This window comes from Pelobates fuscus, chromosome 2, assembly GCF_036172605.1.
Source record: "Pelobates fuscus isolate aPelFus1 chromosome 2, aPelFus1.pri, whole genome shotgun sequence".
NCBI lineage: Eukaryota > Metazoa > Chordata > Amphibia > Anura > Pelobatidae > Pelobates > Pelobates fuscus.
The window spans coordinates 77,607,479-77,738,953 of NC_086318.1; the positions used below are offsets into that span (position 1 = coordinate 77,607,479).

Sequence of the window (131,475 nt, forward strand, 5' to 3'; positions counted from 1 at the left end):
CAGCTATGTTATAGCACACTTTTCGTGTTCTATGAACACGGAAGTGTCCTCTAGTGGCTGAGGACCTAAGGGAGATGGGTGCTGAGGTGGAGCGGGACATGGGGCTGAGGTGGGTGCTGAGGTGGAGGGGGGCATTGGAGATGAAGTGGGTGCTGGGGTAGATGGGGCAGAGGTGAGTGAAGGTGGAGGGGGATGGGTGCTGAGGTAGAGGGGGGCATGGGAGATGAGGTGAGTGAAGCAGGAGATGGGTGCTGAAGTGGGTGGAGGGGGGCATGGGGCTAAGGGAGGTGGGTGCTGAGTTGGAGTGGGGCATAGGGCTGAAGTGGGTGCTGAGGTGGAGGGGGCATGAGAGATGAAGTGGGTGCTGAGGTGGGTGGAGGGGGGCATGGGAGATGAAGTGGGCACTGATGTGAGTTAAGGGGGAGATGGGTGCTGAGGTGGGTGCTGAGGTGGAGGCAGCATGGGAGATGAGGTGGGTACTGAGGTGGGTGGAGGGGGCATGGGGGCTGAGGTGGAGGGGGCATGGGAGATGAAGTGGCTGCTGAGGTGGGTGGAGGGGGCATGGGAGATGAAGTGGGTGCTAAGGTGGGTGGAGGGGGCATGGGGCTGAGGTGGAGTGGCATGAGATATGAAGTGGGTGCTGAGGTGGGTGGAGGGGGCATGGAAGATGAAGTGGGTGCTGAGGTGGGTGGAGGGGGCATGGAAGATGAAGTGGGTGCTGAGGTGGGTGGAGGGGGCATGGGAGATGAAGTGGGTGCTAAGGTGGGTGGAGGGGGTGTGGCGAAACCGACCTCGCCACGTGTCCTTGGAGGGGGCTGATTGCCCGCCTCTTGCCTTTGGACTATGGACCAGACTTTATGGGAATGTGATACCCCAGATAGCCATACCATGGAGCCTATTCATATAATGAAAGACTATGGGAAAGACTTTAGCTCCATGGCAATTGTACTGTGTGAGTAGGATCTGCGCGCTATTCGGTAGTTTTGTGCGTGCAGATCCCAGCTATCTGGGGATAGGTGAAATGTCTGTGTGTTATGTGTAAATGTGACTTTATGTATTTTAAAGTGTTTTATGTTGTTTTGCAACCATGTGGTTAATGGAGTCTGCCTTTAGTCCTGGGTAATTGGATTACTTCTCCAATTAACTCCAGGGCAGAAGGGAGGAAACCAGGGTGCATTGTGGGGATGTTTTTCTGCCAGCCAGAAAGGAACAAAAGATACTTTTAGTAACTTTTGAACCTCTGGTCGGATTCATGCCATTTTTTAATATGTTGTTCCCCTGAATGGATTGATTGTGGATATGTATTTTTATGTGAATATGATGTATGGTTTTAAAGTTATGAAAGTTGTGTAAAAGTATATTTTACACTGTATGCATAATGGGATTATGTGTCACACTAAGGGGAGGGGATGTGTGGGAGGTAACATCTATGTCATTGGTTCTTTTATGCCTCCCCCTGGGTGTGGCCTGTATGTGTGAGTTGGAAATAAAAGCCAGGCTGGATGAGCCAGTCCAGAGTTCCTGTTTTACCCTCAAAGTGATGTGTCGTCTCATTATTGGGGGAAGGATTTATTGCATGCTGTTCCAGTTGACTGCTAGGAGTACAAGCCTATTCGTATGGTTCCTATTCAATGGTCTACAGCATTCATATGCTTGGGAGAATTTAAAGGTTTCTCGGATTCGGTGATTGTGGTGTCTGCCAGAGTGCTTGGAGTCCTCAGGAAGCACTAGGAGCATCCATTAACGGAGGTACTCAGTCGGGGTGCCAGGCGATCCGTTACATTGGTGGCAAGCGGTGGGATGGCGTCCTAGTGTGAGGTAAAGCAGCTCAGAGACACTGTTTGGATTTACAAATTGAGGGCAACGCTAGCAGTCGTGCAGCGTCCCTGGGAGCAGACAAGTATGGAAGGTTCTGGCTCTGGAGATGATTGGCTGGCCGAAGTGAGGCAGCGAGTGGCCGAGTATGGGGATGATATACCCATGGAGACACGCCGGGTGATCTGGAACCAGGTCATGGCCGAGCAAAACACAAGGCTGGACCGAGAATTCCGGTTGGCAAAAGAGAGGAAGTATGCTCAGCAGCAGGAGCGTTACAGCAGCCGAGTAGAGGCTGCATCCGAGGAGGTTAGCCGTCTTTCCCTGAGGCGGCGGGAGGAACCCGAAGTGGGGGTCCTCATAGACTGGTCCTGTGAGGAACCACAACAGGCAGGTAGAGATGGGACCAAGGTCTCTCCACCGGGCCCACCAGGATGCTGGGCAGCCGGCCCAGATCCCCAGCAGCAGCCAGAGTTGCCAGGTGGGGAAGCAGGTGGCCCTTACTCACAAATGTTGAGGGGCCTCACGGATTGGTCCTGGGAAGACCCACAGATGGCAGGTGGAGATGGGACTGCGGTCTCTCTACCGGCCCTACAGGGATGCTGGGCAGTCGGCCCAGATCCCCAGCGGCAGTGTGCGTTACAGGGAGCTGAAGGTTCCGTTCTTGCTCCCCAGCGGCAGTCTACGGTGCAGGGAGAGGAGCCTGTTATACCCTCTCCCCAGCGGCTGAAGGTGTGTAAGGGAGAGGAGTTTGTTATTCCCTCTCCCCAGTGGCAGCGCAGCTCACCAAGGGGAGACAGTAAGCCCCTCACCAGCGCAGATGGGACCGTGGTCTCTGCGCCCTGCCTACAGGGAGTACAGAGGGTCAGCCCTGCTCCCCAGCGGCTGAAAGTGTGTAAGGGAGAGGAGTTTGTTACCCCCTCTCCCCAGCGGCAGCTTAGCATACCAGGGGGAGACTAAGCCCCACACCTGTGCAGATGGGACCGTGGTCTCTGCACTTCCAGCACAGGGGGTAGGGACGGTCGGTCCTGCCCCCCCACAACAGGGCTGTTTAGCCAAAGGGGAGACAGTCTGTCTCCAGCAGCAGAGCTGTGTAACTAAAGGGGAGACAGTCGGTCTCCAGCAGCAGAGTTGTGTAACTCAAGGGGAGACAGTCGGTCTCCAGCAGCAGAGCGGTGTAACTCAAGGGGAGACAGTCGGTCTCCAGCAGCAGAGCGGTGTATTTAAAGGGGAGACAGTCTGTCTCCAGCAGCAGAGCTGTGTAACTAAAGGGGAGACAGTCGGTCTCCAGCAGCAGAGCTGTGTAACTCAAGGGGAGACAGTCGGTCTCCAGCAGCAGAGCGGTGTAACTCAAGGGGAGACAGTCGGTCTCCAGCAGCAGAGCGGTGTATTTAAAGGGGAGACAGTCGGTCTCCAGCAACCAGGCTCCAACCAGACTACTCCCGTGGTAGTGCTGGCAACAGGACAGAGTACCGCTGGTCTCTGCCCCCTCAGCAACCTACCAAGGCAGCCTACCAGTCCCCCACACAGCCGTGGTGAGGCACCTGAACCTGGACAAGATTCTCCCTCACCCAGGTGTAGTAACTGTTTATTGTGGGTGGGCTGCTCTGCTGTTTCTGTCTTGTGGGTGGGCTGCTGGACTAACAAGGGCACTGACCGGCAGGAGGTCAAGTACCCTGTTAGTCTTGGGGGTAAAGGGGAGAAGTGTGGCGAAACCGACCTCGCCACGTGTCCTTGGAGGGGGCTGATTGCCCGCCTCTTGCCTTTGGACTATGGACCAGACTTTATGGGAATGTGATACCCCAGATAGCCATACCATGGAGCCTATTCATATAATGAAAGACTATGGGAAAGACTTTAGCTCCATGGCAATTGTACTGTGTGAGTAGGATCTGCGCGCTATTCGGTAGTTTTGTGCGTGCAGATCCCAGCTATCTGGGGATAGGTGAAATGTCTGTGTGTTATGTGTAAATGTGACTTTATGTATTTTAAAGTGTTTTATGTTGTTTTGCAACCATGTGGTTAATGGAGTCTGCCTTTAGTCCTGGGTAATTGGATTACTTCTCCAATTAACTCCAGGGCAGAAGGGAGGAAACCAGGGTGCATTGTGGGGATGTTTTTCTGCCAGCCAGAAAGGAACAAAAGATACTTTTAGTAACTTTTGAACCTCTGGTCGGATTCATGCCATTTTTTAATATGTTGTTCCCCTGAATGGATTGATTGTGGATATGTATTTTTATGTGAATGTGATGTATGGTTTTAAAGTTATGAAAGTTGTGTAAAAGTATATTTTACACTGTATGCATAATGGGATTATGTGTCACACTAAGGGGAGGGGATGTGTGGGAGGTAACATCTATGTCATTGGTTCTTTTATGCCTCCCCCTGGGTGTGGCCTGTATGTGTGAGTTGGAAATAAAAGCCAGGCTGGATGAGCCAGTCCAGAGTTCCTGTTTTACCCTCAAAGTGATGTGTCGTCTCATTATTGGGGGAAGGATTTATTGCATGCTGTTCCAGTTGACTGCTAGGAGTACAAGCCTATTCGTATGGTTCCTATTCAATGGTCTACAGCATTCATATGCTTGGGAGAATTTAAAGGTTTCTCGGATTCGGTGATTGTGGTGTCTGCCAGAGTGCTTGGAGTCCTCAGGAAGCACTAGGAGCATCCATTAACGGAGGTACTCAGTCGGGGTGCCAGGCGATCCGTTACAGGGGGCATCGGGGTTAGGGTGGTGGGGGCATGGGAGATGAATTGGGTTCTGAGGTGGGTGGAGGGGGCATGGGGCTGAGGTGGAGGGGGCATGGGAGATGAAGTGGGTGCTGAGGTGGGTGGAGGGGGCATGGAAGATGAAGTGGGTGCTGAGGTGGGTGGAGGGGCATGGGAGATGAAGTGGGTGGAGGGGGCATGGGAGATGAAGTGGGTGCTGAGGTGGGTGGAGGGGGCATGGGGCTGCGGGAGATGGGTGCTGAGGTGGAGGGGGAGATGGTTGATTTACATACCTGCTGACTCTGCCAGGCTGCTCACTCAGTATATTCTGCAGGAGGAGAGGAGAGGAGGAGGCAGGACGTGATGTCACTTCCCCTCTCCTGGGCTCCGCCTCCTCCCCACACACGGAGCTCCGAGCAGAGAGGATGGAGGAGACCTGGCAAGAGCAGGATTGCTGCCAGGTCTCAGTAGGTGAGGGGGAACACATATCATGTTAAATTGTGCCTCTCTAGCTGGGGAGATCTCTGAACTCCCCAGCCAGAGAGAGTATGACTGTTAAGGCAGCCCCTGACTGCCTCGGGCCCTCGGTCCATGACCGATCTGCCCAAGTGGTCAGTCCGCCCCTGTACCATATTTATATACGTAAAGTCAATACTGTGGGGATATTTATGGGATAATAATAGTAAACAGTTGAGAATTGCCCACTATTTCAATTCTCAGATCCCAAAGATCGTTATCGTGTAAGTGAAATGTATTCCATATAAATAAAATCACAATTTGTTATAGAAATAGATACAATTTATTGTGACAATTTAAATAATAATAATATGTAACATTCATGATAATAATCAATGAATATTCAGTATAACATGAGTATGCAATACAAATGGCAATACATTCCAATGGCTAACACAGTATAGAATCTACAACATTAGCTGTCAAGAGAAGATTTATGACGGTACTTCACAGAGAAACGAAAGTGAAACTTACACACACAGAGCTTGCAGCTTAAGGCCATAAAACTTTAGCTGACAGTTAGAATAACCCTTTCAATGCTGGTTAGACCTCCTAGGTAATTAAGACCTATTCTCATGTGATCTTAAATAAAATAACATTTATACCAGCTCATTAGTCATTTCCTGGAACCATCCAATAAGAGTAATCTACCATGTTCTATTAGCAGAATTTTAACTTGCCTAAATAGATATTTTATCTTATTATAGGGCAAATCAATACACCTGGATAAATATCACGATATGTTAACATGTGATATGTCACATTAATATATATAATTATTACTTTCCATCTGCAGAATGGAATGCCTAATTATATATTCTTTAGTAACTAAGATTTCTAAATATCGAAATCTGATCGTGATTTATCCAGTCATATATCATGCTATTAGAAAATTTTAATTAATTTAAATTAATTAAATTAAACCAGTATAATTACCAGTTGAGTAGACATTCTCATCTGAAGAGTAGGTAATCTCAGGAACTGAATGGATGTGTGATGGTGTGTAAGAAATTCTGAGTGCCCTGGAGTGGATATCTGTCATGGATTTCTCTGCATTGCCCCCGACTGCTCACCTCTTTGCTTCTTTGCTTCCTTTGCATACCTCTCTCTTCCCTTTGTCTTAACTTTTTAAAGGGAAAATTCACTAGGTGATAGACCAATAGAAAAACTGGAGGTGTGGTTACCTTCCAGATAGCAATTTAAGTATTTGGTCTATAGAGAGCAGTCTCGTCCCACTAAACATTCCTATCCAGGAAAGAGTTAACTTTTCCTGGTGGATATTTTGACGTCATTTAGCTTATCTTTATGGTTATTTATAATTTAAGTTTACTGTCAGTTCAAAGAGTTTCTTTGGGCTTTCTTCAGACTATGTGTCTGGCAAATTCTGCTATAATTTCTGATATGACAGTTTTAACTAAATATGACCTCTAAATTACAATGGGATCTTATACAATATCGAAAGTAAAATTAAATGATTTAATCTTCTCTGTCATAAATGTCTGGGTTTTAGAATTAATTATATTCCATTAGCATTTAGACAGTCTGTCCATCCCCCGTTCTCATTTCTTATCAACAGGTTTGTATATACTAAGCATTCCTTTAGCTCTGGCAAAGTGGTTAGTTTTATAGAAGGGATAGAAATATTGTGTCTTTTGTTAGCTTGAAAATAACAAAATGGAGTCTGCTCTGTTCAGAGTGACTCTGACAATATACATTTTAATTTCTATCATAGCACAAAATGTCTGCCGATATAAATACCCTGACAATACATTCTCTTGCTTCTGTCCATAAAATAGTCAGCAGTGTTTGTAGGGTTGGTTGAGGTGCCCTCAAGACCACATATCTTCTGCCAGGAGTTATTCGATTACAACTAATAAATGGCCAAGAGGTTCACCAAACACCCTAGTCTAAAACAACACCAGGTCAGTGCTCATCTGCTTTAGCTTAAAGGGACACTATAGGAACACAGACTATGTCATCTCAATGAAGTGGTTTGGGTGCCATGACCCTGTAAAACATCGCTGTTCATTGCAGAGTTAACATGCTTCTAGTGGCTGTCAAACTGAATTTTGTCTTTTTCAATCAGATGACCTCATAGAGACCATTTGATTGCTGCAGAGTAGTGTTTTGCCACTCATGCGCATTAGCTTCCCAATGCTTCATCTGGGTGGACCAAGGTGAGGGAGAAAATAATTAAATCATCTTTTTCACTTCACATGGGTGGGCTGGCCTGTACCCTAAACATTGAGCGGTTACATAGCGTTAGGAATATGTATTCTTAACGCTATAGTGTTCCTTTAAGCAGGGCCGCCATCAGGGGGTGACAACCATGACGGTGCTCTGGCAGTCCTGGGCCCCACTTTCCCTCTCTGCACACATAGATAGCGAATATCGCTACCTATGTGTGCAGCCGCGGGCCCCCGGCTCCCTGTTACTGCAGAGGGGGCCCAGGCAGCACACTGCTTCTCCTCCTCTTCTCCTCTATGCTAATAACTCTCACGAGACCCGGTTAGAGGAGAGAAGAGAAGAAGCAGTGTGCTGCCTGGGCCCCCTCTGCAGTAACAGGGAGCCGGGGGGGCCCCCACCGGACCACCAGGGATGGAATCTCCCCCCTCCCTGGACAAAGGTAAGAAGCAGGGAGGGGGGAGAAACAATTTAATTACATTTATTTTTTTTTAATTTTTTTTTAAATGTATGTGAAAATGCCCCTTCCTCCCCCTCCCCCTCCCCCCAGATTGCACATTTACACACACACACACACTACATACACTGACACAACACACACACTGCATATACTGACACAACACACACACACTACATACACTAACACAACACACACACACTACATACACTGACACAACACACACACTGCATACACTAACACAACACACTGCATACACTAACACAACACACACTCTGCATACACTAAAACAACACACACTGCATACACTAACACAACACACACCGCATACACTAACACAACACACACTCTGCATACACTGACACAACACACACACACTGCATACACTAACACAACACACACTGCATACACTAACACAACACACTGCATACACTGACACAACACACACATACTGCATACACTAACACAACACACACACACTGCATACACTAACACAACACACACTCTGCATACACTGACACAACACACACACACACACACACTGCATACACTAACACAACACACACTGCATACACTAACACAACACACACTGCATCCACTAACACAATACACACTCTGCATACACTGACACAGCACACACTGCATACACTAACACACACACTCCATACACTAATACAACACACACACTGCATACACTAACACAACACACACACTGCATACACTAACACAACACATATACTGCATACACTGAAACAACACACACACTACATACACTGACACAACACACACACACTGCATATACTGACACAACACACACACACACTACATACACTAACACAACACACACACACTACATACACTGACACAACACACACACTGCATACACTAACACAACACACACTGCATACACTAACACAAAACACACTCTGCATACACTACCACAACACACACTGCATACACTGACACAACACACACTGCATACACTGACACAACACACACTCTGCATACACTGACACAACACACACACTGCATACACTAACACAACACACACTGCATACACTAACACAACACACACACTGCATACACTAACACAACACACACTCTGCATACACTAACACAACACACACTGCATACACTAACACAACACACACACTGCATACACTAACACAACACACACTCTGCATACACTAACACAACACACACTGCATACACTAACACAACACACACACTGCATACACTAACACAACACACACTCTGCATACACTAACACAACACACACACTGCATACACTAACACAACACACACACTGCATACACTAACACAACACACACTCTGCATACACTAACACAACACACACTGCATACACTAACACAGCACACACTCTGCATACACTGACACAACACACACACTGATACACTAACACAACACACACACACTGCATACACTAACACAACACACACTCTGCATACACTGACACAACACACACACACTGCATACACTAACACAACACACACTGCATACACTAACACAGCACACACTGCATACACTAACACAATACACACTCTGCATACACTAACACAACACACACTGCATACACTAACACAACACACACTCTGCATACACTGACACAACACACACTGCATACACTAACACACACTGCATACACTAATACAACACACACACTGCATACACTAACACACACACTGCATACACTAACACAAACACTGCATACACTAACACAACACACATACTGAATACACTAACACAACACACACACTGCATACACTAAAACAACACACACTGCATACACTAACACACACACTGCATACACTAATACACTAATACAATACACACACTGCATTCACTAATACAACATGCACTCTGCATACACTACACACTAACACACTATCTGCATTCACTACACATTAACACACTGCATTCACTACACTAACACACACTCTGCATCCGCTACACACTAACACACTCTCTGCATCCACTATACTGACACACACTATGCATTCGCTACACATTAACACACTCTACATTCACTACACTAACACACACTCTGCATCCGCTACACACTAACACACTCTCTGTATTAACTACACATTAACACACTGCATTCACTACACAAACACACTCTGCATCCGCTACACACTAACACACTATCTGCATTTACTACACATTAACACACACTCTGCATTCACTACACATTTACACACACTCCGCATTCACTGCACTAACACACACACTACATTCATTACACTGACACACTCTGCATTCACTACACACTAACACACACTCTGCATTCATTACACACTAACACACACTCTGCATTCACTAAACTATGCACACATTCTGGATTCACTATACTGTACACACAGCATCCACTACACAAACATCCTGTATTCACAGTACACACACTACATCCAACACAAATTGAAACACTCTGCATTAATTATACACAGACACTGCGTCTAATACACACACTACATCCACTACAGACACTGCATCCACTAAACACATTTCATCTAGTACATACAAACACTACATCTACTACACAAACACACACTACATCACTGTACACACACTACATCCACTACTCAAACACACTCTGCGTTCACTATACGCACTGCATCCGCTACACAAACACACACTCTGCATTCACTGCACAAACAGTATCTAATACACACAAACACTACATCCATTACACACATTCTAATTCACTTCCACTATACACACCACATTCAGTCCTGCATCATTGTCAGTGGACTAGGTAGGGCGTGGGCAGGCCCGGGAGGGAGGGGGTGGGGGAGGTGGGGGGCCAGACCTTGTGCTTTGTCAGGGGCCCCAACAATTCTGATGGCAGCCCTGCCTTTAAGTAACCTTTAGATAATAAAAAATGTTATTATAATAAAAAAGTTGTAGGGTGTTTTTTTTCCTACATTAGGCCTTAATTTAATATTGTTGGATAAACTTTTAAAATATATATTTTTAAATATTAAAATATAAAAAATAATATAGGAAAATTATTAAAATATATCAAAAACTAACAAAATATGAAATCACTTTAAAAGCTTATCCAAAAATATTAAATAGAAGACATGTAATAAGCCCAGGTAATCCCCCCAATGTATGATGACATTCCCCAACGATCCCCAAAGATCGGGAAGTCAACCATATCTCCAGAGCTTGGTTATATTAAACCTCGTCATGCCCCACAGAGGATGGGGTAAAGGGCCACTTCAACAGCACTTTATTGGACTTTCACTTTATTACAAATAAGTAATTATCAACTGTCTCCCTCCTATTTCTTTGGGGGTTTTGTAATCCCTGCCAGTTATTAAAAATTTACGACCCACTGCATACTGATGAGGGACAAGGGCATGTCTATTTATTTTTACGATGTTTTAGCTGGCAAATGATGCATCCATCAGGACATTCGTAGTAGCATTAATTACTTTGATATCTCAAGAGTGATGAAAAAAACCCTAAAATCTGCCCATACATTTGGAGGCATAACTTTACAAATATAATAGTTATGATAAAAGTAGATAAACTCCTAAACTTCACTGAGCAATTTTTTTTTTCTTCTATTCAAATGACCTGCATGTAACTGGATTGAATATGCAAATATGAGGACAAAAGCTGAATTTGCATGCAAATTGTAAAAGTAAATACCTAAAAGTGGTATGAATTTATTTCAAACATTGTACACAAATTTAGCAATCTGGTTGCAACGTAAGACAGGCACAGCTAACTATGTTTTATAATAGATGGACATCTGGATCAATGCTTGAGGTGATGGAATTCTAACCTGCAAGGCATCATTTCTGATAGGCTACCACTAAAATGGCTAATTGGACCCCCTAAGGAGTGCTTTCAATGCCAATTCATTAACTTAGTATAGGAAGTAAAATGAGGTATAATGTTGTTTTAAAGAATACACTTACAAGTGTAAGGTAAATTTGCATATAAATAAATTATTTTAATTCCTGCATTCATGGAACCAGTTCATTCATCCATTAGATTTTACTATTATCTCCACTTCTCAATAAATCTACATGCAGTGGCACTTTTCCTCCCTGCAGACTAGGAAACCTTTCCCTCAAGCCTGCCTACATGGTAATCTACATAGGTTCCTCCATTTTGTTTCTATATTTCTCTTCACCCACCTTGCATTTTCTCTATTATTCTTCTCTGTCCCATAAAAAGCACATACGTACTTGTCTTAGTTTGCAACTGACAATGCTTATTCTTCATGTCTTCTCTGTTGGTTTTCTCTTGTTAATCCATATATAAATGGTTCTCACATGCTGAGACAAATAAAGTAACATTTGGCATGCTTCGTGACATAAATAAGTATTTTTGAACTTTTCTAAAAGTTCTCTTTTTGTAAAACAAGTCTAATGCAGATTTTAAGGACATATTTAAATTCAGAATCTTTCTGATAAGCTCACATACTGTGTTGGAATTCAATGTAATATCAGTACAGTTAAAGGATATCATCAGACGAAACAGAAATTTTTCTTTAAAATATAGCAACAAGATGGAGTTTTAATCAGCTTTCACTTGCGACATATGACGGGAACAGGTTTCTTTTAATGCACGACTATGGCATATCACTGCGCATGTTCTAACAATTGTAAGGAGAACCCTGCTGTTTAGTGCATGGGCCTATTTTCCTTTGCACTCTCCACGGTCACTAACATGCAAGCAACATGTTACTAAGGAATCAGGGTCTTTACCAATAATGCAAATACCCCAAAGGAACGTACAGGTGATGGTTTTCAAAGTTTCTATTATGTTCTCTATCTCTTCTTATTTCCAAGGTGCCAGTCCAATATTACCTGGTATTTGTTATTTGTAAGACCACAAATCCACTAAAACAGAATTGTAGTACATTAACAAATGGACTGTAAAACCAATACTTGTCTATTAAACCCTTTCCCCCACATTCCATTCTTCCAAATAGAATTACCAGCGCATTCATAATAGAAAAAGAATTACCAGCGCATTCATAATAGAAAAAGCAGTGGCAGGGGAAGCGGACACTTTAATAACTCTATTATTAAAGGGACACTATAGTCCTCAAAACAACTTTAGCTTAATGAAGCAGTTTTGGTGTATAGAACATGCCCCTGCAGCCTCACTGCTCAATTATCTGCCATTTAGGAGTTAAATCACTCTGTTTATTAACCCTAGTCACACCTCCCTGCATGTGACTTGCACAGCCTTCCTAAACACTTCCTGTAAAGAGTCATCTAAAGTTTATCCTTTCTTTATTGCAAGTTCTGTTTAATTTAGATTTTCTTATCCCCTGCTAATAGCTTGCTAGACCCTGCAAGAGACTCCTGTATGTGAATAAAGTTCAATTTACAGAGCAGGAGATAAAATTGTTTAAGGTAAATTACATCTGATTGAAACTGAAAACAGTTTTTTTCATACAGTGTCAATCATAGCCCGGGGTGGTGTGACAATGACTGCATAGACAGAAACAAAGTGATTTAACTCCTAAATGGCAGTGAATTGAGCAGTAAAACCTGAGAGGCATGATCTATATCAGTGATACAACTCGTACAGTTGTCCAAACTAATTAACACATTTTGTTTTAAAAGAAGAACACAACAGAGAGTTAAATTATACAAATTTTAAATAATGTTATAAATAGATTAAATGAAACTTATATTTATTAGTATCTCCAACAAATGCAATATATACACACAAACTGCTGAACATATTCACACACCGACTGCTTAATACATACACACACAGACTGCTAAATACACATACACAGTCCGCTGAATACACAGTACGCTGAATACTCACACTGCTGAATACTCACACTGCAGAATACACACACACACAGACTGCTGAATACATACACTGCTGAATACACATAAAGACAGACTGCTGAGTCTACACACACGCAGACTGCTGAATACACACACACGCAGACTGCTGAATACACACACGCAGACTGCTGAATACACACACACACAGACTGCTGAAAACACACACACGCAGACTGAATACACACACGCAGACTGCTGAATACATACAGAGTCTGCTGAATACATACACACACAATCCGCTGAATACAAACACACACACTGCTGAATACACACACACACACACTGCTGAGTACACACAGACTGATGAATACATACACACACACACAGTCTGCTGAATACACATACACACTGCTGAATACACACACTGCTGAGTACACACAGACTGCTGAATACATTCACACACACAGACTGCTGAATACATACAGACTGCTGAATACAAACACACATACTGCATTGAGAGGTGCAGTGTGTGTGTTTCTGTGTAAGGGTGTGGAGTGCTGTGTGTGAGGGGTGCTGTGTGTGTGTGTGTGTGTGTGTGTGAGGGTGCTGTGTGTGTGTGAGGGTGCTGTGTGTGTGTGAGGGATGCTGTGTGTGTGTGTGGTAGGGTTGCTGTGTGTGGGGTAGGGGTGCAGTGTGTGGGGGGTAGGGGCGCAGTGTGTGGGCAGTAGGGGTGCAGTGTGTGGGGAGTAGGGGTGCAGTGTGTGGGGAGTAGGGGTGCAGTGTGGGTGGGTAGGGGGTGCTGTGTGTGGTGAGGGTGGGAGTAAAGAGACATAAAAAAGGTATATTAAATCCAGCCCTGCTGGCCCGGTGGTGGTAAGTATGGCTCTGTGAAGCAGCTCTCCTGTCCTCCCGCACGATGCTGTGTGGAGCGTTGCCATGGTAACGCGCGGCAACGCTCCACACAGATTGCTCGCGGGAGGACAGGAGTGCTGCTTCCTCGATCCCTTCTCCTGACTTCCGACACGGAAGCAGAGTAGGCGCCTGCAGTTTTGGGCAGGCAGGTGCCTACTCTACATTGCTGCAGACAGCCAGCGTCCCCCTCCCACCCGGCGACCTATTGCTGCACGCCCACAGAGAGGGCACGGTGTGCCACAGGATCGCTATCACTGATCTATACACTAAAACTGCTTCATTAAGCTAAAGTTGTTTAGGTGACTATAGTGTTCCTTTAAGTAATCAAAATTTTATGTTTATTGACTAAAATCTAAAACTGCATATTGTGTCCTACATTATTCATCACAAGTGATCAATAAAAAGGTATAACTGCTTTTTTTATGATAATCCCTTTTACTATACAACATAGGGTTATTCACAAAACTTTGCAGCCAGTTGGAAATTTGTATACAATAGTGGGGCTGGATGTATTTCTTCCCTGCTCAAATTAGATTATGCACCAAATTCGGTTCAATTGACATTTTGGCTATTGTTCCTAAATTTGCATTTTCAATTCAGTTACGGGTAGGTCTTTTGAAATACAAAACCAAAGCTCTCTAGTGCATTGGGAATCCATAGATCCCTCTGGCAATATAGTTGTTTACTACCTTGTCAGTAAATAGCTGTTGTAAACGGTCACTTTTAGATTATCACATATACAAATTACCTCCAGGTTTACAACCCCATTGCTAAATGTTACTAATAACGGCTGCCGCTACAGACACTAACCACTCACATATTAGTGGCTTACTGGTAAAGCACAGAAAACACAGGGTGACGTGAGCAATGCGACTTCACCTTTTGTGACCAGTTACAACAGTCAAGTAGCAGCTGGTCGATAAAACTTAACAAGAGGGTTGGAACAAAACGTTTTGTTTCAGTAGGATATATAGGAATTTAGCTGTCACTATACGCCAGGGCAGAGGCTTGTGTTATATATTTTGGGGGCTTAGCGGCAGCTGGTTATAGGTAGCGAGAAGGTTGGAAACCAGTCTGAAAACAGTCGCTAAATAGCCGTAAGCGGCTCCTATAAAAAATAATAGGAGTTATAAGCCTCCTCATGGAGACTGGTTTTCCATAGAAGCTGCCAGTAACTCCCTGCATTACAATTACCATTTTACAGTCAGTAACTAGCCACTACACTCTAATATTAGCGACACTCATTTTAATAAGTAGCTGCTGGCCGGTAAAAGGTAGTGACAAGGTTCTAAAGAACCCTACAGCCATGGGATGGAGTTCCAATAGACTCCCACTGCACTAGCGCTTATTACACTGGTCATTGTGCAGTTCAATTATAGAAAAAAAAATGACAATGCTGTAGTTTTTTTTTTTTTTTACTACACAACTCTGTGTGTATCCCTGTGGTGCTTACCCACCAAATGAAGCAGACCTCATTTTGATGGACTGATGCACCACTGAGATCGGTCTGTCCCATTAACAGGCAGTTCCAGCCTTAGTTAAGCTAAGATTGCTTAAAGGAACGTTTTTCTGTGTATGTCGAATATGTGTAATGCTGTATATATATATATATAAAGAGCTTTTCTGGGAAGCTCCCACCCTACCTGAGCAGAATGCTCTCCCCAGCTGTACCCACCTCCTATAACCGCCGATCCAGTACCAGCACTTTACTTAGTCTACCTCAATACAAAAAGAAAGCAGCCCGATCCTCCTTTTCCTACAGAGCACCGCAATTATGGAACGACCTCCCGCACACTTTCAAATCTTCCCCAAGCCTAAAATCCTTTAAGAGATCCCTCTCTACATATCTCAAAACAGAATGCACGTGTCATGGTTGATTATATATTTCCTACCTGTTCTATGTTACATTTTGTATATATTGTGTATTAATATTGGTTTTATATTTGATTGTACCCTAATGTAACAATGCAATGATTTGTGGACCCAGGACATACTTGAAAACGAGAGAAATCTCAATGTATCCTTCCTGGCAAAATATTTTATAAATAAATATAGAGATCTAAATCGTTCACATTTTGGTATGTGGCTATTAAACCCCAACCACTACATTCACTTCTATCCATAACACGGTGACATAAAATGGTGGCTCTATCCTATAGAACACAATCAAGTATGGGGTTAAAACAGTCAAGTTTTCACATTTTATGATTTTCCTAATAAAATTGTTTAGTATTTCCATAATATTGCAATGTCTAATATTATAGAAATTTTTAGAATCTTGTATTTTATTGATATATTTCATCTTGTATAAAAAACTAAAAGCAAATGTGACACCATAATATAGATAAGGAAGATAAGCAAAGAATGAGAATGTAAAGGCATAGTTTACCTCGGTCGCTACAAACAAATACTGGCCCAGTCTGTACTTTGAACGCTCTGCCTGAGGAGCTGTGCAGTACTATTGTCAGAGGGATATTATATGTTTTGTTTTGTTTTTAATTATTTTTTTATTTATTATTTATTTATTTTATTTTATATTCTTTATTTTTGTTGTGCAATATGGGTTAGAAACATGCCTGTTATGCCACGACAGCAGTCACAGGTTCATCAACGCAAACATTGTCATGACAGGATTGAGCTGCACATTTTTATAGGTAGATAGGACAAATAGGTGAGTACATGCGATCGTTGTTAAAAGTATGCAATTTGTTATAAGTTAGGCTTCTTAATATGCGATGTTGCTCTATGCTTGGCACACTTTAGTAAACATTAGATTTAAGGGAAACAAGCTTAATCTAGTTATGGGGTTCAAACATCAGAAATACAGTTTAGTTTGAAAAATCATGAGTATGACGTGAACGAGTAGATCATTATGTATAGAGAAGAAGTTAAACAAGCCGGGTATGTCTACATCTCCCGTGTGGCATGTCTTGCAGGCACGACTATATGGAGATAGGCATAGGGTGCGCAGAACAAGGTTAGAAAACACAGGTACATGTGTGTCTTAACTGCATCGTGCAGTATGGGATAGAGGCATTCACTCGGCATCAAAGGAAGATGTCACCACACTACAAGCTGTTAGTACGGCATTCTCACAAGATAGTATCCCCGTCTCGCTTTGCACACATTCGTAACAGTGGAGCTTACATTAATGCTTGTACTATTTTTAGCTATTGAATTAAGACATGTTCAACCTAGCTTAATGGCATGCACTAGCTGTGAATCATAAAGTATGTGCTAAATAAGTGAGCATTAATATGTCAAGAGCAGGAGAGATAACAGTTATACATAGACATATCAGGCAGGCGTGGGCACCCAGTGGTGGTTCTTGCAGGTATCAAACCTGGATGGTTGCAAAGGGGGCTGGGTTGCGTCCATTGTGACCAGGGAGGGAGTGAGGTAAATAGCCCGTTATCAGGCTATCAGTGCTTAACGTCCCAGTGGGCCGTTCAGCCGATGCCCCGTGGAGGGAGGCCGCCGCCGCTTGGTAGCCAGAGTCCAGTAAGCCTCTCGCCCACGGTCCCTCGGTTCAGGGTGATGAGTACCTTGTCCGCCTCTGTTCTACGCCGAGAGTCAGCGATTTGAGGACGGGGCGATGTCGCAGATGCTGAGATCCGCAAGAGAATATGTGGCTTTGTCTGTCTCTCGGGTGTTGTGGTGAGGCGTACCTTTCGCGACTGACCTGTTCGTCCCGGTCGGTTGTTGGGTGCATGCAGGGTAAGTGCCTCCTTGTGTTTTCCTCAGCGTGTATGGCATCCTTTTGGGTGGTGCCATGGAGACAGGAGGATTTTCCCTGTGAGGCGCCATCTTGGGGTCCCGTCAGGAAGGGGACTAGCTCGCTTGTGGCTGGGTTGCTGGGGATCGACCCTCCATGGTCGAGTGTTTTCTTTGGCTCTTCAGCTTTGCCCAAAAGGCCTCAAAAATGGCATTCAGCCTGGCCGAGTAGTCTGTCCCTGCTGTATCGCGCTCCCCAGTGCACGTGGCGTCCGCCATTGTGTTTTTTGGTATGGCTGGGTGCTGTTCTTGCGGGCGTGCAGTGTGCTTTTGTTTCGGCCCGATTGCTTTAGTGTGGTGGACCGGGATTACCCCTGCCGGTCCTGGGGGGGGGGGGGGAGGGGAGGGGGGTTAGGCTGGTTTTCATTATCTTAGCTCCCACGGTGCTGTGTTGGAGAGAGCGGACGTCTCTCCCCGCCGCCATTTCCCGCAGGCCGCCAATAGCTTTTTTTGAGGTTACGGTCGTTGAGGTAATTTAGGTTTAGTATCAGACTGCTTGCCAAGGTGTCCCCTTCTTGGTAGATGCGCCTTGGTGTTATTTCGGAGTTTGATTAGGGTCGTTATGTGGAGTTTGTAGCGTGTGTGGCAGGAGCACACTCTGTGTGCGACCGTTCAGATTGCTGGTCAGGCCCGCCCCTGGGATATTATATGTTGATAGAACACAGTGTGATACACATTTAGAAACTTTAATAATAAATTTGAATATGCTGGGGGGTAAATAATAATAGGTAGATGGTTCGTGTCATGTATTTTCCACAATTAATTTGTATGATTTCACCGTTCCCGAATAAAATAAATTACTATGAGAATAACCGCCGTCAATTCGTTTTTAGCCTTATTGTAAACAAATCACCCAATTTCCTCAAGCAAGATGAGTTAATGGACATATTTAGAGCTTGATACTACTTTGAGATACTGAATTAAATCCCTAGGGTGAATCATTAGGTTAGGGGCCATGAAGCTTCCAGATGTTTCTGAAGTATAGGAACACTGCTGCATACTTACCGACAGTCCTGAGTTTGTCAGAACAGTCCAGATTTGTGGCTCATGTCCTGCTATCCTGGGTTTGTTCCCTGGAGACCTGCTTCTGTGGAGACAAATAATGTCCCCTGTAAGTGTGACATGAGCATGTCATTAGACTGCAATTAGGGCAATCAGCTCATGCAAGAACGCTTCAACAGCACACTGGCAACAAGCATGTCGGAGAGCTGCTTGCTAGTGCATTTCCTGCTGTGCATCTCTACAGTGCCATCTTAAGAGCATTATAGGCCCCCAGCAAAGCGATGCACTAGGGTCCTGTCTACACAACCACTCACAGGAATAAAAAATCAAAATTATCGATAAAATTAAGCTTATATTTATTGGTACCTCCAACAAATGCAATACTTACATATAATACATACACACAGAGCCTGCTGAATACATACACACATAGACTTCTGAATACACACAGACAGACTGCTGAGTACGCACCTACAGACTGCCGAATACACAGACTGCCGAGTACACACACAGACAGGCTGCTGAATACATACACAGACTGCTGAATACATATACACAAACAGTTGAATAAACTCACACACAGTCTGCTGAGTACACACACACAGACTTCTAAATACACAGACTGCAGTGAGGGATGCAGTGTGTGTGAGGATGCAATGTGTGTGACGGTGCAGTGTGTGTGTGAAGGGGTGCAGTGTGTGAGGGAGTGCAGTGTGTGTGTGTGAGGGGGTGCAGTGTGTGTATGAGCGGGTGTAGTGTGCGTGAAGAGGTGCAGTGTGTGTGTGAGCGGGTGTAGTGTGTGTGAGGTGTGCAGTGTGTGTGTGAGCGGGTGTAGTATATGTGTGTGAGCGGGTGTAGTGTGTGTGTTAGGATTCAATGTGTGTGATATGGTGGGGTGCAATGTGTGTCTGTAAGGGGGTGCAGTGTGTGTGTGTGAGGGAGTGCAGTGTGTGTGCGAGGGGGTGCAATGTGTGTGTGAGAGTGAAGTATGTGTGTGGGGGGTGCAGTGTGTATGTGTGAGGGGGTGCAGTGTGTTTGAGGATGCAGTGTGTGTGTGTGTGAGAGGGTACAGTGTGTGTGTGAGGGGGTGTAGTGTGTTTGCATTGAGTCTATAGTGTGGTGGGGGGGGGGTTGATAAGGGAGCAAAGTGTATATATTTTTTATTATTTAAGAAAAGGGAAAAAAAGCTTTATGTCCGCCCACTCCCTTCTTCTTTCTGCAGTCCCTGGTGGTCCAATGAGGCGTGTTTACTTCAGCATACAACTCCTCTGGCTTTAGGTTGACTTCACTCTTGAGCTATGTCGGAGTGTTGCCTTGGTAACGGGCGGAAATACTCCACACAGCCTGCTCGCAGGAGGAACGATCTGCCTCCCAGGTCCTCCCTCCTCTCTTCTTCATGAATCCAGATGCCAGTGGGGCAGATCTTTGATCTCCCCACCGGCTGGGAAGGCAGATAATGGGGCCAACTTTGCGTTTGCCGACAGAAGTGATGAAATGATCTCCCCTGGCAGCCTTGGCACATGGGCAATGCCTATGCTTGTGGGGCCAATGGGCAACTGCCCAGCGTGCCCATGCATAAAAACGATCCTGCATCTATGACTGGCTATTGATGTGGTCCCCTTCAATACTTGGGGTTCAAAGAGCTTGGATTGTGAGATCTCTAGAATGTAAGCATATTTAAGCAGGGCCCTCTACACCCTCTGATCATGTGTGTCAGACTTGTCTTGTTGCAAATACTTGTCTTTTAGTCCACCCATTGTACAGCGCTGCGGAATTTGTTGGTGCTTTATAAATAATCATTATTGTAATTTCCTTAGAGTTGCGTCAGGAGTGAATTAGCCTAGACTAGTAACTAAAGTGTCAAAGGCATGTCATTGCTGATATCTTGGGTTTGAAGCAGGCAAAAAGGCCAGCCTGGGTTAAGCAACAGGTTCTTATCTGCACTTACAGTTGTTAGTGTATATTTTAACATGGTTCGGGGAGAAAACAGGGTGTTTTGCTTTGCAAAATAAATTAAACAGAAGTACATTTAATATTTATATTAATCCTAGATATTAAATGAACTTCCACTAAATAATGTTTTTTAATAAACAATTACTGTCCTAGCAGTGTTTATTGACTGCTTGTTTCTCGTAAATCTCATGTAAAGTAGATATTCCCAGAAGCTTCTGACTCTCTGATACTTATTTACTAAACAGTGAATTTCAGTGAACGGAAAACTGTATCATAAAATTTAAGCGAAAAATGTACAATCTGTGAATCTCATTTTCCTAATCAGCTTTTTTTTGTCTATATTTTGCAATTTGTTTTTCAGTTGACTATGGCATGCTGTTCATTTAATGAACCATTGTATTTTCGTAGCGCAAAAAAAAACAAAAAAAAACTGGATTTTTCGAGAGGTTAGACTGTGCATTTCTAATTGATCTTTTTACATATATGGGAACAAAGAATTCCTTATGATGTAAAATAGCTAAGGTTGCCAAATCCGCCCATTTCTTTGGAAACACCACTTTGTAAGGTTAATAGACATGTAGTATGCTGCCTTGCAGTATGCAGAATTCATATGCTGATTTATACTTACGGCTTAGCAGGATTCTTCATGTAAAAGTGATTTGTGTGTAGAAAAACATGGTGGATGTGGCAACCCTAACTGCAGAAGTTGAAAAATGGGGATACAACATGGGTGTCAAAAGGTAGATCCCAACTACAACTCCCATTATGCTTTGCGTGCCTTTGGAATGTTTTAAAATGACAATGCATCATGGAAACTGTAGATCTACAACATCTACATTTTGGGTACCCCGGTGTAGAACATAGAGGTCAAGCAAATCTACTAATACCAAGCCAGAATATTAGACACTTCAAGATATACATTGTAGTGAGAATATGGGTGTCTAGGCCCAGGCTTAGAATCTGGACCTCCCTCACGATAATGTCAGCAGTTATATGAGTGCCACTTGAGACCTAGATCAGTGATTCTTCTTCCACAATACTTCTGGATTAGTAGCACTTTAGCAGTGACTAGCGGAACTCCAAGTACGCTGTAGTGCTATGATTGCACTTGCACCCCCTTTTAAGGAGTTAACCAATTTTTAAGGGTTTCAACTTCTTACGTGGCGTTTGCTGGGCACCGCTCTCTACTCCACAATATCCGTTAGAAAGCTAGAAGCTCCTGTTAAGGAGTTTCCTTTAGCTATCCTAAGCTAAGCTCAACTAGTTCACTGTTTAAGAGCATAAGCTGATCTCACAAAGCTTATTATCTAGGCCTTGCACCCCAGGGCTTAGCTCAGACCAAACTTCCGACTGCGGGTGTGGAAAGGAAGGAAAAACATTCTGAACTGGTTTGACTGCTTTCAATGGGAGGTACCAATTAACTCTTGCCATGAGAACCCAAGCTGTACTGGTCAATGTGCTTGGAGCATTCGTTTAAGTTCAGAAGAGAAAGAGCTCCATCGTCCCATACAAACACCACCAGACAAACCTCAATGTAATACGGACATAAAATCTATCCAATCACACATTGGGAACTTTGTCAATTTCTTTAATCAGCCCCTGAATAGCTCTAGTATAGGGCTACCTCATGTCCACATTTCAAGTGACCCAGTAATGAGGTAGAAATACCAAAACGAAAATTTCAAACAGCACAGTCACTTGCAGAATTTTCACATAAATTATTTCTTTTTTTTTTTTTCCCTCCCTTGGTTTCCCTCGTTTGTTTTAAAATTCACCTTTTTGCATAAGAAAAAGTAGACTAGTCTTTCTTATGCTAAGTATGATCTTTGGCAATCTTTGGCACTGGGCGGAGTGATCCTTGGCAAGCCATAAAACTGAAAAAAAGGGAAAACTGCAGAATTCCTGGACACAGGGAAACGATAAGAAGGCAACTGGATATAGATTGGTGCAAAGAAAAAAAAAGAAACCATAATATATATAAACAAAAAATATAAAGGTAAGTGGCTGGGGGGGAGTAGAATATGTAATAATTATTAAAAGACATTCCATCATAGACATCAATTGCATTCCATGTAAAATACTTAGAAATGTTAAGGGCCAGTATATAAGTAAGTTAAAGTCCAAAATATCATATTTTGCCTCTTACCAATTGTATGTAAAACATCCATTGTCATTGCTGAACTGTATTGGTCATATTATTGTATTTGCCATAAACTGGAAGTTTTGTGAATAAGACTTCATATTTAGAATCGTTTTTACTTGTGACAAACTATCTATGTGCTGATTACTGTACAGTTCACTCCTGCCTAGGGGTGCATTTTTTTTAAATGTATTTTTTATTATTTTATTTTTTTGTGATTAAATAGATTAAAACAGGGAACGAATATTACAATAAAAAAAATAATAATAAAAACACAATTTACCATGAAGCCCCTATAGATGTGTTTCACTGAAGTTGCTTTATACACTGTAGCCCAGTTATATGAACCATTGCAACTGAAATATTAGAACTCAGCAGTGACCATGTACAGTGGAACTTTTAATCAGCTGAAATCCAATAGATTTCTGTCTCCCTGTCAATGTTTTGCTCATTCTAGTCTAGCAGATAGCTGGCTGGATTGCTCGGCGATCGACTATAGATGCCTTCCTCATTCTCAAGTTTTCAGGCTATGGTAACAAAGAGTGGGCATAGTAGTGAGCTGTGAATTGTGAGCCAGTCGTGTCCTGCATCCAGGTGAGTTGCTTTGCACGATGGTGTTCCCCAGATCACCCCCCTTGCACCTCTGCCCCCATGTTCTGTTTATTCCCAGGCTCAGTTCCAGCACAATGTTCTTATTTCCTGCAGCATGCTCCAGTGAAGGGGGAGGGTAAATCTTTGGTTTATTTATTAAAATTCCCTATAATTAGGTTTCTGGACATTATTTTACACTTTTCTCTGAACATTTGTGCAGTTTAAGTGTTTAGTCTAAATTGGGAAGTGAATTAAAATCTGGGTCTGCTTTTAGGTTTAACCACTTTGCTTAAATGAGCATGGTCAGGCAATCTAATATTTAGCAAAAAGTGTTTTTGTATTGTTTATGTGCCTGATTTTATCATGTTTCTGTGCATGGCTGTTGCAGTTTTCAAATTTGTGTTGGTTGTTAGGCAAGTTTTTATTTATTTATTTTTAACAATTTTTTTTGCAAAGTAAAACCATGCTTGTGTTCCATTATGTTGGGTATTATGATAGTCAAAAAAAAACTACAAACAACTTTCGAGAAAAAAAAAGTACCTAATGTTCTTTATTTGATGGGTATTTTTGCAAGATGCATTTGTGGGATATTCCACTTTTTGTGTTGTTTGCAAATGATTTACTGAAACTGTTGTGTACCATTTCTTAATTTTGTAGGTGAGAGAGTTTTATTATAGCCAAATTGCATGCCTGGTATATTTTAACTCTGAGGTCCAGATGCACTCCAGTTGTTGCTCTTAATATTCTAATCATTCATTCATCTGTACTTCCACCCTTGAAAAATCTTTGACTTTCAATTCTACTGAAATGTAAACTTTAGTGCCCATGCTTGCTTGTTCTCTGTATACTTTGTATGTAGGAGGAAATGTGTTGCATCATTGTAACTTGCACATAAATATAAAACCCAAACCCCCAGTTTATAGTTGGCTCTTTTGACCAGGGACCACTTATTTATTTTTATTTTATTTACTTTTTTATTTGTCAGTTTTTTTTCATGTGCTTGTACAACGCTACATGATATGTAGGCGCTATATCCATTATTATAATAGTACTGATTGTAGAGTGATAGTGAGTGCTTGGAGCATGCATTTTGAGAAGTAACATAAACTGTTAACCGAAACATGGCCACAGAGGAACAAGAAGTGTGGCAGTCAAAGGGTTAAGTTGGGGGCAGGGCACCCATTTGTTCTGTGCAGCCTGGTTCCTGGGTCAGACTGTCTCTCTTGGGACCACATGCAGCTCAGTGGGATAGTTATTCTGAAAAGACCCAAGTGTCAGCTGTATGCTAATGAGGCAGAGAGCATTGTCTGTTGCTTAATGGGAGGGAACATTCCACTGGTCTGCTGGAGCAGTCCTACTCTTAGCACTGCTGCACAGTGATAGTAATGGCTGAGGGGGGGGTGGAGTACTGAACATCTGCTAGCATGGGGAGTGTGCACAACAGCTTACCACGCTGCACAGGCCACCAGTGGACAGCTGTATGATGGCATATGCAAATCTGCACCTGAAAAGGCCTTTCTGCATCAGAAAGGCCTGCCTGCCAAATGTGAAACAATCAGCCATATGTCTGTGTATGTGTATTTATCTTTTTATTTTTTTCAATTTTTGTTTAAAAAAAAATAAAATAATTTTATATATAGGTTTGTGGTCGGGGACAAAAGCTGTAATAATGCAATAAGTTGGAGGTGGAGTGCTGCAACAGACGTTCAGGTAGACCTTTAAATAAAGACAGCCCACCAAGGTAGTGATATGAGAAAGAGGGGAGTGGTGGGTGGCATGAATCGAGCGAAGGGTAAGTGGTTTGATTGTGTATAAATAGCCAGGTAACCCCTCCCACAAATCCAGGCCACAGCGTGTGTATGTATATATGTATATATCCTATATATATATATATATATATATATATATATATATATTAAAAATATGCAAGTAGAATAGTCAGAAATTTCCAAGGTGATGGCTTCACATTTAGCCCTTTGTCCTTAAAGTGTTCTTTATACATAAGGCCCAACGTCTTGCATGCCTTTCCTATTGAGAGGAGGCACACAATGGTTTGAAGTCACAATACGCCCCGTTCTTCTGTTACAGGTGGTTAGCTGTAGGTGTGAATCTGGATAAATCTGTGCAGTTCCTGTTTGAGGAAGTTTAAGGAGCCGATGCCCCCAGTGTTTGTTAACGTTAAAAACCAGGGCTGTCAAACCTTGTGATTAGTGAATTAATAAAAACCTAAAGGCATTTATCCATTAAACCGGGATTTGTGGACCTGTTTTAAATAGTTATTGCACGTTTATGGCCGAACAAATTGAGTTGTATGTTTCTTCCAAAAATATTTACAGAATTAGAAATCTGATTGAATCATTGTTCTCATTGTCCCAATTTGTCAGTTAATGAGCAATACAAATGCTATTTTGTTTAAATAGAATACAGATTTGCATTCCACACGTGGGAAGAACCAGATTGTGGTAAATTGCATGTAACTCTATCCACAATTATAAACGAGGCATGTGAAAAGTTACCGTTTGCATTATTGACTAGTGGAAATTGCTGGGAAACCCTACGGAATCTACGTAGGCCAAAATAGTCAGATTGGGAAAAAAAATCATAAGTCGGCACTGTTTTCAGTTAGGCTAATTTTTGCATTATTATTTTGTATTTTTATTTTGCAGTAACCCTTTCTGTGTAAGAGCTGGGGCGGCTTATATTGTGTTGTTCTTTCTCCTTTTATATACATTATTTCTTAATAATATTTCACTAAATCCCCCCACCACCCCAAAAAAGAAAGAACTGCAGTATGAATATCACATGAATCTTGTTGTTTAACGTTCAAATATTTAATATATTTTACAAGTTATAGCAGACACTATAGTCACCTGAACAACTTCTGCTTAAAGGACCACTCTAGTGCCAGGAAAGCATACTCGTTTTCCTGGCACTAGAGTGCCCTGAGGGTGCCCCCACCCTCAGGGACCCCCTCCCACCCGGCTCTGGAAAGGGGAAAGGGGTTAAATCTTACCTTTTTCCAGCGCTGGGCGGAGAGATCTCCTCCTGCTCTCCTCCTCCGATCCTCCTCTTCTACTCCCCGTCGGCTGAATGCGCACGCGCGTCAAGAGCTGCGCGCGCATTCAGCCGGTCACATAGGAAAGCATTCATAATGCTTTCCTATGGACGCTGGCGTGCTCTCACTGTGAAAATCACAGTGAGAAGCACACAAGCGCCTCTAGCGGCTGTCAATGAGACAGCCACTAGAGGACATAGGGGGAAGGCTTAACCCATTCATAAACATAGCAGTTTCTCTGAAACTGCTATGTTTATGAAAAAATGGGTTAACCCTAGAAGGACCTGGCACCCAGACCACCTCATTAAGCTGAAGTGGTCTGGGTGCCTAGAGTGGTCCTTTAATGAGGTTGTTCAGGTGAGAACTATAGCTCCCTGCAGCCTTTCTCATGTAAACACTGTATTTTATGAGAAAATACAGTGTTTACATTGAACGCTAGGAACACCTCCAGTTGCAGTCACTCAGAGTGAACCGGAGGGACTTCGGAGTTGATGGAGGCATAATATGAGCACAGGGCAGCACTATGCACAGCATCCTGTGATTCAGTATCTCCTCCATCTGCATGCAGACACTGAACTTTCCTCATAGAGATTCATTGATTCAATTAATCTCTATGAGGAGATGCTGATTGGCCAGGGCTCTGTTTGCATCATGCTGGCTCTGCCCCTGATCTGCCTCTTTGTCAGTCTCAGCCAATCCTATGGGGAAACACTGTGATTGGATCAAGCTACCACATGTAAGCAGACTGCTTGTTTTTCTGAGTCTAACCGCATGCAGTTTTACAGCTTCAGGCTTGAATACAGTAGGATTTTTACTATATTTATGGAGGCATGAGGGGCCCAGGGGGGCTAGATGGTGGTGTTAACACTATGTAGGGTCAGGAATACATGTTTGTGTTCCTGACCCTATAGTGATCCTTTAACAAAATTATTGAACTTCCAGCATAATCAAACAATATGCAGAAGACCAAATATTGGTTTTGTATACCATGGGAAAAGGAGTCTATCCATGCAGTGTGATGTCTATATTGCATTTATTATGCATACATGAACTGATCGGTGGAACCCAGTTGGATCTTTCATTGAAAGCCAATTTGCACAGTAGGGCAAACATGACTCTGCTCTTGCAGCAACTTCTGTTGGACTGGAACTGTAAAAGATGTTGGCATGGAAAATGGCGGTTTTCAGGAGAAAATCTCTTTTCTCTCTCCATAGCTGACATGCCATCCGGAAGAAAGACAGGTCTGCTTTCATGGAGCTTATTCACCAAAGAATGAATTTAAAACCCAGTTTTTTGTTTTTTTTGTTTTTTGAAAACCCCAAATTTAGAGCCCAGACAGACTTGTATACAGTGAGAAAATTTGGTTTGGCCGACTTTTTGCCTTTTTTCTATTTGGCCTGGTGGAATTTCTGTACCGAAAACTTAGTTTGGAAATTAATCACGAAAATGGCCCAATCTGTGTACTGTAAAATCTATACATATTCTTATAAAATAAACATTTAGTGACTGTCTCCTTGATATAATTTTTTTGTTTTTTTTCCCCATCTATCATTTTGTTTTCAAATGTTTTTTCATTTGTTTTTTCCTCTCCATGGGTGGAACTTGTGAATGAAACCAAACATGTTCTGCAATTCTTTGACCTGTTTGGTTCATGATTTTGGTTTACTTAGTCTCAGAGTTAATGAATTCAACCATTTAGCCTAAATTCAGAAACTAATCTCCAACTACTGAGTTGGATACATTCTCCTATTTGTCTATTTACAATTTGAATCTTATTAGCATTGTTTTTGCAATTTGATTGTCAATTCACTGTTTATTGAATAAACCTTGATGGCTCTAAACTCTGTGAGAAAAGATGTACCTCCTGATTTGCCAGACCCGCTACGTATAGCATTCTGTGGATCCATCAAACTATGTGTGTGGTTTAAAAAAAAAATAATAAAAAAAAATTATTATATATATATATATATATATATATATATATATATATATATATATATATTTTTTTTTTTTTAATGCGTTTGGCTTTGGAATGCTTTAAAATAAAATATTGGGTCATTTAGCTAATTTGGCAAGTTCATATAAACTGCATAGTAGCCTGTTGGCTTGCCACGTTGTTTCATTCATGTCTTCGCTACAAATCATATAATCTCCAGCTAAACAGAGTTTTATAGGATAACCAGAGCTCCCTTTGAGAGCAATGCCAATAACTTCCTGGTCCCTTAATGCTAAACTTGCAGCTATGTGGCCCTTTACTGTGAAATTTATAAGGGAAGCATGGCTTTGGTGTCCTACTTCTTGCAACACTCAAGATAATTCAGTTTAAGTGCTTCATTAGATGTCACTGAGGCTGTGTGTACTCGGGGCATTCAGCCCATGGAAGAAAATGTCCATGGTGCTCTGTGTGTGGGCTTCCCTGAGTGGAGCTATAGCCAGTGCAGCGGTGAGCCAGCCTGATGCCCCCTTTTTCTGAGCAGACTTGCTCCAACTGCACCAAAAGTAATACAAATTGTTTCCCACGAGCCAACATCGCGTATAAGTGTGCAAACGAACGTCAGGAGAAGTGTTTAGGATTTTTGCAAGAAAGGTAAAGGGTATGTCTGGATCTAAGAGTTAGCAGGTACAATGATACGTAGTGCAGTAACACTGGATCAGAGTTATGGGATTTGTTCACTAAACAACAAATTGTGGTGAATTATAAACTGAATTGCATATTTAGGCCATATTCAATAAAACAATCGCAAAATCGCCTAACATTTTCATTTTACAATTCACAAAATTTCTATGTTTAGTGAATAAGTCCCAAATGAGCTTTATAACATTTTTTATTTTATTTTTATTATATTTGTTTAATTGTTTTTTTTTTTTTTGCTGAAATCAATGAATCCATTCCAATAAAAGTGGCATTAAGAATTTAACCCCTTAAGGACACATGACATGTGTGACATGTCATGATTCCCTTTTATTCCAGAAGTTTGGTCCTTAAGGGGTTAAACATATACAACCTAAGCGGGATTGTGGTAAGGAAGCTGTTTAAATGGCATTCTCTGAGAAGTCTAAAATATACATCACAATTCTTCTGTCAAACATGCAGAACAGAACATTGTAAACCATTACTAATAACTTGATTTGATATAAATGAATACATTGGAGAACTCTTTCTAAACTTTCTGTATTTAGTGTATGCAGCAAACAAACCCACACAGTGTATGCTCCTTCTAAATCCTAGCCAATTGTATGTCTGACCAATGCCACAGCTGTTTTCTTGTGGTTCATTATCGCCCTCTAGAGGGTGTTTGTGTTTATGTTGGTATAGTTTAAAGGAACACCATAGTGTTAGGAATACAAACTTGTGTTCCTTGCACTATAGTGCTAGAGTAGCAGTTTAGGTGTTTGGCCCCCTCAATGTGAAGTTAGAAGGTTTTTAAACTTACCTTTCCTCTATTTTCATTCTGGTCTTGTGCGGCTGGCTCCGCATCCATTGCTGAGATCATCAATCCTGATGATCTCAGCCAATCAACCCAATGCTTTCCCATAGGCAAGCACTGGGAGGCTATTGCGAATGAGTGTGAAAACGACTTGCTGTGCCAATCAGTAGAGATGTATTGAATCAATAGGTGTTTCTATTTATTTATTTTTTGGGGAAAAAGTAGCATTTTTTTTATTAAAAAGCCTGCAGGGACAGGCTTTAGACACCAGCATTCTGGTGACTATAGTGTCCCTTTAACTCCTTTTCAATGTTCTCGCTACCATTGAAAGTTACATGATGGAGAAAAAAAAGACATAATTTCAGTAAAACAATTTGTATACATTTATTATATTTTCCATAAACTGTTCCCTCCTAGAGTGTTGCTAGCTTCAAGAACTCCTCTGGCGTGATATCAATAAAAAAAAAATAACCCTTACAATCCATTTGTGTTGCTATTAGCCAATAATGGTTTATGATGGAATCTTTATTAAATCATTTCCTTTAAGGATATGAGTGTCTGTGGCACCTTTCTTCCAGTGAGCTATGCTAACATTAGAATTCCACTGCATTTACAGCAAATGCAGTTAGGGACTTTCCTAAGACTCCATACCTCACCGATGACTACTTTGACTGTATCTCGCTGTTGACAAAATGTGCCTTATCAATTACCGTGACATTACCTGTGAATATTTTGTAGGACGTTTGGATGTGCATTAAATCTGTTGGTAATATGTACTCTTTAAAGAACAGTAAATTCGTAAACCTTTTTCCATGTTTGCATTAAGGGATGCTCTAAACACCAAAGCCATATTAACTTAATTAAAGGGACACTATAGTCACCAGAACAACTACAGCTTATTGAATTTGTTCTGGTGAGTAGAATCATTACCTTCAGGCTTTTTGCTGTAAACACTGTCTTTTCAGAGAAAATGCAGTATTTACATTACAGCCTAGTGATAACTTAACAGGCCACTCTTCAGATGGCTGTTGGAGATCCTTCCTGGGTCATGGCTGCCTAAAATGCATCCAAATATTCAGTGTCTCCTCCCTTTGCATGCAGACACTGAACTTTACTCATAGAGATTCGTTGATTTAATTCATCTCTATGAGGAGATGCTGATTGGCCAGAGCTGTGTTTTAAATTGTGCTGGCTCTGCCTCTTTGTCAGTCTCAGCCAATCCTATGAAGAAGCACTATGATTGAATCAGGTCACCACTTCTGATGATGTCAGAAGACAGCTTGCTATTCTGAGGCGAACAGCATGCAGAGCTACAGCTTCAGGCTTGAATACAAGTCAGATTTTGCTATATTTAGGGAGGCATGAGAGGCCCAGGGGGCTAGATGGTAGGGTCAGGAATACATGTTTTTGTTCCTAACCCTATAGTGATCCTTTAAGTGTTTTTGTTCTATAGATCACACCCTTGCAGTCTTGCTGCTCAAGCCTATGCCATCTAGGAGTTGCATCACTTTTTGTTTCTGAAAAGAGAGCCCTAGACACACCTCCCATGGCTGTGACTCACAGACTCCAAGAAAAAATGGTATCATTATCAATCGGATCTTACAGCACATTTTGTTTACTTTAAAATGTTAATCGCATGCAGGCTCTAGCAGGCAATTAACAGAGTAAGAGACATGAGAAGCTAACAAATTTAGACTCTTTTTCATGACGCTTAAGGAGGCAGTGTGAGTCACAGCCAGGGGAGGTGTGGCCAAGGCTGCGTAAACAAGGTGATTTAACACCTTAATGACAGAGAATTGAGCAGTGAGACAGCAGAGGCATGATATATACACCAAAACTACTTAATTAAGCTAAAGTTGTTTTGGTGCTTCAAACAAAAGATAGTGGACTTTACGGTGCTACAGGGCGTTTACAATAAACCCATAGCTTATATGGCTAGAATTGTGTGTCTACATAGGACTAGTGTGCATTGAGAGCTTTCCGAATACATGATACATGTACACATAGGAGACTGATTAAGGAGCAGGGTGCAAGGAGCAATCTATGTGAAATTCTGCTCTATACTCAAATACCTGGGTAGTGAAGCAATGAAATGCAATTATTCGCTGCTTTCCGTGACAGAATTGTTTTTCCTGTAAGGATCCTGTTTATTAATGGGATAACCAGTAAAACAATATCATGTGTGGGTGTAATCCATTACCTTGTATTAGTGTGACTCATTAGTCATTATGAACCCCCAGACTTGAGCCAATTTTTTTGTGTGTGTGTGTTTTGCTACATGTATTGAGTATCATTTATATTTGTCTCAAGGATTTAAAATTTTTTATTTATTCTAGCTAGTTATCTGAGTCACAAAACTAAATGTATGCAAATTAGTTATATTTCTTATGCAACAACAAAATGTATATATTTTTATTAGTCTAGCTGTCATTAAAACAATGTAATCTCTTAATATAATCTTTGTTATAATGTAACATGCCCTTTTTTTTGTTTTTTTTTGTTTAGTGAAATTTTGTAAATGTTTTTTTCCCCTTTCTGACTTGCATCTTGTGTCAGACTGCAAAATAAGGAGTATTGGCTGGAATAACTGACCATTATCCATTGCAATGCACTGTAGTACTCTGTAGTGATTATGGTGATCTGGCTCCCCCTCACTGTAAGTAGTCAAACTGTTTTAGAATGGTTTGATGTCTCACCTGTGGTCTGGTGGGTGTTGCTCCACGGCCGGCTCCTCAACTACCAATGGTAAGACCGAAATTGCTAAGTAGGGCTAGCTCATTGGCTGAGAGCATCAGCTGCACTGTCGGGCGAATCTCAGAGGGCTTACAACCAGTGGAGTACATACCGGGGACGCGGCTGCGACCTGGCCTGTCCCACCAAGGGGCCCGGCCGTCCTGCAACCCGGTATGTATGCCATTGTGGCTGGCTCTGGTATCACCGGGCAGGCGCGCGAGGGAGCATGAGTGCTCCCTCTTCAGCTCCCTTGCGCACCGCACTGATGCCGGAGCCGGAAGGTTACATCATCTTCCAGCTCCGGTATCAGTACGCGGCGCGCGAGGGAGCTGAACAGGAAGCACTCAAGGGAGAGTGCTCCCTCGCGCGCCCGCTTGCCAGCCCAGTGACACCACTGGACCCCAGGGAATCCCCTCAGCACTCCCAAAGGTAGGGAGGCTGGGGGATACATTTTTTAAAAGTGTGTGTGTGTGTGTGTGTGTGTGTGTTTTTTTTTTATCACAGTGAGAATCGCGGAAGCTCCTCTAGCGGCTGTCAATGAGACAGCCATTAGAGGCTGGATTAACCCTACAGTGAAACATATGTTTTCAGCTGCACGGTTAAAACTAGAGGGACCTGGCACCCAGACCATTTCATTGAGCTGATGTGATCTGGGTGTCTGTAGTGGTCCTTTAAGTGTATGTGTATGCAGGGGTCGCAGCCCTGCGACCAGGTGCCCGCCGGCATGTGTTGCGCCCCAGCCCGGGCAGAGTAAGCGTGCGGATGGGGGGGGGTGGCCACGGATCAGTTTTCGCACCGGGGCCCCATGGGTTGTGTGTACGCCACTGCTTACAACTCTGTCTGAAGTAGTAAAGGTGGGGAATGGCTCTGGGTAGATGGGGGGTGGGGTACCATAGTGGTTATGGCAGAACAAGCAGGTGTGTTCCTTTAAAGCATGGTATATTATAACCTAAAGATTATAGTAAGATTTTTTTATTTTTAAATGACCGTTATTGTGTCATTATTAAGAGAGATTCCAGGCAATGTGTAATAACTGAAAGTAAACAGTGACTAAATTAATTCTGTTTCTGGAATCAATCTCTCTCTCAAATCAAAGGTAGGGCTGCCAATTTTGGCTTAGGAACAAGTATATTGGCACTTTTGATGGCACACAATCGAGCAGTGAGACAGCAGAGGCATGATCTATACACCACATCTGCTTCCCTAAAGGAACACTATAGCGTTAGAATTCCAAAACTGTATTCCTATCACTATAGTGTCCCTCTGCCTTAGGGTTGTCCAGCTCTCCCCCCACATTGAAAGGGTTAAAAAACCCTTTTTAACACTTACCTTTTTCCAGCACCGAGGTCTCTTGGGGCTGGCTCCATTTCAGCCTCACCCAAGTCAGCAATAGGTGATGTCCTCATGCAAAGTATGAGGATGTCCAGTGTCATTTCACAGAGTTAAAAAAGGTGAAACTGCAGGAAGCACATCTGTCTTGTGGACAGTTACTAGTCTTGGCACTGCAATATAAACATTGCAGAGCTAAGGGGAAAAGGATATTGCACCCAGACTATTTCAATGAGCTGAAGTGGTCTGGGTGCCTATAGTGTCCCTTTAAATGAGTACTATAGTGCCAGGAAAACAAACTATTTTTCATGGCACTATAAGGTTATTAGGTTCCCCCCCCCTCCCACTGGGCTGAAAGGGTTAAAACCCCTCGGCGCTGGTGACCTTTTCTTCTCCTGCAGATGTCAGCGCCTAATGCGCATGCGCAGCAAGAGCCGCGCATGCATTCAAACTGCCAATAGGAAAGCATTACTCAATGCTTTTCTATGGGCGTCCAGCGTGAGTTTAATGCGATTTTCGCATTAAGGATCGCGGAAGTGGCCTGTAATGGCTCGGTGTGACAGCCACTAGCGGCTGGATTAACCCTCAGTGAAAACATAGCTGTTTCTCTGAAACTATATGTTTACAGCTGCAGGGTTAAAACTAGGGGGACCTGGCACCCAGGCCACTTCATTGAGCTGAAGTGGTCTGGGTGCCTATAGTGGTATTTTAAGTTAAAATTGTTTTGGCTTCTATAGTATCCCTTTTACTATACTGTTATGATCTGGTATCCAAATCTCATTTTTTTTTTTTTTTTACTATATTGTCTTGATTTTAGTTTTTTTCCTATAACTATTTTAGTGGTGGGTCACTACAGATATCCCTATTGGATAGGAGCACCCTACATAAATAAACGTGTATGCTTTATACCTCAGTGCAAGATGGGTTAACTAACGTCAAGAATAAATTGAGACTGAGCTGGAAACTGCTGCGTTTTCTCTGACTGTTCTCATACAACCTGTTGTGCTTCATTAGTGAAAATGAAAGTCAAATAATCTTCTATCGGTTCATTTTGAAACTTTGAAATTTGAACTCGATCACCCACGCTAAAGACTCACATTTTTTCTTATCTGGTATAAAATTCTGTTGAGGGTCATTTAACTCCCATTCTATTATGCCATTAGCCCAGTGATCTTTGTGAATAGTTGATATTCTGTTTCCATCCGAGTTATTTTCAATTGCAGTTTGCTAGGTAATGAGGTAGGGTACACAAAGTCCTACTTGAAAAGCACATGGTGCCTGTACTGTTGTGTAACTGCTCTTGCATTGTAGGACAATTTGCCTTTATATTTTAAGGTATTGACTGATCCTCGTGTAATGATTCTAGGGTATGGACTATTGAATTGCCTGGCTTCCAGTTTTCTACGAAATCAACTACAACAGATTCCTTCTGATACATTAAACGTGAATGAAGATCTCCAAATGGTAAGTTATTTTTATGAATTTGTGCCAAAAAGTACATGGAAACACCCAAATGATGTGTTGGTTTCACCCCAATCTGTAAAAAATGCTGGTCTGTTTAATCTATAAGTTTCCTGTGTAGGCACCACACATACATCCTGCATCCCACAAAAAAAAAAAAAACTTAAAAAATACATATTTTGCCATTGTGTACAAATTGATGCAAGGTTGGAATATGTATTCAATAAATTGTGCTCTCACTGCCTTGTTGCTCTCTTCCTTCGTTAGTAGAATGTTTGTAGGTTTTGTAAGGAATGAATAAGTAATTATGCATGGCAGTATTTTTGGAAATGTAAGTAAAATGACCCTTCGTAATGTGTGTGTTTTTTTTTTTTTTTTTTAAATATAAATTGATGACGGCTTAGAAAGAAGTTTATTTTGTGCCTTTTGCAAAATTTCATTTACGCTGCATAGACAGTTTATGGTTTGTTACTCACTGTTTTTGCATTACACTCCGTGGCAGCTGAAGTGCTTTAGGAGTAAAACGCGTCCCTGCAGTTTTATTTTCTAGAAGTTCCAATTCCAAGAGAAATTGGCAGTTTTATAACCACCCCATAACAACAACTCTCAACTGACCATCTTTAACCCCTTAAGGACACATGACACGTGTGACATGTCATGATTCCCTTTTATTCTAGAAGTTTGGTCCTTAAGGGGTTAAGGAAAAACAATGTTTCGAGCAGTGGTTTCCAAACCTGTCCTCAAGGCACACCTACCAGTCCAGAATTTAGGGATTACACAGTTGTGTCAATGTGTGTTTTTTTTTTGTTTTTTTTAACACCCTAGACACAACTGGTAAATCCCTAAATTCTGGACTGGTAGCCGTGCCTTGAGGACTTGTTTGGAAACCACTGGTTTCGTGCAGTTGTTAAGGGAAGGACTTTACTGCAAGGGCGATGCTGGGTGTACATATGCTCCTGCTGTCTAAGTGAGCCTTGCAGTCCCAGGAAGTAACTGTTTCAGCTGCCATGATTTGGGCTCCTCGACTTCAAAGTGTCGATTTGTGCATACTTCTCTTTTCGTTACTGCTCTGTCTGTGCAGTGTATCATTTGAAAACATATTGTGTTTGTGTATATGTAGTCTACACAGCGTCATTGTGTTGTTGTTTTTTTTTGGGGGGGGGGGGGGGGATTTGTGGAGCTGGAAGGCAAGATATCTGTGAACATGTTTTACGGGTTGCGGGCTGCCCTGTGTAGTTCATGGTCATCAGTCAGTATGTAGAAGGCAGTTAATGTGTTTTGAAATATCTGAGCACTGACTGCAAGTTGGGCTGTTGGTGCACACACTGAAATGTGGGGTTCTCGCATGTAAACTGCCAAATAAATGGTTGACCCTACTACAGATTAATTTATTGTTAAATAGCTAAAAAGAGACATGCGGCCATAGTGTTCCTCCTTTCAAAACCTCGGCTTCATTTATCTCTTCAATCATTGCATGCCGCACTGTGTGCATTCTCTTCACTGTTTACTTCCTGGTTGCTCCGTTGCCAAGTAACCCTTCTCCACTGACATATCTTAAGAGCGGCAAGGACCTCTGATCACTAACTAGCTAATAAAACAAATTACAGAAAAGGGACATAGGCAGCTCGTTCATGCACTTAGCATTATAACATATAAAGGTTTTTCTTTTCCCCCTACACCTGCAAATCAATGAATAAATCACTTTATTCACTCTGACCACAAAATCAAGTTGTGGTTTGCCACCAAGTAAGAGATATTTTGTTAGCCTTTAACTTAAATTATCCATTTTGCTGTCCACAGACATACCTATCACGAAATAGATCCAATAGGTCAAGGGTTTAACTTCCAATAAGTGGAAGCCATGAACTGGAAACTCTCCTATAAGTAAATGGCCGAATGTGGGCATGCCTTCCTTGCAGTGTTTCTATGAAAAATGTTGGGGTGTAAATGTGATGTTGTACATGTGATGGCGCACTCGAATTTCTGCATAGCAAACTTTTTGGGGGGGAAATCAGGGGGGATCAGGGATTGTGTCAAAATGACAGAGAAATTGCAGCCATTTTTTTTAGTTTCAGTGCAAATAAGGTAGATCATGCTCACTGACAACCTGCAAAGGAGAGACTGTTTGCTTGTATCTGTTTACTGATTAGTGTTAATGCTTTATTGATTTACATTACAAAGATTGGTATCTATACCACACAATGTGCGTTTAAGTGAATGTTAATTGGCCAGAGTTGAAGGTAATTGCATCGCTGAAGAAATTCTCTCCAAATTATTGCTTTGATGCTAACAGAGTTATTAATTAAAATTAATTTTGGCCTTACATTTGAAATTTACACTTTGAAATCCTGACAATTTTCACTTTGGTAAATAACCCTTTAAATGTGGACATTTGTTTGTCTTTAGTAAGATCATTTTGATACAATTTTTTTTGTTACAGTTAAAAATGTCAGCAAACTGCTTGTATGTTGTGTTAACGTTTGTAGCAGGCTGAAGAATATGTCTGTTGATTTGTAGGTAAACTTTATAATAATGTTTGTGGACTGTAGATGGAGTGTACCGCGTCTGAGTTTCGTAGTAAATCCACATTTATCTGGTTTTATGCACTGTTCTATAAAATCTAAAGTTCTCATAAGTGTTGTTGTAGAGTGAGCAGAAATGAATCCCTTGTCAGTCTTGTTAAATGTGAACAAGAGCTCTCTTAATACTGTTATTTCACCCCTTGGCTATAGTTGTGCGCATTGCGCACATGCACTTATAAGTAAGGTTGCCGGATGTTGTATGAACACATGTGGAGACATAACGGTTGCTGGTATCCTGCTGTCATGTGTAGCCCAAATAGGGAGGCTCCACTAGATGTTCAGTTGGTATAAATACAGGCGATGTCTGTTTAGCAGCTGTTAACAGCAGGTGTGCAAGCAATACCCGGGATATTAGAATGTTAATCATTCTGTTTGCCAGAACTAATATATCTTGGAAAGATTGGAGTTTATTTGCTAAACTGTGAATTGTGGGCAATTTGAAATAGTATTGGAAATTTCTGGAAATCATTTAGGAAAATATGTATTTGTTCCCACCCTTATTGGCAATTCCTAGTTTAGAAAATAAGGTCCTGTGTGCATGTAATAAAGAATCCCTAAAAGTTTTACCAATCAGAGTCTCTGTTGAACCGTGCTATAAATATAATAGAAAGTGTGTGAACGAATTGTAATATATATATATATATATATATATATATATATATATATATATATATATATATATATATATATACACACACACATATACAGCCTATTGTTCTCTCCAAACCTGAAAGGTATATGGAACAAATCTAAAAACACATGAAGTCCAAATGAAAACTCCACATTTTTGTGTGTGTTTTGTGTCTCAAATCCTGATGCCGCTCTTAGATGTCCTCAATACTGTATGTGTTCATGGGGGTTTGTCTTCTCTTAAAGGACCACTCTGCATCCATAAAACATTTCAGCTTGCTTATGGATGAGGAGTTCATAAGAATTGCAGCTTTTGCAAGCACTTTTAAGATATATCCCCAATGAATACATGCATTAAAAATGCGGGTATATCTACTAAATAGCAATTAAAAAAAAAAAAAAAAATTAATTTGGGCTGTGGCGTGTTCCTTTAAATTGCTTGGCTTTTTATTTAGCCATGCAATTCTGTTTATAAAGAAACACTCCAGCCGCAGTATCCATGGGTACCTAGCAGGACCCAGGTAAGTTGTGAAACCATCCAAAAATGTTATGGCTACTTACTGGGGAGCAGTTGCACTTTAGAGAGCTAAAGTGGTTACTAAATGTCTCTTTCAAATGTATGCCTGCTCACTCTTTAGTGTGATGAATTATGGTGATATGGACTTCCTTTGAATTCCCTTCAGTGTTTTGTTTTGGTTGATGCAGTCCCAGTGGAACCTTGAAGAGCAGTCCAGAACAATGTGATTTTTCTCGAAATCTCATGAAATACTTTTTTTGCGTATTTGAGCACAGTCAGGGTTATTGACTAATTGGAAATTCACCAGGAAATTTCACATTTTAGGCGAAAACCGTTAAACCTGAAAAATAGCTCAGTTGAAGAATATAATTTTTTAATTTTTTTTTTTTTTTTTTTTTTATGGTTGCAACTTTAGCCTAAGATTTGTGGTTTAGTGAATAATCTTGTGTATATTTTAGTGTGATTCGTGCATTCTGTGATGTGTATTGAGCAGTGTTTTAACGTTCTCTTGTGCAGATCTCTCTGAGCCACTGTGTGGGTGTCTTGCAGAGCTGTATCTGACGTCCAAGCTAAGATTTGATATACCGTATATACTAGAGTATAAGCCGAGTTTTTCAGCAAATTTTTTGTGCTGAAAAACCCCAACTCGACTTATACTCGAGTCAATGTCTGTATTATGGCAATTTACATTGCCATAATACAGACAAGGGGCTGGCAGAGAGCGCTTACCTCTCCGGCAGCTCCTGTCAGCTCCCTTCTCCTCCGCGCCGGTCCGGTCAGCTCCTCTGTCAGCTCCCAGTGTAAGTCTCACGAGAGCCACGGGGTCATAGTGCGGCTCTCGCGAGACTTACACTGTGAGCTGACAGGGGAGCTGACCGGACCGGCGCAGAGGAGAAGGGAGCTGACAGGAGCTGCAGGAAAGGTAAGTGCTTCCTGCCAGCCACCCTCCACTGAACTGCCAACGCCACTGGACCACCAGGGAGTGAAAGCCCCCCTCCCTGCCATGTATCAAGCAGAGAGGGGGACGAAAATAAAAAAATATATAAATAATAATAAAATAATAATTAATAAAATAAATAATAATATAACAAAGAAAAAAAATGATTAAAACACTGCATCACACACACACACTGCATCACACACACACTGCATTTATACACACACACACACACACACACACTGCATTTATTATATACACACACTGTAAATAAATATTCAATAATATAATTTTTATAGGATCTAATTTTATTTAGAAATGTACCAGTAGCTGCTGCATTTCCCACCCTAGTCTTATACTCGAGTCAATAAGCTTTCCCAGTATTTTGGGGTAAAATTAGGGGCCTCGGCTTATATTCGGGTCGGCTTATACTCTAGTATATACGGTATATAGATTCTATCTTCTGCTCTGCAGGTTCCTCTGCTGAGAAATATATTGGTTTATTTATGTATAGTGGCAAACAGGTCAGTATGCAGCATACATGTCTGACTAACAGGGGGTTGGGATGTACGCATGTCTGCTCTGCAGTTTGCATTCACAGTATTTTACAATATGATGGGGAATCATCCAGGTAAAGAAAAATGTGCTGTCATTTATTTAGAGAGCCAATAGTTTACCTGGATTAAGTTAGGATTTTGACCGTATTTTTGTTCACGTCCTCAAAATTTTATTTATATTCAAGTTACCATTTTCTATAGACTTGCAGTCTATAAGGTAGAGAAAGTGAGAATACACAATATTTATATCTTAACTTATGGGCCTTTTTACATAGCATTATGTTTATAGAAGTGCTACAAACATGGACAGATTTCTATACTTCTTTTGGTCTTTTGTGTCTTGGGATCCCCCCCCCCCTTTTTTTTTTTTTTAAAGTATTTGCTATATTTTGTAAGACATTCTGTATGAACACAATCTAAGAACTTATAAATCTTGCCATGGATAATTACTCGATGGTCTGTTTTACGGCCGCTACATGGCACGTTACACAGGTTACATCATTTTGGTAGAAAACCAAAAATGGCTCATGATTGCAGCCTCTGTGTTGCTGAATCTCTGTAAATACTGCCACTGCCCAGCTCTTGCGATCTGTCATTGCACGCAATGAACAAGCCGTGTGTCTGTACAGATAAAAAGGAAGTGAATGGTCTCACTGTGGTATCAGGGAATGAGTTGGTTGACTCTAGGAATCCCCCTGCCTTTTGTCAAACCACGCGCTTGTACAAAACAATGGTTTGACAACAACCAATAAAATAAGCAGTGTCCTTCTGATGATGCATGTAAGTAAATCTATTATTTAAAACCATACCATATGCAAAACATGTGAAATTGAATTATTTGCACCTGGTTATGTTTCAGCATCACTGGGTCTGCAGGTGAAATAATTGTCTGGCTTTTATTATGTTGAATGCTTGTATAAACTGAAGCACAGTTTACAGAATTTAGTTTTTAGTATATGTTGTGTAGTCCATGTTATAGTTTCATCCTCCAGTTTGTTGAACCTATAATTGGAGGGCCTGCGTGCTAAAATATTAGCCAACATTACTTTACATAAGGCAGTGAAAGATGTTGAGGAAAGAGTTGTATGTGAAGTTATGACAGCTAGAAGGTAGTGTGCGAAGCGATGGCGTCCTGCCAGTGGTGTGCGAAGCGATGGCGTCCTGCCAGTGTTGTGCGAAGTGATGGCATCCTGCCAGTGGTGTGCGAAGCGATGGCGTCCTGCCAGTGGTGTGCGAAGCGATGGCGTCCTGCCAGTGGTGTGCGAAGCGATGGCGTCCTGCCAGTGGTGTGCGAAGCGATGGCGTCCTGCCAGTGGTGTGCGAAGCGATGGCGTCCTGCCAGTGGTGTGCGAAGCGATGGCGTCCTGCCAGTGGTGTGCGAAGCGATGGCGTCCTGCCAGTGGTGTGCGAAGCGATGGCGTCCTGCCAGTGGTGTGCGAAGCGATGGCGTCCTGCCAGTGGTGTGCGAAGCGATGGCGTCCTGCCAGTGGTGTGCGAAGCGATGGCGTCCTGCCAGTGGTGTGCGAAGCGATGGCGTCCTGCCAGTGGTGTGCGAAGCGATGGCGTCCTGCCAGTGGTGTGCGAAGCCATGGCGTCCTGCCAGTGGTGTGCGAAGCCATGGCGGCCTGCCAGAATGGGATGCGAAGCGATGGCGGCCTGCCAGAATGGGATGCGAAGCGATGGTGTCCTGTCAGTTCTGTGAGATAGGATGCTGGCCTACTCTTCAAACCTTTTATCACACACACCTTTTAGAATACCTTGAGCAGTGAAATGAGTCTTAAAGAAAAGTTATTGGACTACTGGTCATTTCATCAATGTTTAAGCAGGAATACTTTGGAATTCTAGCACGTATTAAGAATGTGAATTTGGAGCACTAGAGGATTACACAGTGGAATGTGACTAATGGGAGAGCCAACAAGCCAAATGTGTGAGAGATAGCACTCGCCAAATGAGCAGGGATAAATTCCTTGTGGTGCACAGGACCAGGATGTCCATACAGGTAGAAACGTAACCAAAGCATAGAAGAGATTCAGCACAAGCAACGATTCAGTCGCAGTAAGTGCTTTTAACAAGGCCCTTATTCCTGCCCAAATATTGCTGGAGGGTTCCGAACAGAATCTCTGTTCTGGGAGTTTTTGTGCCGGATCTCTTTTTTGAAACAAACCATAATGCATCTAATTACAATGTATTCGTTTAAAATCCATGGATGACCATATGCATTCACATACTTCTGCTTTTCTGTCCTCACCCCTTGCATGATCAACTGCTGTTCTTTACTTACTGAATACATAAAGAAATCATGTGTATTAGCAGATTGCTTGTAAATTGCTGGTTCTGTGACGGCACACATCAAACAGACCGAGAGACGTTACAAGTTCCTGTCTATCACTCACACACCTGCTGTTAACAGCTGCCATAAAGAGAGATCCTCTGTATTATATACCAACTGAAAACTGCTAGGGCCTGCGCTTCTCTCCCCAGGGTGCGTGTTCTTCAAGCAATGCAGTTTGCTTTTAAAGGTACAGTAACAGTTATCAAACATTTAGCATGTCTTATGGAAACAATATACTTGAGTGAAATAAAAGATAACATATCTTTGCACAGCTATGCGGTTTACTCTACCTTTTGGTCTGTTGTCTGGCAGCTGGTCAGGCATAAAGGCATGTTTAAAATGGCAGCACTCATCCCAACCTGTCTTTTTGTATGTGTGTGGATTGCCTGTTTTTTCGCTGCTGTCTCAGTGAGGAATCCTTGTTTTGATATAAAATCAGAGTGAACTAGTTTATTTTTTCAACTAAATGCATACAAAAATATAAAATAAAATATAGCCTCTCTCTGAGGAAAGTAGGGAGTGTTAGCAATTTGATGTCTACACCTTTTCCCTCAAGAATAGAAACAAACTATGAGACGTGTTAAAATTGGTAGCGAGTTACTTTCAGAAGCAGCAGCTCTGATGAGTTTCGCCCATTGTGTAGAATTTAAAGGGACACTTCAGTGAAACTGCTATGTTTACATTACAGAGTTAAGACAACCTCTAGTGGCTTTCTTCCAGACATCCACTAGAGGTGCTTCCTGGTGCCTAACTGGGTTTAACTCTGTGAAACGACGTTGGAGGTCCTCATGCTTTGCATTAGAATGTCAAACGTCCTCAAAATTCCCATAGGAAAAACATTTAATGCACTTGCAGGACTCGTCGTGTATACACATAAGGTTCCCCCATCATGGTGACGTATCTGGAGGAAGACACAGATCCAGTGCAGAGGGACTTCGTGTTAAAAGGGGTTTCCACGACCTAAATAAATAATACAGTTTTGTATCCCTAACGCTAGTGTTCCTTTAAATATGCACCACATGCAGCATACTAAATGGGGGCAAAAGGAAGAATTTCAGCTTCCGAATAGCTATATGGGTGACATGACTCCTATAACTTTTTTTTTTTTCTTCTGTGTGTGTATTTTTTATTAACTCTTTACATTTTGGCCTGCAGTCACATACTTCACCTTCCGCCTGCAGCCCTCGCTATTCTGTGATGATTTTTTTTTTTTTTAAATGTGCTTTATTTATAAGCATCTAGATCTGCTGTTTAGTTCCAGTCAGACGGCCAGTACTGCAAAATCCAAAAAATGTTAAATAGTGTGAACAGTGTCTGGATTTTGCAACCCTAATGTCTTTGAGCATTCCCAGATTTAATCGGCTAGTTAGTGTTATCAGAGATACAGGGCCATGCAAAAGGCTATGTGGGCCACATGTAGCCAAAAAAAGCCACCAGGCAAGCTCTGCAGCAATGACCTAATGACCTATGGTTTATATACAAACTGTGATTTACAGAACATGTTTTGTAGTGACTTCAGTAACCCTCGTGGATTCAGTAGCTTTTTCTCTCCACTTGGTGGCACTGCTGTCTTACGTTCGATGTCGATGACATAGCACATCATGTCCAGAATCATTCATTTGTAGCCACTGTGATATCGTGAAATTTTCATATATTTTGCTGTGTATTTATACAGACAAATGGGAAAACTGTTCTGTGGTCTTGTAATAAAGAACACGAGAGTGAGCCTTATTACTGTCGTCTCAGTTTGTCATTACTACAGACCTTTCTCTCCAGACACAGCTTTAATTTATTTTGTTTATAGTGTACAATACAATGGAAGCCAAAGGGTTTGTGATTTAACATGTCCGTCGACACCGGAGATAACTGGCCTGTTTCACAGACCCAACTGTCTCTGTATAAACACTTCAATGTTCACCCACTTAGGGTGCAGGCAGGAACACGTTAATGGATTCCCAGTAGTCCGTTACTCGCCAATAGACCTCTAAATGGCTGGTATAATAACATTGCGGACTCTGATACCCTAAATGTGTACATTACAGAGTATTTGGAACATATAAACGTATAAATATACTTAACAATGTCATGGTCTTCTAAATTCACAGAACCCCATCGCACTGTATGTGTATGCATTTGTCTATTAGTTGAATTTCGTTGCTGTTATTTCTTCATCCATACCAGCTTGATTCCCCTCTGTGATGACCCTTGGTTGTGCTACATGGGGTTAAGCTTTTGAAAAGTAAAGTTTATTTTCTGCTTATCAGAAAGTTTTTGGAATGTCTGACTGCACATGTGAAAATAATTCCTCTAACAAACCCGCTGAGTAGGAGAGACACAAGGTACTATAAGCAAACCGTTTAATTAGTTTTCACAGGACCAGACGACTGTAGGGATATTTATTTTAACCGTATTAGGGACCTGATTGGTAATGATTTTGTTCCCATGTTATAACACGTACACACTGTTGACAGTTATGGGTGGGGACCGTTAGGATGGTAGGGAAGTACTAATGGCAGCATGCATGGGAAGTGCCCCATGCCTGGTGTTTAACTACAGAACTGAGAGTATCCATTTTACTTGGCTGTTCACTCTTGGTACCTGTATATCTGTGACATTTGAGAAAACAAAAAGAATCCTATGTTTATCACTCTCATCATTATTTAAATAGATTTCAGTAAGGCTTTTGACACTGTTGCACATTGAAGGCTTATCAATAAACTGCAATCTTTGAGTTTGGATCCCAATATTGTTAAATGAGTAAGGCAGTGGCTGAGTGACAGGCAACAGAGGGTTGTAGTCAGTAGAGCATGGGTGTCCAGGTTGCGGGCCGGGACTGCTAGCAGTGCGGCCTAGTCCTCGCTGCCGGGCAGAGAGGGAGGCAGGGAGCCCATTAAGTGATGTGCTAATAGGGGGCGGTCCACCCACTTAGAGGCGCGGCCTGGGAAACACGAGGAGGAATGCGGCGGTGCACAGAGTCTTCACCACCCTTGCGTTGTCTTCAGAGCAGAAGCGATCTGACACTCTGTGTGGGCGGCTCTACGGCAGGAGAGCATGGAGCAGCAAGCAGGCAGAGGAGCAGTGTGAGTGCTTGCAAATATTGTTGTTTTTTTTAATATTTTTTTTTTTTTGTCCCTTGGCAAAAATGTAAACTGTCTTTTCTCTTCCAAGACAGCTTTTACATTAAAAAGCCTGCAGGGACTGCTTATACTCACCAGAACAACTACATGAAGCTATAAAACATTATTTATTTTTGTAAATCTACATGTTCCTATGTTTTCACTTTGTTCCTGAAAATCGATTTGGTTTCAGGACTTCAGGCTGTCTTTAATGGCTGGCTGTTTTTGAGTGTTGTCTCTGAAGTTGGGTAGATATTATGAATATCAACCTCAATATGGACTCATTTTAAGAGTTTACTTTGTTAAAATGATTAGTTATTTATATCCGCAGCACTCTACAATAGGAAACAAGACAAACCTTTAATTCCATCAATACATGTATGACCTACGTGAACTGTAGGTGAAGAGGGCCCTGCTGCGGCTACTGCTACAAGTAGGATTTTTCGGTGTAAACTGCATTTTAAAAAAAAATGTAAAAAAATTCTGAGGCTACAACTATAGAACAATTAATCATTGTAAATTTGAATTCATCAAATAAAACCATCACAATAATTCATTAAAAGATCAATACTATATAGTACCAAATGATTTCTTTTCTCTGACATTTATGGTACATGGTCCTCCTTCTCATTCCACAGCTCTTGATCAAATTATTTTTGAAGCCGAAGTGTATATTGGCAGGGATACATTTTAGTTTTTGCATTCCTGTTTTCTATTTTTAGTAGTTTTAAAACACTGCAGCCATGTATACTTTCCTTGTAGTTTAAAAACAAAAAACACAACAAAACATAATCAAAGTCCACAATTTTATCAGATCTCAAGAAGAAATGATCCTCCAAAGGTACCAGTACTGAAACAACCCTTGGAATCTAAGCCCTGTTAATAACAAAAAAACAATTTGTGGTCCTCCCAGTAAGAGACCATCAGACGGTGCAAATGTGGCTTTAAATATTTTTGCAGCCAGGAGAGATGTGTGAAGGTTTGTCCGTGTTGGGCTGTCTTTCTCCACGGGTCCCTGGGACCTGCAGTAAAGTGACAGTGCAGGGTTGTGGCCTGGGGTCCCAGCTTTGCTTCCGGTGGAGATCAAAGCAGAGAGTTGGACCACAGGTCAGCCAAGAGCAGCAGTGACGTGTCTGCTGGGGGCCTCTGAAGTGGGTGACCGGCTGGACTGGGAGGGGTTATACCATTTTTTTGGATCTATTCATGTGATCATCATTAGTCTAAATGCACCCGCTGTGTACTTCTGGCTCACAGAATTTAACCTCTTGGTTCCGCACTGTAATAAAATACTAGTATTCTTTCACATTACATTGATTCCCCCCATCATTCTCCAAGAGGAACAGTATCAAGAATATAAACCAAATAACAATTAGTAAAAACTTTAAAGTAGCGCTGCCATCAGAAATGTTGTGTTTTTAAACGGTCTAAATGCTGAAATCTGTTCACCAGGCATTGCTTTAACTTTTATTTTTTTTACATTTGTTGTAAACATTTCCTGACATATGTATACAGGATCATTCGAGAAATCCCATTAATCTTTTCATTAACAGTCATGGGAAGAATAATGTACACATTGTTTGAATTCTATGATTTTACATATCAGGACATAACAGTCATCTGTTCCTTAGCAGGTCTTAAAATTAGGTAAATATAACCTCAGATGAACAACAACTCATGACCTTTCACACAGTGTCATGATTTTATTTAACACAAATAAAACCAAAATGGAGAAGCCATGTGTGGAAAGCCAAGTACACCCTTACTGTTTCCATGGGAATTAAGAGGCTAAATAGTAGACAGGTGGTGCTAATCAATTGTCCTTGATTACTTGATCATCAGCAAGTGGGACCACCTCCTATTAAAACCGAAGTTTTAGCAGTTTGCTGGTGTGGAGCATACAGATGTGTGTTAACGCAATGGTAATGAAGAAAGACGTCAGCAATGATCTTAGAGAAGCAATTGTTGCTGCCCATCAAACTGGGAAGGGTTGTAAGGCCATTTCCAAACAATTTAAAGTCCATCGTTCTACAGTGAGAAAGAGTATTCAAAAGTGGAAAACAGTCAAGAGCGTTGCCAATCTTCCCAGGAGTGGACGTCCCAGCAATTTCACCCCAAGGTCAGACCGTGCAAAACTCAGAGAAATTACAAAAATAAATGCAAGAGCTACATCTCAGACTCTACAGGCCTCAGTTAAGTTCAAGACCGTACAATTAGAAAAAGACTGAACAAGTATGGTTTGTTTGGAAGGTTGCAAGGAAAATGCTTCTGCTTTCTAAAAAGAAAATGGTAGCCTAGCTTAGGTTTGCAAAGTTGCGTCTGAACTAACCACAAGACTTATGTAACAATGTCCTTTAGGCAGACGAAAATGGAGATGATTGGCCATAATGCACACCGTCACGTTTGGTGAAATCCAAACATCAACTGTCAAGCACAGTGGTGGAGGGTTGATGATATTGGCTTGTTTTGCAGGACCTGGGAGCCTTGCGGTCATTAAGTCGACCATGAACTCCTCTGTATACAAAGATATTCTAGAGTCAATTGTAAGGGCCATCTATCCTGCAGATAAAGCTTCGATGAAATTGGGTTATGCAACAGGACAATGATGTGAAACACACCGGCAACTTTACAACAGTATGGCTAAAAGAGAAAATAATCAAGGTGTTGCAATGGTCCAGTCAAAGTCCAGACATCAACCTGATTAAAATGCTATGGCAGGACCTCAAGAGAGCTATGCATAAACAAATGCCAGCAAACCTCAATTAAAGGACCACTCTAGGCACCCAGACCACTTCAGCTCAATGAAGTGGTCTGGGTGCCAGGTCCAGCTAGGGTTAACCCATTTTTGTATAAACATAGCAGTTTCAGAGAAACGGCTATGTTTATTAATGGGTTAAGCCTTCCCCCAAATCCTCTAGTGGCTGTCTCACTGACAGCCGCTAGAGGCGCTTGTGTGATTCTCACTGTGAAAATCACAGTGAGAGCACGCAAGCGTCCATAGGAAAGCATTGTAAATGCTTTCCTATGCGACCGGCTGAATGCGCGCGCAGCTCTTGCCGCACGTGCGCATTCAGCCGACGGGGCGGAACGGAGGAGGATCGGAGGCAGAGATCTCCCTGCCCAGCGCTGGAAAAAGGTAAGTTTTACCCCTTTTCCCCTTTCCAGAGCCGGGCAGGAGGGGGACCCTGAGGGTGGGGGCACCCTCAGGGCACTATAGTGCCAGGAAAACGAGTATGTTTTCCTGGCACTATAGTGGTCCTTTAACTGAAGTAACTTTGTAAAGAAGAGTGGGCCAAAATTCCTCCAAAAAGATGCAAGACTGATAGCCATACAGAAAACAATTGCTTTAATTTATTGCTGCTAAAGGTCGTTCTACAAGCTATTGAATCAGAAGGTGTACTTCACACAGACTTCTCCATTTTAGCATTCTTATTGTTAAATGAATCATGACACAATTAACATCTTAGGTTGTATTTACCTAATTGCAAGACCTGCTAAGGAAGAGGTGATTGTTATTCTGTCCTGATATTTAAAACCATAGAATTCAAATAGAGTCCCATGACTGTAGTTTTAGCATTCTATTTATTTAAATGAGTAATGGTCATCCCATCATCATCATCATTGATGCAGTTCCTAGCTGGCCTTTTCCACACTAAAACACAGGATAATCTTTAAATGGCTAACCGATAAAATTACCACACTTTGCTTAAAGGACCACTATAGGCACCCAGACCACTTCCGCTTAATGAAGTGGTCTGGGTGCCTGGTCCATCTAGGATTAACCCTTTCAGAGAAACTGCTATGTTTACACTAGGGTTAATCAAGCCTCTAGTGGCTGTCTCATTGACAGCCGCTAGAGGCGCTTCCGCCCTTCTCACTGTGATTTTCACAGTGAGAAGACGCCAGCGTTGCTTTCCTATGGACTGGCTGAATGCGTGCGTGGCTCTTGCCGCGCATGCGCATTCAGCTGATGACGACCGAAGGAGGAGGAGAGTCCCCAGTGCCGAGGGAGCCCGGCGCTGGATAAAGGTTAGTGTTTAACCCCCTTCCTCCCTCTTCAGCCCGGCGGGAGTGGGACCCTGAGGGTGGGGCACAAGTTTTTTGTTTTCCTGGCACTATAGTGGCCCTATAGGCACCCAGACCACTTCATCTCATTGAAGTGGTCTGGAAGCAGTGACCCTGTCCTTTTTTAGAGAAACTGCAGTGCTAACTTTCTTCCAGACAGCTACTGGAGCTGCTCCCTGCTCATTCATGAAGGTTTACACCATGAAATGATGTTAGAAGTCCTCACTTAACCTATGGGGAAGCTTTAATGTGCACGCGGTGCTTGATCGACGAGGAGAGGAACCAGTGAAACGTCTTACATCCATTAGCAGCTCTGCTAGCGCAATATATAGATGACAATTTCTCCTCTTATTTAAAATTCATAATTTGTACACGTTAACAGTAGGAGGTACATTTTATTCATATGGGGAGCAGTAAGACAATTATTAATTTTCTTCAAAGATATTAAAGGATCACTATAGTGTCAGGAAAACAAAGCGGTTTTCCTGACACTATAGTGCCCTGAGGGTGCCTCCACCCTCAGGGTCCCCCTCCAGCAGCTTACCTTTATTCAGCGCCGGGCTCCCTTTATCCGCCGCATGCACGCTTTCAAAGAGTCCATAGGAAAGCATTTTGCAAAATTTGCATCCAGCGTCACAGATGTGCCTCTGGTGGCTGTCCGGAAGCCATTAGAGGCTGGATAAAACCCAAATGTAAACTGCTATGTTTGCATCTGAAGGGTTAAAACCTGAGGGACCTGGCACCCAGACCACTTCATTGAGCTGAATGGGTTTGGATGATTATAGTGTCCCTTTAACAGTTTCTGCATGACTTTCCTTATCCACTGCAATGCCTTTAGCATGGTTTGTCTCAGATAAGCACCTGAGGATTTGCAGGCCAGTCAGAGCTTACAAGAAATATTAACCATTTGCCTTATGTTCTGTGGTATCAAACTAATAAAGCCCAAACAGGGCCGGCCTTAGGGGTGTGCGAGCTGTGCGGCCGCACAGGGCGCCATGGTGCAGGGGGCGCCCTGCGGCCGCATAGCTCACACGGCATGTCTGTTAGCCGCAATGCTAACAAGACATTTGCCTTGGGCGGCATTTTCCAGGGGGCGGCAAAAAAAGCCGCCCCCAAATGCCCAAGGCAAATGTCTTGTTAGCCTTGCGGCTAACAGACATGCCTGGCTGCTGGGCGGTCGGGCGGCGCTGGCGGGCGGCTGGCGAGGGAGCACTTCCTCTGAGCTGTATGCTCAGCTCCCTCGCGCGCCGCAGAGTGAGGCTGGGAGCCGGAATATGACGTCATATTCCGGCTCCCAGCCTCACTCTGCAGCGCGCGAGCCGCCGCCAACGCCGCCCGCCCAGCCCAGCAGCCACTGGACCACCAGGGAGGAAGAGACCCCCCCAGCATTCCCAAAGGTAAGGAGGCTGGGGGGGGGTCTAAATAAATGTTAAAAAATGTGTTAATGTGGGTGAGTGTGTGTGTATGTTAGTGTGTGTCTGTTAGTGTGTATGTTAGTGTGTGTCTGTTAGTGTGTGTGTGTATGTTAGTGTGTGTCTGTGTGTATGTTAGTGTGTGTGTATGTTAGTGTGTGTCTGTGTATGTTAGTGTGTGTCTGTGTCTGTTAGTGTGTGTCTGTGAGTGTGTTTGTCTGTTAGTGAGTGTGTGTGTCTGACTGTGTGTGTGTGTGTGAGACTGTCTGCGCGTGTGTGAGACTGTCTGCGCGTGTGTGACTGTCTGCGTGTGTGACTGTCTGCGTGTGTGTGTGTGTGACAGGGTGTGTGGGAAGGGGTAAGGAGTGGGGGAGAGGGGGATGGGAAGGGGGGGCGCTGTGAAGATTTTTTGCACAGGGCGCCCAAATGCCTAAGGCCGGCCCTGAGCCCAAACCAACAGAACCATTATCATGTTTCTCTTCCACGCTCTTTACTATGTATGCAATCTGATTATTGATTTATTTACGATGATCTATCTACCTGAAAATCAATCTCTGAAATTGGACATTCTGTCTTTTGAGATTTATGGTCTGCTGAATTGTCAGATTATTGGATTAAAAAGGTTGTACAAAAAAAATTAATTGATTTAAAAAATAATGGCAGATTGTATCTGGCAGATTGTAACTATTTTGAAGAAATAGAGGGCAAAAAAACAAGACTAAAATGTGGAGGAAAAATGGAAAAGAAAAGAGGGTTAGGGGTAAGGAAGAGTCTGTGGGTACAACGAACTAAAGAAAAATCAAAAGTAAGAAAACGTGCTTTATTTTTATTGTGGATCTTTTAACTGGATTGGTAAAAAAATAACTGCACACAGCAAGCTTTATGCATGGATGCATTAATTTTTTTATTTTTAAATTTTTTTTTAAATGGCTTCGTGATAAACAAACCCTTATACTTCACGTATTGCTACGTCATGGAATGCTGGTTGAAAATATCCAGAACTCCTTACAGCATAAGCACCTGGGTCCCTGTGAAGTAACAGGGCTGGTCTGTCATCGTGGGCCATTGAAGGGATTGAGTACTTGTTTAGGGGGTAAAGGCATGGATAATTTCTATGTTTTTCAATGGAAAGTAAGATTAAAGGGAGACTCTGGGCACCAATACAACTTTAATGCATTTTATGTATGTCCAAATCTATATAGCATATTAATGAGGCCAAACCCTATCAAATAAAAGTAGTATTGGTGCCTGGAGTGTCACTTTCATTCAGCTTTATCATGAACAAACATAAACAAGAGAAACAAAAATGCAGACACCTTTAAAAGGGAAATCACATTGCCATTTCATTGATATGGTAGGGGCAGCAGGATATTGGGAAACCAAAAACAGTTGGGAGATTTATTTATTATTTTTTTTCCCTTGATGTGGATTTTGTTTTAATATTGTAAGAGGATTTTCATGCTTCCTTCACACATGTCAAATATGACATTTGGGTTTCTACCCTCCCCGTCATGATTTCATGTTTTATTTTTATGTTGTTAATATATCATACATTCAGAAAAGAGCTGTAAACTGAATCCATTACATTACTTTGTTTGCATTAATTCATGTAATGCAAACACTGATACCGTTTTTATCAGATTCTTATCCGATTTGTTTTCAGATCCACGCTTATACTTCAAGAATCTCTGCTGTTGGTGCTGGTGTGCAGGGATTAAAAAAATAAATATATATATATATTATGCCAAGTATCAAATTGCTCACTTCCAGTACCTGAAAGTAGATGGAAGATATCCACGATTAAGGGACACTATATAAGCATTAGAAAACTGTTTGCTTTATTATTATTATTATTATTATTACCGTTTATATCGTGACAACAGATTCCATAGCGCTTTACAATATTATAGGACAAATACAAGTAAATTTACAGGAATGATGGGTTGAAGAGGACCCTGCGCAAACAAGCTTAGACTATTGATGAAGCAGTTTTGGTGTATAGATCATCTCTTGCTCTAATAGCCTGCAGAACTTGTGTTTAGAATTCAATTAACCAAGAAAAAGATAAAACTTCTAAAGTAAATTACACTGTGTTGTCACATCTGGTTAAAAATTAAACCATGTTTTCATCTTGACTGTGTCGGACACATCCAGGTGAGGTATGGCTGTGAATGCATAAACAGAACCAAACGTGATTTAACTCCCAAATGACAAATAATTAAAGGATCACTATAGGGTCAGGAATACAAACATGTATTCCTGACCCTATAGTGTTAAACCCCCTCTCCCCCCTCCCGGGCCACTCATGCCTCCATAAATATAGCAAAAGCTTACTGTATTTAAGCCTGAAGTTGTAACTCTGCATGCAGTTTGCCTCAAAAAAAAAAAAAACAAGCAGTCTGCTGACCTCATTAGAAGTGGTATCGTGATCCAATCACAGTGCTTCCCCATAGGATTGGCTGAGACTGACAAAGAGGCAGATCAGGGGCAGAGCCAGCATGATTCAAACATAGCCCTGGCCAATCAGCATCTCCTCATTGAGATGAATCGAATCAATGAAGCTCTATGAGGAAAGTTCAGTGTCTGCATGCAGAGGGAGGAGACACTGAATGTTTGGATGCATTTTAGGTGGCCATGACCCAGGAAGGATCTCCAACAGCCATCTGAGGAGTGGCCGATGAAGTTATCACTAGGCTGTAATGTAAGCACTGCATTTTCTCTGAAAAGACAGTGTTTACAGCAAAAAGCCTGAAGGTAATGATTCTACTCACCAGAACAAATTCAATAAGCTGTAGTTGTTCTGGTCACTATAGTGTCCCTTTAAGCAGTGAGACTGCAGAGGCATGATCTATACACCAAAACTGCTTCATCAAGCTAAAGTTGTTTTGTAGCTTGGAGTATCCCATTTAAGCACAATCAGTGCTGGCTTTCAGGTGGTAAATTCCTTGTCACCGGTTGCTTTATATGTATTGTGCTTGATAGCAAATATGTTTATGGAATTCTGAAGACTTTTTTTGATTCAAGAATGGATATACCGTATAAAATTACACTGTTTGAAACTGTACCTAATGCAGTGCTGGTTCCTATGTCACTCTACACTGAAGGCTTTTTATTTACTGTTTATTTTAATGGCCCATCGTGTCCCTGGTATCGGTAAAGCAAAATTATTTTCCCAAAACTGTTGTATGTCAAACAGCTTATTCAATCACTAAACATGAGTCTGCAAAGATTCAACCTTGTTGGGAACGATATGTTATGTTTTCCTGTTAATGTTTTTATAAATCCTGTCTATATGCAGGTATATAGAGTTTAAGGAGTGTGGCATCAAGTCACATGTGTGACATCCTACCATACAGCATATAATCTAGGTGCAATAACTGTGGACGTCACAGCTAGCTAGGGAGAAGCACAAAATATATTGTTTTTTTTTTTTTTTTTTTTTATTTCTGGTTGAAAAGAGGAAAACCTATATTATAGTCAAAATAAAAAGAAGCCTTTTAAAATTCCTCCATTTTATTCCCACAAACACCTAGGCTTTTAAAGCAAATACAGTGAGCTCAGACCAGGAAACTGCTCAGCCAATCGGCATGCTCCTATTATTTTCAATAAAGGTGGGCATATCTCATGCACGCCTGTCCAGCAGGAGTTTATGGGATTCTTAGTTTAGCACTTGGCAGCTCTATCATACTTGGATTAGATAAATGGAACTATTGCCATGGCTAAAGTAAGCTGAATTCACAGTATTGTACAGTAAGCCATAAAGGAGCCTGTCTTAAAAGGTATGGATTCGAGAACATGCATATACTGCCCCAATATTTATTTTGGGAGTCACTGTAAATAAATATAGGATAATTTAGTTCAGGGGGCACGGGATCTCCATGAACCCTAATAAAGGAACATAAGCTGTTGCACAGTGTCCATCTGTAGTGACCTCTACATAAAAATATGTTAATGAGAACATAGCGCTAAAAGATACAATGCTACTCCAATCCTTTATTTACAAACCTGGATTAAAAAAAAAATGTTAATTCGTTAATACTTTATCTAAAAAGTGGTCTGGGATACAGGTTTTCCTTGCACCTCCCCACGCAATCTTGTTTTCCGTACCGCGAGTTAGTGAAGAGTGGGGAATGTTGGTCCACGATATCCGGTTAAGATGTTTTAAATTAAGTTGTTTAACCTCCTGCACTGGCCCCCATGGTGTCCGTTTTTGACTGTAGTCTTGTTGGTTTCAGATTATAAGCACTCCTCAGAGGTTGAGCGCGGGAGGAGATCTTCTGATTGGGAATCCATTTGCCGCAGCCACCACAACTATGGTCACTCAGAGCCACATCACAGAAGCTACCAGCTGGATCCCAGGGTAAGTACTCCGATACTTTGTTGGCTGCCTATATATATTCTTGTTTTTCTGTCTCTTTGGAACATTTCTGTGTGATCTTCTACTCCTCTCTTCTTCCAGCGCTTTAACTCTCATCTATAAAGTCTTTCTGTTTTCTTCATTTACTATTTTGTTTAGAATGGTAGTATGCAGGGCTCAACATTTACACTAGCCACTAGCCTTAGGTGAGTGGCAATTAAGACCTTTTGAGTAGAAATTCCCCCCCCCGGAGGGTATGCTATGGCTTGAAGTGGTGAGTAACTTTTAAGACCTGGCTAGTAGTATAGGACTACAAATTATAAGCCCTGCTAGTACATACATTGCAGTTCTAACAACATTATTAATACATCTGTATTTTTATCTACACAGGGACCGGAAGCGTACCCGGGACTTCATAGAGTCTGACTTTTCAGAGAGGTAAGTAGATGTCTTGCTTGCAGAAACATTAACTGATAGTTTTGCAGTGTGTTGAGTAGGGGCATTGATAATTTTGATGACCACTTCCTAAAGCTCCACACTTTGCCCCTCTCCAACTCTTTAGTATGCCTCTTTAAACACTTCTAGTTACTTACACACACACACACACACCACCACCACCCCCCCCCCCCCCCCCGATGGGTACACACAGACACAGAAAGGCACAAACATACATAGACCGGTACTATTTACAAATATCATTTGTAGCAAGCCATTGAATACTTTTCGATTATGCTCCTAGTCTCTCGCTGATCCTTCCAAACCATTTTTTATTTTATTTTATTTTTTTATCTTGGGTTATAAGATACTTGTCATCATGTATTCTCTTTGAAGGTAAATTATATTACTCTTTAGGTGAAAAATACACCAATGTCTAACACTTTAAAAGCCACCTAATTTACTCTTCCCATCGCCATTGAAACAGATTGTGGACTGCTTTTGGTTCTTCTTGCGTGGGTTCAGAGCAACATTTGCTTTTGTAATTCTCTTCTTTGTCATTATACTTCATTCTGATATACTTCAGTATTGCAGGCCTTTTGGCCACCTTTCATTGCAATGCCTACAGAATAGACAATGATGAATAGACAGGGGGACTTGTGAGGTGGAGAGATACCATGGAAACTTGAGTGAATAGAACATAAATGTAAAAAGACGTAAGTCTGAAGAAAGAGAAAATGAATAAACCGGAGATACTGGAAACAGTGAGGATCAGGGAGAAGTCTGGGTAGCGCAAGCATGGAGGATGGACAGAGAAAGATGGAAAATTAGTGTTTAAAATAAGGGACCGTTTTTTTTTTTTTTTAATCTCCCAAATGTGACCTCTTTTACAGTTTTTGCAAATGTAAGAAAGGGGCAACTTTATCTTCTGACCCTTCTTACAGAAGACACTGCTAGGGGGATGGAGCATTGAGTGGGGTCTTGAAAACCCCGGGTCATTGTTAGCCCAGAATCCCCTTTAATGCAAAGGGAAAAATAACTCATCCAATTACATAATTTGTGAAAGTGCCACTTTAATGTACCATATTTCGAGTTGGTTGTACAGCACATTGTTGGGATATTGCTGTGGGGGACAGGGTTTTAATGCAGCGTATTAAAGGCTTAAAGGGACCCTATACTCACCAGAACAACTACAGCTTATTGCATTTGTTCTGGTGAGTATAAACATTCCCTTCAGGCTTTTTGCTGTAAACACCGTTTTTGTTTTTTTTTAGAGAAAATGCAGTGTTTACATTACAGCCTAGTGATAACTTCACTGGCCACTCCTAATATATATCCATTTGAGAGGATGATTGGCGAGGGTTGGTGTTTAGTTCCGGCTCCCGGCCAGCCTCCTTGGCTGAGATCATGAGAATTGACAAGCATTGTGATTGGCTTACTTCAAATGACATGTCAGGCACCCACAAAAAAGGTACATTTTGAAAGTTAGGTTATAGTTTATTTTAGTTGGATAAATAAATATATTTTGCCTGAATGGTTACTCCAAGGACCACAAACACTTTAGTTTAGTTTGAAACGCTGCTCATACATAGATTTAGCCCTTTGCTGACTATTGTAATGTCTGTTCTGTGCATTTTGGATCCCTGTAGTCAGCACGGTTTTTCATTGGTCAACCTACTTCATTACCCCTACTTTTACCCTTTGTGTCACTTTACCCCACTCCCTCTAGCATGTAAGCTCATTGAGCAGGGCCCTCAATCCCTCTGTTCCTGTGCGTCCATTGTCTGGTTACAATTACGTGTCTGTTAGTCCACCCATTGTATGGCGCTTCGGAATTTGCTGGCGCCATATAAATATAATAGTAATGTATAACTTGACGGTCTGCTATCATCAACAGTCAAGTTATATAACAGCAGAAGCTGATTAATGTACCAATAACATAACCAGAGAAAATGTTACACATAAAATAATAATGCCATACAATCCTCACCACACACGACCAGTCTATTTTTAAGAAAATTTGTATAGATGGTGCTGGACAGGAAGATGAAGAACATGTGATAAGGAGCATGATGCATATGGACAGAAAGATAATCCAAATATTGAGAGATGTGCAGATAAAGTAATGTTTTTATCTCTTCGTTAAGACATCACTGAATATTCAGATATTTTTCAAGTTGGTACATGTGCTGAAAACTATTTGTTTCATTACAATTGATCAACTCCCTGTTTCTCAGTGCCTTTTCTACTCACTGTGTAATTTGAATCCCTACTTAAAGCAGCGAATTTGGGGCAGTTTGTATCTGTAACGTTCTCCTGGCAGTATCCCTACCGTTTCTATTCACTTCCTCCTGCTATTCCTAACTAGGAATCTGGAACTAATTCCCCTGGATGCTTTCTGTAACTGGCTGGCCACTGTGGCAACCACTTGTGAAGGAGCGTTTATATCATCTGGGACACATCTATGGCCTTTAGACACCGATGTTGCTACAATGTATAGTGGGGCCGAATATCTGGGATGTTCATCCTACCCCACAGCTGCAGCCAGTTTCTATACGTGCCATTATTTTAAATCTGGATTCTTGTTTTTAACTCTCGCTGCTTGTCTGAACACAAATGGCTACAGGACTGGAAATTCATGTATGATTAAGGCAATTTGGTTAGGTTTCAGACCACAACTTTACGCCTTAATTATTTTTTACGTATTTTTTTTGTCTTAATCATCCTGTCACTTTCTCTACTTTTCGTTATATACTACTATATACTACTTCGTTACTTTTTCCCCCATGGCCTTCATCTTCCTCTCCTGCATGATGTATCCCTATCATCTATAGCAGTGTTCACCCAACCCAGTCCTCAGGGACCACCAACAGTCCATGATTTATGTATTTCCTTGTTTTATTCCAACTGAGATACTGACAAAACCTGGACTGTTGCTGGTCCCTGAGAACTGGGTTGGTGAACACTGATCTACAGGATTGGCCAAAATTCTGAGTATGATTTGAGGAGTCGATAACTTTTTTTTTTTTTTATTTATTTTGCGAGTGACCATTTAGGCAGTATCCGTCTTTCTCACTTTATATGCCTATTTTCATTTCAGTGATTGTTGCAACCGTGTTTCTTTCACTGGTTTACTAGTTACATGCTCTCTTTTAGGGCTTGTGCTGACACATTTGCAACCTCACAGAACTTTCATTGTTACAAATAGTATCTATTGATTACCGTACTTATTATTTTCTTCTCTATATTACTATATTATCCTTACCACTCCTTGTATATCTAACACCGGTACATATAAATCGTATTTACTGAGTGACTTATCACTACCTTTTTATCCCTTTTTCGTATTTTGGTTGATTTAGTTTAGTCTTTTTTCAGCCTTTGTATTTAATAAAGGTTGTTTTAATATCACCTCTACCCTCTAGCAAGGACAGTTTTTGCTCTCCTTTTTCTAACGATTGCTTACTGTAACGTTTGACTAGGTACGGACCATCTTTTAAATGAGCTCCATTTGCTACCTTGCAAAGTTGGGTTCTTTTGATTGCATTGTTCAAAACATTTGTTAATGTTTGAGGCTCTAGTACTCTAATTTCTGCACGGATATTCCCCTGGAGTGTACGCGGTTTGTTCATGTACACTTGCTCCTTCAGATATCTCCACAGAAAGTTATTGGGAGTTAAAAGGCCAGGAGAACGTGTCGGCCAATTAATCTGGAAATTTCTTTAAATTGTCCGCTCGCTGAACAGCTGTTATTTTGAAAATACAATTCCACTATTTGTACTCGTTGTTCCTCCTTGAGATTATGCATGATGATTCTTCCAAGACTCTGTTATAATATGTACTTGCAACAAAAAAATTTAACCAATAACAAGTAAGCCACCTGTTAAATCCTGCTCTGAATTTCTGCCTTTCCTCTCCATCCTATATTCCTCTTCCCATTGCTTTTACCCTAATTTCTTACATCCTCCTTTCCCAGACTCCCACATCTCACTTCCCTCTCTCTTCCTCATTTAACGCATCTTCCTCTCCTTCAATATCATGCACCTTCCTCCCTGTGTCTTGTACTTTCTCTCTCCCTCTCCATATCCTACCTCTTTATCTATTCCTGTTGGCTACATAATGTTTCTCTTGTTCCAAAACAATGAACGCTGAATGCCTGGACCAATTTTAGGTGAATGCTTTTAATGAGCAGGAAGTTGAACATGGTGTGTAAGATGCAAATCTATACAGCTATCCAGTGAGCATGAATATATATTATGCTTCATAAGGCTGCTGATAAAATGATGTCATAGATTGTAAGCTCTTTTGAGCAGGGCCTTCTTCACCACTTGTCTGTTATATTCCATATGTAAATTACTTCTTGTCAAATCTCCCCATTTTCCATTTGTAATGCACTGCGGTGTATGTTGGTGCCATTGTCATATAAGCTTATGATAATAATAATTTAAACATTATACTGCACGTGGCATATAACGATTTTTATGCTCTGAAACTAGCATTGGCTGGATTGGATGAATTAATTTACATTGTTCAATGTAAGGCTCTACACAAGTTCATCCTTTACACTTCCTGAACATACATTTTAATTACTAATGTTTGTATTTTTATTTCACAGCAAAAGAAGCAAACGAGGGGAAAAGAGTGGAAAGGGTTTGCGGCATTTCTCCATGAAGGTCTGTGAGAAAGTTCAGAATAAAGGAACCACATCCTATAACGAGGTGGCTGATGAACTGGTGGCCGAGTTCACTGGTTCTGCGGGTCACCTGGCTACCGACTCTGTGAGTGAAAATCCCATGGTATTCCTTGTGTATAATATATATGCTCTATTCCGATATACAACCTGGAGACCAGAGAGATTCTTCTGCTAGATCCAAGTGATTCTTTAATTACAGTTGCAACCCTAACATTTAAAAGGTCTGGGATTTTTCTATAGATTACATAGAAAATAGATGAAAAATGTTAACTTAAAAAGAAACCTTCTTGTTGTTTTCCTCAGGTCCACAGCAGCAAAGATCCCATTAGCTCCCTGCCTCTCTTAATGGCCTACTAGTGAATATACTGATAAATATATCCTCAGTTCTTTTTTTTATTTTTATTTTTTATTTAAAGATTGTTAAAGGGTTACTTCAAGCACCATGACCACTTCAGCGATTTGAAGTGGTCATGGTGCCTGGAGTCTGTATGTGCAGCATTTCGCTATGGAATGCTGCACATACAGAGATTAACACCTCAGCTGCCGGTGTAACTTCACCTCTGGTAGCATCATAAGGACATCATTAGCCAGCCTGGAACTTGCGTTCAGGGCTAGCTATTATCAAACCTGTGCAAAATTGGTGCCAGACAGCCAATGAGATTCTTCGTAAAGGTGCAATCTTCTTTGTTTACATTTGTTCTTGTCTGTATTGCCTGTCTGTATTGCCATCATTTCTTTTGCTTGAATTTATAAAAATTTTGGTTTATCTCGGTTTTTCAGGCATATGATCAGAAAAATATTAGACGAAGAGTTTATGATGCTTTGAATGTACTTATGGCTATGAATATTATCTCTAAAGAGAAGAAAGAAATTAAGTGGATCGGTTTACCCTCCAACTCTGTCCAGGAATGTGAGAACTTAGAAGTAAGTTTAATATTTCGGTTTTTAAAATGACAATTTGTATATTTTATTAGTTGGACACTGCTCGATTTTGGTGATATCACATTTCAGAATGCTTGCTTTCATTCACAATATCAGTAGAGTGAATTGTTGGTGTTTTGTATCCAGTTGTGAGGAATTGTTGGTGTTCTTGTTTAGGCCGCTGTGGTGAAAGGTACTTTGAGACCCTAAGAGCAAAATGAATTTTGTTTTTGGTGTGTCTTGCAAAATGCAGCAGGTCTAAGTCAGTCTGCACAGGGGAAACGGGAGCCTAGAACTCTCTGCACTTTAACCGTCACAATGATGAAACATTATGGTACTTAGAGCGATCCTTTTATGCTGGCTGACAGATAAGGCTTTGGATCTCACTGACTGCATCTTTATGCTCTTCATACAATCAGCAGCAGCTCTCTGGCAAAGTGGACGGTCCTGTAAAGAAGCGATCTTACTGTTACAGCAGGGAACCATGTTAAGGCCCCTCTCTTCGGATTCAATATTTAAGGGTTTACTCGTTATAGCGGAAGGATAAAGGTTCCTTGATTATGATAAAATGGCATGCATATCAAAGTACAGGACATTTTTTAATCCTTAAAAAAAAAAAAAAATACTTTTAAATTTTTTTTTTACTTTGTCTGTTAAATATGTGAAGGTTTCAAAAATGATCTTTTTAAAAGAGCTATCAATGATATGTGATAAATATATATCTTGCTTTGGAGTAGCTGCATAACATTTCAATATTTCCACCGGTAGTGGGTTAATGGAAATACTTCCTTCCACTGTAGAAGGTTGTTCCCTATATATCCGAAAGCTTGTAGAAACCTATCCTTTAGCTTGTTCTTTTAGAGTTTTAAGAGCCATTAGGTGCAAAGTGTAGCATTGAGCGGACCACTCTAGCAGTTATATTAAGCTATTCATTTCTACAGAAAAGGTTCTTGATATATTTTGTATTCTTCCCAGTATAGCCTCTCGAATGAAAATAAATAATATATAAATATATAATGAAAAAATGCCTTGCACTCATACTTGGTTATTTGACCCGGTGCTTGATTGCACTAAATGTTTGAAATAAAAAAATCAGCACTCCCAGGAAACTTTCTTAGAAACTTCTTTTACTAAGCCTGATGGTTGTCCTGATGAAAGTTCCTGAATGGAACTGAAACGTTGACTGTTACATTTTTTTTAGTATATATATATATATATATATATATGTGTGTGTGTGTGTGTGTATAAAACAATAAATGTAAATGACCGCCCTCCAAGGACTTGATGATAGTAAAAATAAGATATAACTTTTATTCTATATCATTTAAAAATATCGACGTTTCATACGTTTCATGTGTGTATGTATATATATAAATATGTGTGTGTGTGTATATATATATATATATATATATATATATATATATATATATATATATATATATATATATATATATATATATATAATTTTTATTTATTTAAGAAGAGGAAACTGTAGATCTCAGAAATATAAAATGATAATTGTTTGATAATGAAAATGTGGTTTGTTTTGCTACAGAAGGAGAAACAGAAGAGAATAGAACGCATTAAACAAAAGAGTGCTCAGTTACAGGAGCTGCTCCTGCAGGTAAAATCTCCCTGTTTTGCTTTTTAGGGTTGTTTATGGGGGAGGTAAAAATGTAACATTGGGGTACATAGCGAAAAGTGGTTGCGTGAAATAAAATTGTAGTCTATAAGTCTGTCAGATAAAAGCATACATCACCTTGCTACATTATACATTCCGTTAGTATACTTTTTCAATGTTCTATAATGTAACTCATGATTATAAAATCATTGCATCAAGAAGGAAGTCTGATTGTGACATATACATAATGTCAGTGCCAAACCACTAAAGACCGTATTCTTGTTCTACTCTTTGAATCAACAACAGTATTGGTATGGGGGCTAGCCTGGTCCTGGCTGCCATGCTGAGCAGAGTTTTGGCACATTTTCAATTTAAATTGCTTTTATTTGATCCCTGGCTGGGGTCAACAACTTGAAGATAAACTGGGGCATATAATCAGCTTGTTTGAATTGGGGAAACTACACAGATGTGTCAGGCCTCCACGTGCCCCTTTATTCATAAGTCAGAATAAAAAAGTCTGCATACCTGGCATTTCATCCACCACACAGTGACGTAATTATAGATACTGTCACTGAGCGTATTTCTCAAGACTCCATTCTTCCCCACTTTTTGGACCACTGGTCCAGGTTATTCTGGTCCCCTTGCAGATACTTCTTCTTTTCTGGGACTCTGGGTGCTGAATCTAGTTAATTAGATACTGATGTTGCAGTAAAATATTATGATCGTTGCTAAGTATCCCCTCACTGCTTACCCAGGCCCAAGATCCATAAGATGATAGATTTCCCCCTGTGCATTGTCCACACACGGACGTTCTTTGATGATGCTGATGCTCAGTGATTAGGAACTTTGTGGAATTTTTCCCGGAATTTTGTTTTGGGCTCCAAGAGTAGCTGGATGAGTGGATTATGGGTGCCGGCTCATGTACAAGGTTGGCATTGGAGTTGTGGATATCTACAACTACCCCAAAGCATTATGGCTATGTGGGGCCAGATACGTTTTTTTAAGGCAATACAGCTGAAAAGAAGCAATTCTCCTAGTCTGGGCATCGGTACATACAGTGTGATTTCATCTCCCCTGTGATCAGTTTCTCCTATTTGTTCTCATCACATGAATGCATTGTTTTTTGTTAAGCTCTATCTTCCCTTTTGGGTACTTTAGTAAAATGATTTAGATTTGTATGGTCTCTATTTTTTAACAAATGTCTTATATTTGACAAATATATTTTAACTGTGCTGAAACCGTACCCTAAACACTAAGGAGCATTATCCAACTTCTCCCAATGACTTCTTAAATGTAGGATGCATTAAGTTTCATATTCTGCTACAAACAAATACATTACATAAAACATTTACAAGGCCACTGCTCATTACATCTGTGATTGTGGCAGATGCTTTAATTCTTCACTAGAGAGACCCAAAACCTACAAGTGTACAGGTGTGGATCCATGATCTTGTGGTTACAATCTAAAAAAGGAATCTTTCTTTTTTTTTTTTACATGCCTATCACTATTGATAATAATCACCTGATTATGCATCCTATGGGATTAGTTTGGGGAGTTTTTCTGCTCTTTGAGGATCTGATTAGTGAGACTCTAGTACCTACTTACACAAGCATACATGAACAACCACATGCTGTGGAGAAGGGGCTGCCATTTATTTTTTTAATTCGTTTAGTTTTTTCACGATGTGTTCTGAGGTTTTTCTTTCGGCTTGAACATGCAGTGAAGATCTTTTTCTAATGTATTTATATCTTTACAGTTTGTTACTTTCTTTTTTTTTTTTTATGCAAAGTAGATTTTATCACTAAATGACATATTTTAGCACTGAGTCTCCAGTGTGAGTAGCCTGCCCCCCTTATAGTACGATTGTAAATCATGTGAGCAAGCAGTCACAGAGGGTCAGGGCTCTAAACAATAACTCCTAGAGTTTTAACGGGAGCAAGACACAAGACAATGAAGGGCTTTATTTCCAATCAGATATCACAGAAGAAAATGTAGCACAGGCTCACATGGCCCATTCCTTGATTAACTATTCCTTTTATAACAGCAGGTTCCTGTGGGTCAGGGTTAAATGGACTATAAACCGCAATCCCCAGGACATACTTGAAACCCAGGACATAGTTGAAAACTAGAGAAATCTCAATGTATCTTTCCTGGTAAAATATTTTATAAATAAATAAATCCCCAAGCTGTATATTATCTACGCCGTTCCAACCATAGTAGATTTTCTGTAGTTGCTAATTGCCATCTAAAAAAAATAACAACCAGAAAGTAATTTGGATCCGTTTTATTTTACAAATACCTGTTTGCATTAGGAGGTGGAAGAAGTTTGCAGATAATTCCCAGATTTTAATGTCTTTGATTCTTTATCATAAAAAGTAATTTTCCTGGTATTTTGTTCTTAATTACCAATCGGGGAGCTATTTTTTATTTTTTTTAAATATTAATGACAGTATGATATATATATATATATATATATACACACACACACACACACACACACACACACACACACACACACACACACACACACACACACACACACACGTTGCATACGTCTGTAGGTGGCTGTAACATAATATTTATTTATTTTTCTTTACCAGCAAATTGCCTTCAAACACCTTGTTCAGAGGAACAGACAGCTGGAGCAGCAGAGTCACAGTCCACCTGCGGAAAACTCTACTATCAAACTTCCGTTTATTATTGTTAACACTAGCAAGAGAACTGTTATAGACTGCAGTATATCCAGTGACAAGTGAGTAGATCAGACACACTGTGTGCAGAGTTATACATTTGTTTATAGCTGTCTTTGGGAATAGATCTATATCCGGTCTGGTTTGTGCTGATTAAGAATACAGCAGATCCTATGGGAATTAAGCGGATCTCCCAATGACTGGATATACTGAATCGATATAAAGATTCCATATCTCTCGATCGCACTCTGTGACGTCCCTACAGTAACCATATGTCATGCAATTTTTACTAGCTGTGATCTGAACAGGTTAACTGGAAGAGTGCAGATAGTGCTGTTGGTGTTTCTGTTACTTTAAATGGTCCTAATATCAAGGCTGATTTTAAATGGATACAGGTGTATATTTTACGGTCACAAATCTGCTTTGTGTCATCTGAGACCTTCTCTATTGTTTCCAGGTTCGAATACTTATTTAATTTTGACAATACTTTTGAAATCCATGATGACATTGAGGTCCTGAAAAGAATGGGCATGTCATTTGGACTGGAGTCTGGTGTATGCTCATCAGAGAACCTGAAACTTGCCAAGTCCTATGTACCCAGAGCTTTGGAAGGATATGTGACAGGTAAGTGACAATTCACCTATTCTGCATAGCAGGCATGGAATATGATGTAACGTCAGTGTGGAACGTTGGCCAGTCAGGTCACTCTGTGCGTGCCAGCAGGTTCAGTGTTCAGACAGACTGTACTGTAATTGCAGAGCATGATGATCTAAATTAATTCAGAATTCACGTATAAATCATTGGTAGACCACAAAGTTTGTTGCTGGTGAGAAAGAAGCAGACATATAATAACCTGTAGTCAGTTGCCAATCTGGATGTGATGTCCCCGTTTAGCACATTAAAATAAGTTCAAAAACAAATAAATACTCTTAACTTTACTGAAACATTATAAAACATCCTGTCTTTATTACATACTGTCCTCGTTTTTATCAAGAAATCTATTCATCTTTTCAGAACTGTTCTCTGCTTTCTGATGTTCCAAAGCTCAGAAAGAAACTAGAGGCAAATTTCAGTAGATTTTTTTCGAATAGCCTACACATGCAGGCTATTGTGCCAAAAATTGAAGCTAGCCTGAAGGACTTGCAAGCTCTATTATGGGGGATGGGGTTGATGAATAGACGTCCCATGGGTCATTTAGAATGATATAGCTGTAAACCTTTCAGAACTCAGATCCCCGAAACACACGCATTGTTACACTGTATACATCATGTTGAAAGTTCCAGTCGTTCACCAGACTGATCATTCATCAATTCATTACAATCTGATTCATTATGTAACATTATCATTTTATGGCTTTTTTGGGGGGCTGTGTATATTCACAATTGTAAAAATGTCTCTATACTGTAGACATCTGAAGTTGAAATGGCTGGCATTGAATGGGGCAGAATTTGGGAATTGTGAATATAAAACCCCTGGGAGGTGGGGGAGAATGCTGCAGTTTAGGACATTGTCTATGCAGGAGGACTGAGCTGGCTGTAAACTTGCTGTGCATATTAAGCACAGAACCGGCCATTCATTGCCGCCTTGGCGACATCTCTGATTCCTGGAAGGGATTTCCTGTTGCTTATAAAGTGCACAGGAGGGAAATCCCTTTCAGCACAGTGTTCTTTTAGCTTGATTACTCATTAACTTCAGTCTTTGTCAAAGGGTTAAATTGTTTAGCATTGCAGTAAAAAAACTCTAACTAAAATTTATGTGCGGACGATCCCTGTAAAATAGTAATATATATATATATATTTTTTTTTAAAACAGATTGTATTTTTAATTGCAGGTGGTATAAAGTAAGAGTTCCAGCAATATTATTATTATTATTATTATTATTTTTTTTTTTTTTAATCTTTCCTGATAAAACCAGAGATACACTCCATGAATTTACAATACCATGACATGTTACTCAATGGGTTGTTTCCCACTCTAATCTCCTTTTTATGAACGAAGACATGGGGGTAGGGTCTTCCATTTTTAAAAAACTAGAACCAGGTCATGAGTGTCGTTTGAGGTTACAGAATTGGAAGAGAGGAATATTACAACGGCATAAAAAAAGCATCATCCACAAGTAAAATGACCTACCAGTTCCACTTTATGAGCAGCAAAATGCCTTCTAGAATCCTCTGGGCACTATTACAACTTTATTGTATTTGATTTGTTTTTGGTCTCCTATATTATACTGTTATTGCATGCTCCAATCTGTATATTTTTTGCATAATGCTGCACCATAAGCCTGCCTCCCTAGCCACGCCCCCTCATATCAGTAAAATACTTCCTTATTAAATGTATGCACACATTCTCAGCCACTGACCATACCGAGTGAGCTGTTTTTAATTCACAACCTGGCTGTACACAGTCATAAAACCTACAAACAGGTGGTACCCTGACTATAAATCTCACTTTGTTTTCTCCTGCTAATGCAGGTTGCTTTGTAGTTCAGATCACTGTTTTTGCATTTACATAACACACAAACACTAGCAATATCAGTTGTGCCCAACTTGGAATGCACAGAGAGTGCTGGTAGGGGTTACCCCGTTCTCAGCCAATCGGTATCATCCAGGTTGGTTGACATTGAGAACGTGCTAGTGTGAATTCTGCATTATCAATGTGGTCCCACTGTCCCTGGCATTCCTTGGTATTATGACAAATCAATTCCAAAAAGTTTATTATTCAAATCAGGGCACAAATTCAAGGGGGTTATCGGCAGCTGTAGTGGGGGTATATTCTTACAGTGCCCCTTTAATTTATTCGTAGATAGTTAATTTTCCTTGATTAAAAACTGGTTGTTTTCTTTGCTTTTTTTTTCCTTTCTTCTTTTTTTTTTTTTTTTTTATGTGTGGTTGTTTGTTGCTGCCCCATTCTTTGTTGTGGTCTCTGGGAGTTGATTGTGTGTGCAGAAATAGGGAGGCTTCAAGGTCACCAGTACCTTCTCACAGCAAGCGGCACTGGGATCTCAAAAACACTTGGCAAGTCTCCGGACTTGGTGGGAGATTGCGACGTAACAGATAAAAGCAGTTCTCGCACACCATCATTTCACAGGATTTTCGAGTATACCCGATTAACAATATTTCCTATTGTGGGTCTGGAAAGACCCGCTGAAGTTTAAGCTCTTGAACATTGCCATAATCTGCTCCACCAAATAAAGTAAATTCTCACAAAGAACAATTTGCCACCTGCTCCAAATAAAATACGAGGGGTAATCGCTGTCTCGAATTTGAGGGGCATTTATGTAAAGCAGTCCCAGGCAACAGTAGTTCTGAAGTTGATGTTGGACTTTAACTCAAGACACACTCAGCTTTTGAGCATGATGTATGACAATATTTAAGAACACTTTTTAAATTGTCTTTTCAGTTATTACTGGAAAAGGTAAATCAATTAGAGGGAAAGCCGTTTAAGACTAAAGAAATATGTTGGGAATCTGTGGGCAGACATTACAGTACAGGATTAGTGAGAGGCTACATAAAGGCAAAGTGGGGCAAATTAGGAGAGGCATTACATTCTAACAAATGTTTTTTAGGAACAGTAGGTGAAAAAGATCTGTTTGTTATGGAGTATAACTTTAAAGGGACAGGCACAGGAAAGTCATCTGCACTGTCCCTCTCCCGCTGTAACAACATAGGTGGAAAATAGATCTCCTGTACCATACAACAGTTTGTGTGAAGTGGGCAGTACAAGAAAAACTCGTAAACTTTCTTTGAAAGGGCTTGTACAGCAGCCATGACATTTTTTTTTTTATAATATTAAATAAAATAACCGACTGACTATATACATATCTCATGTGGAATAAATATGTCGTTTATCAGAGATAAAAAAAAATAAAAGCTAACATTTTTATTGAAAACAATGGAAGGACAAGGATTGCTTGCCAAAACCTAGCCAAACTGTCTATTTGCAACGAGCAGTGTGTATTCAGATGTGTGTCTAATTTTTAGTTTTTGTTTTTATCATTATCGCCATAGTTCGTTAAGAAGTAAGGGGTCATTTCTAGCCTTTAATTGTCTAAGGCATCTAATGTTAATTTGTATTGTAAGTGTATGTTTATAGATTTATCTTTATTTTTTATCTTTTAGACATGGCAACGGGGTCTTCATGGACGGATCAAGGTCTTAATTTCAGTACATCCCAAACGGTCTCTGCTGTGAATGCAGCCTCCACTACAACTTACACTCAGTCCAGGTACAACCATATTTGTCATCAGGTGGATCCGTACCCAAGAGGGAGCCGGTACCATGGATTTGGGAATGACTACATTGAGAAATATCATGAGCTCTTCTTACATTTGTTTTAAACCCAACTAGACTCTTAGCACCACTTAGATAATGTTTAAATTGAACGTCTACATTATCTGAACCTTGGACAGAAATGAGAGACTCAACACTCATAGCCTGCAGTTTGCATCCAAGTTAGGATACCTTTCACAATATCTTGGTAGCAGCAGAGGGTTTAGATTGAGTGAGTGCTATTAAGGCCCCAGTTTGTCACACTTTTCAAACAATCTGACTAAATAGAAACTGGAACGTCACTCAAGGACTGGTTGTACCTTTGTCACTAAAATAAGATCTAGTTGTTATGATTCTTAGTGTATCCCTTTAACCAGGGTCTAAACTGAAACACACACTGTAAGTAATGGAATGAGACATAGATAAGGCAATAGAAGATACCCAACCACTAAAATTACAAAGAACAGCAAACCTACTAAAATAGTGTGCCCTCTAAAACACCAATACAATAGTACAACAAAAATAAATAAGTAGGAATGCAGAGCAAAAGATATAAACACTTCTAAGGTGTAAATAGAAAATATATATATAACCTTATAATAACGTGGTAGATGATATCTACAGAAAAAAATGTAAATCACATATAGTGTAATAAAAAATATCAGGATGACTATATAAAACTCACAAGATATCAGTGAATATCAGGCCCATCATCCTAAGTCAGAAGTGGTCTTCAGAGTGGATAGGCAAAATCTTCTTTCACACTTGTAAAGTAAAGAAACCAAATGATAGTGCAGATAGAAATAAAAAACTTCAAAGAATTTATTATATAATGCACTTACGGTACAAAAAGGTCCAAGTAAAACAGCATATGAACCACTACAAGGTGGTGTGAAAAGCATCATGGAGGACTTGCTATTGATGCTTTTCACACCACCTTGTAGTGGTTCATATGCGGTTTTACTTGGACCTTTTTGTAAGTGCATTATATAATAAATTCTTTGAAGTTTTTTATTTCTATCTGCACTATCATTTGGTTTCTTTACTGTACAAGTGTGAAAGAAGATTTTGCCTATCCACTCTGAAGACCACTTCTGACTTAGGATGATGGGCCTGATATTCACTGATATCTTGTGAGTTTTATATAGCCATCCTGATATTTTTATTACACTATATGTGATTTACATTTTTTTCTGTAGATATCATCTACCACGTTATTATATGGTTGTATATATATTTTCTATTTACACCTTAGAAGTGTTTATATCTTCTACTCTGCATTCCTACTTACGGTATTTATTTTTGTTGTACTATGGAATGAGACATAACTGAGGATTCTGATTAAAAATTCATACAATTTCTAAAAATGAAATATCAAAACTCCACTGTCCTACGGAAACCAAATGACTGCATATTTGCAATAGGTCTCTCTTCGGGGCATGTACATTTTACTTGATTTACAGTTGTAAAGTATGTATGTCACTGAGAACACGTTGACATTTCTATTTTAATTCATGTTCTAGTCTAGAGCTTAGAGGTACAGTACAATATCACACATATAACATATCAACACTTATTTTTATATCAACAATGTTTGCTGCTAGCTTTAGTGCATTATGTTCTCTGACTTCTGTAATCAGCATGTAGTTTGTGCGAGATGTAACAAAAGCTTTGAATTAAAGCAACACTCTGAGCACCGTTAACCCTACCGCCTTCTGTAGTAGTTGCGGTGCCAGGTCTTCCCTGGGACCCTCCCATTTTAGAACTATTGGACCCTGCCCATCAGAATGTTTGCAGCCGCAGCCCTGCGTCTGGATTTTCCTGCAGGCGAATTAAGCTAAGTAGGGCCAATCTCATTGGCTGAGAGCATCAGCTGGTTGCTCTTCATGAAAGAGCGGCAACCTTTATTGGACCTACTTAGCTCGGATTAGACCTTTGACAAGAGAAGTTGGTTGAGGGAACCAGGTAAGAAGTCAACTGGTTTGACTAATTACTCTGGAAGTGCGCCAAGGCACTCCTCGCACCATAGTTTACTTTATTTTTTTTCAGTGGTTATGGTGCTTGGAATGTTTCTTTAAAACATTTTGTGATGTCAATTTAGCTTAGTACATTGTATGCTTCATGTATACTTTTTGCTGTGCATAAAACAAATCTAACACATCTGCTAGTTAACATTTTAGGTTTATTTATTAATTTTGGTCCATGTTTTCTCGCCTCATGTGTCCTTTTTTTTTTTTTAATTATTTTTTTCCTTTTTCTCTCTCAATCTTACTTTAATTCACACAGTGAAAACCCGGGATTGTATTTTGACTCTGAAATCTCTTTGACTACCGGCAGTCACCATTCCAGTTCAGGAACATCGCACTACACAGAATCTCGAGGAGAGACACCGTGCTCGTTTGATGATGATGAGGAAGATGAAGATGATTCGTCCTCCCTGGAATAAAAACATCCTACATGAAGAGTGTGTGTGCATGAGTGTATATGATGAGTGTGTGCGTGGAGTGCGTGGAGTGCAGTCTATTGACCTGAAGACTTCACTTGAAAGAGTGGCGATATGGTGGGTCTTGTGGCATCTTTTTCTTGGTAAAGTATAAAATTACAAGAAAAGCCAAACTCAGCCATACATGTTGGCATCGTGCCACGTGGCTGTTACCGGATGACCACAATTATGTTTAGCTTTGTTTTTTGAAGATTTAATTGCCCCTCCCAGTGTGAAAAAAAAATGCTGCTTTAACTCTGTCGCTGCTGGATTTTTGTATGCTCACTGCCTTTGCCAGCTTACAAACCTTTCACAGACTAGAAACAGCTCCGTGAATTCAGAGCATATGGGGACATTTATTTAGGGATGAAGCCTGCTACCATTTATTATGGACTCTGCTACTTGCAGGCTTCAGCACTGAGTACAGATACTGCTTTTTAAATGCCAGAGTAGTATTGTCCATCACTCTGGCCCTGCTAGGTTTAAATTAAGAGGCTTTCGTTTCTATGAAAAGGTTTTTGTTTTTTTCCATAAATAGAAATTTGCTGAAAGGCTAGTGATTAACCTTTTGCATGCCGGAGCGGTGCACAAAACACTGCAAAGGAAGCCATTGGCGCAGTAGGTTCTCCCTCAGAAGGAACCTTTCAAACCGAAGCTGGAAGAAAATTTTTTTTTTTTTCTTTGTTTAGAAATGTTTAAGCCAGTCTGCAATAAAACATGTTCTAATAAAGACTGAGATGGATATATATAAATATATTATTTTTTTTTATATATATATTTTTTGTACACCACAATTTTATGTTCTGCGTTTTCTTCTTCTTCTTCGTACCAAGATATCCCAGAATCAAATAGTATACGAAATGCTCAGATTATTTTTTTTCCTGTTTGTTAGATGTAAACCCAAACAGAATATCTAAAAAATGGTGGAAGGTTCACGTATTCCACTTTTTTGCATGCTAACAATAACAATTATTTAATTTAACTTTTTTTTTTTTTTTTTGCCCACCAAACAATCCTTTCCTATATCTTGCGAAAGTTGGTTTTTATTTTAATTAAATCACGTATTCACAGATTCTTAGTAAACCGTGAAATGAGCCGAAATGAAGCAATCAGACTCTTTAATCATTTTAGCGAAAAAAAAATACAAAATTGAAAAGCCCTGAGTTGTATTTACAGATCCCCAGTACACTTAAACTCTTGGGTATTCTCCTGCACTCAGACACGTATTGACAAATCAATCCCTGCTGAGTTCATACAGGGTAAAATCCCATCATAATCGGAATGTTGCTGAACTCTGCATGGAGTTGTTAAAATCTTGGTCAACTCATGTTCTGGCCACGTTCGGACAAACTCAGCAGCCTAAATCAAAATTTTCTTTGACGTTGGAAAGGTTGTGTCTGTTGAGGGATCGTACTGATTACAAAGTCAGTCTAGGCTTATATTAAGGAATAACTGTGGTGATATAAGTATCACATGGCCAATGGAATGAAGCCAAATCGCAGAACAGACTTTGGTAGTCTACTCGTATCAATGGAATTGCATCGAAGGGACTATCTCTGAAAGTCCATCACTGCCTTAGATTTATACTTGGTAGTCTGTTTATTGTAAAAGTACCATTGTGCGCAACCTGCCTAATCAAAACTTTGTTGGCTACATTAGGTATGTGCTATTGGAATGTGGTGAGGAGTTGTTCAAAATCTTTACTGTTTGTAAAAAAAAAAAAAAAAAAAAAAGGGGGAAAAAAAATCTATACAGGTTTTCTTTGTTCAATAAAATCTTTTTTTTTTCCTTGACCTGATTTTCTTTTTCCTTTACTTTATTTTTTTTTTTTTTTTTTTTTAGAGATCCATTTTATACATTCATTTAAATTTATAGTTTCAAATAAAAAAAAAATAGAAATGAGTAAATGGAGGTGGAAGAAGAATTTCTCTCAAACTCCTAGTGACATGTTAGAAAGCTTTAAAGTGGATCTTTCACCATCTGGATAATTTGCAAAGACCCGTGATGGCTATTCTCTTCCAGCTAGTCCTCTACAGCTACTGGCGCTTCAGCTTCCAGGAGATGACGTCTCTGCTTTACTTTCGTGCATGTGCGAGAGAACAGCATTGAGATCCATAGTTCATTTTCCTGCAGCTGTGAGAATGTCCATAGTGGTTTAATGAAGGTGGGGACAAAGACACAGATGCAGGGGGGCTGGGTAGGACAAAGAGATGCAGGGGGGCTGGGGGGGGGGGACAAAGAGGACCTGGGGGCGTCAAAGAGGCACAGAGAGGGGCTAGGGGGGACGAAGACACAGAGAGGGGCTTAGGTTCACAAAGAGAGACTGAGGGCCTGGGGAGAACAAAGACACGCAGAGGGGCTGTGGGGGGGACAAAAAGACTGGGGGGCAAAGAGACACACAGAGGCTGGGAGGATTAACCCTTTCCCGACCTCGGATGTACTAGGTACTTCCGACAAAAACATTCCTTAAGGACCAACGTCTGCGGCAATTCCTAATTGCTTACCTGATCACCGGCGATCAGTGTTTCTCTTGTTCTGGGGGGGACTGTCTGACAGCCCCGCGGGCCATGTGATCGCGTCCAGGCATCTGCCCGCAGGGGGACTACCTGAACTGACAGTCTCCCGGCATCTGTTACTTAAATAAAATTTAAAAAGTGTGTGTGTGTGTGTGTGTATATATGTGTGTATATATATATATATATATATATATATATGTATATCTCTTGTCATACAAAGTGTAGTTTTATATTAATATATATTTATATTAATATAAAAATACACTTATAATTAAATTACACGTGTATATATAATTATATATATATTGTGTGTGTGTGTGTGTATATATATATATATATAATTGTAAAAATAGTAAATTTACAAGCAATTATATATGTAATTTTATTCTAACTGTATTTTGATATTAATATATATATATATTTTTATATCAAAATACACTTAGAATGAAGTTTTATATATATATATCCATGTCCATATAAATAATTTCAGAAATATACATGTAGATTTCAAATGTATAAATATGTATATATTTAAATTCTACGTGCATATTTATGTAACATTTTTACATAATTAATTTTATTGATTGCAATTTGGGGGACCTGCCTGACAACCTAGGCAGAAAGTCCAGAGAATTTTATTTGCTAGCACTATATTTGACCCTGTAACTTTCCAAGACACCCTAAAATCTGTACTTGGGGGGATACTGTTTTACTCGGGTGACTTCGCTAAATACAAATATTAGTGTTTCAAAACCGTAGAACATATCACAGCGATGATATTGTCAGTAAAAATGCATTTTTCACACACAAATGCCACTTTCGCTGATGATATTGTGATACGTTTTTTACTGTTTTGAAACCCTAATATTTGTTTTCAATGAAGTCTCCAGGTTATAACCAATGTCAGGATCAGGGGGCTCCCTGAATCAATCACACCTGACACGCTAAACACCACCCTCAGAGAAACATTCAGCAGCATGCTACCTGAGGTCCCCCCAGCAGAACTCATTATAGACAGGGCCCTCAGAGCCCAGCCTCCAACAAACACCCAGCCTAGAGATGTCATAGTCCGCCTCCACTATTTTCACGTGAAAGAGGCACTGAGGGCTGCACGGGACGCCCCCGTCCACATAGAAGGCCACCAGGTACAACTATTCCAAGACCTGGCCCCCAGTACGCTACTCAAACGGAAGGCCCTCAGACCCCTGACTCAAGCCTTAACAAGACACAACATCAGGTACGCATGGGGACACCCCTTCAAACTAATGGTCTGCAAAGATGACAGAACCTACACACTTCACGACGCAGCGGACGCTGAAGACTTTGCAGCCCAAATAGGCCTACCTCGCATCGAACCGGATTCAGACAGACAACGAGAACAAAGAGAACAACAACCCACCGCAAGAGGGCACTGGCAATCCCCACAGAGGGGACGCAGACCCTCCAGACGAGAACAACTCCAACAATAAATCCAGGCTCCGCCGCTTGACCTCTACCCGGCCGCCTGGCCGACCACCCTGGAACTTCCCAACTTGCAAGTGCCCCTCACACACCTGAACAAGCACCATCTGCAAGCCCCAAAGCAACAAGACATTGCACCACCCCGAACAAGGACCCCGAAGACACCAACATAAGCTAAGCACACAAACCATTGCAACACACACACCCCCCCTACTGGCAACCCACAGACCCGCACCACACACAAGCACCTCACACACCACCAGCACCTGAAGGTTCCTCCCCAACACCCCACTACCCACACCCCTACCTAACAGAGCCACCAACCACAGGATATCAACCACCAATGAGGCCACCAACAACCAAGGTGCAACGGACATGAGGACTAAACCTTGGGGCCGCACAACAACCAAGGCCCATAAACTTTCACACCAGCACCATAAAGCCGGGACATTAAATCACCCACCCACTGTTTACGGGGAAATGCTCATAACTATGTACGAGAGGGAGAAGGGGAAGGGAGGGCTAACCAACACACTAAGCAAACATATACTGGAGTCAAAGCCGCATCCCAGCACTGGGATGGGCCCCTACCCAGGAAGGGACCTCCCCACCCAGAAATGACCCAGAGACAAGGCCATGACCTAAGAATCCCCGAGCGTAGATACCAGCTCACCGACCTCCCTGCCCGATAGACCCATAGGCCCATATCACATCACCCACTAGACACCCCCACCAGGAATAATAGACCCACGTTCACATCACCAACCAGTATACCACAGGGCCACCTGCCAATGACCGAACCTAACAGGCGTTACAGGGGGGAAACGAGGCAGACTTTACGAAGCACGCACCCCCTACTGACAGCCCGAGAACCAGGGACAGGACGCCCACCCCCGGGGCCCATAGCACCAACACCATAGAAGACGACAACAACAGCAGCACAAGGGAACCTGGGGGGGGACCCGGGCGGAGGGCGGGCAGCGAGGCAAGGAATGTTAAACTTGTTGTACAAAAGTTATATTTATGTTCATGTCTACATTATGTTCTAAACCTACCATTCAAATGTATGCTACTTTTAACGTTTAAAATGTTTTGTTCCCATAAAGGGGGAGGAAAGGGAAAACCCAGATCAGACAAGCAGGGGTGCCTGACGAGGCCCTACGGAGACTCCCACTGTGGACGACACACCTATTAACTCCACCACACCACCGCCGAGAACAACCCCGACTGCGCTTCCCACGGAAACGTCGGACGATATTCCCCACCGCCTGCTGGCCTGACCTGTAAGCCCAGCAGCAACACACACACACGAGCCCGGCTGGTCCGGGTAACAGGGCCCCGCGCCCCTCCACCCCTCCCAACCCCCCCTCCACCCCCCCCCCCCCACCAACACCAGCCCAACCCTCAACCCCCAAAAGAAGCCCCACGCAGCCTGGCAATCAACATGCCACTGCACCTCAAATGCACCTCCATCAATGCAAAGGGCCTCAACTCACCCAAAAAACGACACGCGCTACTAAGATGGGCCCAGAGACAACAAACTGACATTCTCCTAGTTCAGGAGACCCACTTCACCACACACAAAAACTTCCCCCTCACGAACCGGCTATACAAGACTAGCTTCCTAGCCAACTCCCCAATACCCCAAACTAAAGGGGTAGCCATCATCCTACGAACCACATGCCCTCTAACAGAGATATCCGCGAACCCTGACCCGTCAGGCCGATTGCTCACAATTACGGGGAGAATAGGCACCAACCACTACTCCTTCTGCTCCTTATACGCACCAGCCCAACCAGACCCAGACTTTTGGAATAATTTCTCTGCACACATAGCCACGCTATCTAACACTCGCCTCATCATAGGCGGGGACTGCAACGCGGTGCATTCCCCACACCTCGATAGGACACACCACGCGCAAGTCCCAATCCGACCTGCCAGAAATGACACACTGTTCCAGCAGTTCCTATCCTCTCGAAACCTAATAGACATATGGCGCGCCCAACACCCCTCCACCAAAGACTTCACCTTCTATTCCAACCCCCATAATTCCTATTCGCGAATCGACCACTTCCTGATCACCCCTAATGTCATATCCCAGACAAAATCCACGAGCATAGGCACGATATCATGGTCGGACCACGCCGACATCAACTTAACACTATGCATCGCAAACATCACACGACCATGGACGTGGAAATTAAATCCCATACTATTACATGACCTCCCCCTCACGGACACCATCTCCAAAGACCTATCAGACTACTTCGAACTAAACTCAAACCCAGGAGAAACATCCCCTGTAACCCTGTGGACAGCACACAAAGCGGTCATCAGGGGCAAACTCATAAGCTTGGCCTCTGCCCGAAAAAAATGTAGAACGTAACAGATCACGGACGCAATAGCGGAAATACACCGCTTAGAAGCCATCCACAAGGGGGCCAGAGATCGCAATACCTTAGACCAACTGACCGAAGCACGAGCCCTACTAAAACGCCTAACTATGGAGGACACCGCAAAAGCCCTCCAATGGCTCAAACAAAAATATTATGAAAAGAGCAATAAAGCCGACACCATGCTAGCAAGGCGCCTAAAACGCCGCATTGAAGCTAATAAAATAACAAGCATACGCGACCCAGACCGAAATATGTGCACCCAGCCTGACCAGATAGGCACCATATTCCAAACCTACTACCAACAGCTCTACAATCACGCGACACCACAAGGAGACTCCATGCAGGACATATCAACCCTCACACAGACATTCCTAAACACACTCAAACTCCCAACACTAACCAGAGAGACAAGCCAGACACTGACAGAAGAGGTAATAGTGGAGAAGATGACCATAGCTCTCCGCTCATTTCAGCCCAACAAAAGCCCAGGTCCTGATGGATTCGGGGCAATATACTATAAAACCTTCAGCCACCTCCTACTCAAACACCTTTGCCCGGTATTCAACGCCATGTTACGTGGTGAGAAGCTGCCGACAGACATGGTAGCAGCAAACATATGCCTTCTCCCAAAACCAGGCAAGACACTAGACGAACCAGGACACTTCCGACCCATATCCCTTCTAAACGTTGACCTCAAAATCCTCACAAAAGTCATGACCAACCGCATAAACCCCCTCCTCAAGGCCCTAATCCACCCCGACCAAGTGGGCTTCATCCCCCACAGACAAGTGGCAGATAACACTAGAAGGGCCATAGACCTCATATGGTACACTACCCACAGACACATCCCCACGACAGTACTCTCCCTAGATGCCGAAAAGGCATTTGACCGCCTCCTCTGGCCCTTCCTCTACCAGACCCTAACCCACTTCGGCTTTCCCACACAACTCATCTCATTCCTAGAAGCAGCCTATGCACACTCACAGGGATCCCTCCTTCTACCCAGCATCATCCCTCCCACATTCACTATCTTTAACGGAACGAGACAGGGATGCCCACTATCACCAATACTATTTGCCCTATCACTAGAACCCTTACTAGAAGCAATACGAACCGACCCGGACATAATGGGGATCACTATCAGGGACCAGACCTACAAAGTATCCGCCTATGCGGACGATATCCTCCTAACTCTGACAAACCCCAACACCTCCATCACCCACCTAATGGCATTGATCCACTCCTATTCCCGCATATCCGGATATAAATTAAACATCACAAAATCGTCTCTATTGCCGATACATATCCCCCCCCACGAACTCGCAAACATAAAAGATCAATTCCCCTTGTGCATTCGCTCAACAGCCATCGACTATCTAGGCATAAAACTCACCGCCGACATCTCCACTATATACCAAACAAACTACACACCCATACTCGGACGGGCACACGCAGACCTCCAGACATGGGCCCCATTAGGGATCTCATGGCTAGGCCGAGTGGCCTCAATCAAAATGAACCTTCTACCACGATTATTATATATATTCCAAACACTACCCATAGCAGTCCGAACGTCAGACATAAAAACCTTACAAAATGCGGTCAATAACTTCATATGGAACCACCGCAGGCCCAGAGTCCGGCGAGAAACACTATACGTCCCCAAGCGATCGGGCGGCCTCGGACTACCCAACTTCCTGCACTACCTCTACGCAGCCCACTTATCCCAAATCCAAATGTGGCACCTCCCGCCCATGGAAAAACGTTGGGTGGACATCGAACACTCGATCTTCGGGCGAGACCACCCCTCTCAATACATGTGGACCCCCAGACAACATCGCCCACTGCCCCCTCCAACTGCACCCACCATAGCGCACTCCCTCGACCTCTGGGACAAAATACACCTGAAATACGACCTCTCCTCAGAACTCTCCCCAATGACCCCGATTCTCCGAAACAAACTCTTCCCCCCGGGAATCACAGCCCAACATTTTGCCCAATTCGAGAGGAGAGGAATTGCCAGACTAAGCCACCTATTCACAAACAGCCAGACCATCACCTACGAGAACATACCCGAAGCCACCACACTCACGACATTCAACTACTTCCGCTTCATACAACTCCGCAGCCTAGCAGCAATGCCCTGCATCCAACAAGCAGGCAAATCCCAGCCCACCAAGTTCGAACGAGACTGCACCACAGCCCCAACCAGGAAAGGACAATATCAGACATATTCCTCACAATAGCAACCCACACAACTCACAGCTCCCTCCCATACATCAAGGCATGGGAGACCGACCTAGGCGCACCGGCAGACACAGGCGACTGGGCGGATATATGGGAAGCCACAGCATCACTAACGATATGCGTGACATATAAAGAACAAGCCTTTAAAATGCTGTTCCGCTGGTACCTCACCCCCCAGAGACTGGCATGCATGCACAGACTACCCACAAACCGGTGCTGGAAGCAATGCGGGGAAGCGGGCACTTTCCTCCACTGTTGGTGGACGTGCCCAAAGCTCCAACCCCTCTGGCACTCTATAGGTGCAATCCTCACTAGAGTCCTGACCAATCCCTGTCCCCTAGACCCATGGACCATGCTCCTGTCCAAACCCATGGACACATTCACGAGAGCCGAAAACAAATTAATAGCAAGAGTGGCCCTGGCCACACGGAGAGCAATTGGCGAAGTGTGGTCCACCGCCACAATACCCAAACAACAAACAATACTCCGGAAAATCCAAGACCATATAGACATGGATAGACTCACAACCCAAATTCACGAAAATACCAAACAGTTTCACAAAATATGGGACCCCTGGCTCATGACTGACACATCTCTACCTTGGTAAGGCAATCCCAGATTACAAACTCAAACCGCTGCCAATAGGACACGAACCACAACTCTCAACTAACTTAAGCACACGCCCCTAGGCACAACCCAAGCAACACACCACAGCCCACCCTACCCCCCACCTACCCTCACCACCCCCTACCTCCTGGAGGGAACGCGGGACCCTGTAGAAGAACACACACTCACCACGACAGCCTAACCCCACCTGAACGAATATCCCCCCCCCTCACAGACCAGACGATGACACCCTCACCCACCCCACCCCTAACAGACGAACCCCACCAGACAAACACCCCTGTAATCACAGGAGAACCCGCGACGTGACACACCACGCCTACACTGACGAGAACCCCCCCCCACGAGACAACCACTACCCACCCCCAAGGACCGACCTGACACAGTGACAGAGGGGGCCCTGCATGGCCATAACAACTCGGAATAACGCTAAATCAGCAATGAAACTAAACCTATGCAAATCTTTGGATGCTAATCCGATATTCGATGTCATAATGCATGGACCCTCTAACCCCTCTTTCCTTTTTCTCATTCTGTATCCCTACCCCTGAATGCCAAAATTCTACAAATAAAGAATTAAAAAAAAAAAATAAGGGGTACACTGGAAATATGACTAAGTACAGTGCCGTACAAAGGGTGAGTTACAATTCCTTGTGCTGGGCATTTTTTGCATTTTTAACACACAAATATAAATGCTAACTTTGGCCAGTGTTTGTGACTAAGTGGCTACTAAAAAGACTGGACATATCCCATATTGAATACCCTGGGTTGTCTACTTCAAAAAAATATGTACATGTGAAGTGTGATTTCAGAGATTTATGACAGATAACGATGTTACAATGTCACTATTGATAAATTTTACAAATATATATTTTGAAACCGCAATGTCCTACTTGTACTTATAGCCCTATAACTTGCACACAAAAAAAGCCAAGAACATGTTAACATTGGGTATTTCTAAAGTCAGAACACCATTTTTTTAGCATGGGTGTTTTTTGGCAGTTGTAGATTTTGGGGGTCAAAGTTAGAAAAAGTTTATTTTTTACATTTTTTCATCATATTTTATAATTTTTTAATAGTAATTATATGATATGATGAAAATAATGGTATCTTTAGAAAGACCACTTAATGGCGAGAAAAACAGTATATAATATGTGTGGATACAGTAAATGAGTAAGAGGAAAATTACAACTAAACACAAACACCGTAGAAATTTAAAAACAGCCCTGTTCCTTAACGGTAACAAAATTGAAAAACGGTATGGTCACTAAGGGGTTATAGAGACACACAGAGGGGCTGGGGGAGGGCAAAGACACACAGGGGCCTGGGAAGAGAAAGTGGCACAGAGGGGCTGAGGAAGGGGAAAAAGACACAAAGAAGTTGGGGGAGAAAAAGCAACACAAATTGGCTAAGAGAAGAAAGACACACACAAAATTGGCAATATTTGTTTTTGAGGGGAGAGGCACAAGAAGCTGGTCTTGCCTTGAGTGCAAAATAGCCTTGCACCGGCCCTGCTCCCAACTGCCTTTATTTAAGAGGGACAGTGTCTTTTCGGGGCACCAAATCCCTCTGTCCTTCTTTTCCTAATTCTACTATTGGCTAGATGCTCCATATTGTTGGTGTGTCTTGAGTGTATAACAGAGCTCTACAGCATTAATATTTACAACAATGTGTCTTTAAACAACATTACAATTGTTTCGAAATGAGTATTTGTATAATAAGATAGATCGTTCTGGTTCTAAATTTCATTTTTATTGCATAGAATTTTTCTTAGTAAGTCACCTAAAATTTGTCATAGTAGACCTGACACTGGCCACACCCCACTCACACTCCTAAAATTAAAGTGTCACTCTTTGTCCATTAGGAGTGTTGGGAGGTATAGAGCACAGCTTTTGACCTCATGGTGTTAGCAAATGTGGAGCATTAAGAAGGGGTATTACAATTTCTAGGCAAAAATATTAGAGCTGGGAAAATACCTATACCGATAGTTAGAAATTATTCACTGCTAGATAGTTAAAAATCCCTTGTAGGTACTCTATTAGTCCTGTCTTAGAGGCCCTTTAATGTAGAACAGAATTACTGACTGTCGTGTTATTATTTTCTATGTTTTCTTACTATGTACTCTGTATCTTAAAGGAACATTGGGGCTGATGTGTACTATGGTCATTGCTGCCACCCAGGAGTAGTGGGAGTCTTACTGCCCTTTCTCCAGCACTGTGTGGGTTTCCTTGCAGCTGGCCTCGCTCCAATGACTGAGAACACCAAAATTGACTATCTCAATTTGAATGTCTCTCTACGAGGAGCGTTCAGGATCTCCATGCAGAGCGTGTAGACATTGAATGTCCATACTGCACAAACTGATCCAGAAAGTACCTCTAGTGGCCATCTGGGTAACTACTACTAGAGGTGTTACTAGGCAGGAATGAAAAATGTAAATTACATTGTAATGCATGCAGAGACAGGGTATAGGCAGCAAAACCACTACATTAAAGGGACACTCCAGGCACCCAGACCACTTCTGCTCATTGGAGTGGTCTGGGTGCCAACTCCCACTACTCTTAACCCTGCAAGTGTAATTATTGCAGTTTTCCATAAACTGCAATAATTGCCTTGCAGGGTTAACTCCACCTCTAGTGGCTGTCTAATAGACAGCCACTAGAGGGAACTTCCTGGTTCCTAGCACAGGAAACCTGTGCTAGAGCGTCGCTGGACGTCCTCACGCTGTGCGAGGACCTCCAGCGTCGCTCAAAATCCCATAGGAAAGCATTGAAATGGTTTTTCAATGCTTTCCTATGGGGAGACGTAATGCGCATGCGCGGCATTGCCGCGCATGCGCATTAGGTCTCCTCGGTCGGTGGGCGGGATCAGTCTCGCCCACTGGCCGACGCAATGGACAGGAGGAGCGTCGCAGAGGAGGAGACAGCGGCGAGGGACATCGCCGCTGCCTCAGGTAAGTGACTGAAGGGGTTTTCACCCCTTCAGTAACCGGGGATTGGGGGGTGGGAGGGAGAGGGACCCTCCAGTGCCAGGAAAACGGATCATTTTCCTGGCACTGGAGTTTCCCTTTAAGCTGTAGTTGTTCTGGTAACTATAGTGTCCCTTTAATGGTTATATTTCCCTTTGCCACTTACTCTTTTATATTTATCATGTTTTCTTCCTTGTGCCAAATCTCACTATGTGGTCACAGGCCATTTTGTTCTCTGCCTATAATGTCTTCCCTTCTGTGGGATTCTTTTGACTAATGGATTGTGGGTAGATACAATTTGCAACTGAAATAGAACCCTGCTTAAGCTCCGTTCAATGTGAACTTGACTGCTTTACATAGGGAAGTGTGGTCCCTACTTTGTATTTATTTTATGAACACTAGAGCCCTTTGGAAAAATAAATAAATACAAAGAGATTCAGACACAGAGACCTATGTAAAAGCAGATGAGATAAAGGTGTAGCGAAAGCCACTTCGCCACTGTGTTTTGGAGGGGGCTGCTTGCCCGCCTCTTACCGTGTGACTACGGTCCCTGGGCGATTTAGCCCTTTATGCACGGTATTTGGGCATACTGTGTTTTATCGTGCGGCTACTGGCCCTTTAAGCACAGTGAATAGACTTTTATTGTACTGTGCTGGCCTTTTAAAAACAGTGTATGGACATACTGAAACTTTTTGGACACTTCCTCTTCCCCTCCCCCGGATCCATTGTTCTCCAGCAGGGTGTTGTCCCAGGGACAAGGAAAAGCCATGCTTGCAAGTGAAAACAAAGGACTTCGACCTAACCGTTAAACCCCTGAACCTATTCAAGTGAATTTTGGATATGTTTGTCCCCAAGTTATACTGGTTAAAATAATATAAGTTTTATGTATGTACGATGTTAACTCACAAAGTTATAAAAATGTATAAAAAGTGTAACTTTTCAGCTTGGAGATAATTGAGTAGATACAGTAATTGACTCAATTATCTCCTAAGCAGAGGGGAGGAATATGCTGGGTGTGTTTCTATTGTCCCATTGTGTCTGATTGGCTGCTGTACTTGCATTGTATGTGTTGTAATGTGTTTATTGGTTGTTCTGCAAAACCCTGTGAGCAGTACTAGGTTTTGTGGATTGTGAATAAAAAGGGCTGCAAGCTAGCAGCCAGGGAGTTCTATTTCTACCCTCAACTTGAGTCCTGTCTCTTATTGGGGGAATCTGCTACAAGGGATTGCTATGCTAGGCATATTCCCTTGCTATAATCACTGAGCTCTTGTAAGAGCTTGTTCCTGCTTCGTTCTGAAGGGAGATAGCTGCAGCCTGCGGTGCTTATGGTGTCTGGTGGAGTGCTTGGAGTCCTCTGGAAGCGCTAGGAGCATCTTTCAACGGAGGTACCCAGTCGGGGTGCCAGGCGATCCGTTACATTGGTGGCAAGCGGTGGGATGGCGTCCTAGTGCGAGGAGAAGCAGCTCAGAGACACCAGTAACTTGTGGAGTTGTGCAGCGTCCCTATCTTCAGCAACATAATGGAACCAGCAGTGGCTACAGCAAGCATGGCGTATAGCTACTCCGTACTAGAGTTTGGCACGATGGTAGGGTTGCGCCTGAAGTTTTACGGACCCAATCCAGAGGAGAAATACGTGCGGTTTGTGTGGGACATGGTGACCCGGAACCTACAACACAGGGCGTTGAGGGAAGGCCAGTGGGCACGTTGGGAGAAACTCCAGCCACAGGTAGAGTGGGACGAGGAAGAAACCGAGGTGGCCGGTGGAGATGGGACCGAGGTCTCTCTACCGGCCCTACAGGAATGCTGGGCACCCGGCCCAGATCCCCAGCGGCAGTATGTTTTACAGGGAGGGGAGACAGTCGGTCTCACTCCCCAGCGGCAGAATGTGTTATTGGAGGAAGAGACAACCGGTCTCCCTCCCCAACAGCAACCAGAGGTACCCGAGGTAGAGGACCTCATAGACTGGTCCTGGGAGGACCCCCTGCAGGCAGGTGGAGATGGGACCGAGATCTCTCCACCGGCCCTACAGGGATGCTGGGCAACCGGCCCAGATCCCCAACTAGAGCTGGAGTTACAGAAAGTGGAGAGCATCGACCTCCCCCCCCAGCAGCAGCCGGAGTACCAGGGGGAGGTAAGTGATATTTCTCCTCCCCAGTCAACTCCTTTGTTCCCTGACCCCCCAGCAGAAGAGCTGGCAACTGGGCAGAGCGCCGCTGGCCTCTGTCCTCCCTTGTTTCCTTCCCCTGAGCCTGACTTTCTACAGGCTGCCTCAGCGGAAGAGCTGGCAACTGGGCAGAGCGCCGCTGGCCTCTGTCCTTCCTTTTTTCCTTACCCTGAGACTACCCCAGCTCTGACCCCGGAGCAGAGCACATCGGGCATCTGGCCCCCAAGTATTCACAGCCATTTGCCCAGCAAGGCCGAGGGTGCCACAGTTTCACCCCACAACTTGGGACCTACAGGCCAGTATGACTTATTGTTGGGGGGCTATTCTGTGAATTCTTTATTGTGGGGGGGCTACACTGCTAAATTTGTTTTGTGGGTTAGACCCTCTGTGAACTATGTACCGGGGGTGGGCCATTCTGTGAATTCTTTATTGTGGGGGGGCTACACTGCTAAATTTGTTTTGTGGGTGGGCTACTCTGCTAATTTTGTTTTATGGGTGGGCTGCCCGACTAATCTAGGTACTGACCGGCAGAAGGTCAGGTACCTGGTTAGTCTACCCCCGAATGGGAAGATATGTAGCGAAAGCCACTTCGCCACTGTGTTTTGGAGGGGGCTGCTTGCCCGCCTCTTACCGTGTGACTACGGTCCCTGGGCGATTTAGCCCTTTATGCACGGTATTTGGGCATACTGTGTTTTATCGTGCGGCTACTGGCCCTTTAAGCACAGTGAATAGACTTTTATTGTACTGTGCTGGCCTTTTAAAAACAGTGTATGGACATACTGAAACTTTTTGGACACTTCCTCTTCCCCTCCCCCGGATCCATTGTTCTCCAGCAGGGTGTTGTCCCAGGGACAAGGAAAAGCCATGCTTGCAAGTGAAAACAAAGGACTTCGACCTAACCGTTAAACCCCTGAACCTATTCAAGTGAATTTTGGATATGTTTGTCCCCAAGTTATACTGGTTAAAATAATATAAGTTTTATGTATGTACGATGTTAACTCACAAAGTTATAAAAATGTATAAAAAGTGTAACTTTTCAGCTTGGAGATAATTGAGTAGATACAGTAATTGACTCAATTATCTCCTAAGCAGAGGGGAGGAATATGCTGGGTGTGTTTCTATTGTCCCATTGTGTCTGATTGGCTGCTGTACTTGCATTGTATGTGTTGTAATGTGTTTATTGGTTGTTCTGCAAAACCCTGTGAGCAGTACTAGGTTTTGTGGATTGTGAATAAAAAGGGCTGCAAGCTAGCAGCCAGGGAGTTCTATTTCTACCCTCAACTTGAGTCCTGTCTCTTATTGGGGGAATCTGCTACAAGGGATTGCTATGCTAGGCATATTCCCTTGCTATAATCACTGAGCTCTTGTAAGAGCTTGTTCCTGCTTCGTTCTGAAGGGAGATAGCTGCAGCCTGCGGTGCTTATGGTGTCTGGTGGAGTGCTTGGAGTCCTCTGGAAGCGCTAGGAGCATCTTTCAACGGAGGTACCCAGTCGGGGTGCCAGGCGATCCGTTACAAAAGGTTTTTTTTTTTTTGTGACAGTCCCTTTAAATGAGTTGTGTGAATGGAGTTTTTTTAGGAATATGAAGAGTTTAAGATCCGTTGCAAGACCTAATTAATGGTATTGTTTAAAGAACAGGAAAGAAAAAATGTAACCAATGAGACAAAGGAGAGTTTCCTCCATTCTTACACTCTGACCTTCGTGCCAGATTGCCATTGTCTTCAAAGATTCTATTTCCTGCTGGGTTTTGGGCCACATACACGCACAGTATGTGATGAGTAACCTAGGAATAGCTATTGTAATGCTTTGTGCATTGCAGATCATTTAAACAGCATTTCTCATGGATGCTCGCTTGCCTTAAAGAAAGGAAAATTTGCTTCATCCTTACCGTAATTTTCTTTTCCTGATCATTATTCATGGCAGCATTTACTCATGGGTAGCTCCTCCCCTCACAGCAGAAAGGACAGAAAATAGAACTCTGAAACTGGTATAAATAGATCCTCCCCCTTCCCATCAGGCAGTCTTAGTAACTAGCTTCACATCTTATAGTATATGGGTGGGACCGTAATGCTGCCATGAATAATTGTCAGGAAAAGAAAATTACGGTAAGTATGAAGCAAATTTTCCTTTTTCCTGACCATTATTCATGGCAGCATTTACTCATGGGTAATACCCAAGCTGAATATATAGAGGGAGGGACAGAGTTCAAAAACAGCAAATAGTTATAAAAACATTATTGGGCTGCATAAACCTTAGAAGACTTTAAAAAAGTCAAACCCGTAATCAATAGGATATTGTTATGAATTTTTTCAGACAAAGTAATTTACCCTAGCGGCTGCAAGGACTGCAACCTCCTGGCATTCAAATGTCTGAAATAGCCAGATAGGAATTAAGGCCATGACAGTCAAACCTAGAGAAGGAACAAGGCTAGACAAACTCTCGTAAGCAATAAGGAACCCATCTTGTGATGGATTAAAAAAATAAATAAAAACAATGTTCTTTTCTGATATAAATGTAAAACCACTGGATGACATCATCAATTCAGAACCTTGATAAAGGCATGACTTCCAGATATCATATTGGAACAAGCAGATAATATTGGATGAGAACAGTCACACCATGCTATTAAACATGGGGAGAATTACACTGAGAATCCTACTACTTTCTGGTTGTATTTTACTTACCTGTAGATACAGGCAACCAATCAATATTTGCCTGTCAGAAAGAGGCATAGCGCAATAATGACTAAATATTGTAAAACCAGACTCACAACAATACCTCACACTGTGGATGAATTGATACAGCAATGATCAGTCACAGGAGAGGTATAAACCTAGGCAAAGGCAAGAAGTTGAAGATTAGTTGAAAAAGAAATATCGGTATGAACCGTAGAAATTGCGGCAACTACTAAATTATAAGTAGGCCAACCACGTCAGTACCTACATTCAAATATAAACATATTGTAAATTGCACAGATTATGTTAAACCATATAGTAACATTTATTAGAGACTGATGTGCAATATAATATGAGATATAGAATAGGCAGGATACTGATGAGAAGGTGGTAACCAGAGGCACATTATACATTGTGGCAACAGACCCATAATAAGCAGGATAGTCGGAGATATTCTGTTATCCTTAGGAGAACAAACAACCGCATACTTACTCTTACCGTATCTTCAGATAGTGAAGAAGTTCTATGGCAGAGCCTATGGTGATAATAATCAGTTTGTTTTATCTGCAGGATATCAACACCAATCCAAGCATATAATCCACAGGTATTACATCCATGCAATGTTAGGAGAGACCATCCTCCTTTTTCACCAAACATCCTTATTTAAACTTACCTAAAATGCTCACCACACAAACCTCCTAAATGTGACCTATTTGTTAGAAGGAAGCCTAATGTAAGCAGCTGGGAGGGACTGAAAAAACAGAGACCCAGGTGCCTATACTAGCTTTAATCTAAATTACTAATGCACTTACCTGAACAGTTGCAGGCCTGTGTTTCAGCGCCCAAATGGGGATTTGAACAACTGACAGCCTAAACTGTTTAAACTATAGGCTTCCATCTGTACCCCATATGCCGTACATCATCACCAGTGGGAGAAGGTGTAAACCAAACCCAAGTGGAATACATAGAATAGGTATACCCAGGTAGTCACCTTATGGAAGTGCTGTTTGCTGGGTCTTCAGCGATAAAGGCTTAGATTCGGCTGGCAGAACAGTAGTATACCCACTAACCACAAGCAATAGATCTGCTATATTGAAAATGGTTCCAGGTGAACCTCACTAACACCAAAAGTAGAAAACAAGAAGCAACAAAGTGGAAACCACCTTCACATAAAATTAAAATACAACCTGAGGAATATATCCAAATTGGAATATTCTATATACAAATGCAATAAAATCTGAAATGATAAAAAGTGTATATCATAGCGTAACACAGTAAAAATATGGTAATTAGATATGGAGTAAGTAATGCACTCACAAACAAAAGTGTAAATCAGGCCTCTCACCCCCCTGGGGTATATGTGGTATTGGACTTGATAGTAGATCCAAATATCAAAATGTCTTCAAAGAAATGGGAGAAAAGAGCCATACATGGTGAAGTATGTATACAAATATCAAAAGGAAATTTATTGGTTACACTTACAGACATAAAGTGGTAGTAAGCATGTCTCCACTCTCAGTGGAACTGGAAGGCAGAGTAGAAAATACCGGGCACAGATCCAATTGGAGCAGCAGAGTACAGGAACAATAAATGATATAAAACAAATAAAAGCAAGAAACAGTACTTTTTCGGACTGTTTCTTGCTTTTATTTGTTTTATATCATTTATTGTTCCTGTACTCTGCTGCTCCAATTGGATCTGTGCCCGGTATTTTCTACTCTGCCTTCCAGTTCCACTGAGAGTGGAGACATGCTTACTACCACTTTATGTCTGTAAGTGTAACCAATAAATTTCCTTTTGATATTTTTATACATACTTCACCATGTATGGCTCTTTTCTCCCATTTCTTTGAAGACATTTTGATATTTGGATCTACTATCAAGTCCAATACCACATATACCCCAGGGGGGTGAGAGGCCTGATTTACACTTTTGTTTGTGAGTGCATTACTTACTCCATATCTTATTACCATATTTTTTACTGTGTTACGCTATGATATACACTTTTTATCATTTCAGATTTTATTGCATTTGTATATAGACTATTCCAATTTGGATATATTCCTCAGGTTGTATTTTAATTTTATGTGAAGGTGGTTTCCACTTTGTTGCTTCTTAGATTCGGCTGGGCCTCATGTATGCAGTGGACCGCTGTCATTACTTCTGAGAGAGAGATAGGCCAGACTCCTGATTGCTGAAGTAGGTACCCAGGCTGGCGACTCTTACAGATGTGCTGTTTGCTGGGTCTTCAGGGATAAGAGGCTGAACCCTGGCCTGGCTTCCTGTAGGCGGTATATCAAATACATCCCCTGAGGGGATACCCAAGCTGGCCTGTTGCTGGGTCTTCAGGGATAAGAGGCTGAACCCTGGCATGCAGTGGACCATTTTCATCCCCAGAGGGAGAGGTTGGGTCCGACCACCGGTCACTAAAGGGGGTACCCAGGCTGGCTACCTTACAATAGTGCTTTGCTGGGTCTTCAGGGCTTAGAGGCTGAACCCCGGCAGGGCTACAAAAATATTGCCTGGTGAGCATAAAAGAAAATTCTAGGCCTGCATAAGCAGACTTCTTCCAAACTGCTGTGTAGGACAGGAAAAAAAAAAAAAGACTGCCTGATGGGAAGGGGGAGGATCTATTTATACCAGTTTCAGAGTTCTGTTTCCTGTCCTTTCTGCTGTGAGGGGAGGAGCTAACCCATGAGTAAATGCTGCCATGAATAATGGTCAGGAAAATACCCTTTAGACAGGCATAATTGAGTTAAAGGGACACTCCAGGCACCCAGACCACTACTGCCCATTGGAGTGGACTGGGTGCCAACTCCCACCACCCTTAACTCCGCAAGTGTAATTATTGCAGTTTTTATAAACTGCAATAATTACTTTGCAGGGTTAAGTCCTCCTCTAGAGGGACTTCTGTGTTCTTAGAACATGAAAAGTGTTTTAAACGACGCTGGACGTCCTCACACTCTGCATGAGGACCTCCCGCGTCGCCAGAATCCCCATAGGAAAGCATTGTATAATGCTTTCCTATGGGGAGGTCTAATGCGCGCTGCAAATGCCGCGCATGCACCTCAGGTCTCCCCCGCCGGCTGACGTCGGTGGAGGAGGAGCATGGGTGTAGCTTGATTCAGGTAAGTCACTGAAGGGGATTTTAACCCCTTCAGCAACATGGGATGGGGGGTGGGAGGGAGAGGGGCACTGCAGGGTCCTGCAGTGCCAGGAAAACGGATATGTTTTCCTGGCACTGGAGAGTCCCTTTAACTCAACCAGACTAAGACTGATTATATATCAAGACTGATAGAAGCAAGGTAACGGAACGGACGCACTTCTTGGAGCTCCGACACTAACTCGTGCAATCTAGCATTATAGAGCGAAACCCGAGCCCAACCAAGCCCCAAAAACCTACCCACGACAGGCAAGGAATTATGAGCAGGAAATCAAAGAAGGCAAAAGCCTAAAAGAGTCCCCACGGGAGGGATATTGGAGATATGCTCCGGAGCACGCAGCAGGCCGCATGGGCCAAGATGGCGCTGACAGATGAGCTATCCTCATACTCCTCTGAGGATTTTGCCACGGACCTCCTGGAGGGAGCGTCCTCCGGGCGCCCGCCGGACCGCAAAATTGATTCACAGACGGCCAGGGATCCAGTCACAGCGGATCAACTCAAAAAATGCTGGCAGAACTCCGCAAGGACCTGGTGGCGGATATGGCCTATTACAAAGAGGCTATTGAAGGGGCAGTAACAAAAATCACATGGCTGGAGGCCTGCACTGACACCCACAAGGCTAGACTTACAATGGTAGAGCAGCAAATAGCAGATCTGGCAAAGCAGCAGACCATCACTACCGACAGACTGGACGCCCTGGAGGACCAGAGGAGACGCCACAACTTGAAAATAAGGGGGATACCTGAGTCAGTTGACCTCGCTGACCTTCCCCACTACATAAGGCGCTTCCTAGCAGCCCTGCTCCCACCAAAACAAATGAAGTCCCTGAGACTGGATGTGATGTTTAGACTACCAAAGCCACCATGAGCACCAACAAATGCGACTCCAGACCTGATACTGCGCTTCCAAACCCTCTCCGACAAAACCGCACTGCTGACCTGAGAGGGAAAACCCCTATGTTGTTTGAGGAAGTCGCACTAACAGTGTTCCCAGATCTCACCAAAAATCAGAAACCAGAAATCTTTACAGCCTCTCCTACAACACCTACGGGCCAGAGAAACACCCTACAGATGGGGTACACCTCGAGCCGTAATGTTTACCCATAACGGGACTGTATACAAAGCGCAAGACTACCAAGAACTTGAACTACACCTGCAATCAACAGGCATTCTACAAACCGCTACAATACAGAAACAGGGACTATCCCAAATAAACCTGGCCGCCATCCGAGACTTCATCCCAAGGAACAACCCCAGAGCCTCACCTAGCAGCCTGCCTACCTGAGGAGACGGAAGAAGACCACCAGTGGTGACTCTTCAACGTACTACTCACACTTTGAGTATACTACACAATTTATGATGCAAAATCGTTTTGCCCAAACATACCTGATTGTATTACTACTTTGACTTTAATCCAACCCACTCCCACTTTTGTACACATACACCACAAGCTACTAGCACACCAGCAACAGGAGACTGACACAATCACATAGTCATACCACATAGACACACATATGCACAATGCCATACCCCCCCCCCCCCCCCGGCCGAATCTTGGGCGACCCCGCTAAGTACACTCATAAGGTCAATAGGCTAGGGGTAAACCCCATTGTGGACATCACCTACAGAATAGCGCACCACTCTACTCATACCCACACGGGGCACAATAATTGCTTCCCACTACTGTTATACCTAATGTTATTTATAAAAATGTGCAATCTTCTGTGATGCCACTATTGTACTTCCTGATTGATATCCATGCGAGCAACAACTGTTGTGGTGTTGCACTCACCTGTATCATCTCTTTGCACAAAAGCAAAAAAAAAAAAAGTGCTGTTAAATTGAATGCCATGATGCTGTACAACATGTTTTATTCCATTGGCTTGTACCCGCTATTGTGGCGTTACAAGCGTATATGTTAAACCTAAGCACTGCAAAAATAAAGAATATAAAAAAAAAAAAAAAACTGATTGAGAAAGATATAGATACATAAATATATATATATATATTTGTGGTCGGAACGTAATAATAAACATGACTGTAGAAGGGGTGGTAAGTTGGTACTGTCGTGCGGATACCAACGTATGAGTAGACCTGTATAAAGAGGTTTACTAGTTGAGGTAAATTAAGGGAGCGGTGGGTAGAGTCACTCGTATGAAAAAAAGGCACAGGTAAGCAGGGGAGATTATGGTTTATAGGACAAACTCCTCCCACAAATTCAGGCCTATGGCCTTCTACTTGTGGTTGGACCTTGATAGTAAACGTGACAGTAGAAGGATTGGTAGTGTACGGGTAGGCCTGTAAAAAGAGGGCCAAAAAGGTATCGGTGAAAAACGCACTTTTAGAATGCTTACAAAGATAAAATCAAATGATTCTTATTCAGGAAGCGGAATCTAAGTATTGAATACAGGGAATACCATCTGTAACGGATCTCCCTGTACCCCTGCCAAGGACCGCTTCCTAGCTGGAACAGGGGACAAACCGCAGCATATCTGCCCACAGTCGCCGTGGTTTGACTGTGGTCCTGGAACCGCTGCCTCCTGGAGCCGAACGGGGAACTAGCTCTATCAACACCCAGGCACTGGACGGCACTCAGTCCTGGGAGCACTTGTCCTTACATGGACTTTCCCCATTGAATCTTCCACACTGGAACAGTGATTAGCCCTTTCCCCTCCCAGTAACCAGATGACACATACTTCTGGCAGTACAAGCGGGGATGTTTTAATCTGGCCAGATGGCCTGCTTTTATACAATTTCAGACACCGTTAAGCACGCCCTTGACACTCCCACACAAACAGGATAATCCCTCTCCTCGACCTGAGAGGGGACTAGTTACAAGTTACAAACTCCTCCTCTGTGCCTGAGAGATGGTTGTGTCAGGAACTGAACTAACTCAATTATCTCCAGGCACAGAAAAACATACAATATTACAAAAAAACCAAAATACCTTGAAAACACATAAAACCCCCCCACAAATGTTACATCCCGTGATAGCCCCAATCCGGGTGACCAACATATCCAAACATCACACAGATCGGGTCAGGGGTTTGGAATTTTCATGGAAGTCAAAATTTTAACCCCAAATCAGTTCCATGAAATCAGTGCTAACAGGTGGTCAAGTTTGGTAGTCTTTTACAGGTTTCGTGCAGGGCCCATGGCAAGCAACCTTCTCCAGGAGCTTGTGGGAAGGGGAGTTTGTCACACCATCTATTCAATTTAATGAAGAGGATTGGATAAGTGGATGCCCGTGAAGTGACTGCAATAGAGTTGGATGAAATCTGTTGCGTGTGGGTATGCATGTATCTAGTATTAACAGGGGTCTTAATTGCTGTCTGTCAGGAATAGTGATATTGTGGTTGGATGGTTGGCCTGGTTAGTTTGGAAATCTTTAAGGGTGAGCATGTAGGGGGTGATGTGTTTGACAAGGTCGGAGTTGATGTCATATTGGTGTAGCACTGTGTTTTCACGAGAAACAGAGGAAAGCAATGTAAATTGCTACTTAAAAAACTGCGTTATCTTTACTATCGAATGGTTTGGGATCCAATACATCGGAAAGGCTCCTGAATATATGTGCGGTTATGAGTAGGCTAATAGGCGAAAGAGAATGGTCTGTTTGTGCTGCCTTCGTAGTTTGTTGTAATGAGTTGTGAGGAAAGAAGGGGTGTATGATTGGGAAAAGTAGGTGCTTTGTGCTTATTTGTAAATGGTAGAAAGACCCAAAAGTCATCATGGTCTCTGTAGTAATTCCCAGCGGGAGACTTTCAAACTAAGCCTACTAACATCTGTTTTCTTGCTATGCCTGGATTCGAGGTAACGCATGGATATGTGGTCAAAAATCCTCAGAGAGGAGCACACAGAACAGACGTGCAGAGAGATAGCTCCGTACCAATAAGCCCAAAAACGGCAGCAAACCGGTCGATAAATCGCTGATACACAGACCAGCACCCCCAAACTGCAATGGGAAAACGGGCAAAGAAGATTAAAGCAGCCCTGGCCACGGGATCCCGAAATATCGGAGACTACATGCAGGGAGGCCTCCCGCGCATGGCGCCCAAAATGGCGGACCAACAAGCTGATATCTCGTCGTCCGAGGAAGAACCCTCTCTGGACGCATTGGATGAGATCCCCCAAGCCGGTGGCCTGCATGAGGAGTCCTCGGATGAGGAGAACAACATACCAGCCACAAAAGGAGATATTAAATCTTTACTCTGTGATATCCGCAAGATGTTCCAGGCGGACCTAGCAATACTGAGAGAAGATATGCTCTCAATCACAGGGCGAATAAAGGCTGCAGAGGAGACATCCAACCAGGGCCGGCGCGTCCATAAGGCAGCACAGGCGGCCGCCTTAGGGCGCACCGGCTCCGGGGGCGCAAGATTTCAGTGACCGGCAGGAGGGAAGCTCTCCCTCCTGCCGGCCACCATCTCCGCCCCCCAGTGCGGCAGGGCTGCGATCAGGCGCTGCGAGGGAGCTCTAACCTCTCTGCTCTGCTCCCTCGCGCGCTGTCTAGTGATGCCGCGGGAGCCGGAATATGACGTCATATTCCGGCTCCCGCGGCATCAGCAGACAGCCCGCGAGGGAGCAGAGCAGAGAGGTTAGAGCTCCCTCGCAGCGCCTGATCGCAGCCCTGCCGCACGCCGCCCTGCAGCCCCACTGGACCCCAGGGAATGATCCACACCAGCTCTCCAGGTAGGGAGGCTGGGTGGATATTATTTATGTATTAAAATAATTTGTGAATGTATGTGATGTGTCTGTGTGTGAGAGTGTCTGTGTGTGAGAGTGTCTGTGTGTGAGAGTGTCTGTGTCTGTGTGTGTGAGTGAGTGTCTATGTGTATGTGTCTGTGAGTGTGTCTGTGAGTGTGTGTCTGTGAGTGTGTGTCTGTGAGTGAGTGAGTGTGTGTGTCTGTGTGTGTGAGTGTGTGTGAGTGAGTGTGTGTCTGTGAGTGTGTGTGTGTCTCTGTGTGAGTGAGTGTGTGAGTGAGTGTCTGTGTGTCTGAGTGTGTATGTGTCTCTGTGTGAGTGAGTGTCTGTGAGTGAGTGTCTGTGAGTGTGTGTCTGTGAGTGTGTGTCTGTGTGTGAGTGTCTGTGTGTGTGTGTGTGTGAGTGAGTGTCTGTGAGTATGTGTCTGTGTGTGTGTGTCTGTGAGTATGTGTCTGTGTGTGTGTGTGCGTGAGTGAGTGTATGTGAGTATGTGTCTGTGTGTGTGTGTGAGTGAGTGTATGTGTTACTGTGAGTGACTGTGTGTGTGAGTGAGTGTCTGTGTCTGAGTGTGTATGTGTCTCTGTGTGAGTGTGTGTCTGTGTGTGAGTGTCTGTGAGTATGTGTCTCTGTGTGTGTGCGTGCGTGAGTGAGTGTGTATGTGTTACTGTGAGTGACTGTGTGTGAGTGTATGTGTGTCTGTGAGTGTGTGCATGAGTGAGTGTATGTGTGTCTGTGTGTGTGTGTCAGATCAGTGAGTCTCTGTGTTTGTCATTGAGTGTGTGTGACTGTCAGAAGAACACTAAGGGACAGGGAAGGGAGGGGACCAATAATGGACGGGGAGAGGGGCTGGTTAAGAGGCACATAGGTGAAGATGCTATTTTTGAATGGGGGGGGGGGCGGAAAAATACATCTTCGCCTATGTACCCAAAAATCCTTGCACCGGCCCTGCATCCAACCACCTTCCAACCACCTCAAAGCAGAGCAAAGCACACTTGCTGCAGAGCAGAAACGGCTAGCAGACTCACAAGCCACCATGTCCCTGAGAATGACCGAACTAGAAGACCGCAGCCGCAGCAAAAACATCAAGATTAAAGGCATACCTACCACGGTAGAGAAAACGGAACTGCCACAATATATAAGACGCCTGCTTCAGCAAATACTTCCCCACAGGCAGGCTGAAAGCATCCTGGTGGACAATATTTACAGAGTCCGCAGGCAGGGCAGACTGCCCCAGCAACCACAAAGCGATGTCATAATACAGCTTGTCACATACTTGGACAAAGCGGCAATCATGACAGCGGTCAGGGACTCACCCTCCCTGTCCTTCGAGCAACACACACTGACATTTTACAATGACTTATCAAAGCCCACCATGCTCTGGCGGCAAACAATGCGCCCTGTTACCAGTGTGCTGAGGCAGAAGAGGATCCCATATCGCTGGGGCACACCACGTTCCCTTCAGGTCACTGTGGAGGGAACAATGCATAAGCTACACTCACCAACGGAGGGCCAACTGCTCCTGACCCAGCGGGGCATCACAACGCAGACGGAACATAGGAAGGGCAGCCCCAGGAGACAACAATGGGATGTGAACAACATTACCCCGTTTGAGCCAAGAAGAGGTTCCTACCCATCTACAACTGACCCAGGGGACTAAACTCAAGGGACTACCACTACCTGGCCTCGCAGAGGCACGGGACATTCACCCAAGTTATACGCCTTCTCCGACCGTGGTCAGGTCCAAACCCTGGTTTGGACTACTCTGCACTAACCTAGTTACCGTTTAGAATGTCTGTATGCATAGATTATTTCACCCACAGAACTCAGCCCGAGCATTACCTGCACAGAACGCGTGCCACCCGTGGCCAGACCGCAAGCCTGGCAACAGCACATACCAGCAAGCCAACATATATGCCATTCCCAACCAACTCATACCCCCTCCATGCTTACCTCATGTCTGCTTCCACCCACACGACAGTAGGGATGACATCCAGACGAAGCACAGGAGGATCTAGCCAGAGGCGACACTCAGTTTAGCAGCGATGCCTGTGCGCTCCGCATACAAGAGCGCTGGCCACCTTAAGCACTCACACAACCCCAAGCCATTTTTCACCCGGCACCCACCTCCTACAAACTAACCCAGAGCCGCAGTAGACACCTGCACACGCACTAACAACTACCCATGCCGAGGGAGCACTCAGCTTCAACATGGGACGACCACCCGAGCAACATGTTAAGCCCCAGAGGGATTAGCTCACATACCACAACTAAGTAGCAAAACCCAACTCATGCAAACTAACCGCACATACGCTATTTTGCTGCTGTAAAGTTATTTATGAAAGTTAAATATGCATGTTTTTGTTACCATACTTACAATTTTTAAAAAGTGGATAACAAGATTACTGTACCTCTTTTTGCATGTGCATATCCACAAATAAAATAAAGAATTAAAAAAAAAAAAATCCTCAGAGAGGAGAGCGTATCACAATGCAATAACCCGGGTCAGATTTACTATATTACCATTAGGCAGGAGCAGCTTTGCCGATGGAGGTGCTGTGTGGCAGGTGCCTGCTCTGACCATTTAAACGTGTAGGCTTTTCAAAGATTTGCCAGCTGTGAGGGTTTGTGGAGCTTTCTATGCACATGTTGCACGATAATTTAAGCACGCCCCAGCTCCCTGTTGTAATGCTGCGAATATTAATAACCGGACGTGATTGTTTTGATTTTTATTGAACGAGTGTGATGGAATATTGACTGTGCGAATAACAAAAATCCGTAACCAGCTCTGTAAGAGCCAGAATTTTGGTTGGAGGTATGTTGATGGTGGGTGTAAGTTAATGATTGTTGACATTTAGATCAGGATAGTGCGTCTGCTGTGATATTATCCCCCTCCTGGACCAGCGCTTGAACCTAAAGGTTAGTTCTCTGTCCCCGTATGGGCTTAATACTTGTCGAATTTGCCTATAATGATTAACGTACATATCTTGGTAAACAAGATGGTCTCTAAGAAAGGGTCTGGAAAGTACACACCTACAGAGATGGGACAACCAGATTACCATGAGGCGTGAATACATAATAGGGAAAGTGGAAAGAAGGATGTAACTCCACTAACCCTCAGTAATAGATGGTGCGCGTATTGTGAGGGAGGAGCCTGACTGTGACCTATGAGTAATATCTTGTATGTAAAATCTATATCTATAAACCTAGGAAAAACATCAAGAATACAGTGTACCTGTGAAGATTAGGGAGCACAGGTGAGGTACTTCTACATAACGTGACAACGTGAGAGAATCAATTCCCCTTAGACAGAAAACTTAGACAAAGGGCATGAATGAGCATGTATCCTAAATTGAGGAAAACAGTTGAATGTAGATGTGGGGTGGACCATGCATGGGTCAAGTATAAAAAGCCAAGCTTCTTGACGTCCCATGAATAAGGGTGAATAAGCCATTAAACCTTTGGGTTTTTAAGTGCGTATCCTATAGGCGTGATAAGGCTAAGTGATACCTGATCGATTGAAACTAACCTGTCAGGATAAACGTAGATGCAATGAAGGACCACTTACCTGTAAAACGAATAGTATTTAACGGTGAGACTTGGCGACAGCGAATTGATGGGAGACCACTAATGGTCCAATTTGAAATACATTATAAAATGCAGGAGGAATACATTAAAAATCTGGTGTCGGGGGGCGGAGCCTGACCGGGAAGCTGGGCAGACATGCTTTTTGTGAGCTCCCGAGCCTGATCCGGAATCTTGCCTAAAATAGGGGGTAAAACACCCAACCCAGAACCCTTACCTGCCTCACTGTGGACTACAGAGTCTGGGGAATCGGGGGACACCTCGCAAGCCTGAATGACGGCAGAATTCCCAGAACAGAGTCTTGGGGCCTACTCAGCACAGGGCAAGGGAGAGACGGCCGCTCTCCCGGCCCATCAAAACAAGCGATACCCGAAGTATCGGACCTCCCCCCCCCCAGGACCGGTGGGGGTTATCCCAGGCCCACTCAGCCTGTATCACGACTACCCCAGCCACTGGCTTCACCAAGCAACGGAACCAGCGGTCAACCAAGTCCGCAAGGACCCAAACAAGATGGCGGCCTGCACGAGACCCGCGAAGCAAAGCACCCTCATAAAGCCACCTAAACTTGTCCACGACTTCTTTCAGAGGCTCTGCACCAACCTATGGGCACAATACCGCAACAGGGGTCGGTCATTCCGACTAGCAGTGAAGGAAACGGCGGCATGGATCCGCCCTGCCACCTGGCGCCGCTTGTGCAGACACTCGCATCGCGCCCCCAGAGCAGCCGCCAGACGGAGACTGTGCCGGAGAGCCGGATGGCGGGAAGGAGAGGTTAACTCCACAAGCACCATCACCCACCCTCGCACACAACGGAGCGGGACTGCCAGACAAACCCGACCCGCTTACCACGCAGCAGCACTAGTGTCCTCCGAACACCGCAGCCTCCAAGCAACGGCAAGCTCAGAGCGGTCCCTCGCTTGCAGCCGCGCCAACCGCCAGGACAGCAAGACCTCAACCCTTACCTCAACCTGGCGCAGACCGCACGATGAGGAACGAAAAGGTCGGTGCCCACCGCGAACCAACATGCAAGACTACCCCCAGAAGCACACCAGCGGCATCGGGTGAGGACCAGCTACCTGCCTAGACACACAATGGGACTTGGGACACTCTTATTGCCATTATTAACAAGTAAACTCAATTCATACAAGCCACGCTCCTGCAGCCACATTACTTTTTACCATGGCATTTGTGTTTAGTATTGATGTGTTGCCGGTGACTTTTTGTTTTACTTTTGTTTTACTCTTTCGCACTATCTACTAATCTGCTTATTGTGGTTCGTCTCTCTAGCAATATAAGGCTACTTAGCTTGCCTAAGCTACTTTCTAATGGACTTCCCAGCCTGCGCAACGTAGCTACTAATAAGTGAAGCTTCTATTGCTCTACACAGCATGTTTAGCCAGACACAGCTAATCACTCACATATCTATTACATAGCTACATAAGCTTGAACAACTAACATGCACTGTTATCTATCACCTTTATAACTTGTTTTAAGCTAATCCAGTTTCGTAGTTTTATCAAAAATCAGCCTAGACATAACTCATTGTTACACGTTAAAAAATTTAAAAATGTGCAAAGTTTTCCACTGCCTAACTGATGTACACCTTTGTTTCATTATGCATACTCTAGCTGTTGTGGCACGGTGTGCTATATGTATATCTTCATGCACAAATAAAATACAGAATTAAAAAAAATAAAAAATCTGGTGTCGGCCGAACACATGAGCCATACGAGGCCTAAGGTAAAATTGTTGTAAACATATGAGTGACAAGCCAACAAATACCTTGCAAATAATTTAGGGGTTAATACAGTAGTCGACTGGGGTAACACTGTTGAAAAAAGATTAGTATAAGCGACTAGAACTAACCAGGTGTCATGCATATGCTTAACTGCATATAATGTGAAATGAAAACCTTACAGCAATATGTCATATATAATTCTAATCATGGTGAAACTCTAGAATGTAGATGAATTGTGAACCTGTAACGTGTACATACTTGTTGGCTGGTAATTGCCCGATACGTAGGCCCAAGTTGACCTAATATAAATTTGGGATAGCCCGCAGACAGAAGTGATGTACGTATCAAGTAATGAACCTAGCGAAGGCAACTTGTATATGAAAATTTAACAGAGAGTGGAATAGGTTGAGAACCGGGAGAGTAGTGATATTGAAGAAAATGGAAATTGTGTAGGTAATTAAAAACTATGTCAACAAAAACATATGATGAAAGTGTTTACGTGGAACGTGAAACATGGACAGATGGGTTCAGCAGTATTGTAAACATGGTTAAAAATCTATTGGAAGTAAAGCAATACCAACAACCCTTAAGCAGAGGCGGTGCAAATAATTTGGGGTACATAGACGAAGATGCATTTTTCCACCCCCCCAAAAACATCTTCACCTGTGTGCCTCTTAACCTCCCTTTTGTGTTTCTTATCCCGTCTTTTAAATATCTGACTCCCTTTAGTGTATTTTATCTCCTATTTTTGCCTTTGTGTGTCTCCTATCTCTCCTCTTTGTATGACTCTTACATCCTCCCACATTTTGTGTGTCTTACTCCTCCCAGCCCCTTTGTGTCTTTTACTCTTCCCAGCTCCTTTGTGTGTGTCTCTTTCCTTCTCAAGCCCCGCTGTGTTTCTTTCACATCCAGCCCCTCTCCCCATCCCTTAATGGTCCCTTCCCTTCTCTGACCCTTACTGTTCATCTCCCCCTCTCCTCCTTTCCCTGTCCCTTAGTGTTCCTCTCCCCTCCCCCTCTGTTCCCTGTCGCTTAGTGTTCCTCTCCCCCCTCCCTTCTTTTCCTGTACCTTAGGGTATCTCTCCCCTCCTCTCCCTGTCCCTTGGTGCGCCACCCACCCCAATAGTGGTCTCCTCCCCTTCCTGGTGTGCCTCCTACCCTTCTTGTAGCGTGGCTGAGCGGAGCGAATCCCGGTACAGTGAGCTTTTCCTGTCAGTCCTGCCAGGTACAGGAAACAGAAGTTCCTGTACCACGGTATACTCCGCTTGGCCACGCTACAGTCAGGGGTGTATAAACACTGACAGTCACACTCTCAATGACAAACACAGACGTCTCTGACAGCCAGACTCACTTATCTGATACACTCATTCATTGACAGACACACACGCACACTGACAGACACACAAACACTGACACTCATTGACAAACACACACTGACAGACAAACACACACTGACAGACACACATACTCACATGCACGCACACACACACACACACTGACAGACACAATTCCCACCCAGCCTCCCTACCTGGAGAGCTGGCGTGGGTCTCTCATTGGTGGTCCAGTGGGGCTGCTGGGAGGGGTGCGGCTGAATTGGATTCCGAGGTGGCGAGGGAGCTCTGATCTCTCTGATCTGCTCCCTCGCAGGCTGTTTTCTGATGCCGCGGGAGCCGGAATATGACGTCAAGGTATTGAACGTCCACATATTCCAAGAAAATGGTGCTCTGCTTAATAATGTGGAACACCCTGCTTTAGTAGTTTGTCCTTGGGCTCACCTGGCAATCTAATTATCACAGGTGTTTTCAGTGATCAACAGAGCCTTGAGACAATGTGCCATCCATGAATTAAACTGAAAAACAAAATATTTAATGTTTGTGACACTTAAATAGAATTTGCATAATAATTTGGAACAGGGTGTAGGGTCGATAAGCGAATAAATTAACTACCCAGTGACAGGTGAGACCCTGCTAGTTGCCAAGTGGCTGTGAGAGGCTCTGCCTATGATTTGAGCCATGTAGGCTTGTGGCCACAAAGCCTTGTGGCGGGTGTTGGCCTCATGGTGATGGTAAAAGAGTCAATACTTGTGGCTGTGACATGTGAGGCCCTGATTATGACCCTGCAGATGGGTATGCAAGGCACTAACTATGAGTTGGGCCGTTGGGCGAAACCTCCGTGATGATGTGGGGAGTTGGCCTCGCGGGACCGATATTTAAATTATTTTTTTTACTAAGGCCAGCTCTGTCCCTAAAAGCTGGTTCTCTTTCCCTAGATGTGGCTAGTCTCTTTTGTGAATGAGCATGAACGTAAATGTACGTGCGTAAATAGCCTGAATCGGATCAGAGAAGGACTGGAAAATGTCAACTGCTGAAACCACCAATTGTGACGTGAACCGTGAAATAGAAGGGAAATACGGTGACCAACAGAAGGAAAATATGTGCTCGTTATGAGCGGAACATGAAGAGGAGAGTCTGATTGTGGCTTAAACGTAATGATGATTGTTACGAACGGTTGGTATTTCGTATACCCGTTTGTTCGATTGCTCCCGAAAAGTAATTATAGCACATTCGCCTGGAGCGCTGATTTGTACATTTCTGAAATCCAAGGTGTATAAAAGTAAATCCAGCAGTTCGTCAGCCACATACCAAAACATCAGTCAAGACTTGATGAAGGGAACAACAGGAATATTTTATTCTGGCCATACAGCCTGCTTTTGTACACATAAGGGATACAGTTAAACACGCCCATAACACTTCCACGAACTTCTGAGTCAGGATGACTGTGCATAAAAGCATAAAATATTGAAAATACATAAAAATGCATATAAGACAATGAGGAACCCCACACAAGTCTTATATCCCCAGATAGCTTGCATCTGAGCGCCCAAGTTCTCCAAATAGTGCTCAGATCCCACGAATACAGCTGAATCGCCACCGGGGTAAAGTTTTGACCGACCGCTCATGAGGCATCTGCCCCAATCAGTTTCAGTGGTAGTGGTCGGTTAATTTCGGATGTTCCAAACCGAACAAAAGGACGTACAGTTCCCCTGGCTCATTGGTAGTGTTTGTTCGCCTTGTTCGTACGAACAAACCTACCGAACAGCGCTCTACTGGCTTGTAGCGGAAAGAAGCAGACGTTCATACAGTTTTACTGGTATTCGCAAGGTTGAGTGTCCGACTTTCAGTTCCTGGGGCTGCAGGGGCTGCAGAGGCTGCAGAGGGGGTAGGGGCTGCAAAGGGAGCAGGGGGTAGGGGCTGCAGAGGGAGCAGGGGGTAGGGGCTGCAGAGGGAGCAGGGGGTAGGGGCTGCAGAGGGAGCAGGGTGTAGGGGCTGCAGAGGGAGCAGGGGGGTAGGGGGAGCAGGGGGGTAGGGGATGCAGTGGAAGCAAGGGGGGTAGGGGATGCAGTGGAAGCAAGGGGGGTAGGGGATGCAGTAGGAGCAAGGGGGGGTAGGGGATGCAGTGGGAGCAAGGGGGGGTAGGGGATGCAGTGGGAGCAGGAGGGGTAGGGGCTGCAGAGAGAGCAGGGGATGCAGTGGGAGCAAGGGGGGTAGGGGATGCAGTGGGAGCAAGGGGGGTAGGGGATGCAGTAGGAGCAAGGGGGTAGGGGATGCAGTGGGAGCAAGGGGGGGTAGGGGATGCAGTGGGAGCAAGGGGGGGTGTAGGGGATGCAGTGGGAGCAAGGGGGGGTGTAGGGGATGCAGTGGGAGCAAGGGGGGTGTAGGGGATGCAGTGGGAGCCAGGGGGTAGGGGATGCAGTGGGGGTAGGGGCTGCAGAGGGAGCAGGGGGTGCAGTGGGGGTAGGGGCTGCAAAGATAGCAGGGGGGTAGGGGCTGCAAAGGGAGCAGGGGGTAGGGGCTGCAGAGGGAGCAGGGGATGTAGTGGGAGCAGGGGGTAGGGGATGCAGTGGGAGCAGGGGGGTAGGGGCAGCAGAGGGAGCGGGGGGGTAGGGGCTGCAGAGAGAGCAGGGGAATCAGTGGGAGCAGGGGGGGTAGGGGATGCAGTGGGAGCAAGGGGGGTAGTGGATGCAGTGGGAGCAAGGGGGGGTAGGAGATGCAGTGAGAGCAAGGGGGGGTAGGGGATGCAGTGGGAGCCGGGGGGGGTAGGGGATGCAGTGGGAGCCGTGGGGGGGTAGGGGATGCAGTGGGAGCAAGGGGGGGGTAGGGAAAAGGCAGTGTTTACATTGCTTCCTAGTGACACCTCTAGTGACAGACACTCAGACGGTCACTAGAGGCGCTTCCTGTGTCAGTGCAGATTGGCTGAGATCATCAAGCTTGATGATCTCAGTCATAGAGGCAGAGACCAGCACGACGTTGGGAAAAAAAAGGTGAGTAAAACACTATTTTTAAAAACACACACAGACACCACGACTGATACACACACACACCATGACAGACACACCATGACACAGACAGACACACACACCATGACAGACACACACACACACAGTGACACAGACAGACACACACACCATGATACAGACACACCGTGACACAGACACACACACACACGACACAGACACACACCATGACACAGACACACACCCTGACACAGACAGACACACACACACACACCATGACACAGACAGACAGACAGACACACACACCATGACACAGACAGACAGACACACACACACCATGACACAGACACACACCATGACACAGACAGACACACACACCATGACACAGACACACACCCTGACACAGACACACACACAGACACACACACCATGACACAGACACACACTCTGACACAGACAGACACACACACACCATGACACAGACACACACCATGACACAGACAGACACACACACCATGACACAGACAGACAGACACACACACAGCATGACAGACAGACACACACACAGCATGACACAGACAGACAGACACACACACCATGACACAGACACACACACACACAGCATGACACAGACACACACACACACACAGCATGACACAGACACTTGTTGCTACCTGTGTGGGTGGGTGGGCAGACTGATAGCGCCCAGCAAGACCAGTTTGAATTTCTCAGTACACACACTATATATAATAATATTATTATAATCACTGATTATTATTATCTCTCTCACCGCTCTGCTCGCCCAGGAAGACCAGTTTATATATCTCAGTACACACACTATATATAATATTATTATAATCACTGTGTATATTATATTATATTATTATATTATTATTATTATCTCTCTCACCGCTCTGCTCGCCCAGGAAGCCCAGTTGGAATGTCTCAGTACACACACACTATATATAATAATAATATAATCACTGTGTATATTATTATTATTATCTCTCTCACCGCTCTGCTCGCCCAGGAATCCCAGTTTATATATCTCAGTACACACACTATATATAATATTATTATAATCACTGTATATTATTATTATTATATTATGTTTCTCTCACCGCTCTGCTCGCCCAGGAAGCCCAGTTTATATGTCTCAGTACACACACTATATATAATAATATTATTATAATCACTGTGTATTATTATTATTATATTATTATTATCTCTCTCACCGCTCTGCTCGCCCAGGAAGCCCAGTTGGAATGTCTCAGTACACACACACTATATATAATAATAATATAATCACTGTGTATATTATATTATTATTATTATCTCTCTCACCGCTCTGCTCGCCCAGGAATCCCAGTTTATATATCTCAGTACACACACTATATATAATATTATTATAATCACTGTATATTATTATTATTATATTATTATGTTTCTCTCACCGCTCTGCTCGCCCAGGAAGCCCAGTTTATATGTCTCAGTACACACACTATATATAATAATATTATTATAATCACTGTGTATTATTAATTATATTTATTATATATTATATTATTTTTATATATTATATTATATTATTATTATATTGTTATTATGTTTCTCTCACCGCTCTGCTCGCCCAGGAAGACCAGTTTGAATTTCCTCAGCGGGTTCCCGAAGTCTCCTCCCGCGGACATGTCTGCGAGCAGTGAGGGGAGGAAGGCGGAGGTGGCGGCTCGGTGAGCGGGCTCGGGGCCGGGAGGAGGAGCAGGAGGTACCGGGGGGAGGTCGGTCCTGGGATGGCGGCCGCAGGGGCAGCTCTTCTGGTGGCTGCTGGGGGAGCAGGCTGTTCTCTCTCTGCTCCCCCTCCCTCGCGTGCAGTTTAATGAGACTGGGGCCGGAATATGACATCATATTCCGGCCCCGGTCTATTTCTAGCGCGCGAGGGAGGGGGAGCAGAGAGAGAACAGCCTGCTCCCCCAGCAGCCACCAGAAGAGCTGCCCCTGCGGCCGCCATCCAAACTCTCCATGCGGCCGCAGGACACCCACATGTCTCCCCGGCCCCAGGTGCCGACGGCCCACCGGGAAATTTCCCGGTATCCCGGTGGGCCAGTCCGGCCCTGGTCAAGCTACAGCAACTGTGGGCAGAAGTGCTGTGGTTTGTCCCTGTTTCAGCTAGGAGGTACCCAGTCTGGGTACAGGGAGCTCCGTTACATACTCCATGGACAAAGACACACATAACTCCCTCACACACACTGCACTCCTCACACTACACTCCCTCAAACACTACACCGCCTCACACACACCACCCCATTACATGCTGCACTCCCTCACATACACACGTCCCCCTTACATTCTGCACTCCATCACATACTACACCTCTGCACACACTACACTCCCTCACCCAACTACACCTACTCACACAGCAGGGAGTAAGCGCTAATTAACAGACAATATGTAGATGGGCAGCAACCCAAAACGAAGGAAAGCGCTCAATACCTTCAACAAATAGAGAAAGCAATGCAAAAAGACAGAGTAGGGCTGCGCCAACAAACAATTGAATAAAATAAAGTAAAATAGTCCCAAAAGTCTTACTAGAGCAGCAATGGATGGTCAGGGATATTTGATAAAATGAAGATGAGTAGACTCTTCAATGGGAATAGGTACGTCAGATTGTCTCAGGTTGTTTGTTATATAGAAAAAAATGAGATACAAGGGCAACCAATAGTGCAATAAGTCTAAAATCCAAAGTGCAAAAATATTTTATACCATTTGAAAAAGCCTATATCGGTGAAACGCGTTATGTTTTTTTTTTTAGTTGTGTATTTTAGATCAATAAAAGTTTTTTGGTAACTTTCCTATGCCAAAATTTCTTTTTTTATTGCATTTTAAAACACTTTTATTATTGTTACTTTTCCTGACATTTTATCATTCCTGTACTCAAAGAAATCCGAGGTGGGGATCATACCGCCAACGCTTTACCAATAGAGCAGTGTTTTCTGCTCTATGCTTGTGAGTATTATTTATTTATGTTTTACTCATATTTCAGATCACATTGAGAGCACTATTGTTGCCTTTTCTATTCCTGTTTGGAGCTTGGATGACCAGACTGTATTGACAGATGCACTCTCTTCATATATCCCACAAGCAGGGATTATACTGCTGTACGCCCTTCACACCAGAGCTGGCCATAGCTCTTTTAAATGTGAGTTTTCCACCTCCTAATTTTGCAATTTGGAGTTTAGACTTTTTGCACTATTGGTTGCCTCTTTCTCTCTGTTTTCCATATAACGAACATCCTGAGACATTCTGACATACCTATCTCCATTGAAGAGTCTACTCATCTTCATTTTATCAAGTATCCCTGCCCATCCATTGCTGCTCTAGTGAGACTTTTGGGACTATTTTACTTTATTTTATTAAATAGTTTGTTGGCGCAGCCCTACTCCAACTTTTTACACCTACTTCCACGCTGCACTCCCTTACATACTGCACCCTCTCAAACACACTCACTACACCCTCACATGCTGCACTTTCTCACACACACCTTCAGACCCCTCACTGCAGTCTGTGTGTACTCAGCAGTCTGTCTGTATGTATTCAGAAATGTGTGTATGCATTGCATTTGTTAGAGGTACCGATAAATATAAACTTAATTTTATCAATAATTTAGATTTTTATTTCTGTGAGTGGTTGTGTAGGCAGGGCCCCAGCGCACCGCTTTGCCCGGGGACCTATAATGCTGTTAAGATGGCACTGTGTAGGTCCAGCCTCTAATCCCTGAAGACCCAGCAAACAGCACAGATGTAAGAGTTGCCTCCCTGTGTACCTCCTTTAGTGACCAGGGGTCTGATCGTGTTCCATTGAAAAAATGACCTCTTTCCTCAAAGACCTAGTAAACAGCACTTCCATTAGGTGACTACCTGGGTACGCCTCTGTTATGTATGCCGCCATGTGTGGGTCTGTTTTAGACCTTCTCCCACTGGTGATGACGAATGGCATTTAGGGTGCATATGGAAGCCTATAAGCTGTGAGATGTTCAAATCCCCATTTGCCACTGAAATACAGGCATGCAGCAGTTCATTTGTCCTTATGGATGTTTTCCCACCTGAGGTAAGTACATTAGTAATTAATATTAAAGACTGGTATAAGTACCTGTGTTTCTGTCCTTGCAGTTCCTCCCCGTTGCTTACATCTGGCTTCCTTCCAACAAATCTGTCACATTTATGAGGTTTGTGGTGAGCATTTAGGTAAGTTTATATGTCCAATGATGCATTCTACAAGAGTGCTGATAATGGATATCCTGGCAGTAAAAAAGTCTGCCTAAATACAGCGCAGAGTTTAATCCCCACAGTAAGAGAAAGTTTCCCTTGGTGACTGATTGAAGTACACACTTGTCTGGGACATGGGATTAAAATCCAGACAAAGTCCACGCAGACACTTGTTCTTATCAAGGCATAAAAATGGTTGCCACCGTCCCGTTTTTGCCAGGACAGTCCCGGAAAGCTGGATTCTGTCCTGGCCAAATAACTCTCCCGGCAGCATGTGCTTTTATTTTTTTCCCTCGGACGTTAACAGGATGGAGGTGCTGGGGGCTGTAGAGAGAGGCTGGAGAGAGATGCTGGGGGCTGCATTGAGGTTGCTGGGGCCAGGGGAGCACTGACCGTCTCCCTTCCAAATTCCCAGAAGCTTCCCCGACACACAGACTCCTGCTCTGCCTAGCTTGCACAGGTTCCACCCCCACGATGCAAGCCCCACCCATGTATGCTAAGCAGCTGACCTTGCTGCAGGAGGAAGAGGCCCAAGATGGCTACCTGACCTCCCAGCAACAGCGTCCAGTGCCAGGTAGGTATACTCAGCCTTGTGTGTGTATGAGCCTGCTAGTAAGAAAGCTTGTGTGTGTTTGTGTGTGTGTCAGCGAGCTTGTATTTAGTGAGCTTGTGTGCAGGGTCATCTTTCCGCATGGGCACACTGAGCAGTTGCCCGCGGGCTCCACACTGTGATGCCCATGTGCCCAGACCAACACAGGAGACCTACGTTCTTGCTGTGGGCCCTCTTGGGCCAGTGAGGAGATCAAAGATCTCCCTCACCTGCCCAATGGACCTTTGTTAGTGATAGGTAGGGCGGGAGGATCTGGAAGGCAGAGCGCTCCTCCTGCAAGCATGTTTTGCAGAACGTTGCCGCGTGTTACCATGGCAATGCTCCAACATAGCATTCTGCTTATGGGAGGAGTGAAGACAGCCTGCAGCCAGAAAAGCTACAGGCTATAGACAACTCACCACCACCGGACCACCAGGGTAGAGCACCCCTTACACACACACACACACAGCATCCCTCACACAAAGCAACACACACACACCACACCCCTGACATGACACAAAGCGCCACTCACACACACATCACCCATCATCCTACACACATAAACTGCACCCCTCACTGCATTGTGTGTGGATTCAGCATTCTGGGTGTATTCAGCAGTATGTTTGTGTATTTTCAGTGTAGTGTGTGTATGTACTCAGCAGTCTGTGGGTATGTATTGCATTTGTTGGAGATACCAATAAATATAAGCTTAATTTTATCAATAATAAAATAAAAATTCCTGTGAGTTGTTGTGCAGGAAGGGCCCCAGTGCACTGCTTTGCTCAGGGGCCATAACTCTGTTACGATGGTACTACTCGTGTGCGTCAGTGAGCTTGTATTAAATGAGCTTGTGTCAGTGAGCTTGTATTTAATGAGCATGTGTGTGTCACTGAGCGTCTGTTTGTGAACTAATGTATGTTCTATTGTGTACTGAAGCACATCTGCATAAGGTCTTTTTACATTTGTACTGACAGTGTCACCACTGATACCCAACTCACCTAAAAGTGATAAAATGTACCTGCCTGATATAGATGCTGTGCTGCGAATGTATCTATCGCATTCCAAGGATGCATGGTACTGTTGGTGGGAACTTGGTGTTATAAAGATCTACTCAAAGAGAGAATTGCAGGGAATTGAGATGGGAATTTCAAACTTTAGGTCAAAATAGTGCAGCTGAATGGGAGAATTTTTCCAACTCTGCTACTTTGGCCTTAGGTTTAAAATGACCATCTCAATTCCCTGTAATTCTCTCTTTATTGAGTAGACCCTATAATCTGTACTATGATTAGTAGGCGGAGATTAATTATGTGGGTTGGACATAGTGGGTGGAGCTTTGCGGCAGTGGGTGTGGTAAATTTTCAAGGTATGAATTGATAGCTGTGCTGCAAAGCGTCCCTGGAATTTTTTTACAAATGATGGCAACTATTATGGCTTTGATTTGTTACCTGTGCGTTTTGCATGTAAGCAGGCTTCTTTCAGAGTGGAAGGTAAAAGGTTTGGATCTACTTGCTTATCCAAATCAACATATAAAACCAAGATGGCCTCTCTGTATAAACTGTATATACAGAAACTCATTTCAGGGAGGTAGCTTCACCTGCTACGAAACCTGTATGAACAAGGACATGACATTTTATTGTGACAGAACACAAATATTCTCATTCTCTCTCTCTATGTTTTATAATTGCAGCCTTCGTCCTGTTAGTTTACCTTTTGTGACAATGACTTGCTTGGGGTCTCGGTGATGCTGGCTGAGGCTGATGGGAGTGAGGGTCTGCAGCAGCTCACCCCAGCCTCTCCACTGCATATGGTGTCACCGCCATCTCCCTCCTGGCGCTCTGTCAAACTGGAAATGAGCGGCAGTCACTTCCTCCCTGCCGGGCGAGACAACAAGGGCCCAGTCGCACTCTTATAGGGCCGTGGTGGCTTGCAAATTATATACAATATCCTGGAAATATCACACACACACACACAATACATACATTATATTTTAGATTGTGTGTGTTCTCGTGGTTCTTCTGTAGCACTCTTACATAATTTAGAACAGGGATGGCCAAACCAATGGAGAGAATGCTTTTTACTCTCAGACAAGGTGGCACTCAGAAGCTAATAACTTTTGTAAATACATATTTTGTCATATGTTCACATTTTCAGTGAGACATTTGCATTAAAATAAAATCCATTCATATCTCTTCTGCAGGAATGCACTATAATTAAATCCAGATGAAAGTGTATAAACAGAGGATTAAATCAATTTAGTTGTATAAACACAGGATTAAATACCAATTCCACACAGAAAATGTCAGCAAAAGCCATGTCCAGATTACTGAAACAGGACAGCGTAAAAGCATTTTGCAATTTTGACCTAGAATGACAGTTCATATATTACATATTTTTGCAGGACGTGACACATGTCTGTGTCATTTTTTGTTGCCTAAGTGTAGCATCTGATTGTTTTTTTTTCTTTTTTTTTTCTGCGGTTTCAATTTATAGTACTTAATATATTTACTTACCATTCTAGATATTTCAGACTTCTTTCCAGCTACATTTTGTTGGGGTCCTCTTTAGTGCCAAAAGGCAATGTATACCTTATTCTTGTGATTACAGAGTTCCATCAACACTGGAACAACTAATATCTTGAGTAAATTAGACTTTCATAAAACATTTAATTCAGTGAGCATCAAGGAAGGATATCAGTAGAAGAAAGAATTTAACATTTGGTGTGGGCAATACAAACACAATCTGATGCCCTTTGGGCAATATTCTGAATTATTTGTTTAAATATGATACACTTCAGATTATACTTCTATAATTCAGATTATACTTATACCATTTTTTTTTTTGTAAATCTTTTTTATTGAGGCAATGCAATAAACGTTGTAAGGCTCGCAGGCCCCATGAGATATACTTTGATACATAATGCTTAGAATGTTTATTTTTCGTTTCCTTAAAGACAGCATTTATACAGTATTGTATCGATCATAACTGTGCCCTGTATGTCTATTTATTTCGTAACCGCTTTCGTGGGCATGGGTTGTTCCCAGGTGTCTGTGTGTTTCAGATTCTCTTATTCTTATGTTTTGGAATATGTGTGTTCGAGGTAGGATCCTCGTCGAAAAGGGAAGGGATATGTGTGTGAATGTAGAGATAAGGGTAGATAGTGAGGGCAGTTAGAGTCCCCAGGAGGTTTTCGCGTCATTTACCCTTCTTGTGTATGTGGCACTCCACCTCCGTATAAAGCGGTAGGGTCTTAATTGTGGTTAACTCCTGTTGATATCACATGGTGTTCAGCGTGGGGAACATTGAGTGATTGGTGCTCTCCCGCCATTCATTTTGGCTTTGTTTCATGTGTCATGTATGTAGGTTAGGTCAGGGGCATGTGTCCCTATCGAGGAATTGTCTCACAGTGAGCTATGGGAGGGTCATGTATCTCCCTTTCAGGAGTTGAACGTGTGGTGTATGATAGAGGCTCTCCGTATCATGTATTCATAATCTTCACTCCGAAATCCGTCACTAAGGTTTGTGTGTGAGTAGCGTGTGGCCATGAGTGGTGTGTGAAAGATTGTTAAAGGGGGTCTCAGTGCGTATTCTATGTTCGTTACCCCCCTCCCCCACATGACCCCCCCGATCCGTCTGATTGTATTGCTGTAGTGTTGTCAGAGATCCTCCGGGGTCTCTCCGATGAGATGGAGGTCCAGAAAGGCACACACAAGGGGGATGGTAAAATGAGGCCTGGTCATACCTGGATCCCACAGGGTGCCCATCAATGCATCCCCTGGTGCTTGAAGTTCCTACAAGAAGCTTTTGAGAGCTCCACTGTGGCAAGCATAGTACAAGCAGCAGTTATAACAGGTGATGTTGGTCCTCTCACAGGACAGGCAGCCACAAAATAAATTAAAAAAAAGTAAAGGGGGGGGGTTCAAAATAAAATGTATTCACAACCTAAGATTCTTCCCTCCTAGCCTCATAATGTACACCACCACCCCGAGTTCCTCAATAATAGACCTGGGGGGGAGGGGGAGAGACGGACGGACTGTATAGTAAGCAAAATGTTTTTCGATTCCTCCAAAAGGAAGTCAGAATAGATGGGCTGAATCAAGTTAAGACACAAGGTAGGGGATTTTTTTTTCTCTCACCTAGAGAACTCACAATACAGGAGCACAAGGTTTATTGCTTTTCAGTCATTTATCTTTAAATGCATTATTTATACAACACTGTAAAAGAAACAAACAAAAAAAACGGGCGCAATCTCTTTAAATTAAAACACAAAAAGTCAGTTGGAAAATCAGGACGAGGTGGAAGTTGGCTAAAATACCTATAGAAGTTGAGACAAATCTAGATCACAAGACATGACACAATGTAATTCTAGTAAGTCTTCATTGACAGACATAAATTAGAGCCATACTAAATATTTACAGGCACCATAAGGCTAAAATAAAATCACATTGAATGTAATTTTTATTTCTTTTTTTTTTAATGTAACATATGGTGACCGGTATATTCAGACTCTTTTTCTGCATCCCAAGAGCAAACTTAACGATTACAGTATATCTCTTTGAGTCTTAAGTTCATCACTGCAGTTCCCAGAAGAGCATTTAATAAAAGTATCCATTTATGAATAGGCATGAGGCTCCGTTACTCCTGAACCCAGAGACAACACATCCGACAAAACTCTAACATATGTGACGGTATAACCCTACGGACAATTTTCATATTCATCATTTATTCCCTGCATGAAGGGGGAAATGCATAATGAATAGTAATATAAACATAAAAACTGTATTTTCTGCACACATATTAGTGTGCAAATATTTTAGGCAGGTGTAAAAAAAAACGCTGTAACATATGAATACTTTAAAAAATTGAAAATATTAGTTTGTTTTTTATCAATAGCAAAATCTAAAGTGAAGAGAGAAAACCGAATCGTATACATTTTTGGTGTGACCACCCCTTTTTGCTTCAAAACAGCATCAATTCTTCTACGTACACACTTGCACGCAGTCAAAATCTTATTCTTAACTGTGGGGTGTGATAAGTACACAGTTAGTAAGATTTTCCCCATACAGCTCAAAATTGAAATGTAACATCCAATACATTTATGTACGTAAACACAAATCAAAATATACACCTATACAACCATAGACTAATAAACCTGCAAGTGTATTAACTTGAATTATAGAGCATATGTATACATGCTAAAACAGAACATACAGGACAGGATATTAGATTGCCACTAGTCTATGTACATAACAGAGGAAAAGTGCAAGGTCCATAAAAATAAGATCCAAGCAAACCATTAACGAGGACTACCTCAAAATTACACATCTAACCAATATAGACAACATAACCAATAGGACAGCACTGTATATTAAAGATAATTTTAATGTGACAAACTAATAAGCAGAGGAAAATAAAAAAAAATATAAAGAGGTCTCCTAATTGAATTTAGAGTTTGTTTCTCCAGTCTGTGAACATAAAGACTTTTGAGAGATTGATAGGAAAAGTCTACATCATACTAGTAAAAAACAAAACAAAAACAAAAACCTTCAACTTAATCACCGGGAATTTTGTATCCCCTTATGTGCATGACATAAGGACAATCTGTTCCCCTAAGACCACAATCATTTGCCACTAACAAGAGGGCTGAATTAAGTCCCAATCCTAAATTAGCAGGGCATCCATTGCTGGCAGCGCTCCGAGGCAGACGTACTTTCCAGCAGCTCCGAGACAAAGCCCGACAAAATCGCCTCTAACGCTGCAGAAACTGAAGATACCGGGGCGTGGCCGGACTGTGCATGAGAGCAGACGTGTAGACGGTGAGCTCCGTGCCCTCGGCCTATATTCACAGCTATCTAAGCCTGCAAACGAGCCCTAAATGGTGAGAACTAAGAGACACCTGCTTCTGGGTACCCCTCACACCGGTTCCCCGCGGAGCAGTAGAGGTACCTTGGACGACTTTGTTTCCACGCCGTCGGATCCTCGCTCCGCCGGGCCGACTGCTAAGATGGCGTCGGCTTCCCTCGACGCGGAAATCGCGGGAGTCTCCTCCGAAGACGGAGACCAGATGGACGCACTAACAATGATTCGGCAAGAACTCACCCGGATCTCGTTCAGCATGCTCACGAAGGCGGACTCCACTGCAATGCTGAAGGAGTTCCGAGCAGCTATGCGTGAGGAGATAACCGCCATGCGCACCGAGCTGACAGCAGTGGAGGTAAGGGTGGAGGCCCTGGAGACGGAAGCGGAGGCCAGCCGGTCCCAACACAGGTCGGCCGAGATTGCCACCACTAGACAAGGGAACCTCCTATTAACACTGAGGCGACAGGTAGAGGACTTAGAGAACCGGAGCCGCCGCCAGAACATACGCATCCGCGGCCTACCGGAGCCGGACTCAACTCCACTGTCAGAAAAGGTACAGGCCCTATTCAGGCAGATCTTAGGCCGCAACTGCCCTGAGACAATCCAATTTGACCGGATCCACAGAGCCCTGGGCCCCCCGAGGCAAGATGGGAAACCCAGAGATGTGCTATGCTGTCTACACGCCTATAGCCTGAAGGACGCACTAATGGCGGCCACTAGGGGCTCCGATAATATAATGTTCCAGGGTGCAAACGTGGCACTGTTCCAGGACCTCTCTAGCCTGACCTTGGACGCGAGGAGAGCACTACGGCCCATAACGGCCATACTGCGAGAGAAAAATGTGCCCTACCGCTGGGGCTTCCCATTCAGCCTGCAGATACGACAGGGCAACACCTGGCTGCACATCCGATGGCCTGACGATGTGGCTCCCACACTGCGAGCGCTACAATTACCCCACGTGCGCACCCGTAACTGGCTGCTGGAGACGCCGCTGGCTCCCAACCGGAGACGAGAAACGGGCAGCCCACCGCCGGACACGCGGAGAGTTAGAGAATCCCCAGCCCGGATGCTTGGTGGCCCGGCAGGATCTGAAGAGTGACACCCTACTGGAGCCTAGACACGGCCTACTACTGAGGTACCTGGGGTGGGCATCGTGGTTGACCACAGTGGGCAATAGTCTGTAGGTTGGGAGGTGGGGCTGAACCTCGGACGCTGGCCAAAGGTGACTTTGCTACTGCTCCCCCCCCCCCGTGCAGATATGCATTGAAATGAACTTTGGGACGCTTTCGAGGAACTGTACCCACTCTTCCCCCTCCCCCCCCCCCCCCCCCCGTTGATCCCTAAGGGTTAGCAAACCGATTAAACGTTAGCCCCTTCCTGGGATTTGGGCGGGGGACTGGTCTTTGGAGGGCATCAGCCCGATAGGACTCGAGAGAACTGACTAAACTACCTGGCTTGGCGGTTATCCGGGGGGTGGCTTGGGTGGGGGAGAGACGAGGGTGTATAATGTGTAACACTGGGTTCCGCTAAGCACGTTGGGCCTCGAAGCCCGGGGAGTTGGGCTTTGAGAATTGGTAAGTTAGACGAGACTTAGTCCCCCTACCTTGTCAAATGCCTGTTGAAACTAGATGCGTACCTAGACCTTAGTTTTTGTTTTAGTTTTGCTTATGCTTGTTCTGCTCATATTAGACCGGCCGAGGGCCGGACGTTGTAGTTTAACACACACTAGTTGTCTCTTCGCGCTTTACACAGAGTGCTCTGACTCTACCTGTACGGATTCCGCGTACGACCCCGCGGACAGACTGAGGGTAACGGACGGGAGGACCGCGGGTGACTGAGTTATTTAAAGGGATTGGGGACTCAGACCTGTCGGACGCCTCCCATACAGTCAAGTCCAATCAACTCTGATAGCGGGTTATCCGCTATTTCCTGACTTCCCTCCCGACTCCACGGACTCCCTCTTTCCCCCCCCCCCCACCTGACAGGTTTCCCCTTCATTCCCGCCCCCCCCCCTGACTACCATCCTCCCTCCCCCCCGGCCTACAGTACTCACCCCCCCCTTCCCTGTCGGCTATGGCGGGGAACCCGGGTGGTGGTTTCGGCCCGGCCCCCCTGCGGCTCTGGACCAACAATGTGAGGGGTCTGAACACCCCGGAAAGGAGGTCCCACCTGCTCCGGTCCCTGTGGACGGCTCGGGCCTCTATAGCATTCCTCCAGGAGACCCACTTTAAGGGTACTGCCCCCCCCCCCCCTGGGGGACTCGAGGTTCCCAACTGGGTATTTCGCAAACCACCAGTCGGCAAAAAGGGCAGGAGTGGCAATCCTCTTTGCCCAACACATCCCGTTCTGTTGCTCAGAATCGAAAGTTGATCCAAACGGGCGCTACTTATTTCTTAAGGGTACGATTGTCGATAAGAAATACACGTTGGCCTCACTCTACGCCCCGAACTCGGGGCAGCACCGATTCCTCTCAAAGACCCTCCAACTCCTAGACCAGTTCCGAGAGGGTCTGCTCATTGTAGCCGGTGACATTAATGTTCCGTTAGACCCAAGCCTCGATACCTCCAGAGGCTGCAGCTCACACTCCGGTCTCTGTATCCGGACGGTCGGGAAGGTTCTGCGCGACGCGGGACTGGCCGACGCCTGGAGAGTTCTCCACCCTGAAGAAAAGGACTTCTCGTTCTACTCACAGGTCCACCATGGCCATAGCCGCCTGGACTATATCCTGATTTCTCAGGAATATCTACACCTCCTTATGTCTTGCGACATCCAGACGACGATATGGTCAGACCATGCCCCAGTTCTAGCCTCGCTGCGCTCTCCCCTGTTTAAACCTAGTAACAGACAATGGAGGTTGAATGAACAGGTGCTCGGGGACCCAATAGTATGTACGGAAGCGAATGAGGTCATTCGGCGCTACTTCCTAGAGAACCCAGCTTCGGATACCTCTCCTCAAGTAAGATGGGAAGCCCACAAATGTGTCCTACGCGGCCACTTTATAAAGACCTGCACGAGACGCAAACGAGAACAAAATCTTGCACTGAAGGACCTACACAAACTTGCAGCACGGCTTGAAAAAACACACAGAGCCGACCCGACGGCAGACAATCTCCGCCCCCTGCTAGAGGAGGAACCTACGTGCCCTTCTGTCACGGAACTTGACGCATACACTCCGCAGGTCCCGGAGATTCTTTTACGAGAACTCAAACAAATGCGGACGCCTACTTGCCCGCATGCTTCGCAAAAAAAGAAGACAGTCCCGCATTACTGTCCTGCAAAAGGCTAATTCGCCCCCCGAGCGGAAGCCAGAAGCCATCATGAAAGAATTCAGGGAGTTCTACTCAAAACTGTACAACCTACCGAAAGAGAGCGATGCGGAGACGGTCCAACAGAGACGGGCTGACATCCAAGAATACTTGGAGCAACATCTCACCCGGAGGCTTACGCAGGCACAAACCGAGGCCCTAGACGCCCCCATAACCCTGGAGGAGCTCAAAGGCGCCCTTAAGGCAGCAAAGACGAACAAGGCTCCGGGCCCTGACGGCTTCCCGGTGGGATACCTGCGGACATTTGAAGAACTGCTCCTGCCTGAACTGCTGACGAGCCTGAACTCGGTGCTGGAGGGCGGGAGGTTCCCGGAGGACACCCTGATGGCTACAGTAGCGGTGATCCCGAAAGAGGGTAAGGATCCCACGTCCTGCGCCAGTTATAGGCCTATCTCCCTCCTCAATGCGGACCTTAAGCTCTTCACAAAGATCCTGGCCCGCCGCGTGGGGGAGGTAGCACCGGACCTGGTGCACCCGGACCAGACGGGTTTCATCCCAGGACGGGAGGCGAAGGACAATACGACCCGAGCCCTCAACATAATCCACTCCGCTAAGTCCACTCCCCGGGGGGGCCTCCTACTCTCCACAGACGCAGAGAAGGCGTTTGATAGAGTCGACTGGCAGTTCATGGAAGAAACCCTCCGGAATATGGGTTTCGGCCCAAACATTCGCTCTTGGATAGCAGCCCTATATACGTCCCCGAAGGCCCGCCTGAGGATAAACGGAGCACTATCCCCTGCCTTCTCCATCAACAATGGCACGCGACAAGGGTGTCCCCTGTCCCCCCTCCTGTTTGCCCTCACGCTAGAGCCCTTTCTGGCGGCGGTCAGACAGGATGGGGGCGTTACGGGAATAAAAGTAGCTAATACGGAACACAAAGTAGCCGCCTATGCGGATGACCTGCTCTTCTTTATTGGTAATCCGCTAATAACGCTTCCCAACCTGCTGCGGTCTTTTCATACATATGGAGCGCTCTCCAACCTGCGCCTGAACACGGAGAAATCCGAGGCACTACCCCTGGTGCTCCCCCCAGGCCTAACAACCCAACTGAAAGCTAACTTCCCCTTCCGGTGGTGCACGCAACGCATTAAATACCTCGGCATCTGGCTGACGAGAGACCTGACAAAGTTGTACGCAGAAAACTTCCTCCCCCTCCTGCGGACTCTGGCCATGGACATGAAAAGATGGGGAGGGTCTTGTATATCCTGGTTCGGGAGAATAAACGCGGTCAAGATGAACCTCCTGCCGCGCCTCCTGTACCTATTTCAGACGATCCCCATCTATATCCCCAAAACCTTCTTCACCGAGGTATCCACGGCAATCAGTCGCTTCGTGTGGGCTTCGGGAGTCGCCAGACTTCGATACACGCAATTGATCAGGCCAAAGCGCCAGGGAGGGGTGGCACTACCCTCGATTCAAGCCTACTACCAGGCAGCGCATCTCCTCAGGGTGATAGACTGGCACGTGCCAGACACTGATAAACAATGGGTAGGTTTGGAGCGAGCCGCCTCCAAGGAGCGTTTACCCTGGACTACCTGGCTACCGAGGCCCGCACAGACAAATGAGATTCGTTCACACCCACTCATTGGAGCTACCCTACAGATCTGGGCGACTCTACGATACAAACTCGACCTCACTACTAACCCAAACCCGTTGACCCCAGTGATCCATAACCCGGAGATTGCAGGCGGATTGGCCCCCAGGGACATCACCGGCTTGAGTGACCGGAACACTCCATATCTGGGCGACTGGTGCGCGGGTACACGCTTGAAATCCCTCGAGACACTAACCTCCTCAGCTCCCCCAACGGGGCTAACCCGTTTTCGTTACCAACAGATCCGACACTACCACAGCTCCCTCCCGGGTAAGCAACTACTACTCAGGAAAAAGACGGACTTTGAGACCCTCTGTACGGAGGAACGACACCTACCACGAGGAATTTCCACGCTGTACTCCATGATAATACAGGCTTCCAAACTCCCCCCTGCGAGATACCAATCTAAATGGGAACAAAGCACGGGCACAGTCCTCTCGGAGGCGGATTGGGAGAAGATACACGTCCTCTCTCATCAAGGTACGTCCAGTGCGAAACTCCAAGAGACTAACTACAAGCTCATGACGAACTGGTATCGGACCCCCCATAGGCTGTTCCAGATGGGGTTGCTACCATCGGCTACATGCTGGAGGTGCGGGACGAACGAAGGTACGGACCTACACATCTGGTGGTCTTGCCCTCCCATCGAGGCATTCTGGCGACAAGTCCACGAGAAACTCCGGGAGATACTGGATTCAGACATACCATTGCAACCCCTGCCGATGCTACTACACCACTCCGCGATGCCCCTGGGAGCATACAAGAGATCTCTTACGCGACACTTCCTAAACGCAGCCAAGAGCCTAATTCCCACTCGCTGGAAAACCACAATAGCCCCAACCATAGCTAACTGGATGGAAGCAGTAGAAGAGATATACAGTATGGAGAGCCTCACAGCTGACCTCAGGGGGACGGCGGAAAAGTGCGCCAGGCTCTGGGCCCCCTGGATTGAGTACACGGCTCGTGTACCGGCGGGTACCCGGGGCCGGGGGACCGAATAGACGGGAGTTTGTGAAGACACGAATTGTTGGGCTTTGTTTCGGGGTGGCGCGGGCGGACCCATCCCCTGATACCTCCCCGCTGTTGCCGACTCTCCCCCCCCCCTAGCCCTCCTCATCGGCCCTATACTTACCCCGCCCATACGACAGTCCCTCCGCCTCAAGGCCCACAGACTGAGCTACGGTTATGGACATAATATACTGAGACGAGACGAGGGACTTACACGGCCACGCTCGAGTAATCGGGGTCGAGGTTTCTACTCTCACCACTGGGCATCACATCGACTTGGACAAGTTCGGACAGGGGGCATCGACTACTCAGACTCACCCACCCGACCTGTCCCCCCCCCCCCCCCTTAGAGTGACAGACAAAGACTGGTTATACACAATCTAGTTGCGCAATTGCGCCTGATCAGTACATCTCACATAAGAGATACAGAAAGGTGAGAGTCCCAGCACTGACAAGCGCGATTAGACAACTTAGGAAAAATAAACACTGACTTCAGTTGGAATTTATGTAAACGAAGCTGAGATGGGAGGCCACTAGGGCCTATCAGACATTCCCCGTGTTCTAAGCAGGATTCCTTGTGTTGATTTTAGACGGGATATGTACACATGAAAATATGCAATGCTATGTAACTGAAAAGTTTACTACTGCTTCTGTACACTGAACAGTTTGACTTCCCTCCCTCTACTCCCTTTGTAAACCCTTCTTTTATTTGATAAATTGGCTAAAAATGGAAAAACCTAATAAATAAAGATTGTCTAAAAAAAAAAAAAAAAAAAAAAAAAGCTGAAGATACCTGTGTATAATCACCTCCAACAAGTGGGGGAGGTAGTCACGAGTCGGCGGATGCCCTTTATTTTCCCTGCGAGCGCTAAAACCCAGCGCCGAGGTCCTCGGGCCTACCGCGTGGGAAGCCTGCGACTGCACAGCGACCCTTAATCGTACGGAACGGGCCCAGAGGGTGATAAAACCCAGAGTACCACAGCCAAACCTCTGCAGCAGGAGAAATGGGGCACAAAGCACAGAAACTGACCCAACCCTTAGCTTGAGAAGGCCAGGACATCAGCCAAATGCTGACCGCTAGAACCAGAGGGGCGACACCACCAAGCCCGGAAATCAAGTTCAAAATCGCAATGTAATCACAGCTTAAAGGGAATCTCCAGTGCCAGGAAAACTACATTTTCCTGGCACTGCAGGTTCCTTCTCCCTCCCACCCCCCAATCCCCGGTTGTTGAAGGGGTGAAAACCCCTTCAGTCACTTGAAAAAAAGGGGGGGTGTATACCGCGCCTAAAGATTAATATATACAAAAAATATACATACCGTATATACTCGAGTATAAGCCGACCCGAATATAAGCCGAGGCCCCCAATTTTACCCCAAAAAACTGGGAAAACTTATTGACTCGAGTATAAGACTAGGGTGGGAAATGCAGTAGCTACTGGTAAATTTCTAAATAAAATTAGATCCTAAAAAAATTATATTAATTGAATATTTATTTACAGTGTGTGTATATAATGAATGCAGTGTGTGCGTATGAATGCGTATGAATGCAGTGTGAGTGCATTGTGTGTGTGTATATATTTATTGAATATTTATTTACAGTGTGTGTATATAATGAATGCAGTGTGTGCGTATGAATGCAGTGTGTATGAGTGCAGTGTGTGTGTGTGTGTGTGCAGTGTGTGTGTATGAGTGCAGTGTGTGTGTATGAGTGCAGTGTGTGTGTATGAGTGCAGTGTGAGTGTGTGTGTGATGCAGTGTGTGTTTGTGTATGTGTTGGTGGGCATTTTGATTGTTCTATTATTAATTATTTTATTAATTATTATTTTATATTTTAATATTATTATTTTTTGTTTTATTAATATTATAATTTTTTTCGTCCCCCCTCCCTGCTTGCTAGCTGGCCAGGGAGGGGGGCTCTTACTCCCTGGTGGTCCAGTGACATTGGCGGTTTAGTGGGGGGAGACGGGGGCTGGCAGAGCTGTAACTTACCTCTCCTGCAGCTCCTGTCAGCTTCCTCCTCCTCCGCGCCGTCCGGTCAGCTCTTCTGTCAGCTCGCTCTCGCGAGATTTACACTGGGAGCTGACCGAGGTGCTGAACGGACGGCGCAGAGGAGGAGGAAGCTGACAGGAGCTGCAGGAGAGGTAAGTAAACTCTCTGCAGCCCCTGTCTGTATTATGGCAATGCAAATTGCCATAATACAGACTATTGACTCGAGTATAAGCCGAGTTGGGGTTTTTCAGCACAAAAAATGTGCTGAAAAACTCGGCTTATACTCGAGTATATACGGTACATATATTATGCAAATGTGTCCAAAGTAGATGGTAACCTTGAAATAAAAATAAGCAAAGAGGTAATAGTGCAATACAGTAAATCAATCCAGAAAATAGTGAATATAACTATACACAGTCCACTCACATTTGAGATGAAAAACTCCAGACAGAAAACACTTTAGCAAGCTGAAGAACTTTGTATTTGGAGGTTTCCTTAAAGGGAAACTCCAGTGCCAGAAAAATGATCAGTTTTTCTGGCACTGGAGGGTCCCTCTCCCTCCCACCCCCCAATCCCCGGTTACTGAAGGGGTGAAAACCCCTTCAGTCACTTACCTGAGGCAGCGACGATGTCCCTCGCCGCTGCCTCCGCGACGCTCCTTGTGATTACGTCGGCCGGTGGGCGAGACTGATCTCGCCCACCGGCCGAGGAGACCTAATGCGCATGCGCGGAAATGCCGCGCATGCGCATTGTCTCCCCATAGGAAAGCATTGAAAAAGCATTTCAATGCTTTTCTATGGGGTTTTGAGCGACGCTGGAGGTCCTCACACAGCGTGAGGACGTCAAGCGACGCTCTAGCACAGGAAACCTGAGCTAGAAACTAGGAAGTGCCCTCTAGTGGCTGTCTAGTAGACAGCCACTAGAGGTGGAGTTAACCCTGCAATGTAATTATTGCAGTTTATGAAAAACTGCAATATTTACAGCTGCAGGGTTAAGGGTAGTGGGAGTTGGCACCCAGACCACTTCAATGAGCAGAAGTGGTCTGGGTGCCTGGAGTGTCCCTTTAAAAGAACAATATCGTATTACATGCATCCTATGACTGAGATCATCAATCTCTAGATTTCTGCATATGAACAACAACATACATCGAATCAATGCATCTCTAAAAGGAGTGTTCAGTGTCTCCATGCACTGCACACAATGCATTACTGAAATAGGAAGCGCCTCTAGTGGCCGTCTGAGTGACTGCACCTAGAGGTGTTACTAGGCAGCAATGTAAACACTAACGTTTCTCTGAAAAAGCAGCATTTTCATTGCTGAGCCTGCAGGGACAGGCTATAGACGCCAGAACCACTACATTAAGCTCTGGTGACTATAGTGTGCCTTTAGGGCAGTGGTTCCCAACCCAGTCCTCAAATACCTACTAACAGTCCAGGCTTTTGGAATTACCCAGTTGAAAAAAATACTTTAGACAACAGGGTAATCCCTAAATGCTGTACTGGTACTTGAGGACTGGGTTGGGAATCCCTGCTTTAGGGCATAGACTGAAAAATATGGATAAAACAAGTGAAGATGATCTTATATAATCACCAGGAAGTGGATTCTGAATTAACGGTTACGACAAACCAGTTTAACGGAGAATTAAGATCTTTAGGTGGTGTCAAAGCATTGAAAATGTGTGCGAATCTGATGAATCAAGGGCTACACGGGCCTGGAGCTGAAAAACGTAACAAGCCTAATAAGAGTAGCTGACGTTCCATTTTGTCATTTATGAAACACATATGTGACAAAGTCTGGGCTCCCTGTCTGATGTCACAATTTGGCTTTGAAATTGCACACGCAATCTGAAGCTCTGCCTCTTTACACAGTATAGGTCCAGTACCAGGAAACTTGTTTTTTTTATTATTAAGAGACAGCTTAATAAGAATGGAGCTACACTGTAGAGGCAGCAGTATATTTTATATTAAATGCATTTAAAATGGAAAAAAAATTCTAACCATTAATATTGTGACCATGTGTGGACTACTTCAAAACATGGGCCTGGACCTACAGTTTAAGCAGCCTGTTTATTAGTCAGATCCATTTAGCATGATCGTATGGTCCACAGATGTTGTGGCTTCAGACACTGCACAGCATGATAATGCATGGCACCTGGAAAGATGGCCTGAATAGACTAGAAGGTTCATCATTTGAGCCAAGTCCCATAAGGTGACCTGCGTCCTATGAAGCACAAGGCAGATATCCTTCGCGATCGATGAAATCTTGGAGGGTGGAAGCTTTAGTACTGTCTGCACAGAGTCCACCGTAAAGTCCAGAAATTGAACAGAGATCCTGCAGCAGGAGAACTGACAGGAACGTATCTCTCTAGAGAAAAAAAGTCAGAACTTGAGCCATCAGAAGGATATTGTACTGAGATTATGACCCTTCGAGCTCTCACAGACGCCATGACAGGTTTTGTGAAGCACCAGGGGGCAGAACGGAGGCAGAAGCAGACATGTGAATTGCCATAGCTAGTCCTTCCATCGGATTTAGAGGAAACGCCTGGAATGAATCTGGAGGGTCAGGTAAGCATCCTTTAATTTGAGAGTACTAATCGCCCTTGCAGAGTCTCGGTAGAGATGGACACTCAATCTTCAAGTGGCAGTAAACATACGCCTGCATTAAGGGCATGCAGGCTAATGACCAGTTGTAAAACAAACCCTTTGTCTTTTATATCGCACATTTTTGCCTGAAACAGTCCAGTTCTGTGTGAATCAATTCCAGTGCCTCTCGGGCCATCAGGTGTCGCTGCCAGAATCCAGGGACCGCAAAATCCAGGGGTCCTAGGTGAGTTTTGGATTATATGGGGGAAAATAAATTAGACAACCTGCCAGCGCTATATGAGGGAAAGAGTAAACAACTCTTACCTGAGGTACCTGCCCTGGGAGGAGTATGTTGCCTGTCCACGACATGATCCACAGTAAAGTAGCTAGTGTTGGTAGGGTGATGTGGTAAAGGATACAGAAAAGCAGGGCCTGGTGCCAAAGAAGGCTGTCCTGGTTGTGGCACAGCTCTGCTGTTGACCAACCCAAGTGTAAAAGCAGTTCCTGGAATGAAAGACCTTCTTGAGGGAGAGTAACACCTTGATCTTGAATGGAGACCTGATGGTTCAGCTCCTTCATAAATTTGTCTCCAAATAGTAGTCCTTGAGCATCCAAGCTCCAATAACTTAGAAGCCAGGTCCAGCAACCTGACATTTAAGGTCAAGTAGCCATTTTACAGCGTTCGTTCAGCAAATAAGGATAAATTGACATTGCCCAGTTTACATAGTGCTCATTCTCTAAGGTGTGTGTCCACAGGGGTCCCACCATAGGGCTTTGTCCACCAGGAGTAAAATTGGTGTGAGCAGTCTGCAGACATCCAGCAAGTTGTCTTAAATATAGACCAAAGTCTCTGTTCCAAAAAAAGGTTTTGGTGGTCTTTGTCCGACCTAGTCATAAAAGCGACGAATGAAATACAAAGTCGTGCAAGGACTAATCCGGACTGTACAAAAAAGTGCTACTACTCGAACCATGTGTTACAACACAAACACAGTTGATGTAGGTGAAAGTGCACAATATATAAATAAAATGTTACCGCCTATTAGGATTTGGATATAGCCTGAAATACATGATTTTGTTTACGAATGTGTAACATACTACACTATGGTCAAATTCTATATTTGTTTCTCTACAGACAGAGGAGTGGGTCACCCTCAATAAAACATGTAGTCAGGGCACACATCAAGGAAGGCCAGTTCAACAGCAGTGGAGGTCACCTAGTGAAGGCCCTCAGAGTACAGACCCCACAAGAACTAAACAGAAAACCATGTTGAAGCAGGAAAGACCAAGGCCAGCAGGTGGTCAAGGACCAGTAGTGGCACAGAAGCACCAGGAGGATCAAACAAACAGTGTGTAGAGAGAAAGCAGTGGATCTTGCAACACAACCAGCAAGCACAACTTCTTCGTGGAGAGTGGCCCAGGAAGATTGGTGCACAAGGCTCTCCATGTGAGAGTACTGAAATATGGATTTATTAAGATGTACTGGGGAAATATCACAGATTCTAACCATAAGTAAGTTGATACTAGATGTGCAAGAGAGATTGTTAGGCACATAAAAAAAATCCTTTTAATTCACACCTGAACAAATCTAACAGTCCAGAAAATAAATTATCTCCAGGACTAATAGGTCATAATAAAAATAAATTCGTTTCGATGGGATTTAAAAAAAATAAAAAATTATTAGGCAGAGCCTGACTGCTGAGCTAGCCAGACATATCTTGGCTGAGCTCTGGGAATACCTTAGTGATTTATCTTGTGTTTACAGAAAATCAATGATCCTCTACAAACAGATATGCTATATGCTCCTGTGGCTACAAATTTGCTGTAACGGAGCAAGCGGTCAATGGTTTCAAGATGGCACGAGATTGCAGCATACGGGCGACTGGTGAGTGGAGAGAACGCCGCTCACCTCGCTTCCCGGTTGATGGTGTAGACCCATCGTGCCCCCTTCAGACTGGTGGGGGTTATCCCGGTCCCCATTGTGGTTCTGACCCACTCACCCAAGCTGCCCAGACTTTCCTGAAGCAGAGGCAACCACCTCGGAAGACGCTTGGATGCAGACTGCTCTGCCCTGCTGCGTCTCACTATGCTCCTGGGCCACGGTCCAAAAAAAAAAATTAAAAAAAAAAAAAAAAAAATGGGACAAACCCTTGCACGCTGCTCACACTCTGAAGGCCCTTACTAATTTTCAGACGAAGCAGCCTGTTAGAGGGCACCAAGGCCAAGTCCTAACCGCAGTGCGAGACTGGCCTTGTGAGTCTTGTGCATTGCACTATATTACAGC

At 43.5% G+C, this 131,475-nt stretch overlaps 1 protein-coding gene across 2 annotated transcripts; it reads left to right on the forward strand.

Annotated features, from left to right (window-relative positions):
- Window positions 1-23,089: 23,089 nt before the first annotated feature.
- TFDP2 (transcription factor Dp-2) lies at window positions 23,090-75,263 on the forward strand. 2 transcript variants are annotated; one of them, XM_063440928.1, is made up of 11 exons: window positions 23,090-23,111; window positions 35,758-35,855; window positions 56,233-56,357; window positions 56,745-56,792; window positions 61,405-61,567; window positions 62,263-62,406; window positions 63,959-64,027; window positions 66,626-66,777; window positions 67,173-67,339; window positions 70,834-70,939; window positions 73,270-75,263. In XM_063440928.1, exons 2-11 carry the CDS (start codon window positions 35,853-35,855, stop codon window positions 73,427-73,429), a joined length of 1,137 nt encoding a protein of 378 aa, XP_063296998.1. In that variant the 5' UTR covers window positions 23,090-23,111; window positions 35,758-35,852; the 3' UTR covers window positions 73,430-75,263. The 2 variants fall into 2 exon arrangements, with proteins under 2 accessions (XP_063296998.1, XP_063296997.1); XM_063440927.1 differs by lacking the exon at window positions 23,090-23,111 and adding an exon at window positions 23,759-23,849.
- The last annotated feature ends 56,212 nt before the right edge of the window (window positions 75,264-131,475 follow it).

Bases quoted from the DNA above. Each gene is read 5' to 3' on its own strand.
- TFDP2 (XM_063440928.1), top strand. The intron at 61,568-62,262 runs GTGAGTGAAAAT...TCGGTTTTTCAG, and splicing joins GTCACCTGGCTACCGACTCT to GCATATGATCAGAAAAATAT. The intron at 64,028-66,625 runs GTAAAATCTCCC...TTTCTTTACCAG, and splicing joins TACAGGAGCTGCTCCTGCAG to CAAATTGCCTTCAAACACCT.